A 144179-nucleotide genomic window follows, 5' to 3' on the forward strand; every position below is an offset into this window, starting at 1 on the left:
AATAGAGAGGGATAGACTGCAAATCCACCGTTAAAGCCTTCCAATCCAGCCTCAGCCAACAAACACCATGGCAATGTGAAGTCACCCACCGCCTCTTCCACATACACACAACCCCCGTCGCCTGCCTCCCTCCCTCCCTCTCTCTCTTTCACTCTCACACACACAAACAAACACACACTGCACTCCCTCGCCAGGCAGCCCTCCGAATAAGCGCAGAAAGCAAAGGATCGTAGCGCAGGTGCCCACCAGCACACAGCCTCGGAGCCCTTGCCTGTCGTTTGCCATTGACCATCTTCTCTCTTCGCCCCCCTCCCTCCTTCCCCTATTTCATCTTCTCTCTCTCTCTCTCTTTCCACTACTACCCTTCTCTCCTGAAGACATTCAAGCCTCTGGAAGGAGACGTTGAGAAACCTCCCTCCGAGTAGCAGGAGCAAGAGGAGGTGGCGGCGTCGGGGCTTAGATCTCGAGACCAGTCAAGCTTCTTGGATGATCGCCTTTCGGAGCCGGGAGGATTATACAGGGCAGGAACTAAAGGGGTTCTGCGACACCCAAAGATAAAAGGAGAAGAAGAAGTTTCCCCACCCGGAAAGCGGCCACGCGTGGTTTAAACCCTTGGATTTCTTGGGAAGGCAAGACAGGGGGGCTTCCGCGGGACCATGGCATCGACAGAAGGGTGAGGAGGAAACCGGCTTTTCTGTTCTTTTCCCCCTTCCTTGGTTTGCCGGCAGGGGTGGGGTGAGAAGATCGGGCTGGGTCTCGAGTGGGTTGCTTTGCTCGCGTGGCCGTGCCGTTTCGTTGTTGCGTGTGGGCTTATCAGGCGGCGGGATTCTCCGCGTCCTTCCTGCCGACCCTACAGGATGAAAGAAGCATCCAGCTGCAGCTCAAGGCTGGAGAATGGCATTTCAAATATGAATCTCCCTTGGGAGAAGGAAAGAGCTTTTCCTCTTCCCTACCGGCTTTAACCCTTGCAAGGGCTGAGCGCTAGCAAACCGCTTTAATATTAATAATAAACTCAAGCTTGCTGTTATGTGCATCACAAGCCTCATTAAAAATCAGCGGGGCTTAGTTCAGAGTGGGTATACACATAGGATCGGGCTGCAATCCTATATCCGCTTGCCTGAGAGTAAGCCCCATTGCACTTAATGGGACTTACTCCTGAGCAGGCATTGCACTGCAAGGCTGCTCTCCTAGGTGCACTTGAGACTTACTTCTGAATAGTCACGAACCCGGCTGCAATCCTAAACATATTCACGATGCAAGCCCCGCTGAACCGAGTGGGACTTCCTGCCGACCAAACATTTGTAAAACAGCAGCAAGAGCACGCTGCTGCTTCCAAATTCTTAAGGGGTTTTGCAAGAGAGAGAGAGACTCGTGTCAAATGCCGTTTGCAATGCCCACAAGGGAAAACAACCCGGAATATTACGCTGGAGGGGGTTTTGCGGGTTACTCAAGAGTTATGCATTGTGGAGCAAGCAAGCAAACACAAGTTTCTGGGTAGTATTCCTGCCACGCGGGAATCTTGTTGGAAGCGTGCCTCTTGCGAAACGTTTCCCCGGGGCCCAAGTCAGGCGGCGGGCGGCGCTGGCGATTGGCCGCCTTGCTCGCGTTTGTTTGCAAGTTAATGTCTGGGGCTCCCGCGAGTTTGTCTCGCGTTCTCCGGTGTCTGGGGAGGGCGATCTCCTCTTGATCCGCACGGGGCTGCTTGTCAGCTTGGATCAGCGTGATCTGCTCTGGACGGGACCTTGTGAGGACAGGGTGTAAAAAAGAAGCAGCTCTGTTTATGTCGGTTGCAGGTGTGGGCGTGCGCGCGCTTCCAACGCGAAAAGGGGATTTAAATCAACCTGCTGCTGCTTCAGCTGCACATTGCTGGAAGGCGCGCGCTCACCCAATTGTTCGCCCTCCTGGTGGGAAGGGAAATATATGCGCAGTACCTGGACCAAGACAGGTTACTCGGCAGGAGCTTGTTCAAAAACTGCAAGCACTCAGCAGCTGCAAGCTCTCTGCTTTTCTGGCTGCAGGGACCCTGGTCCATAGGCAATCTCTGCAGACCAAGAAATCTGCCCAGTATTAATAAGGTGAAGCCCTTTTAGCACCATCCTATCTATTAGTGTCTACTCAAAAGTAAGCCCCACTAAATTGCACACTTAATGATGTAACTCCAGCGAATGCGAATCTCATGTTGGCACAGCCCTGTGTTAGCACTGCTGGCATTTTCCTCTTTGCAGCCGTCCTGCTCAAAGGTAAATGAAGAGGGATTAAAGGAAAGGTAGTGGTTGGGGGATGCAAGTGGACATTGACCTAGATCTCATTGGAAGAGGAACTGCCCATTTGCTAGTTTGCTCTGTGCAACCTATCAGTATAGATACTTCTTGTTTTAGGATGACTACAGCACTAAATGCTATAAAGTCCCCATTGAATTCAGTTAGATATTTAAGCTTCTGCTGAACTCTTTCCTTTTGAGGTCTGAACATAGGGCTGTATCGTTTAACCCGTGAGATTAATTATACATACAGCAGGTGGCAAGTGTCATATTAAAAGAGCAAAGCCCACCTATGCATGAGAGGAGGAAGGTGAGGGGTGATGCTTCTCCTAAGATTATGTCCACTGTGAAGCATATGCGCATCATCTCCCAACAATGTATATTTTCTTCAACACTATTGATTTTGTATGCAGATTTAACAAATTGATTAACCAATGAATATACTAAACTTCCAATTCTTGAACTGGGTGACATCCTAGTTCAGAGTGCCTAATGTTGGCTAGATTGTTTCCATTGTGAAATGCTTCTCCAAAGGTTTGCATTTCCTCTAGAGATGGTTTAATAATGATAGTTGTTGTTTTACTACAATTTGCCTAGCATTTCATCTCTGTATCTCAGTAGTTCTTATAACAGTTCTGTAAAGGTACAGTTATATCATCATCCATGTATGTACTGGATGGAGAACGTGAATATAATTCCCTTTGTTGCTCACCTGACATTTGAAGTAAGGCTATCTAGCTCCTGGCTCATAAACACTATTCAGGGATGGTGAACCTATAACTCTCCAGCTGTTGGGTCAGCTACAGTTCCCATCCTCCCTGGCCATTGGCTGTTCTGATTAGACATTCCTCAGGTCATACCATAAACATACATCAGTTTTTAAAACCCTAAACTACTGGAAAGACCAATATATTAACATGTCTTTTGCCTGAGACCCCTTACAATACAACCATTGGGGTTTTACTTTGGCCACCTCATGAGAAGAGAAGACTCCCTGGAAAAGACCCTGATGTTGGGAAAGATTGAGGGCACAAGGAGAAGGGGACGACAGAGGATGAAATGGTTGGACAGTGTTCTCGAAGCTACCAGCATGAGTTTGACCAAACTACGGGAGGCAGTGGAAGACAGGAGTGCCTGGCGTGCTTTGGTCCATGGGGTCACAAAGAGTCGGACACGACTAAATGGTTAAACAACAACAAATCAACTCATACTTGCATATAGATAGTATGTAGTACTCATTTCTGTCCCCCCCATCTATATTTCTCAGTTTCTTCAGAGACGTGCATATGTTCATTCTGTTTTAATAGTAAAAGTAATGTAGACATTGGGCCAGTTTATACATAAACATTAATGAACCTTCCTGGAGTTCTCAATAGTTGATGACTTGGTTGAACATGTAAACTGAAAATCATTCTGTTTGAAGTGGTATGAGGCAGACATGCAATTTCTACCTGTTGTGTTTTGATCTGTAATGGCTCTTTGCATCTTCAAGTCATCATTTGATGCTGCAGTCATCAAATGGTGTGATTCAAAAGTGTAAACCAGCTCACTTATTCAAGGGAATTCAAAGTCCGTGACTTTGGAATGCAGACTAACATAAGTACTGCTCTGGAAATATTAGTATTACTTTAAAGTCACTGATGAAGAAATATTAATATTTCTGTGCCATAAGCTGTAATCTATACTTTTTGAGCAATTTCCAGAGTGGTAGCCACATTGTCATCCTATGCATGCTTACCCAGAAGTACCAGTAAGTATTATTGTGTATAATGGGGTGTACAGCCTAATACATATGTTTAGGTTGGCTGCCACGAGTTTTGTGGCAGCTCAAAGAGTAACATTGATTTGACAAAAGTGTTGATGGGCTAGAGTTGACTTCATTAGAAGCAGGGAATGATATATCTGATGTTGGGGGGGGGCGGGTGGCACTGTGGTCTCAATCGCTGAGCCTCTTGGGCTTGCCGATTGGAAGGTCAGCGGTTTGAATCTGCATGATGGGGTGAGCTCCCGTTGCTCTGTCCCAGCTTCTGCCAATCTAGCAGTTTGAAAGCACACCAGTGCAAGTAGAAAAATAGGTACTGCTGCGGCAGGAAGGTAAATGGTGTTTCCATGCACTCTGGTTTCCATCATGGTGTTCCGTTGTGCCAGAAGCGGTTTAGTCATGCTGGCCAGATGAGCCGGAAAGCTCATCTTTGTGAAAAGCGAGATGAGGGCCGCAACCCCATAGTTGCCTTTCACTGGATGTAACCGTCCAGGGGTCCTTTACCTTTTTACCAAGAGAAAGAGAGAGAATGTTAGCAAGTGAAGTGAGAGAGAAATAGAGTGCAAGAAATACTGACTGTGCTAACTTTAAAGCTTTTAGTATGTAAAATAATTATAGCGACCGTCTTCACAAAGCAGTGTTGATGAAAACAGAACATCTTGGCATTGGAAAACCATTGTTTTGGATTTGTTCTTCTGGCATGAGCAAGGGAAAGGACTATTTCTCAGTGGCTGAGCACATGCTCTATATGTAGAAGGTCTAAACTGAATGTCTGGAGCACTGGAGACAATACTGAGCTAAAAAGGTAAAGGTAAAGGACCTCTGACAGTGAAGTCCAGTCGCAAACGACTCTGGGGTTGTGGCGCTCATCTCGCTTTACTGGCCAAGGGAGCCAACGTTTGTCCGCAGAGAGTTTTTCTGGGTCATGTGGCCAGCATGACTAAGCCGCTTCTGGCAAAACAGAGCAGCACACGGAAATGCCGTTTACCTTCCCACCGAAGCGGTACCTATTTATCTACTTGCACTTTGATGTGCTTTCGAACTGCTAGGTGGGCAGAAGCAGGGACCGAGCAACGGGATTTGAACCACCGACCTTTTGATCGGCAAGCCCAGGGCTCAGTGGTTTAGACCACAGCGCCACCCGCATCCCTGGCCAAAAGTCTGACTCTGTGAAAGGTAGCTTTCTATATTCCAAAGTTTAACTCATGATAGCAAACCTGATCTGGGAAGTGGGAGTCTGAACCTCTATAAACTGACTTCTAAAATTGGCAACATCCAAATTCTTTGGATATTAGTACAGAGACAAGAGTGAGATTATCCACAGGAGATCTTGAGCAATCTTGTGATACATGGAGAAGCACGTTCAGATAGTTAGAAATGGGACCTTGAGCACAAAAGCAAAAGAGGGAACGTGCAGGGCTTAATGACTATGCCATATAGTGAGATTGATGTCCTCAAGTATACACATTGCATTGCTTATCTGTGTGCAGCATAGTCCAGTGCATATTTACTTAAGACATAAATCCCACTATGTACAATAGAGGCCTGTTTGTCACAGCCTTCATCATTTGCCACCCTCTGGATGGTCATTTGAGGCATTGGACTTACCTGTGCTGTTGCTTCTAGCTGTAAACAATAAAATATTCAATGGAATGTCAAATCCACACCCTCTCTTAAAATGTTAATCATGTTTGAAAATGCTAAGCAGGAAGGCAAGCTGCTGTGTACAGATGCAACTGTGATAATAAGAAAGCACTCTGAAGCACTTTCAGATTTTTTTCATTTGAAGCATTTTTGTCCTGCTCTTCTGCTGCAAAGGAATCCTGGAGTGGGATACAAAAATCATTAGTAAGGCATGAATGTAAGTAAGGCAATATGACACACAAAGAAAAAGAGAGGGTAAGGGTAAAGGGGAAAAAAGCAAGCTCAGGCACCAGCTATTAATGTAACAGTATTTATAACAGCTGTCATGGGTTGTCTGGTGGAATGGCTTCTTGAGATACGTCCAAAGGCAGCTGGTATATCTGCAGAGGTGATAGAATAGCCCTGCTTCCCTTTTATTTGGACCCTGATGGGAACAGGTTTCTCCAAGCAATGGGGGCCTCCAACCACACAACACTTCAAAGCATGCTGAGCCTGTGGACATTCAGCTAAGTTCCCTCTTCAGACATTGCACTCAACATGTGAAGGTCTGGCAGTGGAGTTCTGAGATGTTCACATCTGGGGTTAAACAGCCCTGCACCTCCCTCCACACATCCTCTGAAAGCAAGGCGTAACGTCTGAAGAAGAGGGGTACTGTCTACTAAGTAGGTGTCATTACGCACCCATTGCAGTGTCATGTCTGTATCCCATTTCTAGCTTCTTAGTAAGCTTCTAAACTGACTGTGTTTATAGGGGTCACAGTTCATGGGTTCATGAAGTAGCAGGTTGCTGTTACAGGGCGGTGGTACTGACCTTTGGCAACAACAGGGCATCTTTGCAAATGCCATCTTACATATGTGGATTGAGTCTGAGTCATACTTGGAACAGATCCATTGAAATCCATCAACATGACCAGCTCAGGTCTATTGATTTCAATGTTTCTATGCTGAGTTATTTTACTTATTTTACTTCTGTATTTAAAAATAAACAAATAAATGCACTGACTTGGTTGGATACAACCTTTTGTTGGGGAACCTGAGATTCTCCACCTGATGTTGAATTCCAAGTCTCATCAGCCCCAGCAAGCATGACTAATAGTCAGGGATGATAGAAGTTCCACATCCTTATACTACACAATGACTGTCTCCATAGTCTTAAGCATCTCTACCCAAACTGCTTTGCTACTTGGTTTCATTGATTTATTCCCTCTGGATACTGCGTAGAAGCTCTTTATACCAGCCAAACTCTTTTGTACTGAATTTAGGATTTAAGTCCAGGATCTGTAAAGTATAAAAGGGGCCAAAAAGGGGAGGGAAGAACAGCAGTATGTAACTCCTCAGTCATTTACATTGAAACACTATAAAATTGCCATAGGGATAGAAGAAGTTTCAGGATTCCACTGTGATTTCTTTCTTCCCACCCCCTTCTAATCTTTGTACTTGAGCTGGTCAATGCAATGGAGCCCACGGCATCAATAAACAGTGGACCAATAAACTCTCTCTGTTTGGCTATCAGCAAAACCTGCCATGAAATGCTTAGAGTACCACACCAGTAATGGTTCACATGGCAGTTTGCTGGTGGCCCACCAGCTTCCATTGCTCAGCATCCCTGTGAGAGAAAGCGGGACCCAATGCCTTTAATGACGGATGTTGTCAAGAGAATGTTGCAGGCAGAGGAGCGACTACTTCAGCACCATGCATATGGCAGTATCCAATTAACTTGTTCCATCAATGCAAGGATTTCCACTTCCCCGCTCCCATGTTCCCCTAAATCTCATTTGGGAGAAAGCTGCCTTGTGCAAGCAGAAAGTTTGTTGGATACTGCCCATAGTCTCTGGGTGAATAATAGTGCTTGATGTTGGCTGGTGACCTCAGAGCTTGCTCAATGCCTCCTACATAGTGCCGAAGTAGCAGCATCTGAGCCTCTGCTAGGCTTCCATTAAGGATGGGTTCTCCTCTACAATAGAACACAGTAAATTCATACCAATGGTCCATAGGAACACGTCCTTATACTCAGCCAGACCATTGGTTTATCTGGCTTAATGGCACCGACACTGACACCAGTAGCAGTTCTCCAGGGTTTCAGACAAAACAAATCTGGTAGTGCCCCACCCAAAAAAGCCACTATATGAGCTACCACTGCATTAATTCATATTTTGCATGTATTCATTTCTGCATTATCATTCCTTCTATTTGTAGGAGTTCTGAAATCACTTTTATGATTTGCCATACTGTAGTTGGTATCTCAAATTGCTTTTCATTATGTTTCTGGGCTTAGTTAATTGGCTATACCTTGACTAACCAAAGGTTTCCTAAGCAACACAAATAAAATATGGCACCAGGAGAATTCAGCTGAAGTGACACACACATAGTATATAGGACCTGTCATATTAACTCATATTCTTTCTTGGCTTTTTCTGATTCCCCCTTTAGAAATACATGCCAGCTGGGAATAGCAATTAATCCATCTGATGAAGTGGGCTCTAGTCCATAAATACATTTGTATTTAAGTGTATTTAAAACTCCACAAAACTTTGTTATATTTTCTGCAACATCAGGCTAACACAGTACCTCCTCTGGAAACAGTATATAACAGTGATACTATAACTTTGTATCATATTTTATTTGGATTACAAACCTTAACACGCCCTCCCCACAAAAGTTTAGTTCATAATGCAAGCAATCTAAATTCTATGGGCAAGAATCACTTAATGAGTCCCAGCAGAGTCTTCCTCTTTCCTCCCTTGCACCCCCATGTTCCCCATAACCTGGGGCAAGAAGACCAACAGGCTCATCACCTAGTAAGACTTGAAGGATGAGCCTTGGAAAGCAGAACAAAAAGTTATGGAATGCTACAATTGCTAAAGGTTGGAACCTGCTTTAGTCTACCATGACTCAAAACATTGTGGCGAAAGCAGTTAGAAACAGTTACTCCAAATTGTGTTTCATTCCAGCTAGAAACATCCCCGATTCAATTTCAGTCATGGACGAATGCAGGGAGAGTGAACTATCCAGGATCAGAGGCAGTTGCTGTGAAGGCGGGCTGTTGCCTTCGTGTCTTGCCAGTGGGCTTCCTGCAGGCACCTGGTTGGGCACTGTGAGAAACAGGATGCTACTTCTACGAGATAGGCCTTTGGTCTGATCCAGCAGGGCTATTGTAATGCCTATTGGGGTTTGCATACATAGGGAAGGGGCAGGTGCCACTATATGAGCATATCCTATTCTTAGGCACTTTTTATGTGCACAGCCTTTGCACACATAACCATAGGAAGCTGCCTTATACTGAGTCAGACAATTGGCCTACCTAGCTTAGTATTGTTTACACTGAGCAGCAGCAACTGTCCAGGGTTTGGGGCAGCCCATCTGTATCTGGAGATACAGAGGGATTGATCTTGGGACCTTCTGCATGTAAGGCAAATGCTCTGCAACTGAGCCGCAGCTCTTTCCTGACTCCCCATCCCTGCCTTCCTCTCAAATTTGTTGTTTAGTCGTGTCCGACTCTTCGTGACCCCATGGACCAGAGCACGCCAGGCACTCCTGTCTTCCACTGCCTCCTGCAACTTGGTTAAACTCATGTTGGTAGTTTCGAGAACACCGTCCAACCATCTCGTCCTCTGTCGTCCCCTTCTCCTTGTGCCCTCAATCCTTCCCAACATCAGGGTCTTTTCCAGGGAGTCTTCTCTTCTCATGAGGTGGCCAAAGTATTGGAGCCTCAGCTTCACGATCTGTCCTTCCAGTGAGCATTCAGGGCTGATTTCCTTCAGAATGGATACGTTTGATCTTCTTGCAGTCCACAGGACTCTCAAGAGTCTCCCCCAGCACCATAATTCAAAAGCATCTATTCTTCGGCGATCAGCCTTCTTGATAGTCCATCTCTCACTTCCATACATCACTACTGGGAAAACCATGGCTTTAACTATACGGACCTTTGTTGGCAAGGTGATGTCTCTGCTTTTTAAGACACTGTCTAGGTTTGCCATCGCCTTTCTCCCAAGGAACAGGCGTTTTTTAATTTTGTGGCTGCTGTCACCATCTGCAGTGATCATGGAGCCCAAGAAAGTAAAATCTCTCACTGCCTCCATTTCTTCCCCTTCTATTTGCCAGGAGGTGATGGGACCAGTGGCCATGATCTTCATTTTTTTGATGTTGAGCTTTAGACCATATTTTGCGCTCTCCTCTTTCACCCTCATTAAAAGGTTCTTTAATTCCTTCTCACTTTCTGCCATCTGCATATCTGAGGTTGTTGATATTTCTTCCGGCAATCTTAATTCTGGCTTGGGATTCATCCAGCCCAGCCTTTTGCATGATGAATTCTGCATATAAGTTAAATAAGCAGGGAGACAATATACAGCCTTGCCGTACTCCTTTCCCAATTTTGAACCAATCAGTTGTTCCATATCCAGCTCTAACTGTAGCTTCTTGTCCCACATAGAGATTTCTCAGGAGACAGATGAGGTGATCAGGCACTCCCATTTCTTTAAGAACTTGCCATAGTTTGCTGTGGTCGACACTCAAATAGAATCTCTCAAAAAGCCCTGCTTAATTGCATGCACCTATACAACCCAGTCCAGCAATTCTCCAGCATGTCTGTTCCTACAGCTGCTTTCTTGTTCATTTCAACGGAGGAGCAGATCCACCCATGTATTCCTGTGTGTGTCCAAACCAGCACCTTCTACTGAAATAACTGGGGGCGCCATTGCATTTATGTGCATCAGAACTCTGCATCTGGATTGCGGAACTATGCCTTGAGGTGCTGGTCTCTAAGCTTTGTGGCAGTGGTACAGGCAGGCTAATCATTGAACTATGCAAATTATGCACATATTTATTGGGTTTCAAGGTGTTCTCTGGGGAATCACCTGCCTAGGTTTTTTTAGGAAGCACTAGAAGAATGTTTTTGTTTCGTCAGGCATGAAATAAGCCACACAACAGGAGAATTAGCTGCATCTTTTTTACCCACCTGACCTCTTCACCTCCACTTTGCTCACTAATCTTTCAGCAGGGACTGCTCCTTAGGCTGCAAATCTCTGAGCAGCTTTCAAAGAGCTGCTGTTTTTACGTGGCTGCGGGGTGGAGGTATTCATACTATGACAGTTTTGAAGTTCACATGGTGAATCTTGAGATCTAGGATGTAATATCATTGAACCCTGACATAGTTTTAAATCCTGCAGTCTTGCAGTAGGATATCTAACCTGAATCCAGAAATTATTCTGATTTAGCAATAAAATGGCAGTCCTTTGTATAGGTTAAGTCGACAGACTAGTCCCACCAAAAGTTTATCTGTTTCTAGGTACCCTATCACATTTTTCATAGTGCAGTAGTAAAAAATAAAACAATCTACATTTTCTTGAACAATAATTTCACGTTTTAAGAAACAGATATTCAGTTCCTTAATGTTCTATATTTCTTTTAGATTTGGCATGTTGTATATTTTCTTATGTAATGCATCATATGTAATATGTAGTATACATTCTTATGCAATGGCCCACTCCTCTGACTGCCAAATGGTACCAGCTTTCTTGCCGAATAACAACTTGTGTGACTATTAGTTTAGACACTGAATTCCTTCCTCCTCCACCACCCAAAAAAAGTTGCCTGGAGAAGTGTGTGGCTTCTGGAAACATGGAAGTTGGAAATCCCTGGTTTAGATGAAGATTTTAAAATGTTAGGTGTAGCGTACACCATTATTAGCTCAGTTAACTTATCCTCCAATTAGGAGGCATTCATTTAGAGAAATTAATTCCTATCGTGCTGAGAGTCTAGTTTAAAAATAACCATTCATCTCCTCACCTCCCACATATATTTGTACTCAGAGCGTGCATGTGGGTGCATCTATTTTTACCAGCAGGTGCATATTCACACAGCGTCAATTTAAAACCTCTTGCCACTTTAAAAAAATTGGTGGTGTTCCCCTGCCCCCTGAAAAGAACAAATGGTAGAAGCAAAACAGAGGTTGGGGTAGTTTTGTGCAAAGTTTTTAAGGGAATACAGTGGTGGCTTCACAAAAAAAGAAAGCATCCTCCAAGGAACTGGCAATTCATTACCATCATTGTAAACCAAACTATGTTGACAAATCTTGTTATTCTCAGGTGTGTGTGTGTGTGTAAAACGCTGTATCAGAAAACAACTACACCAGATTATGTGCCATTACAAGGGCTTTGCCAAATGTACGATGTGAAAAAGGGGCTGGGAGCTTCTCCTTCTCCAAGTAGAGTGCCTAAACAGCAGTACCTGTGCCCAGTAGGGAAGTATCTGCATGCTTGGGGAGGACCTCAAGATTTCAAGTAGTACAAAACCCCCCCAACAGTGGGGATTCAAAACTGCTGCTGCTTGTAACCTGCATAAGCTGCAGCTTTGGTACCAGTTTTTCTTCTTGTTGTAAAGAGACCGTGATCGTAGTAACAATGACGCCCCACATTACCAAGAACAACAAAAGATGGTGCTGAAGTTCCAGCTGATCTTGTCTATGAAGACCAGGAGCAGCTTGCTAGGTGGGTGGAAGCCACTATATCGGCTTCCAGGCAGATGGGTCACTATTGCTCCCCTGGGAAGGCAAGGGACGGGACAGCAGGGAAGCCAGGGTGATGCAAATGCAGTAAGCGACAGCAACCCGGTGTGGTAGTGTCGCCACTTGGTGAAGTCCTGCCTATATATGAAATACTGGAGTGGTGATATGGAAGGCCTTGGTGCTGGTGCTGCAGCTCCACACACACTTCCCCCACCTTTTGGGGCTTGCCTTTTAAAAAGCATCATTACACAGGGTGTGTGGGTGAAGCAGAACGGAGAGAGTGTTCACAAAATGTACCCACCCTCTGCCACCGCCATTATGGTGGTGCAACAACAAGGAAGCTCAGGCAATGTTTTTCAGTGTAACGCTGGTGGGTATATCCTTAGGAGAGGGTAACTTGTGTGGCCTCCCAGTTTTCCCCACTACCACAACTAACTACCATAAAGAGAAAAGAAAAGATGACTTGTGTTGTCTTCTTCTTCTTGGTGGAATGCTCTGTCACAAGAGACTAGGGCCCTGAGGGATTTGACATCTTTCCGCAGGGCCTGCAAGACAGAGCTGTTCCACCTGGCCTTTGGTTTGGACTCAGTCTGACCTTTATGGATTTGATATCCCGCTTTATCACTACCCGAAGGAGTCTCAAAGCGGCTAACATTCTCCTTTCCCTTCCTCCCCCACAACAAACACTCTGTGAGGTGAGTGGGGCTGAGAGACTTCAGAGAAGTGTGACTGGCCCAAGGTCACCCAGCAGCTGCATGTGGAGGAGCGGAGACGCAAACCCGGTTCTTATGGTTTTGTATCTTTAATCTGGACTTGGACAAGATAGCCTTCAAGAAGAACACTTTCAAATAGAAGATTGTCCTCTGCAAAGCAGGGCCCATGGCTACCTAAGCATTAAATGAGTTCTAACGTAACAGTTGCAACTAGTGTAATATGCACACAGGTAATAAGAGAACATCTCTTATTAGATAAATTAGCACTGTAGACTTTCAGTCCCACCACAATTCCATGATTGCAGAAGCTCCAAAATGTGTCATGGTTTGTGAAAGAGAGAGACCGTGGAAAGCAACTCACATATGATTCATCTATCCATTCATGGACAGGCGGAGAGACTGTTGAAGGCTGTTCATACATATGGGTTGACAATGCATCAGACTAATAAAGGACAATATTTGATGGGAAAGAAAACCTTTTCCGGAGGAATGATAATATTATACAGAACTGTTCTTAATTGTTCCCTAGGGCCCTGATCCTGAAGTCTTTGCACATTACAAGGTATTGTGTCTCATTTGTACTACATGGATAAAAACCCTTCTGCAACAGCACATATTGCTTATCTATTCAGCTTACTGGCTAATTTACATTTATATGCCACTGAATAACAGCTAACCATATACATAAAATAGCTACCTAGAAAGATATACCATGAAACAGTACCAGGGGATAAAAACCAAGGCAACAACACTAATAAGGAACAAAAAATTCATAGATCTTAAAAGTCCAAAACTACCAGAAGTTCTATGGAAGATTTTAAGATGTAAATGCCAAGGAAAGTGAAAATGGGTCTTCGATCTGCTACTGAAAAGGTCAACGAGTTTGGAACAGCATCACTGAGAAGCCACATCTTTCCCTGGTGGTCACTTGCTGCACATAATTTGGTGGTGGTGGGGCCCTGGAGAAGGGCATCTCAGAAAGATCATATGGGCTTGGCTAGGTTTCTGTGAGAGAAGGCAATCCTTTAGATGACTTGGTAACAAGCCATTTTAGGGATGTCAAGCAGGCCTGGGGAACTGTTGCACCTCTAGGTGTTGATGGACTTGAGACCCCAGCATTCCCGATCCTTGGCCACAGTGGCTGGGGCTGAAGAGAGTCGGAGTCCAACAACACCTTGAAGTCCAAATAAGTTGAGGGCTAAGTTAAGACCAGCACTTTGAAATGTGTCTAGAACCAGAACAGAAACAAGCTCAGATGAGCAAAGAACTGGCATCATATGATCATACTGTCACAAAAGTTGGGTGCTACCCCAACTCTCTGCCAAGTGGTAGCAAGATTCTGGGCACTCACCCAGGGTCTGTGTTCTTTTGGAGAATTGGTGACGTGGTAGAGACTGTTGTAGGTTTAAGAAATATGATTTATCCACCTATTTACACCTTCAGTCTGCATGGAGGGAGTCCAGATCTTACAGCATGGTCATTTCATTTCCATCCAGCACTGGAGTCAAAAGGCATCTCTCCCAGCCAGCCTGCCCAAGATGGATCTTAGTCTTTTTCTTCTCCCTTCTTCTTCCCAGCACACCTTGATTAAGACGCTCTTTCCTTGTCACTTCCCACCCAGTTACCTTGGCAACCCTCTGTCTGCCCAGGCCCATGATTCCACTTAGAAGGGCCATCAACACCTTTTGTCATGTTAATGCCTGTATCCCAGGCTTGGAAAGGAAGCTTAGCCTGTATTTTTCCACTGGCCTGCAATCTTCCCTTCAAAATAATCAAAATCCAGGGTTTGGGAGGGTGCCCTCTCAAAATCTATAATAATAGTATCCCATCGTAGTTAGCGATCTTGCAGGATTGCCTTTGAACCAATTGAAGTTAGGATCCAACACTATATATTTAATTTAAGCAATGTAAAGATTTCACTGAGCTTAAGCCTAAATTGCATATTATTGCATTCAAATAGCCATATTTTAGAGAGATTTTTAATATCTGATATTGATGTATTAAATGGACAAAACTAGCATGTTTCTCCTTGTTCATCTGTTCATAAATACGTTCCCTCTCCCACCCTGATAATTGGATGAAGTAATTATACCCACTTCCGCACCCTCCACCCCACAGCAAATGCAATGTGTCAGTTCCTTACCTTAGAATATTACTTAGGGGATGGTGTTATATAGATGACAGAAAATCTGTTACAAATATTTCTGTTGTATAGTTAGGACAGGGAGAAATTTCATATGATTCCCAACAGGTGGCAGTACATGTCAAGGGTTTTCTTCCCCCATACTAAGTGGCCAAGCTGCAGCTATATCTATCTACAGTATCTATCTTCTGAAATGATATTTCTTTATATTTTTAGTTTTTTAAAGGTACTGAATGATAGTGGAACACAGAAAGATCACCCTCCTCCCCTTTTCACCCCATGTTAGCCCCAGAGAATGAATGACATTAAAATGTAGCTATGTATTTCAAAATAACTGTAAAAGATGGCTTCGCATCCATAATCTTTAATTTTACTAAATGGCTGTTACGGTGCAACTGATCATAAAAGATCACTAAGGGCTATTTTATTTATTAATTCAAAATGAAGTTTTTTCAGTCTCCAGTCTTCGTTTTGTGTGTTTTGTGTGTTGGCTTTTTCAATTGAACTTTATAGGTGAGGGTTTTTTATGTTTGTTTTATGTAAACCACTTCGAGGTCATGCCTGATGAAAAGTGGGATGCAAGAACTCCAAAACAAGGAAGACAGGAAATATTTATAGGTCTGCCATTCTGTCACTAGGAAAAGCCCACACAGCTAAGAAACCTATTAAAAAACAAACCATGCAATATATAGGATTATTCACACAGAAGGTTTGCAGGTAGATAGAGACACATAGGTGTACACCTATGTGCTGTATGCAGAAAGAGAAACAGTATGGCTGGTTTTAAATTGGGTTTTAGCTGTAATACAAGCTCTGTCCCAGTAGATTCCCCTCACTCACTCACACCACAAAAAAGCACCCAGTGGACTCCCCCCCCCCAAATCTGTCCAACCACTCCCAGAATCAAAAAGCTGACTTGGGAGTAATCTCCACTGAAATTAATCTGACTTCTGAGAAAAATGGCATTTTCCTCAAATGGTTTATTGGGAACAATAACTAATAAAATGCTAATTTGACTCCTAGTCACAATAATGTTAAAGATATGACCTAGTAATATGCTGGGAACATAAATCATCCTGTCTGAAAGAAAGAAAGAGAGAGGATGGGTGTGGTGATCTGCGTTTCAACATGCATATTATCTTGCAGTAATTCCTAATACAATATGAAGTCTTGTCTAGCGGGGCAGTAAAGCAGGAAACAAAGGCCCTTCAAGCCGTTTCTTGAAAAGGCATACTTAATCATCAATCCGTAAACTAGGAGCTGCCCAGGTCATGTTGAAAAACATAAATAAAAATAATTTCTTTATATATTTCATAAAATTTATATGCGGCTTCACACACACACACACACACACACACACTTTTTATTGATATTTTCATTTTCATTTGAGTTCCTCTGCTTTAAGGGTTCAGCATAGGTTACAGTATAGCTTTTTCATTTTTTGTGTGGACAAGAAACCTGTGAGCAAGTTGGACTGAGAGAGTGATTTGGCAAATGACCTCTGCTAACCACACTGGTTATTGTCATGGTGCAAGCATGTACTATGAGAAAATTATAATTCTTTGTACAGTGTGGTCGATGGATTCCATGGCAGTAATGGAGAAGAAGCCGTTGATGCTGACCTCTAGCCACATTAGTTCATGGTGACCAGCCTGTGCAATCTGCAGGATTTGGATTTGGCATGCTGCTGCTGCAGCCACCACCATATACCTCAACCCAAAAGTAGGGTATACTAAAATCCAAATCCAGGATGAATCTTGTGCATGCCACCACTAGTTTCTTGAAACTGCCTGGCTACTTCTTCAGATTTCGTGCATGCACACGAAAGCTTATACTAAGAACAAACTTAGATGGTCTCTAAGGTGCTACTGGACAATTTTTATATATATTTTGGCTGCGTCAGATCAACATGGCTACCTGGCTACAGTTTGACATGGGAGGAGTCAGCATAGGTTGTCTTTTCCTCTAAGCCTGCTATGGGCCAAGCTGCTTGTGAGAACAGGCCTTTGGGAGCGGGAAGAAACTGGCACAGAAAAATGTGTGTCATGAGGAGTAAGATATAGGCACAGCGAACTTCCAAATTTCAGTGTTGGTTTGTCAGAGATGTGTTCTGTGTAATTAGCTTTACTAGATCATTATAATTGGAGAGGCAGGAAAGGCACTTTCAGGAAAGGTTTCCTAAAAAAAACTAGAAATGTATGAGCTTTCTGAGCCTGGGCATAGCAATTAACTCTGCAACTCAGCTTCCGTCATGCTTTCTTAGAAAGACAATGCATGAGAAATGTTACTCTTATTTACAGTTTGAACCCTTGACCAAATCCCCAGCAAGGATGTTTAGGCTAGCAGGATATGAGAAGGAAGCTGTTTTTAGTAAGCAAGAGAATTTTGGAGTGCAAGCAGAAGGAATACAGTGGTACCTCGGGTTACATACGCTTCAGGTTACAGACTCCGCTAACCCAGAAATAGTGCTTCAGGTTAAGAACTTTGCTTCAGGATGAGAACAGAAATCGTGCTCCGGCAGTGCGGCAGCAGGAGGCCCCATTAGCTAAAGTGGTGCTTCAGGTTAAGAACAGTTTCAGGTTAAGTACGGACCTCCAGAACGAATTAAGTACTTAACCCGAGGTACCACTGTAAATGGGAAGTTAGGAGACTGGGGGAAAGGGGGGCAGGAAGCGGATACCTGAGGGCGGCAGCAAAAAGTGGAATGGTAGCACATTGGAAGTGGATGGTAAGAGCTAATTTTAGAAACTATTGGTGGTATAACTATTGGTCCTATAACTATTCATCCCATCAATATTAATGTATGAAGAGTTGGTGATGATTTGAGGGTATAACCCCAGGAATATGGGGAAGCAGGAAGGAGCTAGGTGAGAAGTTAGAGATTGGCGGCCCTGAAGAGAAGAGAATTATCGCATATTTTCTGGGTTTCACCATCGTATTTCCTTCTGCAAAAATTAAAATAAATACATATATCCTTATAAACTCAGCAGAATTGCAACATATGGAAGTGGTGGAGATAAGGAACACATTTAGAAGAGGAACTGAGAAACTGATCCCAGCCAAAAAGGCCTTAGCTGAATAAAGCTGTGAGGAGATCGCTCACAGATGGCATGCAGACATTTCATTTGAAAATTATGATAATGATATTCAGCTAAAGGAACCTGGCCGTTTCAACATCAATTAGGAATGCTTATAAATCCTATTGCATTTTCCATACCCCACAAATAAAAGCCCAGATTAATGGTACAGGGTCTTTAAAAAATCTAAAACATCACTGCTTGCTCTTTAAAACAACAACATCCTGGCTGATAACGTCTTTGACACTTTCCTTTTCTGAGTAAATGGCTCCTTCCATATATGTAACTATCACATTGAAAGTAGCTTATCTCATCTTGTTAAAACTAGATGTGGAAATCTTGATGTATGAGTTAGATGTTTTGTATGAGTAAGAAAGTTCACTTTCTGTACAGCAGATCTGAGCTATGATGGGCTTCTCCATCAAGTCTCCATTAAGTATTTAACAATGGCGATTACCAGATAAGGCTGGAATGGGAAACCTGTGGCACTTCACAGGTTGATGCAATTCATCTCCCCTCAACCACAACCAGCAAGGTGGGGGATTATGGGTTTAGAGTCCAGCAACATTTGGAGAACCATGGGCGCCCATTTCTGTGTTATGCTGTTAGGTAGGAAGGACACTGAGACAGATTTTTTACAAGTGCCTATTTGGTGCGGTTCCTGCCAGTGGTCAAGGAAAATGTCACGACTCAGAAAGAGTAGTGGCCAAACTCCCCTCAGCTTGAATCATAACTGGATCACCAATTGCAACCTAATGCTGAAAAAGAATGGGTCACATTTTTTGCACATGGTGCTTTGGTATTATAGTGGAGGCCAGGCAGGAAAGGCTGTGCATTAACTCAACAAGGTTGCCTTTCCTCCCATCTGCGTCAGTGGCTGCCAATGTGCAATGGCACCCGTGAGGGCTCCCCCCAATGGCCACAAAGTATCCAATGCCTCGCTGTCCCCTTGGTCATGAGGTGCTGAGTGTGGTTACCTTTTTCTCCCTTGAAAAGTACACAGAGCTGAAGGAGGAAGGTGGAAGAGGGACACTTTCCCACTTCCTCTTTCAGCTCTATGCACTTCTAATAGGTAAAGGTAAAGGTACCCCTGCCCGTACGGGCCAGTCTTGACAGACTCTAGGGTTGTGTGCTCATCTCACTCTAGAGGCCGGGAGCCAGCGCTGTCCGAAGACACTTCCAGGTCACGTGGCCAGCGTGACGACGCTGCTCCGGCGAACCGGCACCAAAGCAGCACACGGAACGCCGTTTACCTTCCCGCTAGAAAGCGGTACCTATTTATCTACTTGCACTTAATTGTGCTTTTGAACTGCTAGGTGGGCAGGAGCTAGGACCAAACGACGGGAGCTCACCCTGCCGCGGGGATTCGAACCGCCGACCATGCGATCGGCAAGTCCTAGGCACTGAGGTTTTACCCACAGCGCCACCCGCGTCCCACGGGTGCTGACTGCTACCCAGATCCCATAGAAAAGTGAACTTTTCCTGTGTGTGCCCTTCCTTTCTGTCTCTGGCCGGAGTCTGATATGGGGGAAGGGTGGGGAGAAAGATGACCAGATGGGAGTGGTACCCATGACAGTTAATAAAAAATCCAAATATGTCCATAAGGCTTAAAAACAAAATGGGAACCACTGATCTACAACAGGGATGATAATATCTTGTGCCATAATTTGTTGCCGACGCATATTCCATATTTGCAAACATGGAATGCTGCACAGAGGAAAAGATGGCGGTGTCATCCACGACACACTGTGAGGCAGGGAAGCTCAGGCCGGGTTTGGCTCCAAGAAGAAAACTATACTATATCTGTTGAACTATTCACTGCAAGTGAATAAAGGTCACAGTGGTGATCCAATTACAGTAGTACCTCTGGTTACGAACTTACTGTAATTCATTCCAGAGGTCCGTTCTTAACCTGAAACTGTTCTTAACCTGAGGTACCACTTTAGCTAATGGGGCCTCCCACTGCCACCGCACCACTGGCACACAATTTCTGTTCTCATCCTGAGGTAAAGTTCTTAACCCTAGGCACTTCTTCTGGGTTAGTGGAGTCTGTAACCCGAGGTGTTTGTAACCCGAGGTATTGTTAAATTCTCCAGACCACTACATTTACATTTCCACATATTTTTTCCTACCCAATTTGTTGTGGCATTGGTGTTTATGGGTGGTTTTGAGGGTCCGTTGTTCATGAGGCAAGGTGTTCTCCTTCAAACTGTCAGAGGCTTTTGTTTTCCCAACAACCAGCCTCGCTTGATTTGCTTTTGTGAAGGTCACGTTTATGGGATGCATGCCCTGCCCTTGGGGCATATGTGAGGAGCCATGGTGTTATTTTGCAAATTACATACCTGTTTCCAAAATGCAATGAACACGCACGCACCAACCGGCCGCGCCAGCACAGCAGCTGCCTTCTTGGACACCTCATCTGGGAAATGCAGACTACGTAGGTACTCAACAGGCACAGTTTGTAATAGAAAAGCGTTTGCAGAGAGTTCACCTCAAAATATATTTGTATACAGTAAGATGAGTAGATTTCACATTGCATGCCGTATATCAAACGCATGCCATTCAGAAATCTGTCTGCCTCGAGGCAGCCCTGAAACTGGATGCCTGTGGGACTGCCCCACATACAGAGGTTTATTGCTGGATATTAGCTCTTTCTCATGTGCAGCACACAGATTTAAGTCACTGTTTGGCAGGATTAGAGTAATACTTGTAAAAGACAAAATACACTGGGAAAGTTAATAGATACAACAAATTGGGGGGGGGGGGAAGGATAAGTTCATTAAAAAGGGATGGACAATGGAAACCAGAGGAGAATTCTGAATGTAAAGGTGATTGATTTGTTTAAATTGAAATTTGTTATGTAAAATTTAATAACAATAAAAAATATTTAAGTTACTGTTTAGAGGCAAATATTTGCAGGTGATGTAACTAAATTATGGTCCAGACCTCCACATTTGTACAAGCATCATTTTAAAACACGCATGCACATACACACTGAAACTTGTCTTTTAATGTGCAAAATGTGAACCTTCGCCCAAAACCACCTTCTTTTCTGTGGACATCCCACTACTTTAATAGTTTTGCCCTGGGTCCAAAGAACTACGCAATTAGTTCATGTGCCCAAGGGAGTTTCAAACTTGCGTTGCACAAACTATGTTCCCCTATGCTGTATGACAAACATCCTCCTCAGCTTTTGGGGTTCCAGCCATAATATGTAATGAAACTAATAAGGACAGCCTCGCTTCTCTTTGTTCTTTACCTACCAAAAGAACCTGTGTATTTTGCCAAAGGTGGAGGCAGAACTGAGTTAACAGCAGAGATGGGGGATCAGCCATTATGTGTTTTCCCATCCCCAGGAGGCCTGGGTGCAACCTGAAACCTGTAAAGCACCAGAACAGGCCTCATTTGAATGTCTGCTAGTTTCTCTCACACTCTGTCTTAAAACTCTTACAAAACACAGACACCTGTCCTCTGACCAACAGGCCCTCCCCACTTCTCCTGCCTCATCTGGCTTGGTTTGTTGTTGTTGTTGTTTTTGCCATCTAGTTTGATGAAGAGTTGCTGATGAAGAGAAATCTAGCACACTATTTTGTGACTTTTTGGGGAAGCCTTGCTTGAATATTTATTTTTGGAATTCATCTCTTATTATCTACATATTGCTATTTGTTGAAAATCCACAGCAAGCAGATTTCAAAGGTTTATTGACTTACATATTTTAGTTAATATAATATAAAACTTTTGCTGTTTGGTCCGAAAGCAAACTAGATTGTGTTTTTAAGTAGAATTTAAGGACAATGCATTTTTGCATTTTAGTAGAGCAGTGAAATTTCATTAAGGATGTCATAACCACCATCAATGACAGTGGTAGGATTCCTTTCCTTTTAGCAGTGGTGTTTCCCCTCTTGCCCACCCAAGAATTACAATATATCCAAATTGCATATAATGAGTTACTAATAAATGCAGAGGAGAGAGAGAGAGAGAGAGAGAGAGAGGGAGAGAGAGCAACATACTGGCAGAAGAACAGTAACATGCATTGCTTTCCTGCCAACATATCACTCATCAAAGAAAAAAACCCAATGACGTACAATGGCTTGGCAGCCACCCTTGGTCCCAGCTCTCCAAACCTGATCATGCCATCACTGCTGCTTTAACATTAAGAAATCCATGAACCTGAGAACACGAAGACAACCAAGCCCCAATAATTTATGCAATATGATTGCTAATCAGCTCTTAACTCAGTATCTGTGAATACTTGTTGGAGAATGTTTAGGCCTGGAGCTATTAACCAGAGTGCCATTTGTGGAGCATTCAGTCTCCTAACTCCCAGGCCCAGCATTACAATGGTGTACTCATAGCAGTGCCTTCAGAAAGACAGGGTTGCCATTTTTGTGCATCCAATCGCTCTCACAATTATTTTTTTATAATTATAAAAACACGCACCAATGGGTTCCAGTCCACCTTTTGCTTTGTTGTTGTTGTTTAGTCATTTAGTGGTGTCCAACTCTTCGTGACCCCATGGACCAGAGCATGCCAGGCACTCCTGCCTCCCGCAGCTTGGTCAAACTCAAGTTAGTAGCTTCGAGAACACTGTCCAACCATCTCGTCCTCTGCCGTCCCCTTTTCCTTGTGCCCTCAGTCTTTCCCAACATTAGGGTCTTTTCCAGAGAGTCTTCTCTTCTCATGAGGTGGCCAAAGTATTGGAGCCTCAGCTTCAGGTTCTGTCCTTCCAGTGTCCTTTAGGCATGCAAAATAATGTAAGGCTGGCAATGTCCAAAGAACACCAAAACGTGGCATTGTGTTTCTGCCAGAAACAACACCCAGACTGAGTGCTGCCCAGAGGCAGAAATGGGTGAGTTTTTTTGGTCCTGCCCCAGCCTCCTAGTTGGGCACAATGGAGGCATTCAAATGCTGTAGAGGAAGGAGGAGAGGGAAGAACCCCATCTGGTTTTTTGCTTAGGATTTTGATGGCTGTCATAATAATAATAATAATAATAATAATAAATTTATTATTTGAACCCCGCCCATCTGGCTGGGTTTCCCCAGCCACTCTGGGTGGCTTCCAACAAAGATGAAAGATACACTAAAATGTCACATATTAAAAACTTTCCTGAACAGGGCTGCCTTCAGATGTCTTCTGAATGTCAGGTAGATGTTTATCGCTTTGACATCTGATGGGAGGGCGTTCCACAGGGCGGGCGCCACTACCGAGAAGGCCCTCTGCCTGGTTCCCTGTAACTTGGCCTCTCGCAGTGAGGGAACCGCCAGAAGGCCCTCGGAGCTGGACCTCAGTGTTCGGGCAGAACGATGGGGGAGGAGACGCTCCTTCAGATATACTGGACCGAGGCCGTTTAGGGCTTTAAAGGTCAGCACCAACACTTTGAATTGTGCTCGGAAACGTACTGGGAGCCAATGTAGGTCTTTCAAGACCGGTGTTATATGGTCTCAGCGGCCGCTCCCAGTCACCAGTCTAGCTGCCGCATTCTGGATTAGTTGTAGTTTCCGGATCACCTTCAAAGGTAGCCCCACGTAGAGCGCATTGCAGTAGTCCAAGCAGGAGATAACCAGAGCATGTACCACTTTGGCGAGACAGTCCGCAGGCAGATAGGGTCTCAGCCTACGTACCAGATGGAGCTGGTAAACAGCTGCCCTGGATACAGAATTGACCTGCACCTCCATGGACAGCTGTGAGTCCAAAATGACTCCCAGGCTGCGCACCTGGTCCTTCAGGGGCACAGCTACCCCATTCAGTCTCATACATAATCATATGTTATGTTGAACAATCCCCCCCCCCCAGTAAGAATTGTCTGGGAGTTTTAGAACAAAACTCTTACAAAGCTTTGTGGATTGTTGCACTGTGGAATGCAACTCAGTTTCCAGGCATGCAGCGAAGTAGGGCAAATGCTGGAGGAGGGCTGATTTTCATTTCAAACTATTGTGTGTTGCCTCCCTCTGATCCTTCCATGGTCGGGGCACACAAGGATGGCCTCGGATGATTATCACATTACATGGGTTGGTTCATGTGCAGCAAGGTGGTCTTTGAGGTACTGGGGTCCTGAGCTGCATAACCAGGACAAACATTCTGATGGTATGAGTTGTTTGACAGTAGAACAGACTCCCTTGAAAGGTGCTGGAGTCTCCTTCATTTGTGGTTTTTAAGCAGAGGTTAGGTGGCCACCTGTCATGGATGCTTTAGTTGATATTCTTGCATTGCAGGGGGATGCATTAGATAACCCTCAAGGTCCCTTTTAACCCTTCAGCTCTGTGGTCTATAAGGCATTATAGGTCAAAGCCAGCATTTTGAATTGAGCCAATGCATTCAGCCAGAATTGGTATTGTACATTCAGACCATCCTGCCTCAGTCAACAATCTGCCTGCCTGTCAGGTGTGTGTGCAGGAGCCAGGCCCTGTGACCAGGACAGGGGCCTTCCTAAGTTTGTTCTGAAGAGGCGAGGCGTGGCTTCACAGGTGAGGCCGATTGGTAACTCATAGCACCTGGTGGCAAGAGCTGGGAAGGGATATAAGGTCAGCATTTCCCTTCAGCTCTTTGTCACAGCAACACGTTCCCTGCCTTGCTGTGTTTGGTTCCTTGACTCCTTGCTCCTTGGACCCCTACGTTCATTTTTCCTTCCTTCCTGACCCTCGGACCCTTGGCTTCTTGACTCCCAGCTCTCTGACCCTCGGACTCTTGGCTTCCTGACTCCTGGCTTCTGGACTCTCGTTCCTGCTCCCACCCTGCCAACTTGCCCCCGGTCCCAACGTCCCCAACTGGGACTTTGATCGCCCGTGAACCTGGCCATGACACTGCCTAATTGCATACCACCTGCAGTTTCAAACCACATTCAGAGCCAGCCCAATGTAAAATGCACTGCAATAGTCAAGCATAGAGGACAGATAGGAGCACAGCTAGGCCACAAGTCAAAGCTGAAGGAAGGCACTCTGCACCACCAAGGCCACCAGGGCCTCAAGTGACAGTAATGGATTCAGAAATACCCACAAGCTACCTATGTGCTCCATCAAAGGGAGTATAACCCTATCCAAAGGGGAACCACCCACCAGCAGTGCCTCAGTCCTGTCTGGATTAAGTTTCACTTTCTTGGCTCTCATTGAATCAATTCTCAAGGCAGTAGATCAAACCAGCACTGCTGCCCCTGCGAAGGAGAAGTATAGCTGTGTCTCATCAGCATGTTGCTTACAATGTATTCCAAAACACCTGATGACCCCACTCACTAGTTTCATGTAGATGTTGAAGAAAGAACCCTCAAGTCTCCACAGGGCTGAACAAAACTTGCCAAGTACCACCCTCTGAAAACAACCATCCCATCAAGATTGGAACCATAGCTGCCACTCACAACTCACAGCCGCCCCTGCAGAATACCTTGGATGGTGGTATCAAAAGCCTCTGAGAGATTGAGGAAAGTTCACAGGAACACACTCCCTATGCCCTTCTCTCAACTGAGGCAAACTGGGCAACCCAGGCAGTTCCCATAACAAAACCAGGCCTAAACCCTGATTGAAGTGGATCTAGGAAATGGGTTTCATCCAAGAAAGCCCGGATATGTGTAACACACATTTGATACTGCCTTGCATGCCTGCTGTGTTGAGGTTCGAGTACATTTTCTCTGTGCTCTTCTGCCTCAATTCTATTCAAGACCCAGAGGGAATGAGAAGGTTGGCTGGCTCACAAAGACTAGAGAAATGCTTTTAATATAACAATATCCAGTTGCTGAATCGGAAACAATCAGGTCTCTTAGCTGATGTGATTAATACTTCTTTTTGTACACATTGACTGGTTTATGAATGAGGTTAAAAATACTGTATGGCTTCAAGCATACATCAATAGTGTGTGGCTGCAAGCATACTGTGGTTTCTTTTAAAAAACCAACAACCCCCAAAGCATTTCCCGTTCATCACTGTTGCTAATTACCTACCTTCTGCTAAGAACTTCAGCCAGTGTCCATTATGATTTTTACACAAGTTGGAAAGAGCATATACATTCAAGACACTCATTTCTCCTTCAGAGGTAGTCCAGGGAACTGAGAGAGATACAGGCCTGGAATGTGTGCCCATAACAGGAGAAAAGAGCGTGATCACCATCTCATTTATACTAATGGAGTCTTTGCAAATGTTTATGAGACACTGTGCTTGCTCTGGAATTCAGTGGCCATCGTGTGCTTAGCAGCACATGCCTGAAATGTTAGCAAATGCATTTTTCATTGTTGCTCTGGCATTGCGTTTTCTTCTTCATTCGGAATCTGATTTGGAATGATAAAGGAGTTAGCATCAGGAAAAGAAAAAGTAAAGATGGATTCTGTATTAACATCTCCTATATAATGGAAAACAAAACGTGCTGTTACATTATTATTTTAAATGGCACTGAATGTACCTCTCATTAAAGTGCCTCTCAGGGCACTTTCAACTGAACTGTTTGTCGAAAATTCACCTTGATGTGTTGCAGGCTGATTAGGCGGCCTCGGCTATTTAATGAGCATTCACTCTGATTTGTGTCACAGCAAGTGTTACCCCATGTTTTCCACTGCATTTTCCTTATTGGGGAAAAATGGGGAGGGGACAAGCAGGTTTGTTGTGCAAGAGCTCCAAATTAGCTTTAATTATGCAACCTGAACATGCCAGTATGTAATGGAATCCCACCTGAAAATAGCAACAGTCTGGAAGTGTAATTAAAAGAGCACAGAAACTCCCCGCTCCATGCACAACCTAAGAAAGAAGACTCTTGATCTAATATTGGAAGACCCTATCCCCAGCTCTTCCATCTTCTCCTTTCTAGTTTATTCAGCCACATTAGGAAAGAATGTGAATTTTGTGTCAATAAAAAAACAACACCACGTTAAATAATTTCAGCAGTGTGAATTGGTTTCTCCACCACGATTCTAAATGAAGAAAATGAAAGGCATCAGATAAAAGGCAGGTGCGTGTCTGAGCATGCCTGTTATCTGGGAGATTCTGAGAAATCACAAATGGTAGGTGTGCCACTCCAGTCTTTCAGCTGGCCTTTTTGTGGGGGGATAATGCTTTTGGTTTTGCAAGAGGGCCTATGAAGGAGGATTAATTGAAAAGGCATTCGGTGTCTTCTTGCAGCTCACCGCAAATCTGCACTAAGATTTATCAAGAGATCAGCCTTGTCCGTGGACCAGCAAAGATTAGCTGGGCTTTAAAATAAAACTCTTTGAAAAAGTTCACTAAAAATAAACTACTGCGCATTTATCCGCACAGAGAGGCACAGGGAGTACACAGGGAGGTTACGGAATAGATTATGTGATGCAGTGGTTGAAAAAAGCACAGATCTACATGGGGGGGGGGAATAAAAGCAAAAGTTCAACATGGTTGTGGCTCTGCTCTTTGCTTTACATTACACTGCCTTAGCAGTGTGCATGTGCAGTCTTGCTGAATGAGGCTTCCAATGAATATATAGGTCAGGTTTTCCAAGCTGTATGTGAAGTCAGGAATAACCAACTTTTGTATTTGTGGGGTTGGGGTGTCACTCTGCTATCCAGCTACCAGTTTGGGTGTTGGAATAATCCATCCTTTCCTGGCCATAGGGAATTCACGAATGTGGAGCACAAGTTTTCAGATGCTGTGTGGGCATCATTTGCAAGGGTAAAAAAATGGAAGGGTTTCCTGAAAACAGTGGCAGATTGGGCACAGGGCTGACCCTACCAGTGGGCACAAAGAGGCCCCAGGTGGCAGGTGGTGTGGGTCATGGAGTGGTGGTGAGATGTTGGTCGATAAGGCTGTGTGTACCCTGTGCAGGTCCTCAAAGAGACTGTGGAGAATGTTGCAATTGATATTTGATTGCCAGTCCAGTCAGCTTTTATACATAGAATATAGGGGAAGCCATTTTGTTATTTGCCTCAGGCTGCACAGTGGCCACAGTTTTGCCTTTCCCAAATGCACATGAGATGACAACACAAAAACTCAAAGCAAACACAGCCTCTTTCCTTAATTTAAAGTGGTTTGTTAGGAATCTTAGAGGGCTCCTTAACAAATGGAATAGTGGCAGGAGAAAGCAGTAATAGGCCTGAAGACTACAAAAGTTTAAATTTGACTTACTTAGTAGTGTCAACACCTTTTGGTATCTTCAAATTAGGTTGCCATATCTTCCTTGGAGGCATGTGATTAACAAGATTAAAGGCAATCAAAGCTCATGGGTGTTTGTTTTGCTCTTCATTATAGACTTTACATGGTATTAGAATAGATAATATTAATGGAGCAAAGGTAAAACCCACAACCATTAACTATGGGGATTTTCCAATCCTGAAACTGGTTTTGCAGAACCTACACAATGCCTAGATGCCCAATCATCTCTTTGATCATGCCACATGGATAATGTTAACTGCTTTGTGGTGGCATTTGAATTTGAATTTTTTATTTCTAGGTAGAAATAAATTCTCTATCCTGCATGCACTATTTTGCCATCCATGAGAAGGACTAAAGTATCTTCTCTTGCATTCGTCTTATAACTTGATTAAACATGTTTCACATGTTTGACATGTATAGCAGGGATGGGGAACGTTTTGCCTCCATGAGTGATATTCCCATCAGGATTGGCTTTGTGGGCCGAATTTGAGCCCTCCACCTCAGCAAACCACATTGTATCATTATGACATTGTATGATTGGCAGGTGGCTGGGGGCTTTCAACCTGTCAAAATCTCTTGTTTGGGGCTCCCAAGCACCCAACAGCCAGCTGTGCACAAGTGGCATTGCCCCATGCTGCTCATGAGAGGTCCAGAGGGTGGCAACACGAGGACAGGCCTTCTTTTTGCAGTGGCTCCACATCTGTAGAATGCTATCCCGAGGGTGGTCACCTTGATTATACACCTTTAGGTGCCAGGCAAAAATGTTTCTCTTTAACCAGGCCTTTGGTTGATTTGATTGGCGTCCTATGCCCTTTAAAAATGGTTAATTTTTTTTTTGGGGGGGGGGGTTATTAACTTGTTGTTGTTTTTATTTTGATTATATACTTTGTGGTTTTATATTCTGATTTTATCCTGTGAACTGCCCTGAGACCTTCAATAAATCATCATAATCATAGGGCTGGCAAAGTTCTTTCGACAGGCTTCCTTGGGCTACATGTTCCCTGAACATGTTAAAACCTGCTTCATTGGCTGTAGGCATCTGTTCCAAGGCAGAATTGACCCCACCCTTCTGCCAATCAGCTGGCATCACATATGACACCAGCTGATTGACAGCTGGGCATAATCAGGGTGGGGTGGCTGCAAAATGGTCCCACAGGCAAAATCGCACCCTCTGGCAGACCAAGATTGGCCAATGGGCCAAAGGTTCCCAACCCCTGATATATAGTATGCATTGTTAACAGTGGTTGAAGAGTAAGCAAAGGTGTTTTTGCAAATACACATACTGTATCATATTGTAGCTGCTCTGCACTGCAGCTGGTCTACTCTTTGCAAGCTCATGAATAGCAAGTGAAGGTATTATTTGTCCCTCTGTCTGCTACTGATGTTAACCTGTTAAAACATCAGTTGTGGTTTCATTTTAGCAATGTGGCATTCTAGTTCTGTAAGGGTTATACTGACTTAGCTAGGGGGTAGGACCCAAATGAATGAGTTCAAATTAAAATAAAGGGGATTTCAACAGAAGTTTAGGAAGAACTTGGAAGCTGTTAGGCCCTTCCTTCCTTCCTTCCTTCCTTATTGATTTTATGCTCAGAAACATACAAATATATATTTGTATGAGGCATACAGTGGTGCCTCGCAAGACGAAAATAATTCGTTCCGCGAGTCTTTTTGTCTTGCGATGTTTTTCGTCTTGCGAAGCACGGTCCGTCGCAACTGCGCCTCTTCAAGCGGCTTTAGGGGAAAAGCGAACAAACTCGCAAGACGTTTCTGTCTTGCGAAGCAAGCCCATAGGGAAATTCGTCTAGCAAAGCAACGCAAAAAACGAAAAACCCTTTCGTCTTGCGGGTTTTTTGTTTTGCGAGGCATTCGTCTTGCAGGGCACCACTGTATATAGAATGCTGAACTTGAAAGATACAGTAGAGACAGTAGATAAAAATCATTTCTGGAGACTAACAAGCACAGCAAAAATTGCAGAGGATTTACGCTCTACAAAGCACGGTATAAAGATAGAATCAGAATCGTAGAGTTCAAAGGGACACCCGAGGGTCATCTAGTCCAACCCTGTGCAAACAGGAATTTCAGCTAAAGCATCAATGACAGATAGGCATCCAACCTCTGGTTTAAAAATTCCAAAGAAGGAGAGTCCACAATCTCCGAAGGAGTTCGTTGCACTGCTGAACAGTTCTTACTGTCAGAAAGTTCTACCTGATGTTTAGTTGGAAACTTCTTTCTTGTAACTTGAATCCAAGTGTTACTTTTATTCTTATTGTGACTTCAGCATAAATAAGCTATTCTGTGCTTCACAAGGTAGCATACTGCAATGATAGCATTGCTTGTCTTTCTGAAGACATTTTTAATCCAAGGCTGATAAAAAAAACCCCCTCAGTTATGGGTTTCTTGCATTGGCGGGACATGGGACAAGATGATCTTTGTGGTACCCCCAACTCTGATTCTGTGACCCAGATACTTTTAATTATTTGTTCAGCTATATCTTGTTTCAAAAGCATCAGTTCAGCAGAATGAGAGTAATTTTCAGTTGTGCCAAGTATCTCTGGAAAAGTAAGTGGAACGTTGTTTTTCAAATATCCCACATTAGCATTTTAGAGATTGTAATTAACATGCTAGGAAATATTAGATTCCAGTTCGCATTCTCTTTCTAAGGAGCTCACTTGGGAAGCATTAGTGCAGCAAAATATTGCTTCATATATCATCTGCGTGCAAACACCTTAGTATTTTGGAACAAATTTGTCACAGGGCTGGCAGTAATGGCGCAAACAGTTATTGAGCCTTAAACGCTGGAAAAGAATCATGGTCAAATTACCTCTGATTTCTAAATAAACAGAGTAGATGGCAAAGACCTGAGTGATGTTTGGTGCTAGTCCAGTGAGGTCAGTAGAGCTAAAATGTAAATTAGCTTTAAAATTTTAATGAAGCAGCCAAGAAATAGAATTAAGATGTGTCTGCCTTTGTTTACATCAGTGCCCTGCAGAATAATCTGTGGTCCAGATGAACTATTAGGCTTAGCTGTAGTTTAATTGCCTGAAAACTTGCAGTTTTAAAATCACTAATAGTTCAGAATATATGCCGCTTGATCCAACCCATTTCTAGGAGTCCAGTAGTCATATTTCTGTTTATGGGAATGTCCTGTTTATCATGAAGAGTTGAAGTACCACATTTTGTGGAACATGGCAGATTCTATGCCTATTCAGTGGTACCTCAGGTTACAGATGCTTCAGGTTACAGACTCCGCTAACCCAGAAATAGTACCTCAGGTTAAGAACTTTGCTTCAGGATGAGAAAAAGAAATCATGCAGCGGCAGCAGCGGGAGGCCCCATTAGCTAAAGTGGTACCTCAGGTTAAGAACAGTTTCAGGTTAAGAACGAACCTCCAGAACGAATTAAGTCCTTAACCCGAGGTACCACTGTAGTTTCCTGTCTGGGAAACCTTACTTGTCTTTGGGCTGGTTCACCTGATCTCTAATTCTATGACAACCTGTGGCCATTCTTTTAATTAATGATTTGGCAAGCTAGAGTTGAACTTAGTTGTAAAGGGAAAACCACCACTGGTTCTTGGCTAACTTTCTTCCATGACAGTGTAAGTTAACACCAGCAAGGGAACAGAATTTTTCTAATGGGTGGAGATTGCGAGCCCATCAAGAAAAACAGGAGAGGCCTTTTATAGACCAAAGATGGATGTGATAGGTAAAAGTGGCTCATCTCGATTCATAATGGTTTCACTCCTCTTGGAAAGCTGTAGGGAAAAGATCAGGCTTTATCAAAGACTTCTTCAAAGCTGAGAAGGCTCTGGACAAGGAGAATTCCTCTGATGCCATCACATCTCCCTGCTGCCAGTTTTCCTCCTTTCCCTTTCCACACTTTCCCAAATATACTAGCTTGTGAGAGCTCTTCCTACGTTATCATGGTATTCTGAAGATGCCAAGCATCTCCACTGCTTCCAGAAAAGACTACATGGGACCTGCTGTATGTATCTCACCTCATGTCTCCTCCTCCCTATTAAGACCAAAGGTAGCCTCAGGAAGATAGGTTAATGACCAAAGTACTAGATACTGGGGATGGGGGTAGTTTCCCACTCAAGTCTTCCCCTAGCGATGGCAGAAAAATAGTTTGGGTACCCAAAATAGCATGGGAATATATTTCTTTTGTTACATTTATATTCCACCTTTCTTCTATTATGGAACCCAAGGCAGTGCCTGTGTCCCAGGTGGTCACTAATCCAGGGACTAATCAGACCCAAACATGCAAGGTGGTAGCCTAGTGAACCTTCAGACCATACCCTGGGAAACAGGTTTTCCCTGCATGGGGGAAAGCTATTGAACAAGAATGTTCAGCAAAACACCTACAGCAGGCAGGGCAGGGCAGAAAGGTCAAAGGGCCCCTGCTCCAGTTGCTAATGGTCCTCTGGTTAAGAGAATGAGTTTTCTGATGCTTTTAACATAAAACATGGAGGGAAAGATGCATGCACCTGTATATTGTGTATTTTAAGCAAGGATCCCATTTACCCAAATCTTTTGCATTGAATCAACACATGAGAGGAGAGAACAAAGACAAGTATGCTTCCATGATCTGGCCCCCTTGCTCCCCTGTAACCCCCCCAAGGGTTGGAAAGTCAGGACACTACATTGTGTGGGGAGCCTACATGAATAGGCAAACACCCATTTATCAATGTGTGGATGATGGTGATGGGGATTGCAGTGGTGTGCAAAGGTTGTGCACTTGTCTCTGCTTTGCATGTGGATTAAACCAAGGGGGGGTGGAATCCTGAAATAAGGCTAAAGTGAGAAGAAGCGGGGGGCATTTTACATGCCTTTCAAATGAGTGAAATTAATTTCCACTTTGCATTGGAACATAGGCAGGGGAAAAATGTGTCTTTGTATGTTGGATAAATATTACGGATGCAAAATGAATTCATACAGACCATCACTTAGATCCACACGCTCACATAAACACTCCAGTGTAATGGAGAAATGAGATCTCAAACAAAGAGGGAGAGAGAGAGATTCTCTGCAGCATGCCAAAGGAATAGGGTTGTGGATTTTTTTCCACACTGTTTCTTCCCTACTTCCCCTGTCACAGTAAAAGATAAATGAACTTAGCTGACACTGTTATTGTTTCCTATAATTGCAGCTATGTGCTTATACTAAGGAAGATGAAATACAGAATCTTTGCTTCCCTAGAGACTTCTGGGAGACAAGGGAGGGAAAATGCAACAGAATACAGTAATGTGTGCATCATTAAGGGAGGCACTGAAACTGCCTTGAATCAACATGCATTTTTCAGCAACACATTCTGTCATCTTGAACGAGCGATCAGGATGGCAAGGAACAGACAAGCGGGGTTCCACTGAGGCCATGTTGGGTGAGATTTTCTCTTAACTAGCCTGTAGTTGAAAAAAGGAACAGAAAGCTCTAGGGCTAATCAGCGATGAGCAGAAATGGCATACCAGACCATGTTAAATGAATAAAGAAGATGTCACAGGAATCCTAAGGCTCCCCCCACAACTCAATTCCCTTCCTGTAATGCAACTATTGCTTGAAAGAGTCCTATATTTGGGGCATTCTATGAATAGCAGATGACAGTGAGCCTGTAGGCTGTACAGTGAGAGATGCGTTGTTTGTGCACATGTAGTTTGTAAGACAGCTTGGATAATTGTGCTTATGGGTGTCCCCCTGAGTACAGTACAATGTGCTTAATTTTCTTTCCATGCCAGTCCTTTAAAAAAAACACAAAACCCGCTATGTTTAGATCTAATAAAATAATATTTCTTTGGTGACCTACAGAATATTCTGGAATTAAAAATAGAAGCTACACACGTTGTTAATGAAAGACTAGGCTGCTTCGCAGATGTGGCAACTAAAATATGAATGGGTCAGTGACTGGCCTAAATAAAGGGAATTAAAAGTAGGGGAAATAAAATGAGAAACGTAGAGAGCCAAGGGGTGCAGTGGTTTCACATAGCGAACACTGCAAATTCTATGAAGATCGCAGGGCGGTTCACAAAGTAAATTTACAAAATGAGTACACAAAATACATAAAGAAAAACACCAAAGCCAAACCAATACCCACCCCCCCACTCCCACAAATACATTTAAAAGGCTGTAGGTTGTTTAATGAGACCTGGTTATAGAGAAACATTTTTACCTGGCCTCTAAAGAAGCATCGCTGAAACCAAAGAGTAGGAGGCTTACACTCCCCATCCCCAGCTGTAGGTTCTGTTGCATAGGATGCCATTTCGGGCCATCACACAAAGCAAAACAAAACCAAAAAACCTGTTGTTGAAGACAAATGAGAGGAAACGACATAAGCGATTGCTAATTTGCAGTCTGCCAGGTTTTATTCTGGGCACAGCCACAGACAGAATATCTGCTAAATTTGTAATGGGACGTGTTTCAACTTTCAAACTTAAAAATGTTCTACATAACTAGCAAAGCTCCTCTTTATTTAGCTTTGGTATGCGTGCTTTACAAAAATCCACGCTTCACATTTCAGCTGTCTCGCTATATAAAGGTCTGTAGGTCTGTGCTTATTTAGAGACCTAGATTTATCCCATTAAGGCTTGGCATCTTCTCTTTGTGTGAATCACATCCATCAGAAATCAGAATGAGGTTACAGTGAATTCTCTCCAGGGGCTTACAGCAGTAAGTCTCTACTGAGAATTTTAACTAAATTTTCTGGCTACATATTTATAAGGGCTCTGTTGTGATTGTGCAGCAACAAAATCTTGCAGGGTTTTGCCCTTCTGCCCTCCTTTGTTCTGCTTCTTTGAATTACCAAATGATCATTCTGAAGAAGAATTCGGCTGTGAATTGGTGCTGCTCTTACAAGATGTTGTCATAGGAAGTGGTGTGGGAATCAGCAGCAAAAGAAAACGCTTAGAAAGAAGAAAACAGGATACTGGCTGGTCTGCTCATATTGTACAGTTCTTCTCACTCACTCGGCAAACACAAATATTTGACATTCTGTCAGCTGTAAATTTAAGAAACCCAGTTTTCTAGTCCTCATGTGACTCAAACCCTGTGAATCCACAGGCACTATCTGAGGATGTTTCAGAAAATAGGTGGAGAATGAACCTGGATTTCCTTGAATATCCCATCTATTTCATAATTTTCAGACCCAGTTTATTGTTTTGCCTGCCAGTTCTAAAACAAGAAGTTAGCTAATGTTTTATCCAATAGAGGACATGTACAACTCTGTGAACGAAGGTGCAGTCAGGTTGTTTGACCGGCTAGGGATGTGGAGAGCAGGGGTTTCAACCCTGCTATCAAACATCTGAAAAGTTTGGCCCTATTTCATTTGCAGGGTTATGCATATGCAACCATGGCTGCTTGTTTGGTCTGTGAAAACTTGCTTTTTGCACTCATAATTTCTTACTCATCTTGCTTCTCATATGTATGGTCTTTAAGTGGATTGCATAATACTGTATACTTCTCTGTATGCTAAGAAAAAGGCTAGAAAGGGAAAGGGGATCAGTCATAGGAATGATGCGAATATGGTTGACATGATCTGTGCTGTTGAAATGAGCATATAAAATCTATGTTATATGTGGACGGCATAACTGTTCCATGAAATAAAGCTAAGTAAGGGCTTAGTGAAGTCCATAATATGTATTGAATCTCATCCCTTAAAAAAACAATCAAGCTTAATGTGAGATGGAGGGTGTCCGGAAATTTTAAAAGAGGTTCAAACACAGGCATTGTAAAAATAAATTGCATAAACCTGCTTCATATTTGTATAAGTAATTCATATGTGACTTTATTGCAATTGAAACAAAAGGAGCATAATATAAATTAAATGGTTAGTTTTCCTTTCGACTGCTTTTCTTTCCTGCATAATTCAATTTTGAGATGGAATTACAGTTGTTCTGTTTCCAGCACAGATGGCGCATAAAACAGGCAGTGCATACACTTATTTTTTTAATAGGTCATTTTAAATGTTTCCCTTCCACCACTTAAAACTGTGTGGTTCTCAAATTCAGGCAAAATGTGCCTGTTGCTGAAAACAATGTGGCCATTTTTTCACACCTATTTAAAAAGAAGGTGAAATGTGTCGCTTATATTCTGTTAATCTATGATATCATAGGTTAATGCAAATTCTTCAAAGGAGGGTTAGAGCAATCGTTTGCAACTTAGTGTGATGGTTTTCACTTTTTTCAGGCTCTTGTGAGAGGAACTTCTAATGGGGAAAGGGCAAGACCACAAAGAACAACTGCACTGCTTTGAAGTTCACATTGTACTTCACACCTGAAAAACTGGTTGTGACCTACAAGCTGAAGACAGCAGACCACCTAATAATAATAATAATAATAATAATAATAATAATAATAATAATAATAATATGGTTTAAGGGAGTCTACAAGGCACTGAAGGAAAGTTCTCTTGTGGGCTGGCTTCCTAGAACTGACAAAAATGTAACCTAAAGGCCACAAAACGTTGCTGCAGATCACAAGTTGTGCAGTACCTATTTTACATTGTGTCATCACTTCTGCTGTTTGCATTAGGCTTGCCAGCATTCCCTGAACTGGTGTCCTCCAGATGTTTGGGACTACAACCCCACCATCCCCAAGCAATTGGCCATGGCTAAGGAGAGTTATTGACCGAAACATTGGTGGAACCAATGGTGTAGCATACGGGGGGGCAGTGGGGCCATTGCCCCAAGCACACAATCGTGGGGGGACAGGAATGGATGAACCAGGCATCCCTACAGAGATCCCAATGGCGCACCCTCTGCACCCCGCCCCTGCCTGGTATGCAACCGCCCACCTGGTGGCAACGAGGGCTGGGGAGTGGAGGGTGAAGATCACCCTCTGCACACCATCCCTGACTGCCACACGAGTGCTTGCCCAGCAGGAGGGCCAGGTGAGTGGAGAGGCTGCTCTTCACCCTCCACTCCCTAGCCCTCTCTGTCGACGGGGGGGGGGGGGCAGAGAAGTGAGGATAAGCAGCTGTGGCAGTGTCTTCCAAATTCTGGGGAGATCATGTGAGAGGCCCATGAGATCTCGCTGGAACCTGGAAACCGCTTCCACAGCTGCACGACCCAGCAAGTGAGGCTTTGGCAGCGATGCAGGCTGGTACCTTGCCACTCAAAGAAAATAAGGAGATAGGGTACTGCTTGGACAGTCTGGACTGGATTGTAGGGATAGCTATATGAGCTCTGACTTCCTCCAGACTACCTTTGTTCATAGTCTGTGTAATGCTGCCGTACCTTTTTTAAAAAAAGAACCTTTCCCAAGTAATCCCATCTGTGTGGCCCACTGCTATGGAGCAAAGCCCCTCTAATTATATCTAATTGTGTTCGTGGATTTCCCACCTTTTATTTGAAGCACACCTAAAAGCTTCGATCCAGCAGCTTAAAGGGGACACAGGTAAGCATCAGGATGCTAATGAGGAGATACATCTGTATTTAAATGGTCGACACATCTGGAAAATTGCTGCTGTGTGCTGACATTCTTTACTGCATTGAGGTAAATGCAATTGCAGCCATCGTAGACACTATGTCTACTAGAGTGTCTCATTTCTGTGTGCATATCACAAAACATTGGAAGATGACTGTGGTTGCCTTTAGAAATGGGTGTGAATTACGGTAGTCTGACTTTGAATGGCATGGCTTTGATATAGCATCAGCAGCTTGATAACTGTGCAAACATAATAGGGAGACTTCTCTGTGGCAGCACAAATGACTCCCATGGTTCAGTGATGCTCTTTTTAAAAGTCCATAGATGGTTTAATTAGCCAAAGGCCTGGGAGAAGAGGAATATTTTTGACTGGCACCTAAAGATATGTGACAAAGGCACCAAGCGAGCTTCTCTGGGGAGAGCCCCTGTTGAAACGGCCCATTCATTTGCAAGTACCATCTAGGCTTCTCATGTAGGGGGCACACAAAGAAGGACCCCAGATGATAATCATAGGGTCCAGGTTGGTTCATATGGGGAGAGGTGGTCTTTGAGGTATTGCGGTCCTGAGCTGTTTAAGGCTTTATTGGTTAAAACCAGCACTTTGAATTGGGCTGGAAACTAACTGGCAGCCAGTGTAGTTGGTCTAGGTGTTATAAGCTCAATCTGTCTTGCCCCAGTGAGCAACCTGGCCACCAGATTTTCCACCTGCTGAAGTTTCCGAACCACCATCAGATGCAGGCCCACGTATACCACATTGCAGTAATCTAGCCTAGAGCTTGTCAGAGCATAAATGACAGCCCAGCACACCCACTGCCACAGCTGCAGATGTAAAGGAAAAGTTGAGTTAATTGTCGTGCAAAGAGGAAGATATGGAGTTTCTTTCAACTTTTCTAAACTATGGCTTGAGGAAGCTCAAAACTTGTTGGTATTTCAATAAAGAATTTTTTCATCCAAAAAAAAAACCCCTAAAAAAAACTTGTTGGTCCAAAAAATAAATGTGTGCACCATGGGGAATAATAGCACTACAGAGCATTTTCCGAGTGTCTGATAATCATTTATATCCTGAGTGTTGTGGTGTGTATGTGTGTGTGTGTGTGTGCGTGCGTTTTAGTGGAGTTCAGCTCCATGTATTGAATAAGTAGAGAGGCCTCTTACAGCCTATTTATCTCATAGGCTTACATAATAGCCAGGGGAGAATGACCCTCATCACTTAGGTCTAGCATCAGACACCAACTGATGTAAGAGAAAATTCCAGATCTAATCACACCCAGTCTTCATGCCAGAAGGAAGGATCGGCGCAATATGGTCTTCTAAAGGACAATGGAGGATTAAGAGGAATACTGAGGTGAGAGACCCTAGGGAGTCTCCTCTGCCTTACACTTACTGTAATTAACACACTAGCTAATTTGATCCTGCCTTTTAATTTGCACACAGTCTCACACTGTTGTTCTAAGCTAATGGAAACTGATGGGACAGAACTGTAGACTGATAATAAGATACCAGCGGGAAGTTTTGGAGGGCCTTAGCAGTGTGCTGAATGATCTAATAGAAACAGGTGAAGCATGCTTCAAATAAAAGGCAGGAAGTCCATGAATACAATTAAATATAATTAGATGGGTTATGCCCCATAGTATGTGATATCACAAAGCTAACAGAGGCGGACTTTTTTATGCATTGTGAAGAAGACACCTAGCTGGTTCTCTCTTAGTTAAAAGGGCACATACAAGAAAAGGTGGGCCCTGTCAATCTAGTGTGGGGCTCCTGGTCCCATGAAGGATTCCTCCTTCTGCCATATTGCTTGAGGCAGTGGGCAACACAGATGGCCACTCAAAGAAAACAAGCAGGTAGGGTAATAGGATTTCTGCTTGGACAGTCTGCACTGAATTGTAGGGATAGCCATACGAGCTCTGGATTCCTCCAAATTACCTTTGCTCATAGGCTGCCCTACCTTTTTTTTAACCTTTCCCCAATAATCCCGTTTTTCATGCACTCATGTTTCCACTTTATTTATTTTGTTATAGCTGTGACAACTTGGAACTTGTTCATTATAAATTAAGAAACCAGGAAAGGAAATAAAGGAGGGTGGGCCGTAGCCCAGTGGCTACGGAGATGGGTCGGCCATGGAAAGTGTCCTGTACCAATCTTGGGCCTTGACTCAATCATGGTTTCCCCTTGTAGGTTTAGGTATCTTACTCTCCCTCAGCCTTTCCCACTCCCACCTCTAATGTGGCAAGACCACAAGGCTGAGTAAGGATTACTGAGATGGTATGTGTTCTTTCAGCATTTAATGGAAGCAGAAGAGTTTGGGCCACTGCGTCCCCCAACCCCACCCTGGAGGAACCTGCTGCATGTATTCTGGCTCCCTTCATGACGTAAACTCCTGCACAGTCCAGATTTCACATCACAGAAGAGTCTACACGTATAGAACAAGCTCTCATTTAGAGAACTCCTCCTCTCTCCAAAAGGTGAATGGAGGAGGATGAGGCCAGTAGGACTTGTGGGAGTGGAACTAGCAGTCTTGCTCTCTCACTCCATGTGATTGTTGTGAGGAGGAAACCCAAATATGGCTTATATCTTCATGAAGTTTTATTTTAAACTCTTTTTTTCTATTTATTTTGTGCCATTATAAGTCTATCTATCCATCCGTCTGTCTGTCTGTCTATCCATCTATCCGTCTATGTTGTTAGAAGTTTTAAATGTTAGGGACATGAGGCCAAGAAGGATGTCTGTATAACTGAAAGTAACTTCCCTCACCTATGGAAATGACAGAAGGCAGCAGCTGAGTTATGTGATACTCCAAATCTCTGAATCAACTAACACAAATGGTGTGTCTTATGTCTGAGAAATAAAAACATAAGGAGATTAAAGGGGCATATTGAGTGAGAGACAGAGGAACACAGATTGACCTTGGTTAACTTCGGAAAGCTTCTTTAGAAGAAGAAAAGTATGTTGTACAGTTACAAGTCCAACTCGGTGAGATGGGCTCCCTTTCTAGTGCTGCTTATCAGAAACAGGAGGTATTGGTGTAGCAAATGATCTTATGAAGAAACAGGTGTTTTAAACAGTCTGGATTACCCCCATTAATCTGCTTATCCTGAGTTAACTGAAGAGATTGGCTGCCATGTAGCGTCTAGCTTGATTCACAATCCAATCTTTTATTTATGCATGAGGATAAAAAATGAAGGGAAATGTGCATTTGTGGTACCGCAGTGTATACAGATGCCTGACTTGAAGTTGGGTCAGTTGTATTTGCGTGCATGTGCAGAGGAAGCAATACTGCCATCATTTCCATACATTCTGGGTTTATTCAGCACCTTCGGGGGAAAGTAATGCATGAGCAAACCCTAGCTTTTTTGTCATCAGTGAGTACGGTAGCTATTATTTGGACATGCAGTTGCAATCCATAAGGGAAAAGCAGCTGCTGTGCTAAGTGAAAACTTTTGGTGGCCGTTATCAACTCCTCTCACACCACCCATTTCTGAAAGAAATTACGGACTCCTAAATTAAGCACAACAACTACAGCTGTAGTGTGATATCACAAAGTGGAACAGGCACACTATTAATTTGACCTGCAAAAGCCTCCGGTTGCTAGTCTGGCTGCCAGGTTCCTTTCTCAGCCAAACCTATGTGAATGAAAAAGCTTTGCTGGGATATAAACATATGGAGCCAAAGAGGGGGAATGCAGGTAGGATTCTACCCAGTTGTTCCGTAGGAAGTAAATCTTGTCCCCACTTTCATTGAAAGGATAATGAATTTACAAAAAGGCCATGGGGTGACATATCTGGCATTTATTTTAAAAAGGAATTGGATTCTTGAAGGACAAGTTTTAAAAATATTTGGATGTACCTTAAACTTTCCCTGTTCTCTGTTGCTGCAAATGGGCAGAGCCTATGACTTATGTGTCAATGAATATAAGTCTAAAAATAGCAGTGTCTTGCAGCATCTTAGAAACAAACAAATTTATGATGTCATAAGCTGTTGTGGACCACAGCTCACTATAAGGCATTCATATAACATCTCCATCTGCTTAGAGTGGCCATGTATCCTACCCTACAGAGGACAACCCTCTAGTTAAAGGGCTGTCCTCTATTTGATGGAGTCCTCTTTTTAAAATTCTGTCTGGTCCAAGTCTAGTTTAAAGATAAAGAACCATACAAAGGGAGTTACCCTTAAACATCTGGACATCACCCTGAATGTGATGTCATAGTCATAGTCTTCCCTACAGTGGTGGTGCATGGTGCATAAATTGTGCATAAATTGTAATGATAATTCCTAAACTTTCACCACTACATATAAATACATATATTTGTAGGTACATATTTGAATGTACAAATTTAATGCAAATCTTTGCTTTTTTGGTTCTCTTCTTCATGATGCACACATAATTCAAGCACTGACAGACGTTTAAGCATCTGAAAGACCCGCTAGGCAATTTCTTGTTTCTGGCATAAATTTTAGGAATCTTTACACAATTGTGATGGCTGAAACCTTGGTGTAGTTAAAAAAAAAGGAAGCTCCATTCTCAGAGTCCCAAAACATCTACATGATTTTTTGTTACCTGTGTGATGCCAAACAGAATCCTAAACCCTACCTGAAGCTTTTGTAAAACTGAGAGGCAGAAATTTCTCTCTCCCACAATCACATTGAGAAAACATGGTTAAACCTAGCCGTGTTTCTTCCATGACTACGGAGGGGAAAGACATGATTTAACAACGTCAAGGCCTTAGTCATAAAACACAATTGCTGGAGTGTTTAAAATATTCAGAGAGCAGTAAGCATTAACAACACCAGACTTCATCTTATAAAATTCTGTAATGCAAATTGAAACAAAGTGCTCCATCCTAGATCCTTTTAAAGGTTAAGTGGCTGTGGCAAGAAGTGTTAAAATTGTGCATAAAGTGACATTTTCTAAAAATAAATATTTAGAGCGTGGGCATTTTTATTATTAAGACCTAATCAGTCTTCTAGAAAGTTGCTTTTTATGGCAGAAAAGCAGGGTTCTGAGAACCCCAGATTCTGGGCACTATCCCATTCAAAAGCTTCTAGTACTGGAAGTCACCATAACAGGAAAAGCAGGGCACAATCCACTCAGGATTACTGTACAGCCCTAAAGAAGCCTGCTCAAAAGTATGTCCCATTTAGTTCAATTGGACTTATTCCCAAGTATAACACAATGGGCTTAAGCACTTTGCAGTGCCATTGATATCAGTGTTAAGAATGTGATTTAAATCACCACAGCTGAAATGTTTGGCACTTCAAAGCACAGAACTTCAGTGAGATGATGCCCAAACACTATGGCATAAATGGAGAACTCCCAGCATGGAACTGAATATTTTCTGGATATTTTTTGCTCACAGCATGATTATTGATGTAACCTAATTATCACATTTTTAATCTGCCTTAGTCATGAATCAGAGTTTTGAATAGGATACATTTTGCTCCTTAAACTTTTGTCATGAAGTCACTATGAATGCAAGGTCTTCTGAATTTGATAGACTACATCTGACACATGGCTGACTTTGAAGAGAATGCACCTTTTGTTAAGTACTAATGATAAGCAAATAATAATAATAATAATAATAATAATAATAATAATAATAATAATAATTTATTATTTATACCCCGCCCATCTGACTGGGCCTCCCCAGCCACTCTGGGCGGCTTCCATAAAAACCAAAAATACAGTAAAATCACACGTTAAAAACTTCCCTGAACAGGGCTGCCTTAAGATGTCTTCTGAATGTCAGGTAGTTGTTTATCGCTTTGACATCTGCTGGAAGGGCGTTCCACAGGGTGGGCGCCACTACCGAGAAGGCCCTCTGTCTGGTTCCCTGTAGCTTTGCTTCTCGCAATGAGGGAACCGCCAGAAGGCCCTCGGCGCTGGACCTCAGCGTCCGGGCAGAATGATGGGGGTGGAGACACTCCTTCAGGTATACTGGACCGAGGCCGTTTAGGGCTTTAAAGGTCAGCACCAGCACTTTGAATTGTGCTCGGAAACATACTGGGAGCCAATGTAGGTCTTTCAAGACCGGTGTTATATGGTCTCGGCGGTCGCTCCCAGTCACCAGTCTAGCTGCCGCATTCTGGATTAGTTGTAGTTTCCGAGTCACCTTCAAAGGTAGCCCCACGTAGAGTGCATTGCAGTAGTCCAAGCGGGAGATAACCAGAGCATGCACCACTCTGGCGAGACAGTCCGCAGGCAGATAGGGTCTCAGCCTACGTACCAGATGGAGCTGGTAAACAGCTGCCCTGGACACAGATTTAACCTGTGCCTCCATGGACAGCTGTGAGTCCAAAATGACTCCCAGGCTGCGCACCTGGTCCTTCAGGGGCACAGTTACCCCATTCAGGACCAGGGAATCCTCCACACCTGCCTGCCTCCTGTCCCCCAGAAACAGTACTTCTGTCTTGTCAGGATTCAACCTCAATCTATTAGCCGCCATCCATCCTCCAACCGCCTCCAGACACGCACACAGGACCTTCACTGCCCTCACTGGTTCTGATTTAAAAGAGAGGTAGAGCTGGGTATCATCTGCATACTGATGAACACCCAGCCCAAACCTCCTGATGATCTCTCCCAGTGGCTGCATGTAGATGTTGAAAAGCATGGGGGAGAGGACAGAACCCTGAGGCACCCCACAAGTGAGAGCCCAGGGGTCTGAACACTCACCCCCACCACCACTTTCTGAACACGGCCCAGGAGGAAGGAGCGGAACCACTGTATGACAGTGCCCCCAGCCCCCAGCCCCTCAAGACGGTTCAGAAGGATGTTATGGTCGATGGTATCAAACGCCGCTGAGAGATCCAGCAGAACTAGGAAACAGCTCTCACCTTTGTCCCTAGCCCGCCGGAGATCATCAACCAGTGCGACCAAGGCAGTTTCAGTCCCATGATGAGGCCTGAATCCCGACTGGAATTATTATTTAAAACATGTGCAAACCCCCTTTTAATAAAACTTTTTAAAATTGCAGCTCATAATGATGATTTCAGACTTTTGCTTGCAATTTTAAAATAGTGTTACAAAATAAATAGACAGCAAAAGGGCTTTCTAAATGCTCTTTCAAAATCATGATGATGATGAGACGTTTTAGAGCACATTACTCACATGCTCTGGGATGAAGACCCAAGAATGTTATGGGACTAACAAATGGTCACAACTTAAAGTGATCTACAATGAGATAAATATCTCTGCAGGAGCCTTAATTCAACCCAAAAGGTGTGGACTCCTAACTCTTAAAAGGAGAACTGGGATGACCTTGTGTCTACCTTAAATGAGAAAATCCATCCTGGCTCCAAGAAGATGGACTTTTGGCCTCATGCAGGAGAGATCTTCCTAACAATGGTAACTTCAAGACTAGATTACTGCCCCATACTTTTTGTGTGGCTTCCCTTACAGCTGGTCCAAAATGTCAGCCTTCCATGTCATCTCTCACACTCCAAGCCTTGGGAGCAGACTGTAAGGGGGACAGGGAATCAGCAAAAGGGGCTCCCCTTTCTATTCATGAAAGTCTCTGTTCTGATGGATTAAATGATTACTTCTGAATGGAAGGGGAGCACTGAATACAACTTCAAGCCATTCAAGGGGTGTTGGTTAAGCTTCAAGAATGCTTGAAAGAAACTGATTGATCCATTCCAGGCTGGGTCTGGGGCCAGTTTGGCACTGAAACCACCTTGGTAAATGACATTTGTTGAGGGAGAGATCATTTCTTAGGAGAGAGATGTGGGGTCTGCAACCTTGCTCATTCTCCTTGAATGAGTGGTTTCCAGTACCATTGACTTTCTCCTTGAGTGGCTTTCAATACCACTCAATACTTGTGGAATGTGACAGGGAGGCGAGGGTCAGAGGCATTGTACTTCGGTTGTTCCGTACCTACCTCAATAATAGTTTCCAGAGAGTAGTTATAATAATAAACTGAGGTGGAATCTTGAAAAGGGAGAGATGTTATGTGTTCCAAGTTCTCAAGTCTGGGAGGTGGGGAGATATCCTGTTCATGATCCAAAGGCAAGGTCAGGCAGAAGTCCATGAGCAATGCTTTATGGTGAAGGATAGGTAATAAATCAAATTAATAATAATAATAATAATTGTAGATGGGTGCCTGTGAAAAATCAGCATTGGAATTAAAGCCTACTGTGTAAATACATGAACACCGTCGTCAATAAGTTCTTTAATCACCCTATGCAGCCTTTTAGCCCTTGCCTTTAAGTTCTGCCTTGTGACTCTCCATTTCATCCTAGATTATGTTTATATAATGCACTTTAGAATCTGAAAGAGAAAACACGCAGTCAAAGAGAACATTTCTGAAGTTGAGAATATTATGCAATTTGTCATTTTTGAGATGACTGAGGATAATTCCAGCTAAAAATCGGGGCAAAGAATTTACTCTTCAATCTACAACAACACTGTTAAGCGCTGTTCAGTGTAAACACAAGACTTCTAAATTTTTAAACATACTTGGCTGGGCGTGGGAATCAGGGAGAACAAATGAATGTTGACTGGAACAGGGCCTTGAACTCTTCTGTGTTCATCTCTCTTTGGTTATATTGAAAGAATCTCCCATTGGGACAAAAGTGTTGGCAGCAACTAGAGATAGGGGACAATTAATGTCCCCAGAAATGCCTCTCTCCATATTCCAGTCCTGATCAAGATTCTGTAAAAGTTGGGCAAAAACATATCCCCAGCCATCCATTGTTGAAATAACAGCTGGAAGCTCCCAGGTTGTTACCTTATATGTCCAATGGGCCAGAGAATGGGAACGTGTGACTTCCTTGTCCAGGGCTTCTGTTGACAAGCACTCATTAGTTGAATCCTACTCATTGGTCTTCAAAAGGCATTTAAAGACCATTACTGTCTCCAGCTCATCAATTACCTGAGAGAAGGCATTTCAGAGAGTGGGTACTATCACTTTTGTATTGCTACCAAGTGACAACATGACAAATATATACGGTACTTGTTGTTGATGTTCAGTGTATATATGGTATATATATATTTCTGATTTCAGACACATCTGAGGAAGGCTGAGTATAAAAATAGCACACCTGGGTAACCTATTTAGTTTGCTGCTCGGTTCATTTCACATACACACCAGGGGGCCTTGAGGCTTCCTTTCAATCTTTTTTATAGCAGTGCATTCAATTATCAGTGTGTGAAGGATAGGATTCTATTGGGTTGAGAGTGGGGGCAGGGAAGGAGGGGTAAAGAGGAACCCTGAAAAAGAAGGTTGCTGTTAAACTATGGAAGGAACCAGGAAAAATGCTTTACTCTAGATGAGAAGAATTGGATCGGTTTTTCAAAGCTTCCCTCTGCAAAAAGCCTTTTTGGTTCCACCAGATGGCATGCACTCATCAAATCAGGCTGCACTGTGATCATATATACTTGCTCCAAGAAACAGCTGTCAAAAAGGATAAAGCCGTACATACTAAGCTTTAGGACCTAAAATAATTTGTCACAAGAGATTCTATTATGCTACACTTGATTTCTGTAATCCTTTTAACATCTCACAGAAAGGTAGCACATCCTCAAAAATGAAGGGCTTTAGGGTGGGGGTTGTTTTGCTTTCATCGTCTAGTATCCAAATGGCTCTTAATGGGATTGCTCCTTCTAACTAATGAAAGCAGGCTACGCCTAATGACTCTGTAAGGGAGATGCTGCCTGGTAAGAAATCACAGTGATGATAACAACCCTAATTAGAATTGTTGGGGTTTTTCTTGAGGGGAAGGTATTAAGTATGAAGGCAGGAGAGAGAGAGAGAGAGAGAGAGAGAGAGAGAGAGAGAGAGAGAGAGAGAGAGAGAGAGAGAGAGAGAGAGAGAATAATTTAGGAAATAAGATGTGTTAATGACATGGAGCTGTAGGATCAGGCAGGATAAGTGTGCTTAAGTATGGCACTCAGTATTGTACTATTACAATCATTCCATTAGTGCAAGCATTTCTCCTTACTAGACGGGATAATCTCCTTTCACCTCCTCTGGTATACTGTTCTGGGGGTTCTCCTGGACACACTCGCATCCCAAGCCAATTTGGGGTGGGGGTGCACAGGGGGGAAAGAGGAAGAAAGGTACAGTTGCACTAGCGAGGCTCATTGCAGTAGCTCTCACTAGCGCTAGTACAACAGTTTCATTGAATCTGGCCCTAAGGCAGCAGTCTTGGACCCCAGCCTTCACCAACCTGGTTCCTTTCATATGTTTTGGACTAGAACTCCGGGCCAGGGCTGATGGGAGATGTAGTCCAAAAACATTTGGAAGTAACCAGGTTGGTGAAGGCTGCTATGCCCACTTCCCTGGGAGAAAGCACCACTGAACTTAGTGGGACTTAGTTCTGAGTATACATGTGGAGGACTGCATTGCTAAGATGCTTCACTCAAAGCCCAAGTTAGGTAATATGGGTCAAGCAACCACATCCCTAGGGATTGCTGCAGTTGCCTCTTGAGCTCACCTTACCTCTGTGCCTTAATTATAATACTGAACTGAGATAAGTGCACGGTCAGTTCCATTAGGAATCAATTTTCCTTATCCGCAGCTGCCTTGGAATGCAGCCTCACCTGTGGCCAATTGATCTGTCCTGAGTTCTCTGCTTCTAGCCTAGTTAGGAACCCTTACAACGAAGCAGGAAGATACTGCTGACAGTCTGGTCTACTAGGGCAGGTAGGACAAAGTTATATTCTGTTACTCTTTGTCCCTCCCTGAAACTGTAATCTGCCTGATTGGTTGGCCTGTTTGGTCTTTTGCACAGTTTCTCTAGGCCCAGCACAAACTTGAAACATGGGAGTGGGTGGGCCTGAAAGTTCAACACACACATGACTTAGAGTGCTTCTGAATTGTTAGGAGAAATTCAAGCACAAACCAGAAATTTAGGTTTGCCCAGTTAAAGTGGATTAAAGCAACCAGTCACCCTAGCACACAGTTGTTGTTTTTAAGGTGCACACATGGCAGCTAAGAGCATAACAAGGAGATCCACTGAAAAGTGTGGGTGAATGAATGTTTAATGGTAAGGTGTATAAGCACCCCACAAGCAAATCAGGATGAATGGTCATTGTATAACTGCTGTGTAAACCAATCAGAAGATGCTAAATAAAGACTGGACATAGTCTAACTACCACATAAGATTTGTGCAAGCAAATCAGGACAAATGCTCAATGAACAGGTTTTCTCGAGGAATCCTCAAATGTGCATGCTAACCCATGGGACAGTGATGGGACTGGGAAGAAATGGATGCCATCATGGTGGGGGTGGAGATGTATTCTGGAAGTCCCTGACAACATGCTTTGCCCCTCTTCATGCAAATGATGCACAAAGGGGGCCTGTGTTTGTCCTTATGAAACCTGAAGCAGTGATTTCACTGAAATGGCACCAATGTGTAAAAATGCAACATTGTATTCCATGTGAAAAGCGCAACTATTGCACAGATGTTCAAGATTGCTATCAAGGATCAGACTAGTAGACTATTGTGAGTCAGAGAAACCCAAATTAGAAATTGTATCAGTGCCAATCCATTCAAATTAACCTTGGTAAACAAATATTGCCTAGCTGAAACCAGTGATGCTATGAGGGACTTAGGAGTCAAAATCAGGCCACAGGCTTATAACGTTAGTCTAATATACACAACTGGAAGTAATGTATATGAAAGGGATGATGTTCAATAACTGCTTGACACAGCAAAGGCAATCTAGATTTCCTTGGATTCACAATCATCCTGACTAGCAATTCAGCACCACAACAACCGTGCTGGTAGGCTGGCCATCATTTTATCTTCTCTGCCATGTCTGGACCACACAGCCTAGCATTTCATACAGGGATAGCCCCAGGGATGAGAAGGCTGTAGGCAAAGTGGCATCTAGATTCTCCTCTGTTGGTCTGCTCTATCAGGCCTGCTTGGTGGCTGCAGCACTCTGGTCAGTACTGGAAGCAGGATCAAGTGCCTGAGTCTTTCTGCATTTTAACTTCCCACAATGCTCCAGAGTGATACTGCATCAGGGAGATTGTAGGAAATTAATATGTCAGTGAAATCCAACCACCCAGCACTGCAAAGAGCAGGCATAGACAAACTCGGCCCTCCAGATGTTTTGGAACTACAACTCCCATCATCCCTTGCTAACAGGACCAGTGGTGAGGGATGATGGGAGTTGTAGTCCCAAAACATCTGGAGAGCTGAGTTTGCCTATGCCTGGGAAAGAGCATCAAGCAATTTTCTTTTTTTAATGTGGGGCTCAGGGCAAGTGGCAGCAGTAGGTCCTGCTGGAGCACTGGGGCCATAGCAATTTCCCATTGTTGGGTACCCAGCAAGTATTGATACCCACCCTGAATTCATAGGCCCTGGCTCTCTCCACACTCACCATTTGAACGAGCACTTGCTATATATCTATGTATTATAAGATCTCTATCCGATCAATCAATCAATCAATCATTAGATAGAAAGTCAATAATATATACCTTGTGTGCAGATCCAGTAGTTTAACCTATGCATGTTTCATTAGACATATGTGTCATTTGAAACACAGAAGCTCTCACGGAGTAAGCGAATGGGCCAAACAAATAATCTCAGTATTTATCTTGGCTTTAGTTGAGCTAGCAGAGGGGGGAGCATTTGGATAGGTTTCTATTCTGCAGCTAAGAATCTCCTGGCAGCATCTATGAGAAGCACAGACAACAGCAGCCAAGGAAAGAACAGTGGAAACATGCTTAAATCCCATGTAATAAAATGCAGATGTATGAGAAGAATCTTGAGCAGTCGTTACTTCATAGTTCATATTTATTCCAAGTCACTGCTAGGAATGGCTACCCCTCGAAAGGATGCCTTCCTCTTATGTTTTGCTGTCCTTATTAATGGATCTGAACTGTTCACACATGGATCTAAGATTCACCAGAATGCTGGAGTGCTACAAGTCAAGGTCATTTGGGCAAATACAGTACTGTATTTGTCTTTTTCTTGGTAGGCGAAGGCAGAACTTCAATACTTGAGCCATCTGGTGCTACAGCTCACATACTCAATGACCGGTGTGCAGTGGACCTCACCAAGTTCTGCATTTTTTCAGTGGGGTTTTAATATAGATTTTGTTTGAGGTGGTTGTGGAAGAACCTAATCAAGACTTGAACTTGATCAGCATATTCCACATTGGAGCACATTCTCGTTCCAAAATTGTTTAAAATAGCTGCATTGTTTTTGATACTGATGATAAAAGGATAGATAAACAATGGTGCTTTTCACGTTGCACAAATAGTTTTAACTCATGTGTCCATGATGGTCAGTCTTAGGGATGAAAAACCTTCTCTCATTAGTTTATTCATCTTCTCCAAGGCATATGCTCAAAGTCCACTATTTTACCCAAAGTGTATCAGTTTCCTTGTGAAACGTTACCATTTCACTGGAGGCAATTTACAGCAGACAAGTTTCTTCCAACTACGATATAAACATATCTGGCATAGGAGATGTAGTGAAATGAAGAAGGAACAGGCTTAGAGTTCATTTGCTTTGCAGATTACAACCCTCGTCTCCAATTTATGTTTTTCCCATCAGTATTAAGATGGGATGATGGCCATTTCTTTTTTGTTGGCAATAGCAATGAGTAGCAATAGCAATGAGTACACTCATAGAAGTTACGATTTTTATCTTTATTTCCTTCCATGTTGGTTTATATTAAAATCAATATAGTGGAGCACAACCTTGCTTTTGTTTCTTCTCTGTGGCTTCTGTTACCATTGACTATGATATCCTCCTGGCTCCATGGAATGGAAATTGTGGCCCTTGTGTTACAGTAGTTCTGTTCCTATCTAAGGGACCAAGTCCAGAGAGTAGCACTTGGGGAGTACTTTTTGGGCCCCACGCAGTTACTACCCTCAATTCTGTTTAGTATCTGCATGAAGGTGCTGAGAATTGTCACCAGGAGTTTGAAGCAAGGTGTCGCTCTATTTCATCACAACCTCTGGATCAGGAGAGGCAGGGTGCAATGTTGGGATGGATGAGGGGAAATTGGCAGGGCTTGACTCCTGGTAAGATGGGTGGGTGAGGGGGTCCCATGTTCAAGAAGTTGGTCAGTTGTGTGCCCTCAACACGGTTGCAATTGCCCTGAAGGAGCAGATATGCAGTTTGGTAGTGGTTTTGGATTCTTCTCTGTCACTGGAGGCCCAGGTAGCCTCAGTGGCGAGAATTGCCTTTTAGCAGCCAGCCACTGACCTGCAATCCGCCGCATGTAACAAAAATGTCCAAAATGTTCATAAACTTGCCTGTTGCAGCTGAACTAGAGCTCAATGCTTCACCAGATTCTGAGTAAATATAGACAACCGTTTAGCAACCAATTCGTGTCCCTGAGAAGCAACCATCTAGAAAGGTTATTAAGAAAAAGTCTTCTTTGAAAGAAAAGGATGCCAGAATTTATTGCCCCTGACAAAGTTATTAAACCAAATATTGTTTTAATTATGAACACTTCAGTGCTGCTATTCTACCCTGAGTTTCCACCCCCCAAATGTATATTGTGCTTACTTACTTACCTTAGCCCCGTGGGCTGAAATCCCCAGAAAAGCAGCCACAGTGTTTCTGTATCTTTTCTGCAATTCATTGACCTAATACAGTTTCTTTGGAGACTTGGACATTTGCAGTTGCAACTAATACAAGATTCTGAACGAAAGAATTTTGATACCATGGTTCTAAAATCAAAGAATCCTCTTTCAAAATGCAGGCTCATTTAAACAAGACAAATGTCCAGGAAAACAATGATGTGTGAATGGTTCAACAGCACATACAAAATGAAGATGGTGCTGACAGAAATGAATCCACATTTTACAAGGCATATTGTGGGGGGGGGGGGGAGACAGCTTGCTTAGGCTAAATGTTGTCACATATGCATTTGGAAATTGTGAAGAGTGTACTGTGTGACTTTATTTCCAGGATGATAAACTTCCCAAGCCACGTTGCTGGACACTCATGGAGAAGTGATTCAGTGCCCCTTGAATTAGAACAGAGATCTGAATATGGATTTTCTGATTCTCAATAAATTTCTGCAGAAAGGGTCAAGTTGCTAGGCTTTAGGGAGTTAAACATCATAGAAACAAAGTCACAAGATAGTCTTCACATTTTCCAAATGCAAACTTTTTTTGTGAAAGCATGTTTTTCTTCACTTCCAAGCCATTTCATGGAGGGCAGACAGTCATCATCATCCTGCTCAAATCCTGGTGATTCTTATCTCATGAGTTGCACAATGGAAAAGAACAACCTTAACATGAATAGACAAACAAAAACTGATTTGTCTTTGATGTCCCCTTATGCTTCATCTCCTTCCTTTTATGCAGACGTTTCTTTTATTCAGGGTGTTTTGTTTTCTTATGTATGGTGTGGAGAGAAAAGTTCTCTCATTGTTCTAGATCTGGAAGCTGAATGCTGGAAAAGTCAGGAACCACAATCCTTGTCTTTGTGTGAAGCAGTCTCTTTCCCATCCATGTTCATTCTTGGGTATTGGTATTTAGGCAACACGTTTTCTGTTGAACCTCAGTTAATGTAAGCAGCTCTGACGCAGCAATGTTCAGATGTGTTGGCCGACAGAGACACAGAGATGCAATCTATAATAAGTTGAGCCTGAGCTGTAAACAACTCGTGAAATACTTCAGTTATCACATAAAGTAGAATTGTTGGGCGCGCAAGCCTTATGCTTGATTTTGAGGCTCATTAAAAGTTTTTGGTCTCATTAAAGTACATATTTCAATCTCATTAAAAAGTTAACGTTTGGGGCTGGCAGCTGTGATGAGGCAGATGGCACCATAAAAAGAAAAAAGAAAAGAGAAGGCTATACCTCAGATTCTGAAGAACGTGGTTAAAGAGCTACTTTGAATCACGCCAAGCTGGCTCCACATCACTCAAGCAGGAAGTCTTTAGCTTCAATGCAGTGGCTGAATTGAAAGACTTAGGAATTGGGAGAACTCCGGAAGAGAAGCACTGCTCTCACCCAACTATCTATGCATTCTTCTGATTCTTTCTGGCTTTTTGAACAGTACTTCCTTTTTCTTTTCTTCAGTGAACATTTTCTCTGGTTGTTTGCTGTGTCCCAAATGCTTTGCTGTGGAGATCCGATTTGTTCAGTCCCTCCTAATGTTTCCATTTGCTTTTCCAAACTGGTTTCTGTCAGTGTTTATATAGGCATGTTCATTTCCCCCCTCCAATTTCTCTCATTTTAAGAAATTTTCTCCGATTTCTTGTATTTGATTTTTTTTTAGATCAGTGGCAAGTGGTGTCTGCCACTGTCCTCGGATATCAGTGTCCTCTAAGTCCCTCCAGCCAGAATGGCCAATGATAAGAGTTGTACTCTAAGAAGATCTTCTGGGCCAGAGGTTCAACACTCCTGTTTAGATTTTAAACACATGGAGAAGACTTTATCTTAGTTTTAAATTTCTGTGCAGAATATAGTTGTGTTAGCCATATAATAAGTAATAATATTTTAGCTCCTGTATTTAATATTTTAGCTTCCAAGGAAGGAAACCTACAAATAATTTTGTAACACTAAGAAGTCATGGTGAACAACATGATAGTAAACTGGTTGATTTCTCCTTTGTGACAACATAAAGTCTTGCATACTCCAACCTTACAGTGTCTTAATTTCCCCTGCTTCTTTTATTTAGTGCCAACAACATGCCAAAGCAGGTAGAAGTGCGAATGCATGAAAGCCACCTGAGTCCAGTGGAGGTTCGGAAGAAGAACATATGTGTGCGGCTCTGCCTTTCGCTCAGAAAAAATCTGCTCCTTTCACTTACTGTATTTGGTAAGTAAAATTCTCTGGTTCATAAATGTAATTCTTTTTTGCAGCTGGATTGTTTCCTCTTATAATCCTATACAGTGGTACCTTGGGTTACAGATGCTTCAGGTTACAAACACTTCAGGTTACAGACTCCGCTAACCCGGAAGTAGTATCTCAGGTTAAGAACTTTGCCCCAGGATGAGAACAGAAATTGTGTGGCAGCAGCGGGAGGCCCCATTAGCTAAAGTGGTACCTCAGGTTAAGAACGGACCTGTGGAATGAATTAAGTTCATAACCAGAGGTACCACTGTACCTCCCTTTCTGTTATCATTACAGTAGTGCAGCCAGCAGTGGAGCAAAGCGATCGAGCGTCGGGGGCCGCACATGTATCCTGCTCCCAGGGGCATGGCCAGCTATCTGTGGGGCGGGGCGAACCGGGGCAGAATGCTCTGCGGGGCCTCTGGAATCTGCCTGCCTTCTCCCACTCAGCCGCCCTATAGGTGAGGGGGAGGCAGTGGGTGGACTGTTTGAGCAGTATTGGAGCCTGCGCATGCCCAAGCCACAGTGTCTCTCTCAGGGGAAATGTGTGGCTCGGGCATGCTGCAGGCCCCACGGTGAGTGCCACCCGGCATTTTGCACCCCCCTTAGTGGTGACACCTGGGGCAGACCGCCTCCACCGCACCCCCTTCCTCTGTCCCTGGGCACAGCTAGTTAATTTTGGACCCTGGATGGGAGCTTTAGATGGCTATGTGTATAACTTCAGTTGTGAAGCACACCATTAGCATTTTTCTTTTCCTCTTTGCTCCCACACCTCTGGTGTAGCAGATGTAGAAGCAGTTACGTTAGAGCCAAAAATAAATGGGGGGAGGGAGCAAAAAAAAAAAGTTGGCAAGCCTGGTAAAAAAGAAAGAAATACTCTGAGTGTGTGCAGTTTCAGTTTTTTAATTCACATAAATCTTAGCACCATTGCGAGTAATGAAATAAAATGAGGTATATTGTACTTCTGATGCATTTATTTGGGAATAAACATCATTTTGTGGTAGAAAATCAGGACTATTCCAGTCATAAGGCAGAATAAGACAATTTTCTCCAGTGGTGGGTTTCCCTGGGATGCTTACTTCCCACATTATTACCCGCAACACAAGACAAGGCTCTCCTCCACCACTGTCAATTCCATATTCTCCTTCCTGCCTCACATCACTTTGTGAAAGGACACAGAATAGGTCCTTCTTCAGAACTGAGGCATTCTGGGTGAGATGGCTAGGAGAATGTTTGCACTGCTGCCACAGTTTGGTAGATTTTCTTAAAAATATATTTAAAAAAACATAAATTCAGAGGTTACAAAGCTACCTGATGCAGAAAACTAGGATGGCATTAGCAGGCTTTTGCCCAGAAGGCCAGACTTTGAAGAAGGATCCCCACTGAAAGTGCTGTTGTGGTAGCAGGACCTGTTGAGTTGCTAGCTCAACAACTTAGTTGAATCCAGACCATGGTTTCTAAGTGCCTCATGGACATGGCTGGAAGGGATGTTTGGTGGAGAGAGAATGAACACAATCGAAACTGAGTGTATATGGGGTATGAAAGAAGGATGTCAATCTTTATCTCCATTAATAAGAGATGGAGAGGAGATGCAGATGATTGGTGGCAGGGTAGCCTGCCACAAGCAAGACGTTTAGTTACCATCCAATGCATTCAAGTTAATTATGGTGGACCTCTGTGGAATACTTTTTTTTTTAATGGCAATCTCCCCTAAACCCCATTTTATCACTGTGTTAGGTATTATTCTCCCTGCTGTTCAGTTTTAAGCTGTTAAATTAGGGTAGTTTATTTGTATTGTTTATGCAAAGACTGATTTATTTATTTATTACAATTACTTATTATTAGTTCCTGAATCACTGTTTTCTAATTATTTCTGTTCAAAAATTGTTATATTTGTTAATCTGATATCTTGTGAGCTTCATTGGGATCAATTTTGTGGGAAAGTGGCATACAGTAAGACCAATGATGGTGATGATTAAGTGTCCCAAGGCCATGACAGGATTGGAGATTGGTTGCCTTCTCACTCTCATAGGCCACCAGCTTAACATCACAGCCTAGATGAGCAGCCCTGGAAATACTGGGTGGAATTCAGCATTGCACTAAGGAGATCAACACAAGCATTTTTACTTGCCCAATGGAGTGATCTGCCCTCTCCTCCCTCTGCATGTTGATCAAAGCATTCTCCTAACCCTCCTAAGCAGATTTGGGGTGGGCACAGGGGGACTCATGGTGCTGGCTTTTGCTAGCCCAACAACTTAGTTGAATTTGGCCCATTGATAGAAATGTAAATCCCTGTCCTTGTTTCAGAGGAATCCTATAGTGGAACAGGCATGCTAGGCATCAAAATTCAAATACTTTTTCTGTTCTCTAGGAAATTCAATTTAGTTCATTTCACCAGGGCTGAAGATGGAGGCGAGGGAGAGATCTCTCTTCTGTCAGGAGAAAGGAGGAAGAAAAGAAATTTATCCCTGGTCTTTCCTCCCCTTACAAGCTGCTGATACTTTTTAGCTCGCTCTTTTGCTGTGCACTAGGGACTAGGCCAGTGATACAGTGATCTAGTTTTCTCAGTTGCCTTCTGGGTATCGCAGCTTCCAAATATGGAGCAGTTTGACATTTTAGTGTGGTTCACTGGCTTCATGCCCAGGCTTACTAGATTGTTTTTTCTTTTTTCTTTTAATGTTACAGTACAGTGAGCCTAACAGCCAAACGCATGGCCTTCACAGAGCCTGCCTTTATTCACTTCAGCTTGAATGGACAGCTGTGCTGTTAGAAGAGAAGGCTGTGTAGATAGCCTGAACTAAATATATTCCTGTCCTGAAAGATTTTGAAATGGTGTATTTATTTTGACATCAAGCTTTTGGCTCAGATTGATAGTTGTGAGATATCTGTGAGCCTTTCCCAGCAGGATCCCACAACAATTATTTTTGGTTAGATTAAAGCTGCACCCTGGGAAATCTACACACCACTCTAATGATGGATAGCCCTGTTGTGGAGGCTACTGCATTTTGAGCCTGTGAAGGAGGGGTATAGAAATCACAGGCACAAAATTCAGTTTTTCAGAAATTGACTGAGGGTGCATGAGTTTGCTACCTTATTGAAGCTAAGGGTGCTGCCTGATGGAGTTGTGACTGTATATGTGAGATCAGTGCTCCTCATGCATGCATGAGTTACTGATACCACAATAAAAAAATAAAAAATTGTCCAGTAGCACCTTAGAGACCAAGTAAGTTTGTTCTGGGTATAAGCTTTTGTGTGGGTGCATACACATGAAAGCTCCATACCCAGAACAAACTTAGTTGGTCTCTAAGGTGCTACTGGACAAAAAAAAAAAATCTGACTGCATCAGACCAACATGGCTGCCTACCTGAATCTGATATCACAATGACAGCCCATGTTTTTCCTCATTTCATTCAGATTTAACCGTCTTCTCTATACAAAATCCAATAATATTCAAGGGAGCTTGCCTCATACCAAGTCTGACAATTGATCTATATAACTCAGTACTGTCAACCTGGGGACGCGGGTGGCGCTGTGGGTTAAACCACAGAGCCTAGGACTTGCCATTCAGAAGGTCAGTGGTTCGAATCCCCGTGACGGGGTGAGCTCCTGTTGCTCGGTCCCTGCTCTTGCCAACCTAGCAGTTTGAAAGCACGTCAAAGTGCAAGTAGATAAATAGGTACCACTCCAGTGGGAAGGTAAATGGCGTTTCCGTGCGCTGCTCTGGTTCACCAGAAGCAGCTTAGTCATGCTGGCCACATGACCCGGAAGCTGTACGCCGGCTCCCTCGGCCATTAAAGCAAGATGAGCGCCACAACCCCAGAGTCTGCCATGACTGGACCTAATGGTAAGGGGTCCCTTTACCATCTACTCTGGCTGACAGTGGCTCTCTACCATTCCCAGCCCTACCTGGAAATGGTAGGGATTGAGCTTGGGACAATGATCTTCCACTGAGCTACAATTCTTTCTCCAACTCAATGTTCTGGTCACTGCTAGACCCTGGGGCCATGGCACCCCACTCATCTCCTCTTCATTTCAATGTCCTCTGAGCAATAACACAGGAGGCTGTGAATGAGCCAGGCCATTGGTCCATCTAGCTCAATATTGTTTACACTAACAGGCAGCAGCTCTTCAAGATGTCAGGTGGAGTCTCTCCCAGTTCCTATCTGGAGACAGCAGGGACTTAAACTGAGACCTTTTGAATGCAAAGATACCCTGCCACTGAGCTAAGGCTCTTCCCATCTGGTATTTTCTCATTCACCCCTATTGGAACCATGGCCTAGGAATGGGTATTGCTTTTATTCATGACCGTCATTTTTCCAACTGCTGTGTAAAATCCCTAGAAAATCCCTACATTTTCTGGAAGTCCTCTGTGTATATAGTTAGTTCCTGGGTCAAGGGGAAGTAATTGAAGAGGGAGCTTGCTGTAGAGGTAAGTGAAAGCAGGAAGCCAGGGTCTCCCTGGCTGGAAAAGAAAAAGCTGTTCATGTGACCTTTCATCTCAGATAGCTCCCTTTTTCCTCAGCTCATATAAATAGGCACTGCTGGTTGCTATACAACCTTCTGGTTTAGCCACATTGGAATGCTTGCCATTATGGTTGGACAGAATAATATAAATAGCTATTAGGAGGAAGATGGAATTGGTAATTTTAGGAGGACACTGAAGGCTGAACACCTACCCAGTCACGCAGTGCAATCCTATATGTCCACCCAGAAATAAGCTCCACTGTGTTCAGTTTTCCAGCTGTATATAGGATTGCTTTATCCTCAAGTACCTGGAGGTGATTTCTCTGAGGTGGTCAGAAGTGACTGGTGTCACTCCTTGGGACTGTTAGGATGGAAGGCAGGGAGACCAATAGTAAGTGGAGCCAGAGCCAATAAAAGACAGTCAACTGATTGTAATTTTATCCCTATCCTCCTCACTGCAGATTTCTGGAGGAGAAAGCAGGGTTAGCCAAAGTTGTGTGCCCCTCAGATGTTTTGGACTACAAAACATCAGCCTCAACCAAAATGGCCATTGGAGAGGGATAGTGAGAGTCCACAACATTCAGGGTTAGCCGGGATTTATTGTTGGTGAGCGGACCTGAGGGAAGCCTGCCTCCCTCAGGTCCGCTCACCAAGCCATGTCCCCTTGAGGCCACTGCGGATTAGCTCATTTGAATCAGTGGGCTTGACGGGGACCCGTGAGCCTCTGCAGAGGCCGAGGGGGACGTGCTGCACACAAAATGGACCGTTGCGTCCGGGCAGCAAGGGAGGGAAGGCTGCAACCACCGCTCACCGAGGAGGATCAGTAAGCAGCCATTATTGGCACAGCTAGCTCTGGTCCAAAACTGTGTTTTGACAGGATTATTCTATTATATGGTGAATTGAAACTCAATTACTCAAATCCTTTCTTCTGTGCCCTCCCTTTCTTATCCAGGTGTCATCATGGGCGCATTGTGTGGGGCACTTCTTCGCATGGCAGCACCTATTAATCCTGATGTCATCATGTTGATAGCCTTCCCAGGAGATATCCTGATGCGGATGCTAAAAATGTTGATTCTTCCTTTAATTATCTCAAGCTTAATCACAGGTGAGATCTGTTCTAAACAATTAGAAGGTTAATCTTTTGTGAGAGATTAAGACCTATAGAGTCATGTTCACAGCTTTATACACTCTCATAACAGTGTGTGTGTTCTTCATATTAATGTACCGGCATTAGCCTTGAAAATTGTCTCCAAAACACCACTAAGTAACTCCTTGTGCAAGAGGAACAACTTCTGCTTGTGCAACAGGACTTTCTCCTTCCCCTCACTCTGTGCACTTGCTAAATCTTTTCTGAAGCTCCTCCCAACTCTCCAGAGTTGGAAAAAACTCCAAAGTCCACAGTTGTGTACTACCCTTATTAAGATCAATTGAAAGGATTGCAAAATTTTGGCAAGCTTTTGAGTTTGCCAGAACACTTCATCAGGCAAGATGTTACACAAATATGTTACATCTAGACATCAGGGTTATAAGTCGGGATTTATTTTCTCAAGAAGAGTGAAAGCAGCCATTGATTCTTTATCCCAGAATCTTCAGTGTGTAACCTTATGGATGTAGTACCTAACTCAGCCTGTGATCTCCATCTTAGAACTGTGCGCAAGCTGACCTCGTGGTTTTAATAGCCAGAGTAATTGTTCTACTTTGTTGTTGTTTTCCTCTTCCCATCGCTCCCTGCCTGATGTTTTCATATGCGTCCAAACTGCAGAACAACATCTTTAACTCACCACAATGCATTTTTATACAGGTCTGTCTGGCTTGGATGCCAAGGCTAGCGGTCGGTTAGGTACAAGAGCTATGGTTTACTATATGTCCACGACGATCATTGCTGCTATATTGGGAGTTATTCTGGTCTTAGCCATTCACCCAGGCAATCCAAAGCTCAAGAAACAGCTGGGAGAAGGAAAGAAGAATGACGAAGTGTCCAGCCTTGATGCTTTCTTGGATCTTATCCGAAACTTGTTCCCCGAAAACCTCGTACAAGCATGCTTTCAGCAGGTGAATGTCAAACCTTTGCCTCCCACTAATATCCTGTGTGTGAAAACCATGACACTAAAAAAAGAACTGAAGAAACTAAAAGTAGATTTGCAACTGTAAATTTAGCTTGTTTTATACTTATCAGTACAAAATAACAAATATCAGTGCTTCTACTGAGTTCCTCATTCTTTGCACTGTTCAGTTTGCATTGTAGTTTATTTTAGTGCTTCATTCTTGATAAAAACATTCTTCAGTTTTTTCTTTACTACTCCATATAGCTTCAGAATTTATTTTTGTTTCCCTGCAGCTTTAAAAGTCTGTCTTTTGTGTGGAAGGAGAGGAGAAGCACAGAAATACTTTTGATTTCCATGCCATTTGCCGAGCTTTTCAATTAAAGATTTTCCGTCAATGAACATGCGCTCTGAACTAATTTGCCTGGTTTTAATTAAAGTCAGTTAAGCTTAATATGATTAGCTTTGATTGGATCCAGACCTGCCCTATCACTAGGCAGAGTGAGGCAGCCAGTTCTGAGCATTGTGGAAGGGCAGCATACTGCTAATGATCTAATTTATTATTATTGTGTTTGTATTGCCAGACTGGAGGTGAAGTGTTTGTGAGGGGTTTTTTCTGCCTTAGGTAACTAAATAACTTCACAGGTCTGGTGTACTTGGAGGGCAGGCAGGCCCAGTTGCTTCCCGGGCAGCAAAATGTCTTGGGCCGTACATATCTGACCAGAGCATGCTTTATATCTTACTCCACACAGACATTTGTTTTTCATATATTTCGGTTAACAGGGCTGAGAATACAGTATATTCTTATTTTTTTATTATTTTTTTAAAAAATAATAATTTCATTTATAAAGAAATAAAGTGATAGGAGAAAAAGAAAAGAAGGGTTTGGAAAATAAAACTGCAGAAAGTACAGTGTAATACAATTAGTATAATCAATTACATTTCCACATATTGGTATATAGATATAAACAATATTATTATCTTACTACATATGTGGTTATTAATAGCCTACTGCATTCTGTATAAACTCATAACAAATGTCAATATGTTCATCCAGACAAAGCCTGTGTCTATAAGCAATCCGTTCATAAGTTGTGAGTGTTGTCAGGTTGTCAATCCATTGATTAAAAGGGATCATATCTTTATTCTTCCAGTTCATCACTATCAGTCTCTTAGCCAGCATTAGGGCACATGGAATCCATTTTTGTTGTCCCATTCTCTGCTTCCATGTAATAGGAATATAATTTAAAAGAATGGTCTCTGAATTTTTTTAACTTTTTCCGTACAATCATATTTATATAGTCCAGCACTTTCTCCCAGAAGTTAGTAATTATAGAACACTGTAAAGACATAAAGAGGCATTATCCTTATTTCATCTCCAGCAAATAACTACTTTAGGGCTGGGGATATATTAAAATTATTCGTACAGAAATATCTGTAAAATCTGATGCATTGAAGGCTGTTTCTATTCTTCAGCACATTGCTTAGAGAATACAATGCCACCGTGGCCACTGTTGCACGGGGGGAAACAATTTGATGTCTGGAAGAAAAGTGCCCAAGCAGTCAAAAGTTCTTGGCACTGAGCAAACCTATGGTGGGTGTATTCACCTACTTAGGGCTGAGGCATGTCACAGGGTGATTGCTGGGGAGGGAAGGAAGTTTTTCCTGCAGTTGCCTATTCTACTCTTACTAAGTAGATAAACATTTCAGGCTGTAGTCATATTTCATCAGAAAAGTATATTAAGATGATTTTTTTAAAGGTGTTATGAATGTTAGCCATGTTGTTCATGCTTTCAGCTCTACGCACATGTATGAGCAGCCTTTTTCCTGAAGCTAAATTATTTGACAGTTACACAGACTTTTTTTTTATGATCCAAGCAAGATCCACTGCCAAACCTTTGCTAAGTATGCCTGAATGGCACCATTTAAAGGATTTTAAGTGCTATGTTATCTGAGGTTGTAGCTCTAGGCTGTACCGTGTGGGTGGGGAGCAAAGGAAGGACAGGACCACATAGGGAGACAGATGCAAACTGCTGCAGAACTAAGCTAGCTGCATTTTCCCTCTCTCTTACCTTGCACCCAAGAGCACCTAAAAGCCCGGTCCTAAACTATGTTTACCAAGAAGTAAAGTTAACAGATTATAGTGGGGCTACCTTCCATGTAAACGTGCTTAGAATTGTAATCAAATCTGAGTAGCTTTAAAGGGCATGTTTATTCGATATACCATCAAAAGAAGAGTCAAATATGTAGAGGCAGTACGTTCCCAAAATTAGAACAGCATGCATTAAACGCTGAAATGAACTCTTCCCTTCCAGCTAATTGTATTTTACTGAAAGTGATAACTGGGCCCCTCGATGGGTAGAAAGCTGAGGAATGGGATAGTGGGCTGAAAGGGGAGCAAGTAGCTAACTTACATTAGCCCCATCAGTCCTTTTATCACCCTCCCGGTGCTTATAATATTGAAAGACATGTTTATTCACGGTATCATCAAAAGGAGAGTCACATGGGTAGACAGTGTGTTCCAAAAAGGAGAACAATGTGTGTTCTGTTGCGCTGGTCTCTCCCTTTCCAGTTAATTGTGCTTGAGACGATGTGGGAATCGCCCCCTTGACTGGTAGAAAGCTGAAAGACTGGCTAAATGGGCTGACTGGGAAGCAAGCTACTAACTTCTTATATTGGCACTCTCACTCCTTTTATAAATCTCAGGGCGATTGTAATGTTAATGTCTTCTGGCAAGCAGCTCCTTTCAATTACTTCACTATTTTTTGGAGCTTTCTTTGTTCGTCGACAGTCACTTCGGTCAAGTATTTGTTAAGGTTAAGATGGATAGCTCAGCTGGTTAAGCACGACACTCTTAGTCTCAAGGTCGTGGGCGTGAGCCCCATGTTGGGCAAAAGACCACAGTCATGGACCTAGCTTAGACATGTTTATTAATGTCAATGGGTCTACTCAGAGTAAAAGCTAGCAGAATACTACTCCCTGCCCACACTGTGTGTCAGCCACGATCTACAGAAGTGGGGAAAGACAGGCTTGGCCTCGGATCCAGGTTCTGTCATGTGGTGGCATTGGTTGTGATTGCTGCAGCAGCCAGGGGCGTTCTGAGGCGGGGGCAGCATGCCCCGGGTGTCATTCCAAAGGGGGGGGGAGACAAAATGCTGACCTCTGGTTGGCAGCACCTCCCAGGGCATGCACCGCTCACCGCACGCCCCCCAGGCGTGCACCACGCCCCCCGGGCAGCTCACCACACCCCTGGGACGTGCACCGTGCCTCCCACGGGTGGTGTGCCATGCCCCCTGGGACGAGCGCCGATCCGGGTACCAGAGCAGGTTGCTCCGCCTCTGGCGGCAGCTGTAGACTGGCACAACTACCTGTTTCCCCAGCTCCACCTCCAGCCTGCATGCTTGGCTGGGCTCTGGATAGGATGGTTGTCACAGCCCCTTCTATTGGGTTGTGTCTGTGGTAAGGGTTAGAGTTGAGCCGTTAGCTTTCATTGGCGTTTACTCGCAGGTCAGCATGTTTGCAGCCCTAAGCAAGTGGCAGCCCAACAAATAATATTTGCATTTTGACCCCTTTTTAACTCCAGAATTTTACTTATTAAAATAAAAGAATCCCTTGCTGTACGTACCATCTTATGAACCTTCTTAAGACAGACATTAGGCCAAATGGCTAAATTTCTTTCTTCTGGGCCTATGAATTTGCCAATCTATACAACCATGTTTCCTGTTTTATCTGATCATGTATACAATTTTACCTGTACATAAGGAAAAGGCTTATTGGATCCTTTCTAGGAAAGATGTTAGATTCAGCTTGGTGGCCAACAGAGGCCCATCATGTGCACTCTTACTGCCAGTCTACACAATAGCTTAGTATTCATAGTGGTGGCTGCAGAATCCTGGAGTACTTTCTAGGGTCCCTCAACAAGAAAAACAACTTCCTTGCCTTATCAGTTCACCTGCAGGGACAGTGATGTACAACAGGCTCAGTATTCTGTATGAACTGAGTGTCACCCTTGAACTCTTCCAAGAATCCTGTGTCAGCACTAAACCCTCCTTGAAGCTCAAAAAGTTGAGAATTGTGGTTTTAGAAAAATCCAAGAATAACAGTACTTGTCTCCTGCAGGTAGACATACCTGTCAACAGTGGCAGCCAGTGAGGTCGTTTGTTAGAGGGGGAAATACTATTGCTGTGGTTGCAAAGCAGTAGAGGGAGAAAGGGAATTTCCACTTTCACCTTTTGGCACCAGGAACTGGAGGTAGGGATTGGTCTGGGCCCTAGACATTTGGTTGCCTGAGGGAACTGGAAATGCACTGGCAAGCTGGGTTACATAATATCCATTATTAAGATATTTTGACATGTGAGACTGAATATTCTACAAGCATCTCTCCCTTTCTGACTGCAGAAATACAATAAAAAAATGAAATAGCTAACCACTTGTTGCCATTTCATGAGGGACAGGTGTTTACTCTGTCTAATGTTAGGGCCAGATGGTGCAATTTCTGAATGGATAATTCCTCAGATTTGAGTTCAGGGTGCTGACATCAGCAGGGGTAACTCCAGTCTTCAACTCTGCACTTGCATATGACTGACAGTGGGACTTCCCACCTCCTCTGGTGCCTAATGGTAAGGCTCTAGCACAACTTTTAATTTTATACACTGGTACCTCTGGTTACGAACTTAATTCGTTCTGGAGGTCCGTTCTTAACCTGAAACCGTTCTTAACCTGAGCTACCATTTTAGCTAATGGGACCTCCTGCTGCCGCCACACCGCCGCTGCATGATTTCTGTTCTCATCCTGAGGTAAAGTTCTGAACCCGAGGTACTACTTCTGGGATAGCGGAGTCTGTAACCCGAGGTGTTTGTAACCCGAGGTACCACTGTACTTTGCAAGAGTTAAACTTTGCACTCGCCATCTGTTGGATCCCACACATTGTGGTAGTAGTAATAGTGATCATAATCATAACCATAATCATAATATACAGCCTTCTATTTCAAGAATAAATGTTTTCCAAATAGGCTTACAGGGAACTCAACAGAAGCCCTTGTCTCAATGATTTTCATCACCTGCCTAGCATAGGTACTGGGTAAACAGTTAAATGGCAATGCACCTCTAGGGGAAGGGCTGTAGCTGAGTGTTAGAACTTTGCCTTCAAAGGGTCCCAGGTTCAAGGGCAGGAATTTACCTTTTCCTCTCTTCCCACATGATTTCTGTTAGCAGTTTTACCTAGCAAGCCACTTTATCAGCTGCTTCAGCTTTTGAAAATTCAACAGGGTGAGTTTGACTCATTCCTAAGGACTTGATGTCTGTGGCCCTTTGCCCCAGGATAATTGGAGAAAAGACTAGTGGGTATGGTTTTGTAATCTTGGCCTTTATTCAAGTCATCTCCCTAAAGTCAAGATAGTAAGAAACTGCGATACTTGAAGGGTGAGCAATGAATGTCAACTTACTACGGTGTTTAATTCTAAACTATGCGTCTCCCGCTTAATTGGCAAACAAAGGGAATAGTTAAGTAATTAGCAGTTAACTACTTGAAAATTAAAGTCCTGCTAGACCTTCCTACAAGACCTTGAAGCTGAACTATTTAGCAGCTCCAGTATAGGAAATATCTTCATCCACAAACAGACAAATCTGCACAGCTTGCAAGAGTTTTCAGAGTGCCTTAATTTGCTTTGAACTAGCACTTTCTTCCATTTCCTGTGACTTTAACAGGTGCAAGTTAATTAGAAATTCAGGAGATACATTTCCCATCCCCAAATACACAGCAAGAGAAATTTGAGGCTGGGCTTTTTTATTCCAGAAAGATCAAAATATCTCCATGTCCTGCTTGTTTGTGGACTTCCTGTAGGCATCTGGTTGGCTGATGTGAGAACACGATATGGGACATGGGACCGAGGACTCTTGTTTTGATCCAGCAGGGCTCTTCGTATGGTACTGAGTCCAATAAGTAATTTAACATTTTGTCTACTTTTGTCCAGAGTATCAAATGGAAGGGACTGGTTGACGAGGAGACGAACTAGAGCGCCCTGTATCTAATACAAATTAATGGAATTTCAAGCTGCGTATCAAAGCCTTAGTGTTGTTAAGAGAAGTTTAAGACAAGGCCCTGTATTGTAGTTACAGGGGAGGAAAGCCTAACTTGTGTTGACTCCCAGACATTTTTGCACATTCTGGGACATTGGTATGCACTTGTAGCCGCTGAATTTTTATTATGGTTCCTGTCAGTATACCAGGAATTAAAACCAGCCTGCACTGGGCATGCATGACTGACTCAGCGCGTACTAGAACAGGTGGAAGTCAGTGTGACCAAAGCTTTTCCCACAGCTGCATACAGTGCCTTAGTGATGAGAATAAATCCTGATATGACAGTCCCTGATAACGACAGGCCTGGTCTCACCAAGGCTGCCAAAACTTCATAATTTTGCTTTGTTTCCAAGAAGGTCTTCCTTCAGTTGCAGGAAATTCTCCTGTTCTCAGAACCTTTGTAATGTTTTAAAGATGACAGAATTCTCAAGATAATAATCAACTCCATGAAAATATGTAGGAATTTTGGCTTGCTTAAGAGCTTCTGCTTTTGCTCGCTGCATTTCAAAGCCACACATTTCCGCAGGGTGCTCAAGCACATTTTTTTAGATTATTAATAAGATGTGAATGTAGTAAAATGGTTAGCGTAATCTGCATTGTTCCCTTAATCATTCATGATGCCGCTATGACTGGCAGCTTAGCAGAAAGAACAAATATAACTGTTGGCTGATTTTGCTAACTTTGCTATCTGACTAAATTGTCTGGTGAATTAACTCTTCCCCTTTTATTGAGCAAACTGCATGGGTGATTTCAACAAGACAAAATCAACTTTGCCCAGACGCTTTAGGAAGTACCTCCTGCAGACTTGAATGCCTTGCATTCCCACTGCATATTAAGAAGGGCACACAGCATTTTTTAATGAATGGTAACCTATTTTTGAATATACACTAGATTTAGAAATTCTGCCTCTGTTCCATTGCCAGCTAGACCTTTCAAGTCATTCTTTGAATGGACTTCGTAGATTATGGCTTGTATAAAATAATGTTGTCTGTTTGCACAAAGACACCTGTTTGCTCAATGAAACTTTCCCTTCCTCTCCTCTCCCTATGTGCCCCCCCCTAAATATGTTCTGGAAGCTTGGGGGGAAACTCTGAACAGATTTTGGGGAGCTCAGAGGGATGACAGGCATGGGAGATACCATCGTACATGTGCGTATCCTTGTGCGAATGGGATTACTTTCTTTGATACAACCCAAACTATTTATCCACTTCTCACAGAAATGATAGATAAAAATATTAGTACATGCAAAGATGAAAATAAACATTGTGGGAGTCTTTGTACCTGCATTTGGATTTGTTCCCATATAATTCCCTCCTGATTTGGGTAGAGTTATTGCTTTATTATAGTGATGTTTCCCCAAGGGTGGTTTTTAGGAAGGATCAGAGATGTCTTGTGTTGTTGTACTTTCTAATGGCAGAGTTGGATTTGTGTCTCAGTCCACAGACCTTAGCACAGAGCAGCCAGGTACATACACAAAACTGGCAATGTCCAGGGCTCCCCAAACCACAAGAGCCCTGAATGACCACCCAGAGAGCAGCAGATGATGGAGGCAGTAGCAGACAGGCCCTGCATCATTCTGGGACCAACATCTCGGCCAACAAGGGCATGCTGGGACTGTCACTCACCACCACCACAGCATCCTTTCCTTCTTTTATTTAACATCCTTTTATAGTTAGGCAGCAGCCAAGCATGTCCATGGTTACAGATGCTCATGTTATTTTTACTTTAAATAGATATTATTCTTTGTCTACAACAAAATGGTGCTGAATCTCGAGTTTATCATCAGGGCAGCCGAAGCACAGTACATTTTCTTTCTGTAGTCATGATGATGCTAATTAAATGAGTTCTTTAAAATGGGAAACGGCACATGTTCAAAGTACTTATTTTTTATTAGGGCTGGCAAACTGCTTTTTGTTTAATTTTTGCTCTAACATAACAAGGATACAAAAGCTCTTGTAAAGCATGGAATGGAGATGGGGGAAGAAGCAAATGGTGTAATTGTGTACTGCAGTAACATAGAGCTATGTAAATGTGTTTGTGCAAGGTTGCTAAATTTACCGTATTTTTCGCCCCATAGGATGCACCGCCCCATAGGACGCACCTAGATTTTTTGGGCGGGAAATAAAGAAAAAAAATTATTTCCCCCCCAGGCCCAAGCTTCCTCAGCCCCCAGAACAGGCTGCTGCCTGCAAGCCTTGCGAGCCCGGCGGCACCTCCCGCCGGGCACGCGAGGCTTGCGGACATCTGCCCAAAGCACAGGGCGTGCTCCGCAGCATGCCCCATGCTTCGGGATGCAGGCTGCCACCCCAAGCCTTGCGCGCCTGGTGGGACCTCCCGCGGGGTGCGCAAGGCTTGCGGATATCTTCCTGAAGCCTGGAGAGCAAGAGGGGTCGGTGTGCACAGACGCCTCTCGCTCTCCAGGCTTCAGCAAAAGCCTGCATTCGCCCCATAAGACGCACACACATTTCCCCTTCATTTTTGGAGGAGGAAAAGTGTGTCCTATAGGGCGAAAAATACGGTACCTAGTTGCACTGGTGATTTGCAAGGGCAGGTGCCAGAAGAAGCTTAGAAGGGGGATTTCAGGCTCAGAGTTTGCACTGCTTATGTAGCAGGCAACTTTACACCTGAATTTGCAGCCCTGTATTTTGATTCTTTCAGATTCAAACGGTCACCAAGAAAGTGCTTGTCCCTCAAGAGATCGATGAACCAGCCAATGCAACAGACTCCATCTTTGACATGTTGAATGAAACAGAAGTGACACCAGAACCTCAGCTAATCATTAAGAAAGGCCTCGAATTTAAGGATGGCATGAATGTCTTAGGTATGGAAACACTTTTAGTGTATGTGTGCTTCACAGTTATTATTGTAGCAATATTGTGCATTGTTTTGAATATATTGCTATCTTGTCATAACCCACCCTGGGACCTTAAGGTAAGAACGCTAACTAAATGATTAAATGTTTTATTTCATTCATATTATATATGCTGTAAAATGCCTTCAGACTTTTTAATTTAAAATATATGTAAAGCAATATTCAAGTCCAATAAATCATATCACATATCCTTTACATATTCATTTTTGCATATCCTCCTCTGTTTATCTGTATGGTGGCAGGAGAATCCAAATCTGTTCAGGAAAATAGAACTGCCAATCATTGAACATTTACACACATATACAGATGAATGGCTATCCATCTACAAGCAGCATATGTTTATATCATTTGGTCATCGTGGCAATCTTTTATATTATGATAGATTTGTTAGGAGATAAAATAAGAACAGTACATGCCTGAGTTTTCCTAGGAACACTGTTCTTCCTAGCATGGGGCAGGACTGATGGGAGTTATAGGCCAAAACACCTGAAGAGACCAAGTCAGGTTAACAGGTTACAGCAAGATATTAATAGCAGTGGGTTGTATCACACTTGTGCAAGGGAAATTTGCCATTATCTTTTCCCCACTCTGTTCCTTGTGCCCCCCCCCAAAGCTTCTCCTGAGAGTAGAGGAACACTTAGGGCCCATCCAGACCGGAGTTTTACTGGGGGTGTATTCTGCAACATGTTCATGACACAAAAATAGCCTGAGCTGACTTGAAGCCTGATTTAGTAAGATTTGCTTGTTTGTTTGTTTATATTTTAATTAATAAGATTGCAGGAGTGTGGGTGCTTCATTTTGACAGAGCCTCAGTAGCGTTTAATATTTTAGCATTCTTTCAACAGGACTCATTGGGTTCTTCATTGCTTTTGGTATTGCAATGGGCAAGATGGGAGAACAAGCCAAGATGATGGTGGATTTCTTCAATATCTTGAACGAGATTGTAATGAAGCTGGTGACCATGATTATGTGGTGAGTCAAAGTCATCATCTGCCAAGACACCCTAAATCCAGTTGTATTCTGGACATCATTTTGTAGCTTTTCTGTACTTTCTGCATGACCTACCTCCCTATATTGGTCTGAAGCTACAGCAATTATTTCGATGGTTTTTGCTTTTCACAATTGTATCCTGCCCTTAGCCCACAAAGCTCAGAATGGCATAAACAGGAGCCCCCACCCCAACAGCTAGGCAGCCGGAGCAGAATGTGTGAGGTTGGACCAAACTCAACCTGGGGAGTTAACGGGATGCTGAGAGATTTGAGCTGAGGTCTTGTCAGTTCAAGTTCAGAAGTGCCACACCACACCTCATTTGGTCAGAAAATCAAATGAGGCTGTTGCTATGTTTTTGCATATTTAATTTACTGCGGATGCTCGTGGCTTTCTTCTATCAGAACACACTGGATTGGCCTCAGAAGAACTTGATCTTCGCACAGCCACTGTCCCTGCATCACTGCTGGGACCGATTCCTAATACGATGCATCAAGAGAAGGCTTACCTTCAACCCATGGCTCTTGTTCATTTGCATAGAAGAGAACATCTAGTCTATGGAGACACATTCCTTTATTTCATATCCAAAGGGACATTCTTTCCTATTATTTATGGCTACTCTCTTAGGAAAAGATCCACCCCCTCCAGCAGCTTTGGTGATTTATGAAACTCTTGTGAACACCATAATGACATAAAACAAAATTGGGCATCTGCTAAGGATGTTTCGTAACCCTTATTTAAGGATTATCCTCAGTGACCATTTCAGGAAGCAGACTGCCTGGCACCTGAGAAAACTGTGCAAAATGGGGATTGTGTGAAGCTAATAGAAGCTTCTGATTGATTTGCTGCTTCTGGGCAATGCTTGGATGGTTCATGAGAAGGTCAGATGGAGAGCAGACATTCCTTTTTCTAAAAAGCCCAGTTCCAGTTTTGCTTCCTAAATCTATCTCTCTATGAAAAAGTAAGTTTCAGATTGCAAAAAAAGAAAGTTAATATAGAGTATAAGAGTGGAAATTCCTTTAAGCCACCTGCTGCTCAGCAAAATTAATAATCATCAACAATAAATAAAGCTCTCTCTGACACAGTAACCCTTGTTGGTGGGTAGGCACCAGAAATTGCTTGGGAGCCTGTATATAGCCCACAGGACATGGGGTAGCCACTCCTGCTTCAAGGCCATTGTTGAAACCTTCACCTCTGTTCCTGTCTGCATGGAATCCCAGCTGGAAGCTTCTCAGTAGCTTGAGTCCTGGGTATGGGCAGGGCCAGTAAGTCTCTTTGTGGGAGGTCTGGCAAGCCACCCATTCACTAAGTGGTGTCATTATGAACTGCTGGAAGGAATGGATCATAGGAAAGAAAACAACCAAACAAAAGGCTTGCTTCTACGATATTATCAGCATGTATTAGGTTTCTCAGCAAGCAAGATTTCGGCTGGTCTGCAAAACATTTTAATGTCTGGGCACAAGCCATGTACTGGCACAAGCAATGAAAAGCTCAGCTGAGTCAGTTAACCATCCTAACTGCCTGGCAAAAGCCACCACTAGACTTTTAGGAATTGTAAGGGAGTGGCTTTCTCTGGTCCATGAAATTATCAGGCCTCTAATAATACAGTACTGCTTCTGTCGTAGCCTCTCTCACAGTGCTTATCTATTAGGGGTGGATAATTTTCCCCCCTTCTATCAAGAGCCCTTGACACACAGAATAAATCAACTACTGCTACCAGCACCCCCTGCACACAAAGGGGAAAATGCATCTGCCCTGTCTCAAAAGGGCTTTAAAATTTGGCAGTTTGTGCTGACGGAAAGCCAGCCTATTTGCACTTTCACCTCTGAAGGCACAGATCAGTTTTCAAACGTGCCAATCCTCAGGCAGAAGAGCTCTGAAGATGCTCCGGTGGCTGAGAGCCACCCCCATCTGCTTCTTCAAAGGTAAAAGTGGATCTGGTCCCCTATCAGTCAGCCACTTTCAAAGCTGTCCTCAAAATTGTGGACTGAATCCAGCCAACAGGATAGTGTCAGTTTCTGCAGCATAGGGCCATGCAGCCCCTGGTCCCATCATTCAATAGTGGGGGTGTTTGGGGCTGAAAGGTTTTCCATCGAAAGGTGGTAATTTCAAGCTGCATGGTATAGCTTTATCAACTGCCTTTATGATGCCATTTCTGTTTTGAGACACAGACTTCTGCAACTGCATTCTTGTTTAATGCCGCGTTTTCTTCTAGGTACTCGCCACTGGGCATTGCCTGCCTCATCTGTGGAAAAATCATTGCAATCAAGGACCTGGAAGTAGTTGCTAGGCAACTTGGAATGTACATGGTAACTGTGATCATAGGCCTTATCATCCATGGAGGGATCTTCTTGCCTTTGCTGTACTTCGTGGTAACAAGGAAAAATCCCTTCTCATTCTTTGTGGGCATCTTTCAGGCATGGATTACTGCGCTAGGCACTGCTTCGAGGTATTTGATATGAAATGCAGAGTTAGCAACACGTTCAGGGCCATTATAAATACTTTGCTAACAAGACTTACTCAGCTGAATGTGTGAATACTTATTGTGTGGATTAGCAATACCTGTGAGCTGATCAATTAACCTAAAAATGAAGAAAAGGTGTAAACTGGATTTCACGTGCCCACAAACTCAAACCTGGTTCATAGCATTAACTGCTGTGATTCCAGCTACTTGGTTCAGATGACATCTGTTCCCTCAGGGATTGCCTGCAGGAATTGGGGGCTGGGTGAAAGTCTTCTCCAGGGCTGGCCTAGACCATAAAATGCTGCATTGGAAGTATCATTTTCAGGGCTTTTTCCCAGTCCTGAACTGAGTTCTGGAACCCCTCAGGTGGTGCCATTGCCACTCTAAGAGAATGAGGGAGGTATTCATGGTGAGTTCTGGCACCTCTTTTTCTAGAAAAATAGCACTGGTCATTTTACTATATAACATCTAAATGCCTTGTTAGTCCATTCACATCATTCGTATGATGAGGGATTAATCTCATATAAGATTACAAAGGTGAATGGCGATCATTCATGACAGAAATCCTTCCATAAGCCCAGCACCCCAGGCCTAGATCACCTGCCCTAAATCCAGTCCTAGACTTGTTTTTAGCACCAATAACTGCTGGGGCTTTTCTAGTTTTCCTCTTCAGAAGTCTGAGATCTCTCACCAATCAGGCAAGGCTTTCCACTTTGACTTTTAGTCATGATCTTCTCTGCTTTTCCAACAGAACCTTCTCAGGTTTCAGACATATGCCCCCCCCCACTATAGCTAACAGGAAGCTGTCATCTCCCTCTCTTCCCAAGGCACTTCTGCCAACTGACCTTTTCTTCGCTGAGTTCTTTAGTCCCTATGACAACCAGGAGTAGTTATGTTATTAGAAATCATATCAGAGTTTTTAAAAATATTGTACAATAGCATGCATTGGGGGAGGGATTTTCTTCTGAACATGGGGGAGTGAGGTTTAATTCTTTCCTCCCCAGCTGCATTCCCAACAAAAAATTGTCCTGCAACTAAAGATTGTCATTCCCAACAAAAATCGTCCTGCAACTTAAAAACTAAAGACCTTATTGGAGCCAAAGTGAGATTTTACTTTGTGGCTCATTGCCATATGCAAGGGGTACAGTTTTTGTTGGAATTGTAACTAAGGAAGTAAGGGTTGCTGTGCTTCAGATGAAATATTCCATCATGCCTGCTATCAATTTTGGGTTGTTTAAATAAATTATCTGCCTTGGTTTCTAATGGCACATGTTGTCACATCTGGTTTTACCCTCATTCAACAACTGTCAAAATATATACATCTACAGGGGCATGCAGAAGCTTTGATCAAAACACTGTGCATAAGCAGTTTTACAACCATAGAATTTACATGCTTACATCAGTTCCAGGACGGAAGAGGCAGACGTTGAACTGTGGACAGACAGAGACCTGATGAATGTGTGTGTAAGATGCCTGGTTGCTCCCCCAGAGTGTCAATAGAGCTATCTGAATCATAGAATCATAGAGTTGGAAGAGACCACAAGGGCCATCGAGTCCCTGTCGAGCAGGAAACGTCCCAGGAAGTCTGAATTTTGCCTATAACCTTTCATTTTGCTTTCTCCTGCAGTGCTGGTACACTGCCTGTTACTTTTCGCTGCCTTGAAGAAAACTTGGGCATTGATAAGCGTGTGACAAGATTTGTCTTGCCTGTCGGGGCCACTATTAACATGGATGGGACTGCCCTATATGAAGCTGTGGCAGCTATCTTCATAGCACAGATGAATGGAATTGCGCTGGATGGTGGACAGATAGTCACTGTCAGGTGGGTTTCTTGCCCTACACTGGAGACGGTGAAAACATGAACATTACAGACCTTGCCTATTGCAAAGCAGTTTAAAGTTGTGAGCCTCCATTGTAATAAACAGTGAAAAGCCTTGGCTGCTTTTGCCAGTTCCCAAGTAGAGCATCACGTATTGCAGCCTACATGGGAATTACACAGTTTTCTACATGAAGTAATTTCTGTGTAGGGATTTGTAAGACATGAAAGCAGACCTTGATTTCTGTCTATAACCTGGTTTCAGAGGCAGTGTTAATGTGTTGTGTAGAGATTTTCATTGTACTTGATTATAAATAATGGAAAATAAATATACTCAAGTTAGCATGAGTTAAATGAATCACATATTGCTTTAATCAAAAATCATTATGGAAAACAAATGATTTATTATTATTTTTTTGCAAAATCAAAAGACTGGTGTGTTAATAAAACTAAACTCAGTCAAAATCTTCTAAATTACAATATTAGAGGCTGCACTGAAATAACAGGGAATGTGTTCCTACAGAAGTTGGAGTGATCAAGCAGTTCCCATATTTGTAAGAGAAACACTAACTAAAAGAAGGCCCAGCTAAACAAGTGGATGTGTTTAATTTCACAGTCTGACAGCTACGCTTGCGAGTGTTGGAGCTGCGAGTATACCCAGTGCAGGATTGGTGACCATGCTTCTCATCCTCACCGCAGTGGGCCTTCCCACACAGGACATCAGCTTACTTGTTGCTGTAGATTGGCTTTTGTAAGTAACATTAAAGAAACATGTCACCTTTCTCCAGACAGTGATGTTGTGGCTTAACTACCCACTCAGGTGTCAACTCCTTCATGATCAATAATGCTTGCTGCAAGAAGCACTCCTGCATGTGCAGCAGCTGACCAATGTTTATGCAAGAAAGCATTTAAAGGGAATGCACACAGATTGTTTCTGATACCCAACTGTAGCGAAATTGGAACGGAGCAGAAATCGGCAAGCATTGTTTGCAGACAGTAGGAGGATGTTAACTTAAAGCATGTGGTTGTTTGCTGTTTCAAGGAAATGTCATTGAAGTAAAAACATTTCACTTGATGGAGATGTCCTGCCTCCTGAATGGACAAAGCCATAATTCAGCTGCAGAGGCAAGGTGTTAGCGAGGGGGTAGGGCTAAGGGCTTACCATTGTGTTTCTGATCATTCTCATGTGGTAAAAAATCCCTGTCCCCTGAAGTAAGCCCTGTGGCGAATTGTGCTGCTGACATTTGCTTCTTTAGAAAAGGTCAGATTGAGCAAGACAATATCATGGCAGCGCAAAGGAAAAGGAGCTCAAACCTTCCATAGTGGAATTAATGCCATAGAGGAATTGATGGGAGTATCTGGGCTTTTCACAGCACAGTCCTAGGCATCTCCTGAGAAATAATTGAGAGATTTCACACTGATTCACACAATCTTCCCTAGGCCTTCTTTCAAATTAGTTTCACTTTACCATGCGTTTGTGTGTGTTAAGAGTGCACTGTACAAAATACTCAATAAAATACTGTTTGAAATAATTGCAGCTTTATAGTATGGTCATGTAATATACAGACCTTCCTCTCTTCTTTTTCTTGTAAAGGCTATTTCACCCTAAAAATAATTCTTCTGAGACAGGTCTTCTGTGCACTGGTTTTAAACGTGCAGTGGCCCATGATTAGTCTACTTAGATCAGGGTGCCCAAACTTTTTTCAAAGAGGACCAGATTTGATGTGAAGGCCGACCAAGTGTGAGGGCCGACCAAAGTTGTTGAGCTTTTTTGTGAAATGAAATTGAATTTTTTTGTGAAATGAAATTGAATTGAAATTGAAATTACAATTTTACCCCAAAGTTCTTAAGCTTTTTTGAGGATTGAAGTTTACCCCAAAGTTGTTGAGCTTTTTCTTGGATTTTACCCCAGAGCATTTACTGCTATGGAGGCTGGATTAAATTGACTGGCAGGCTGGATTAGGCCACCGAAACAGAAAAAAGAGAGAAGAAATAGTAAGAACATGTCCCCAGTAAGAGTATTGCTGTTATGCATGTTATGTCTAGATTGCAGGTAGTCTGGATTCCAGTAGATCTTCCCATTGGTGCTGGTGGGGCAGCTTGAAATACTTTCCCAAAGGACTATTGTATCTAGCAATTATATCAGTGCACCTTGTCAGTCTGTTACTGTTACTGAATAAAGCAGAAACATATTTTATTGTTGAGAAGCACCCAAGCAAACTTCTTACAAGTCCTGAGGTATAAAATATGTCTGGGGTTTTTAAAGTACTTTTGGTATGAGCTAAATAGACTGACATGAATGAAATCTGGGAAGAAGGGAAAAAACATGAAAAAAAACATACAAGGGTAGTCATTCTTCATTATGAAAACTGAAATATTAAGAAACCAGGTCATTCACTTAAAATTTATCAGGAGTAAACCTTTTCCAATTTGTTATACTGTGTCAATCTTGATTCAAAATTGCTGTAATACTGGGCTGCAAACTCCATCTTTAAAACTGTATAAAATATGCTGGATTTTATTTTATTTCTTTTGCTCTGTTTAGTGTAGGGAAGATATATACAGTCTTCACAAGGAAATCTTTTTTTAAGTGTTCTGATCTCCTGCTGTTCCTCCACTCCAAAGTGAACAAAAATGGCATTTTAAAGAACAGTGTTATTTGTCCACAGCTGGAATTAATCCAGAGTCATTAGTGGTAGCCAAGAACTGCAAGTTTCCAAAGGGGAAATTGACAAGCTTAGCAAATGTCACGGAAAGGTCTCCAGCACAGAGATGCTATGCCCAAAGAAATGGAGAATTAGAAAGGGCCTTCTTGTGTAAATGGTTCATGTTCAGCTTCTAAAATACTTGCTGAAATGTAGAGCTACCACTGCAAATTTAGCGTGAACACCTGATTTTTCTTCCCTTTTAGCGTTCTGTGAAACCAAGCCAAAAAAACCATGATTTATGTCTGAAAAACGCCTGGGGGAATCACATTTTAATTTTTAGTACTTAGGCCTGGTGCTAAATAATAAATTGAGAAACAATGAGGGCCTATGTAAATGAAATGGACATACCATGAAGGTTGTCTGAAATTACTTTCTATGGTAGCTTTCTCCACATAGGAATGTTTCAGTATGCAGTGCAGCACCTCACAGGAGGATGTTTCTCCATCTCACTGCAAACTTACAAAATGATTGTTGTGGATTGAAGAAAACCACCTGATTGGCACAATGACTGGCTGCCATGATACACAGATACAGTCGCCATGGGATGCAGTTGAATTAAAGGTTCTCTGACCCCTATTAAAACTGAGCTGGTAGTAAGTGAACCACCACACCTACAGATGCCAGGCTTGTTTGGGGCAAGTGTTTCACAATGTATACTTCATATCCACACATCATGATAAGGATTGGGTGCTGCAAGTGGATTGTTTCATGCAATCTAACTGAAATTTATAACTGACCTGCTGCTGAACGCTATTTTGGCACCTGTTTATAGAAGGTTCGGCATTGGTCATCTACCTGTTTTTTTTTCAGTAGGACAAAATCTACAGTCATGTCACTATTTGATTACATAGATGAACCTTTAAAAGAAAAAGAGTTGCCACATTTTTTTCACTTTATCATTGGATTTCTCTCTACAAAATGAGCATGTGCAGCTTCTCAAAAATCCCAAGAGACAGTGGGAACTACCCAGTTTTTCCTTTGCAGCATCAGGGTGATGCAAATTACGAGATCTCTTGACTATAATTCTTTTTCAAATGTTCAAAAGAACATAAAGCTAGTAAAGGTTAAAGGAACCACTTTAGGTGTAAGATATGACACTCAGGTCTACTTTAACCTCCTGCTGGTGCTTTGCTATTGCAGAGATCGAATGAGAACCTCTGTCAATGTTGTGGGAGATTCCTTTGGAGCTGGCATTGTCTATCACCTCTCCAAGGCAGAGTTGGAAAACATTGATGCCCATCACAAAGGACACGAAGATATTGAAATGACCAAGACACAGTCCATTTATGATGACATGAAAAACCACAGGGAAAACAACTCAAACCAGTGTGTTTATACAGCCCACAACTCTGTCATAATAGATGAGTGCAAGGTACCTTTCACATTTATGGATATTGAGACTTGCATCTAGTCAATCATACCTCATCTTCCTTTGTTTTTTAACCTGCATGTATTTTTTAAAAAAATGTATCACTAATAATGGGACAATGCTGCATGCTATGTTGATCAGTTTAAAGACATGGGTACATATATTGTTTGCTTTCTTTGAGTATTTAAATTGCTAATGCATGCCATGTTTACAAATAACATTGTGTTCTACAGGGTGTTTTGGAAGGCAGTGCAATGCAATGGGGGAATATTGTCCAGTTAAGCATTCTTATATCTTCCCATTACAAGAAAGGTTGTAAATCCAGTTAATAAGGCCTATAGATAAATAGGAGAATTGATGTGGCAATGAAAACGGTTAAAACTGCCTAAAAACAAACAAACAAAAAAATCTCCACCATTTTCTCCTCCAGATCAGAGCAATTCTGTTGCCTTTGTGTGTTTGGAGAATCCATGATGGACCAGCTACCACATTTAAAGCCCTGTTGCGTAGCTATAGCCTGAGCAGGAGGCTTTTCCTCTCTGTTGGCATCTTCTGTTTCTTTCCCTCCCCTCTCATGGACCGCAGGTGGGGAAGGGGGTCAACAACACCAATTCCAGGGGTGACATAGTTTGGGGGCTTTTGGGGGAGTGTGTCAGGGGAACGAGGGGACTTGAAATCCTGTAGGTCCATGACCTCCCCCAACATGCCTCTTGAACTCCATGATTCAGACCACACCACTGGTGGAACACCACTGACAGGCCATACCAGAGGATCTCCAGCATCGTAAGTGTCATTCTGCTGGAGGCCTTCTCTTTCCACTGGTGGAAAGGCACTTCCTCCATTTCTTCTCATCCCTCGGCCAACCAAATGTGATTTTGGCCTTTTAAATGATATTTAAAAGTGACAGTTCAGAGTGCAAGATAGTTAACTGTTTGGAAATAGAAGTTCAGTCAAATCCAGAGATTTTTCTTGTGCATCCCACAGGGAGGGGCAGAAGCAACACAAAAGTCATTTGTTTCAGTGGGTTATGTTCCAGGAGCCTGCCATTTTCCCGAGTAGAAAAAGGCAGAAATTGGAAGCACACTTCCTTGCTTCTTTTGAAATCAACGGCAGATACTTCCAAGTGAACGTAATTAAGATCAGGCTGTAAGGAACCTGGAGGAGAAAATATGAAGCTGTTTCTATTTATATACAGTTAGGGGAAGCAAAGATAAGCACAAGAAAGAAGCACATTCTCATGCTTCCCCTGACACCCAAATAAATGCAAAGCCTGTCCTTTTGTGGATCGAGGCTTTCCATGACACACTGTAGAGACACATGCACTGTACCTCGTCCTCAGCAACTGAGAGCTCTTGTGCTCGCCATAATATTTATGCTTTATTTTCATTTTCATTGTGGGCCATTCCAATGCCATTTTTGTGATTTCTGTCTATTGCTGTTTGTAAATTACTCGGTTTAAGAAGAGATTATAACAAGAATTGTCCTGACCAAGAGTTACCATGAACTTGAGGAAACTCCATGGCTGAATGAGAAACTAATTTGGATGCTTTGCATCTTGCTTCCAAACTCATCCTTGTGGACGCATCACTGTTGTTCAGCATGATGTCTGAATGCAGCCATTGACGAGACTGGGCTTGGCTGGAGAATTGAACTGAACAAACGTTTTTCTTTAGGTAGATCTACAGTTTTCCCTAATGTGCTGTCATTAAAGGATTTCCATAGCCATTTCAGATTTTGATTAATGTTTCAGCTGGATAGTCATCAAGCTCACTTACTTGCTACTGATATTTCTAAGTCCCAGTAGGGAGAACAGGGGAGAGAAACCATTGATGGCTGCGTACAACATCAGGTTTCTAAAATCACACAAGTAATTTAAAAATAACAAAGCTTTGCTGTAACTAAAAACAATCTGACAGAAAGGCTTTATAAATATGCCAGTTCTAAAGAAAGGCACCATTGCTCTGACATTATGCCTAGGACCTGAGTTTATTTCTCTGAAGTAGGCATCTGCTGTTTTAAACATTTCTCAGATCACATAGTTATGTATAATAATAAAGTGTAGAAGAATCCCATGGTTAAAAAATTGAGCCCCTTTGAGTTAAGCACATAGTTCAGTCATGCTCATTTAAATACTGCATATTGAAAATCTGGACAGAAAAGTTGTTGAGCCTATTCAAAATTATTATTTTAAGTTTTGACCAAACTTTTTGAGTCTTTTTGCATGCAAAGTCTCAACAAACATCGCCGAAAATGACAATGTCAACAGGGGTTGCCATATGTCCGGATTTCCCCAGACATTTCAGCAATTCCTGCCCAGACTCAGTTTCCAACTGCTGATTGCCAGCTATGTACAGGAAATTCCAGATGCGTGCAACCCTATTACATTTATCTCGATTATTCTTGATAAGTTTAAAAAATTACAAGCAGCGCAGAAAAGTATGTGAATGAAATTGTAGAAAATGTCCTGCAAGAGAAAAGTTTGCTGCAACTCTGGTCAGTGGTTGTTGTTGTTGTTTCTTTGTCTCAAGTATTAATATAATGACATGTCATTTCTACTTAATATTCTAAACATCTTCCTAGTTTGATTGCTTTGCACAGCTAATATATGCTTTATTAGCAAGCTATGTCGATTGTTGTTGCATGGGCTGTTTTTCTGTATTATTTTTTTAAAAAATCACAATTCACATTACTTCCTTTGCAAACTAACCTATAATTTCAGTTCCAAATATGTGGTGTATTCTGTTCTTTATAATGCATGTGTTTCCCTTTTAATTATCTAAGAAAGAGGCTGGCTTTGTTTCAAACATGGGTACATTGTCATGATTTCATGTCCCAATGCTCCCATGCGTCCAGTTTGTCCATCATGTGGAATATCAGTCCTGTCTTTAAGTTTTCATGCGAAGCTGAGGACAGTAACATGAAAGGTAAGCTAGGAAATAATGGGGTTCTGTTTAGAATTAGATGAAAGACTCCCTTACTATGTAAAGGTCCAGTTCATTTCTGCCCAGTCAAACAAGCACATTGGCCATTTTGGCTTATCTAGCCATGCATAGCACATCTCCACTGGGGAAAAAAGATGGCGCTTGGCTGGCTGTGGGGTTGTTGTTTTTTTCCTTTAGAAAAAATATTGACTGCTGAGATGTTGCTTACAAGCCAGTATTTCCCATGGAATGATTTAACATTCTTGGTCTTCCACAATTGTTATCAAGTTAACATTGAAGTGTGAACCTTTAGCTGAGACTCTGATACGGCTGTTTGTGGTTTTGTATGTAAAATGCAGCCTAGTTAAGTATGGTTTGACTCAGTTGTAACTGCACCTTCAACATTACACGATCGGACACAGTAGTGAACAGTGATGTTTCCCAGCAGGTCCTTGTGGAGGATCAATTCTGCCGTTTACTATTTAGCTTTTTGTAACATATGTGCATATGTATGTGTGTATGATTCACATATGTATGTGTATCTCTGTGCACATCAGGCCTATAGACCTGATTTCTCAACATTCTGCTTTGTGGACAGAGCACTATTGTAATTTTGAGTTCTTCCTGCAGATTGAGAAACATTGAAAGGGCAGAACTGATTCAGTACAAAATAAAAACACGTATGTATATTTTCACACATAGATTTAATGTAAATCTTGTAAATATTCAGTTTTGCTGTTTAATTCTTGACATTTCTCGCAAAAGTGCCTTGATCTTTAAGTTAGGTGTTGATGACAATTATTTACAGGTCACCCTGGCAACAAATGGCAAATCTGCAGACTTCAATGCTGTTGAAGAAGAACCTTGGAAACATGAGAAATAAGGAAGGAACAATCCAAGTCCACCTCTAACAAGTCCCAGAAGTTGTATTGTGGTAAAAGCTGGTATCAAGATTCAAGAAGATTTTTCACTGTCTTCATTTAGTATAAAAACTATTCGCTTATTTAATGCTCTTAACGGAAACTTAGAAACAGTCTCATAAAGTCATTGCTCCTTTAGCATCTTTGCCAAATAATTCATAACCATCTCTCTCAATTGTGTCACCATTTGAATGGATGTGGCTGAAGGACACCCTGTCAGTTCAAGAGATGTATTTTTGCTGGGCTTCCTCTGTTCAACTCAAGACGTAGAGAATGTAGATACTGTACTGCAAAAGAGGAAAGATCAGAAAGCCCCAATGACTGGTGAGACTCTGGCTAATAAGCATTAAGTATAATGTAAAGGGTGCAGTCTTTTGCAATGCCTCTTCTCCTGCTGTAGATGTCAACCAGCACCTTGGTGCATATCAAATACAGTTAGCACTGTGGACTGTAATATATGATCACTGTAAATGTTTTATATGTGCTTTATTAATACGTGGCATATGATATTCTCAGTTCCCTATTATTCATGCCATCCTCACATCGATGGTCATATCCCAGTTCTTTTAACCATCCAGAGCCCCATGCATGCCAGATCCCAGGGGATATCGTCATTTTCATCACCCAAAACTTGAAGATATAGGGAAAATGATTTGCAGTTTATAGTGGTGGATGGGTGTGAATGCCTGTGTGCATGGTCCCCAAAAATGAATTAACCCCTGGGCAGCATGTATACATGGCTTGACCATGATTGGTTTTTTCTCCAATTGAGTTCAATGGACTGTATTGCCAGTATATAAATTTAGGTGTGAAATATGTAGTTTTCAGAGCTAATAAACCATCCCAGATTGTATGCTATTCATACTAGCAACTAGCACAATTCTGATTATCCATACAAGGAGAAACATAGACTGCAATATGTGACTGTCTCAATCCAGCAACGTCAAAGTACCATATTGATGCATATCACTGGTATTTCAGCAGGAAAATCTGCAGCAAGTAATATCTTGTCACCCTTTTGCTGAGACCTGGGATGGAACAAGGTGCTATTCTTTAGGGATAAAATGTCTGCAAATGAATCACATCTTTTGCATTCATTTTGCTAAAAACAAACTTAGCAAGTTTAATATTGTTTAACAGCTGGAAGCTATTTATACACTGGCGAAAATGTTTTATATGTTCGGTCCTTGTGAACAGAGAACTGAAACATAAGATATGGTAATAATCTTGTCAGTTATATCTTGGTTTGTACAAATGGGTTTGGGTAAAGAATATCCATTCAGAATTGTAACAGAATTATATTTAGAAATTGTTGTGATGCCCAAACTGCAATAATTCCTTGACAACCCATCATAAAAGGACACACTGCCACAGCAAATATCTGTAAATTGGAGCAGGAAAGATTTAATCTCGTTGACAGATCATAGAATTGCAGAGTTGGAAGAGTCAGTGAGGGTCATTTAGTCCAGCCATCTACAATGCAGGAATCTTTGCCCAACATGGTGCTAGAGCCAAAAATATTGAGATAAAGTGTCACATGCTCTACTAACTGAGCCACTCTGAACATGTTTGCCTTCCTGCAGACTTATACAGAGTATTATCCTTCGCCAAACAGGCATGAAGGATTTCCCATAGGTTTCAACAGAATCATGTTTCTCCCTTTTGCTCTGTTCATACATGAACGTAACTTCGCAGGCTGGGTCAAAGGAGGAGTGGCTTTGTCTCCCGTTAAACCAGCCTGCGCACCCATACTTCTTGTTCACCTTGAATTCTGGAGGTCATATAATTTAACTAAGTGGCCAGAGATGGGGTGGGGTAGGCTGTGTGGGAGAGCTGTGCTCATATCTTTCAATTCCCAACTAATTTGACACACTGAAGGGAGAGAGGAGAAACATCTCTGCTGATTCCTTGACATAAAGGCAGTGTGCTCTTGTAGGGAAGGAATCTACCCGTGGATTTTTATATGCTGATATTATACTTTTCATGGAATACATACATTTTGTAGAATTGAAGGCCCTACCCCATCTTTTGTGCACATGCTCATGTTAACATCAATGAGGTACCATGGGGATTGCTTACATACGTATTTCTATTCTTCCCCACATCACTTTATACTTGGCGGCTGTTCAGTGCACAATTAGAATGAGCAAACAAGGTACTGAGCTAGCAATGTGATTTCCAGACCCCTGTCTAGGGTAATGGTTTGAGCAACACTAATAAAAAAATACCCCATTGCTTTTATTTCATTTTATAAACTAGGAAGACGTTCTCAAATTGAAATGGGGATAAATTCCGCATGTGTGCAGAGTTAAGATTTTTTGAATGGATATCAACAGAAAGAACACCTTTTACAAAACTGGGGGGGGAGGGAGGGATTTTTGTATGTTTTATAACTCAGGGAATTTCAATCTTACGATACTCCTTTCCCAACAATATAAAACAGGGAGAGGGAAGCAACTATTATATTGGAGGCCTGCATATTTTATCTTCTAGATAAATGCTATTACATAATTCTGTTGTTCTAACTGGTCAACTGACTGTCCACAAGTATTTCTATTTAATTATGAAGTCTACATATCCTTAGCTGCCATTTCATAGTTTGCTTAGCCAATATGAATCTAGGTTGCTAAACCGGGGGGGGGGGGGGAATGAACCCTGTAAGTGGTCACAATACTAACACACATTCCTTTTTTTAATAGACACTTCTTTCAACTTGCAAATGTTCTATATTTTCAACATGAATTTGCACACTATGCTTTTTCCTACTAGCCTGAGGCATGCCATCTTTCAATACTATGTTCCATTCCTCTCTTATTAGGATGCAGCTTCTACCAAGGGGCATGTAAAATCAATTGTAATCATCTCTGCAACCTAATCTCCCATCTCCAACTGTCCCTTCTGCCCAGACTTGTGATAGTAATCTAGACAGAATCAGGGACAGGAAACAATTAAAAGTATCATTTGTAGGAAGTTATACGGAAGACCCTGACATTTCACCAACACTTCAAGCTCTTTCCAGCATGAGTGTGTGTAGTAAGAGCATGTGTGTGTTTTAGTGCTTTCCCTGCTTAGGCTCAAAACCTTTCCCTTTTTGTTTCAGTCATTCTTGGGCAGGTGAATGCTTAAGTAAGTAGCAGGTGAGAAACAATTTCCACTTCATTTGCTTCTCTTGACTAATTTTGCACCCGCACTTTGGATGAAATGATTTCTTTGCTCAGGTCTCGCTTGCTAGTCTGCATAATTAAGAGGACCTTGCTTTTACCTCTTTGTAGATTCTTTATAAAAGGGATCTAAGATTTCAGAATGCTGATAATCTGCCTCACATTGTCGTCAAGGGAAATGAAGGATGTTGAGCACTTTGCATTGGACCTTCTCTAGCATCCCATTCACTTGAAAAAAGGTGACCAGGTTGTAATTTTGTATTGCTCTTGGGTGGCTTGGCTTTGTTCTTTGGCTAGTACCATTTAAGGACTTCAGAAAATAATTAATGGCATAAGGTGACATCCAACATGAGTCATACTCAGAGCAGACCCATTGAAATTGAGTACATTGATTTGCATGGGTCTGCTTTGACTATAACTAATGGGTGGGTACACTTAGGCTCCCTTGCACCCTTGGCAAGGAGACACATCCCCCTCTTATCTTGCACCCTTGCAAGAGGATCCTGCACATGTCGCCTGGTCTCCCTGACCAGGGAAGAAGCAGCCTGGGGAGTGTGTGGACAGGCAGGTGGGCTCCTACTTAACTTGACCAACCCCTAGATACACCCCTGGGTGGGTATCTTCCTTAGATTTCAAGGAGAGCAGGCTGAGGTTTGGTCTTTGCTGGTGGCAATTCCATTGATGTTCTGCTTTCAGTGGATTTCCATAGGGCACAATCAGTAATTCATACTTGTATAAGTAAATCTATTGAGTGTGGGGAAGGATCCAAACTCTTGTGCCCTATTCCTATTTACTTTAACCCTCCTCTTCCCAAGAAACTGGAGTTTCTCCTCTTCTTCCCATAGCTCCTTGGCTCTCCTCCCCTCTCGTTTGTATCTCCTCTAATCTTTTCTTCTACCAAATGTCTCCCCTGTACTTCTCTAGTTTCTCAAAGCAAAAAAACAAACAAAAAAAGCCCCCCCCCCTCTTCCTGCCCAGACATGACCCTGGGCCTGGAGCTCCTTCTATCTTTCTCTTGCTCATCATTGTGATACCTGTTATCTTGTAGCTACTAACATTTTTTCAAGCAGCCACTCTAGCCATGTAACTCCATCTCTAATGCTCTTCTTTTCTCTACATGGAGAGAGAACTTTATGATGTCTGGGCAGAGGTTCATTGAGCTATGTAATGGGCTGGGCTGGGCAGAGGTTCATTGAGATATGTAATGTAATGGAGGTATGAAATATGTAATGATATGTAATATGTAATGGAGGTATGAAGCAATGAAACGGAATGATGACAGTCCTCCAGTGTTACTGGTCAACATTTGTCACAATTAATCGTACTGTTTTCCATTTATTGTCCACACAACTTCAGTGGGGTAGCATTTTATGTCACTAATTTGGGTTAAAATGGCTTGAGTTCGGCATAATACATGTGTAGTTATCTAGTCACCAGTATTACATTCGTTCTGATTATGTGACTAAGCCAAGCTCTTAGCCAGACCAAGCATTGTGTTGCTGCAAGTTTGCCTAATATGCACTGAATGGCATCACACACTTGCTTGGATGTTGGGTTTTTAACACAAGTCAACCTACCTACATTTCAGCTGACTAAAAGCAGCCTCTAAGCCACCCAACACTCTCTCAGTTGTCTTGGAACAGCCTTAACCAGCAGATAAAGAGAATTCATTATCCAACCCAGTCTTTGCTGGGTTTATTACAGTATTTCCTAAAAGGCAAAAAGCAAATATGTGCACATAGGACCTCTACATATTCAGGGATTCCCATTCCATTAACTGGAGGGATCTGATTTATTCCTTCAAAACTGATCTATTGCTGGAACAAGAAGATTATTTGAAATTAAGTTCCTTTTCAGTCAGTGGCACACAGATCCCTTAACTATTGTCTTTAAAACCAGGGTTTGTGCACATTTATTCAAGACATGGACACAATTTAATACTGTGAGTCTTTCACATTAACAGTATTTTGTACATAACACATAATGCTTCACAGGGATTTTTTCATTGATTTTCTACAGCTTTGAAAGCTTATTTGCAAATCTTGATTACCAGTTGATATTTTTCAGTCAGTGCTGTAGATTCCAACATTCCATTTTTTAACTTCTTCCAAGCTTCTTCTTCAAGCTTCCTTTTGAATACTGCAACAACAAAAATCCCCTTCTTTCCTGTCCTTCCTAGTGTGAACTGTAATTTATGGAATGCATGAGGAAAATATGTATTTCTACTTCTAAATACATCTTCAATTCTAATGTAGGCATTTATTCATACCTTTTGTCCAGCAGCCACAAACTACAGTGTAGACTGAATTAACAAATTTAGTATCTGTAATTTGCAGACATACTGATATTTTCTTATACTGTTTACAGACATACCAATATTTTGTTATACAACCTTATAAGACAGAGAGAGAAAGCTACAATATTTACAGGGAATCCATATTAAAGGGGAAATGGAAAATTTTCTTATAACATATATAGATTAATAAAAATTATCTGTGTTATATTAAACTAACGTAACCCTGTAAACTTTATTTATAACCTCTAAGCAAAGCACAAATAGGAAATAAAGGTGTCTTTAAATGCTGCAGTTCATTATGGAACACTATGTTGTTATAATAATCTTAAGATTGATCAGATGAACAAATGATTGATCTGTTATTTTTGATACTTACAGTGTAATCCTATGCATGTTTACTCGGACAAAAGACCCACTGTGTTAAACAGTGCTTACTCCCTAGTAAGTGTGTTTAGAATCACAGCCTTAACCTGGTGTCTTTACCAGGAGAATTAGGAAGGGTCTCCATCCTGCAATATACAAAGCGTCTGATCCAGAATAATTTATTCACCAGTATATTTTGTCCCCTAACCCTTCTCCTTACTGCATTTTCCTGTAGTCCCCAATGTTTCCAATGGAATCAATTACAAAGTCTGTGTACTTTAGGATTGCAGCTTCTGAAGAAGTCCCTGATCCAGCTGTAGTCATGGGCCATCAGGCATAAGAACTGGTGTCCTGTAATTGGCATCAAGTGATGCATCCAGCTAGTTCAAAGTGGCTTGGGTGAGAATCATAACGTGGAAGGAGATGAGCATCTGTATTTATTTATGTGCACAGACGACGTTTGCTGGATTGGCCAGAAGCCTTCAGAGACCAGGCCTGCAGTTCCTCCACAGTCTTTTCTAGACTGGCTAAAGTAACAGGCTTTGTCAGTTCACTCAAAGCCAGATCACAAGTTTTGCTGCTCGACAAATACTGTACAAGAAAGGAGGCGGCAGCAAAGCCAATAAGGGGTCATAGTTATTTAATGAATAACAGCCAAAACTTAGCCATGTGTACTCAGAAGTGAGTCCTGTTGAATTCAAGGGGGGTTATTCCCGGGTATGTGGGTTCTTATGCAGGGGGAAGGGAACAGAAGACAGGCAAATGGCCACATTCAATGGCCTGCTGAGCTCTTGCTGGTGTAGTCAGAAGTGAGGTTGGAATGGATCTTTTGTTTTTCCTTGTCTTCTTCCTGACCAAGAATTTATTTTAGGCTAGGACACAAAGGTTTCCACAGGGAGAGTATCAACGAAGTTGGATCTTCCTCTGGAGGGCAGAGCTTTGCCCTTATAGTGTGGAATTGAATCGGTTTTATGGCCATGGAACACCTCAGTGATCATAGGGTTGCAGGGTCTGTCACGTAAAATGATATTTATACAAGTTCAGACAACGTAAGGAACTGCAGAACTGTGTTTCATGTCTTTGCCTTTGTACAAAAGGACCAAACAACATTCTTATGGGACCATGTCAATCGACTTGCACATATAGAAATACCTCCTGATTTTTAAGACATTTATAAGAAAGCAAGCGGTATATTTTTCACCAGGATGAATGAGATCTGTTTTTCTTTTATTTCCTTAGCAGTTAATTATAAAGTATCTCTAGCCCTATGGCCTTGCTATTACCCAAGCACATTGAATGAGCAAATAAGAGTTATTAAAACCTGAGGAACAGCTTAAATACAATGTAGATGTTGTCTCTTGGCACACCAACTGCACAGCACACACAGCAGAGGATATGCACTGAAACCATCAACGATCCATGAAACAGGTATATTTAACTAGAGAAACCTGTTGTACATGCCTTGCGTTTGGGTGAGCAAACTGTACAGTAGATCTAGAATGTTGTCAATGTAAACTTATTTTGTAATCCTCTTCTATTTTAAAAGCAGAGTTTTCAAATACTCTCGTAATTAGAGCCAAATGTGTTCTAGTGGTAAGATAAAAGTACTAATAATAGCTGTCAAAGCATGACACTCTTAAGAATACCAGTCTTGGTGCGTTGTGTTCCGCATGAAGAACAGTGCCTCTCCGCACTTTGTGTAGATAATGTAGCTTATCTTTGTGTAATTTCAGTGAAATTGTGTATACAGTATTAATAGTTGCCATTTGGTTTTTAATTTAACATCAGTTATGCTGGAGTAGAAACTTTATAATATGTTCTGAAAAGAATTTGGGTTGGGTTGGCTGCTTGTCAGTATTTCCATCCCCAGGTATTTATCAGAATAATCTCCATAGGCAGATAACTGGTTTTATATGTTGATAATATAAACACGTTGGTGCATGTCAAAGTCTGAATAATTGTTGGAACCTTTTATTGCAGCCGACTCATTGTACATATGTTAGTCTTTGTTTTTATATATCTAACCAGCAGCATGCGAGTGTGTGTGTATGTTTGTAAATCCCTGGCACTTAGTGAATGTGACTGGCCGTCTCATTTTGCTGCACTGTGAATGCAATATCACTGCTACATTAAAGAATTAATGTAGGCATATTATTCTAAGTTTATAATATTAATATATTTTCGTCTGTATACCTGATATGTTGGAAACGTAGAGACATGATTATTAGTAAGTTGCTGCATCAGTTAGCTCATTGGTCAGAAGTAAAAACAAACCTTGCTGTACTCTTTACTTTGGATGCCATGCTTACCGTTTGCAATTGCAATGTCTGTTTCTGCTTTGCAACATGGACTCCTGCTGTCATCCAACAACATTTCAAGATTCCTCTGATGTTCATTTGCTTTCAGTGAACGACAACAGTATCCACTGAAGAATCTGCATAACCTGAGCCTGTCATTCTGCTTTAAATCAAGGCACAGACATGCCTGTTAACTATAGACACTGGACTGTTTCCAGCTAAGTTTACTCAGAATAGACACACTGAAATTAATGGACCCAAATTGGCCAAATCCATTAATTTCAATGGATCTACTCTGGGTTTATCTAATGCTGGATGCAAGCCTATCATTATCATTCTTAAGATTTGTGTTACACCAGCTAGCCAGAAGCACAGAGACAAATACTGCTTCCATTTTTCAAAAGTAAGCATATGAAAAATTATAACAAATCCCATTCATGTCAGTTTTGGAAACAAACAACTGTGTTTTTGAGGTGTGCTTTACCTGTTGTGTTTATGTGCAGTTGTATCTCGGAATTTCCATGCACCAGTAATCATACTTTTTATATATTAAGAATTTGAATGTCTCTGATAATAAAGAAGCTCTCTGAAAAAGAGCTACTAGTGGAAAGGCTGGCAGGATTCACTGTTGCTTTCACTCAATAAATGTAGCACCTTTACTGTGGCATATTCCATGGGATAAAATATCCCATACGGAAGCTAGTTGTCATCTGCCTTAAAAGTACTCTATAACTATTCCTTTTTTCGATTCCGGCTTACCTATTGTGAATTGCCTTTAGCAATTGCTGAAGTGGCAAATCACTCTGAGCCTGATGACCGCAAGTGTGTGAGACAACAAAGGGGAAAGCCACAAAATCTCAAGATCTGTGCATGTGTTCTTTTTCATATGCAACTATGGGTGAAATCCTATACACATTCATGTGGGGGTAAGTTACATTAAACTCAATGGAACTTACTTCCAAGTAGATATGTATAGGACTGTGCTGTTTAGGGAAATTATTGCGCTCAGGGCCTTTGAGATCATGGCCATTGTGTATATGATCAATTTGCAGTTCTTCCCTTGAAATGTGATGTGATCCATTTAGAATACATCCAAAAGAAACCATAAGCCTGGTCTTTGACATTGATTGGAAGTGTTCATCTGGGAATCGAAATGATGTACTTGTACAGTTCCTGTACCACATTTTGTGTAAAGACTAATGAATGCAGATGCGAAAACTTTCTATTAACTCTGGTTATTTTCTTGTATATTGTAATGGGAATGCCTCATTTACTGAGTATATTTTTTTTGTAGTTTATAGTTCTAATTCTCCTAATCTTTATCTATACCTCCTTTAGTAACTACAGTATTTGCTTTTAATACTTTCTTACTGTGTGAACTGATTTCTGTAACTTATGTATAAAACAAAACTGGACATTCTTTATATACTGGAAATAATCAGCGAAGACAATATTTCACTAAGTGTTGTACTTTTTATGTACATATCATCAATAAATGTGGATTCATAATTTTAACGGTTAGAGCGAGTGTCAATTATTACTTTTCAACTCTGAAAAGAATATGTGATGTGTTTGTGCAAAGTATTTTATTCCCCAACACCATTTCTACTTAGTATATGTAAATCTCTATTTTAAATTACTTATACCTGGGGAGCTTTTTGAGTATGACTCAGCTAAGGAAGTCTGTCCTTTTCTGGCAAAGAGGTCTGAAACCATACGTCTGACACAACCAAGCTTGCCATGTTACTTAAATTTTGTGGTTTCGATATGCCATAGTTGATCAGAGAATAAATAATCTAAAATCAAAGGTTTCCAGTTGTCCCAGTGCAACGTGCTTTCTGGGCCAACGCTGTCCATGCACCACAGACTGTTACATCAAAGCAGGTGAACCAATGGCAGCTGAAGGACATTGCACTTGGGTAGCAGACTTGTCTCTTAAGCAGCTAATTATGTCCAACACAGAAGCGGAAAACCAAATTTTAAACTCCTAAGCAGTGATGCTTCAGTCAGGGAGTTGGTGAACAAAAAAGGGCTGGAAAACTACTTTTATTATTTTATTCATGTCAGGACCAGGGATATTGGGTGTTTTTGTTTAAAGGATATATCATCTGGCTTCAACTTAGAAAACAATGGAGATTATTTTCTGTAGAAGAAAACTGCCAAGCTTCAGTAAGTGTTTATAACTTTTGGAGACCACCAGTGTCCCTGATACAAATGGGAGGGGGGGGGGAGAGAGCAATGAAATAAATAAGCCACAGCTGTTTGAATATGCTCGCTAGAAGAAAATCCTCTGCCAGTGACTCAAGGACATCTAAAAGACGTCTGCTGACACCACTGTGCCTTGGAAAGGGAGTGAATGAATGACATTCTAATTGTTCCCACATGACACTAAAACAGTAAAAATGGTTCTCTCCACGTGGAAAGAATCCACAGGAGTGGGGGGTTTTAAAAGGTGGGTTCAAAAAGAGGGTATGCTGCCAGGAATCCATAGCATTTCTGACTGTAAAGAAAACTAGGATTTTGCAGTGGCAATGGTGAATAAAATAAGAAACAATTCGTAGTGTTATTATCTGACAAGGTGCAAACATGTTTAAACAGCCAGAGCAAGGTGGAGGGCTGATGTTCGTCTACACAGTGTAGTGTGATCCAGATTAACAATGTGGTACAGATGTCAATGCTTACCCCGAGCTGTAGCATTGATGCATGGAACACTCCTTCCACAAACAGGCCTACATTTCTGCATTGGTATGATAATGTGCATGGTGTTAATTAGGAAATAATTAGGAGTTTTTAGTTTTTTAAAAAAATATGTCTCTTAAGAAAATTGGACATAAGAAGAACAAGGAACTGTGGTGATATATTTGCAACTATTTACTGTTATTCGGCTTCATAATATTTGTGTTTGATTTTCTCAGAGATTTTTATGTTAGTTTCTTCTTAGTCCTACAGGTGAGTTGTATTTCTCATAGCATTTGTCATGTGTAACCAACAGGCCATTTATAGCTTTCTACTGGAAAGGAAGCGATCATTTGCTATTCATCTCTGTGGCATATGGAGACTGCTGTGGTTATTTTTATGTGCCCGGTGCAGTCAAATGAAGTGTCTGAAGGAAAGGTTAAAACCCCTCTCCAACATCATGTTGCAAATATGATTCAGGTAATATGAGACGAATGGACTGTGTGCATGCTAGTTTCCTAAGAAGGAACATATTCTCAGCAGAGTGCCACCACCACCATAGTGATGCTTTGCACAAAAGCAACTTATTGCCCACACATGGCCTGCTAGGATGGGAAATGTGTATGCAAAGGAATGCTGTACATGTGTGGTTCTTGGACCTCTGAATGGTTCTTGGAGCTACCAGTAGCAGACAGTGTGTTGCAGCAATGGCACTCACCTGACCTCTGATCAGCCACATTGCTGCTGCTTTCAGGAAAGGAGAGTTAAGTGTGGTGCAAATGTACCAGCAGAGCCAATCTCGCACCTCTGCTAGTGTGTCTGCACTGCACCAGCCTCCCCTTCTTCCTAGTAAGCAGCTGTGATACAACTTGTGAGTGCCATCACCCCACCCAACCATCTAACTAGGAGTTACATGTGCTGTTTCTGACATTAGGCTGGCAGCCATGCATGGAACTCCAAAATGGAAAGAGTTATTTGAAGTAGACACAACACCCAGACATATACGGCTTCGATTCAGACCCCCAATTCATTGGAAACATACAAAGGATCCCATAGAAAGTCTACTGTTGTGCATCCATTATATCTAAATGTGGTGTAGTCAAATGGAGCTGAATGAATACTTTTAACAAATATTCCAACTATGAACCATGCAATAGATATGCAACTTTGAAATGCAAAAACAACATCACAGATTATTTAGATTATAGAGAATAAAAATTTATTTGCTATAAAATCAATTTTATTCTTACTCGCCTTTCCACCCTATTAAAAATTGTTACTGGACATTCCTGGAATTTTTGGATAAATTTGTTTTTCTGTATTCAATTACTTCAGCACACAATTCCAAATATCAAGAAGTGAGCGAGATTCAAAAAGATGACAAATCCTTCAGGGCTAAGTGACAAATAAGAATTCTGTTCTGAAGTCTCCCATTGCAATTAATATTGACGTTCTATATGCTCAGTACCTTAATGCCTTAAAGGTACTGGCTAGAGATCCTGGTGACTCCATTACGATATAATGAGGGGAAAGCTGCACAAGTTAGGGGAAATAAGTTGAAGTTGGTATTCTGCCTTATCAAACAGTAGACCACAATTGGGAGACGGGTGATGTTGGTGGTCGCCCATCTGAACCGGGCAAAATTAAGCAATCTTGAGCAGAGGAAACACGACATTTTTATCTTGTACCTGACCATTAAAAATAGAGAAAGAAGAAAATGTATGCTTAATTATGCTTCAAAGACATCAGTAGCTCATTGCATTTGTGAGTTCTAGTCCCAGTTCCGTGCATTGTTTTTTTTGCTTCTTCACCTCTGATGAAATTGGATTGGCGCAGCTCTCTTACACGCCACTCTTCAAGGCCACTTCTTGTTGGTTCTGCGTTTCATCAATTGCCTGGAATTCATCTGTTTGGTTTTCTGGCTTCTCATCATGCACCAAATGAACCATTTCCCGAGATCTACTGGCTTCTCCATTCAATCCACCCTTGTTTTTCTCATTTATGCCTCCTTTGCCATTGTTGATAATAAGTTTTTGCTTCTGCCCACATCTAATGTAAAGGGGAAAACATGGGATGTCAAAGCACACAATCACATACAAAAGTGAAGTAAAACTCACCAATTCTATCTGGGTTAATCAAAGCTTTAAAACATAAGAAAAGTCCAACATCCTGTCCTCACTTTGGCCAACAAGATGCCCATGGGAAACCTGCAAGTATGCATGTAGTATTTAATCTCGTGATATTCGAAGAAAAACTATGTTTTCAGTTAGGATGCCATTTTGATTTATAGCTTCCAGACTGAACCATTTTAAAGGAAATGTTATCTGCATTTGATCATGGTTGGTCTGTGCTTGTCTGCTTCTTTCAAGACAAAGGAAGAAAACAGCAGCTATGAAAGGTCAGAGACTATCATTAATTAGTAAACGTTTATGTCCACACTTAGATCCATGCATCAACTTACAAACTATCAGGAAATACTTCTGAAAAGTACCTTCTGTGTGGTAGATAAGATAAAAACAACAACAATGAAGTAACGTGACTTTGATAGGACTGGAATGCAGATTGCAGCCAAGGTAGTGATTCTCAGTCCACAGTCAGTGGAGAGCTGTCCGCTCATGACTCAAAATGGGTTAACAGTATAGGATCATCTACAGTTACAGGCAGGTGGGTGCTTTGCTGCATGGCAAAGAAGCCCACAAAAGTTACAAGCCTGCAATTTTTACTATTGTGCTGAGAGCTGGAAGGAGGAGGAAAAGGAGCTCCATCTTTCCTCTAACCTACTGCATTTCTATGCTGGGCCCAGAAGACAGGGCTTCCTTGCTTTGGCAGCCTACTTGGTTTCTATGCTGGTTGCATAGGACGAAAGGAGAGCTCCATCCCTCCTGTGCCTGCCTGCTCTCACAGTGGCCACCTAGATGCCTATGGGATGCCCACATGCAGGACTGAGCATCCTTTAGGAAAATACTTGTATAATGCAATTTCATGTCAAAGGGAAAAAACACATTAAAAATACATAGTTGACAACCTCTCTCTCCCTCTCATCTATCTATCCATCCACACACCCACTATAAAAACAAGAAAAAATTAAACTTACTGATTACCAGCTAACTATTACAGTTGCAAGGTTAAAAGATATTCAGAAGCATAAAGAAGTTCCTTCACTGCTTACTTATTTAAATATTTACCAGCCACACTTTTGTATAAATGCACTATTGTGTGCCTTGACGTGTGCTTTTCAATGGACATCTCTTGAAAGAAGGAGCTGTTTTCTCCTTTGTATTATTTAAAGATGTCAGATCTTGGAATTTCCCAGCAACAAGACTAAAAGAAAGTTCTGGCACTAACCAGTGGAAATTTACAAAAGCCATTCCTTACCTCCTTCGACTGTTCACAGCAATGCAAACACCAAGTATCAATGCCAGTGCCAAGAGAGAAGCAACTACAATAAGCCAATCTGTGGGTGGAAGTTTGAGGGAGGGGAAAAAACATGGAAACTTTTACTGGCTAGTCATCTGGATAGAGAGTTGACACAGTAGTTGACATAGTATCATTAATAACCCCACTTTATTTCCTTAAAGGACCCATGCTTATTGTTTTCTTTCAAGATATGAAGCAACAGAGTGAGGTTTCCTCTCAGGTCTGGCTCACAAATATTCTTTCCTCCCCTGCATGCCCATATAAATGGCAAAAATAACTGTATGGAGACTCTTTTGTGAGAAGTGGGGAGCATACAGAAACCTGATCATAACAGCTGGTACACAGCACTGCTGTGACTAAGAAAATGGCTGCTGGTTGTTTCCAGGTTCTTCCTTCGTTATGCTAAGATTTCTCCACAAGGCTGTGTATCCACATACAAGGCTGCATGAAGGAAATACTTACAAGGAACTAGCATGGTGCTGCAATATTATTTTTAAAGGTGGGTTCAGCCAGGTGCCTGCCCCCGCCCCTGGACTCCCCATCTCTGACCCAGATAGGATGAGCTAGCAAACAACCATGGTGCTGAAAACAAACAGTAGTAGCTGCTGCCTCCTGCTTCCTCACAGGCTCTGTCTGGCAGTGGCAACTAGCAACAATGACACTGAGGGAGACCAGTGAGACTTTCCCTCCTGTTTCCTGCTACACTGACCTTGCAAATACATGACAAAAATGAAGCCACTTTATAATGAATCTGGTGGCCTATGTAACCAAGTGTTTTCCTTGTCTGCCTGGCAGAAGATCCTGAAATGTAAGGCGATGGTCTTGCCTAGACTGAACCTTTAACTTAATTTCTCAGTGATTTAACCTAAAAAGTTCTACATGCAAAGCATCTAGAGCTGTGGTTCCCAAAGTGGGGCACACGCCCCACACGGGGGCAATTTGAGAATGAGTTATTAACAGTGAATGGCCTTTTAAGCTTCCTCCACGTGAATAGGAGTTCACTTCTTAAATAATAAGAATTATATGTCACTGGGGTGGGGTGGGGAATCAGGATTTTAGAGATGCTGAGGTGGGACATGACCATAAAAAGATTGGGAACCACGGACCTAGAGGCTCACCACTTCCAGTGGTGGCAGTGAGAGGAGCAATCACAAACCAATAGGACTTTATAATAAACATAAATGGTAAAAGTAAAGACACCAACCTGGTATGATAGCCATTCGTGGCTCGCTTTTTGGCGATTCCCCTGTCTGGTCAATGTGTGTCCCTCTTCCGGACCCCTTCGGGTCATTTGGGTTATCACCTAGATAAAAAACAAACAAACATGCATTACTCACAAAACATAAGAGCTGTGTTATATAAATCTGGAGCCCTTGAGTTTTCACAGACAAAAAAAATACATGATATTGTCAAAGGAAACACAGGTGCGTTGAGTTTCATAACAAGGCCCTATTCCTTGACACGGGAATGGTAAAGTATAAGGATACAGCAGTGCTTAAGCACCATATAAACCATAGTTTCCTCAGAGCTTTCATTTGGGTTTCTCCCTATCACACCTTGTTTGCCAATCATTTCAAAAAGCCTTCTTTTGTAAAATACTGGCAGGCTATGCTAAGGAAAGGGAAAAGGGGGGATCCATTACTCTATGAAAATTAAAATCAGTTTTCCAAACCCTGATAAAATGCTTTCTTCTTTTAAATTTCCAGCTAGTTTATATTTATTGTATACTTTAGCCCTGTATTTTGAGTTCTTCTGTGAAGTGTATCCCTGTAGCAATCAGGGAGAAACTGCCTTTCCATAACACCACATACACTTATCAAATGCATGCAAATACCGCAGACGTTAGCTAATATTGCTATGTGTAATTGTTTGTAGTGATACTTATAGAAATATGTATTAATCTGTTACTAATTTGAAAATAGTTCCCATAAGTGAGAAAAGGGAGAAAAATCAACTAATCTCCAAAACTGGAGAGACAGAAAGATTGTTGAGAAACGATCACACACCTTCCTTCGACTAGTGCAAACGCATTCATTAAAATCAGAGTTTGATCATGCATCTGTGCAAGAAGCCATGAAATAAACAGAATGTAATCACAGTGCGATTTCCATCTAAAAGCTATTTGTTTCCACACCACATTTCCCCAGGATTTTGATGTATGGAAAAGTAAAGATTAGCTGAAGTTCCTGGAATTTATAACTCTTACTGGCAGTAGGCGATGATGGATGTCTGTCAGAACCACTGTCAATTTCAGGAAAAACTCCAGGTAATACATAATCTTGAGTGCCATTTACAACAGGCTCATCTTCAGTGCTCCATTCAGGATGCAATCCATGTAACTGTGGATCTTGTGTTGATTCTTCAGTTTTGGTTCCATCCTTTGAGACTACTGCTGTTGTAGTGATGGTTGAATTAACTATTAACTATCAATTAACCTTGAAATTTGCAGAATTAAAACCGGTTTGTTTTTTTGTTTTACAAAATTCCTACTATACTGAAAGTTTAAAAAGAACAAAATAGGGAAGGTTGCAATGTTTCTGATCTGCTCTTGAAACCTTCCAGTAGTAATGGACAGAGACGCAAGTGAGCAACAGCCAGACACAGCTCAGATCAAAGCAACATTGGATCCGAGGATCATTTGGCAAAAGATGCCACATTAGAGTGCGCTTACACATGGAAATATTGTCTAATATTAAAATTCATGCAAGCTCCCGCTAACAAGCCCATTAACCGCTAACAAGCCCATTAACCCACACCATGCTTGGGAAGTAAGATGTTGTCTTTCCTTCCCTTTTCAAAACTTAAACAAACCCACTGACTCAGGTTCAGTCTGATTTTTATCTCTACAGAGATAAATATTCAAGAAATGTAAAGCACACCAGCAGTTTGGAAAGTCAAAGAATATGCCAGGAACAATGAAGTGAAATGAATAATCAACATATCAGTTCTTACTACAGATATTAAGAGGTGCTATAATTGTCTACCTAAAAAGAAACACTAGCCACTGAAACTAGGAAGGAAATGAGTCTCTAAAGTACGCCAAAAACTTCAACACATTGCCATCTTTAAGCAAGCATCCTGCAAAATCTTATATCTTGGCATTAATACTGACAAAGACAGTATTTAAAGACATCACTAGGCTCTCAAGTAGGAGATGTAACAACAGACAGCATAATAGATACATTTTGTGAAGGATCATTAGCTTCACATGATAGCAAAATGACATAATTGAAACAATAAATGCAAATATTTGCAGAACGGAATAGAGAAATCATGACCTAAATTGTTTTAGAAAATTATTCCCCTGTACATATCATACTCTCCCGCCCCCCCCCCCCCGCCCCCGCAAAAAAAATAACATATGTTTGGGAAACAGTCAATTTGATCACAACTCAAAATGCAATACTCCTTCAACAAATTTACGTTGTGTAAACCTGCAGTGCCTGGCAAACAGACAAGTACTTCTCACAATCTTGGTGGCTATCAAAATGGCCATGGCTATCACAATCATATGTGCTCCCTTAGCCACAATTAAAGAATATTAAGCAAGGAATTTTGACAGGGAAATTTCAAAACTGAAGTTCAAAGATATGGAAATGTCATTAGGCTGCAACTGCTTACAAATGATTTTATGACATTATTTTATGAGGTGATCTCCACATGGTACAGTCCCTAAGTAGCAACTTCAACACATTCGTTTTACCAATAAGGTCCTGGCCAAGGTAACAATTTAGTTTCTGTTCCTCGACCTTATATAAGTTCAGGTTACATGCAATTTAATTTTCGGTGTCTGTTTTAAAATAGACATGAAAATTAACAACATGAGATTATCTCACCTAAGATAGACAGGGTTAAAAGGAATCCCACCACCATTCTACTGAATACCTGTATGATCAGTATTATTTTTTTGACTTATTCCTCTTCGAGGAACAATTCCAGGAACTAAGACATCTGCTGTTGATTTCGTTGTGTATTTGTCTTCATGACCCCATTGTCTCACTGGTTCTGGGGTTGAATCTTCTTTGGCCACATCTATGGCAATGGTAAATGAATTGAGATTGTAAAAATAGCAAAACTATTAACTGCTTTTCACTCTGATCCACTGACTTCTTACTCTACCAGCAGAGTATTTCTATCCAAACAACATACTGGGATGCCAGATTTGCTACAATTCAGAAATTCCAAAAGACTTTGACAGTGATCTGGCTTCCCCCTTGGTTTTATTTTCTGACCCAACATCTGACATCACCAGCTGACACTGACAGTTGATTAGGCATGCAGAAAATTTCATCAACTTGACAATGACATTTGTGTTATATACTTTTGATGGAAGAGAAAACTATTCATGAGCTACAGCCAAGTACTTGTCAGTTGTGGATGAGAGCCCACGTTCTTCAACCTTCTGCTCTCTACTCACCACTCCCTTTCTCTCACACTCATTTCAACTCTTCTACAGGTTTTAACTTGGGCTAATTTTATTATAAATCATGTCATAATTAAATGATTATCACAGCAAACATCATTATTTGACTCTGGGTGATTGGCATATGCAAATAATAATCATAATGAATGAGATATAAAGAATTAAAATGTAAGACTTAGTTTCAGAACCATATTTGTATATCTTGTTTGTTTATGTTCTACAAGCTCTACACATGATCAGAAATTTAAACCAAAGGCCATTATGCCCTACAGACTAGCTTGAGAACAAAACAAAACAGCATAGAAATATCTGGTCAGGTAATATCAAGTTCTTGTGTCGTGGAATGAATGCTATTGTCTATATTGCCAGGCCTGTTTTTCTGGAGCCTGCTATATAAACTTGATGGGAGGAACATCTCCTTTAAATGGGGTTTGCATAAACTCAACTCTTAGAACAGGAATTGTTCCTTATTATTATTAAGGAATAGCAAGCTTCCCTCTAGTGAGAGAACTTTTAATTCTAATTTTCAGAAGTCTAAGCCTCAGCACAATTTATGCCCTAATCCCTATTTTGAACAAATCACTTGTCCTTGTCATGTATCATTGCCTAAAAATATCCCCATAGGGCACTTTCAGCTCTCAGAGGCTAGAGCTAACATTCAAAAGTTAAAATCAGAGGATTTCCTAGAGCATGAGACATCGATCCCAAAGAATCAGTCCCTCTCAAATTGCCCGAAAACAGCAACCTTATGTTAAAAGGAACAAATAATATTCTTAGGTTAGAATTCCAACCTTAAAATCTAGGCATTAATCAACATTTCCATTTGGTGGAAAGGCGGGGTACAGATTTAAAGAACGACAAATGCTTTGTTTCAAAAACAGTGCTTCATTTCATACATTGTGATGAAATGAATAGATTATTCAACGCAATACCTGTTTGTTTGCTTTCACTATCTGAATCAACTCCCATCGGTATACCATCTCTAGAAGTATTTGTGGGATATATTTCTTCAGCATACCAGCCTGGCTGATGAATGGGAGGTAATGGTTGTTGAGTTGAGTCTTCATGATCGTTGTGTATGACAGCTGTTTGGTGAATCAATGATGAACTTAGGTTTGGACGTGTTAAAATACAAAATGATGGCTTTTGCAAGCCACTCCCCTTCCAATAACTCACTGCGCAATGTTCTCAGCTTTACTCATATTTACATGCAATTACATTTCTTGTGCACCTTACATGTTCAACTATATTTACTGAATGAAAATAAGAATCCAGTTGTGAGCAATGTGATTCCCCACACCATCACCAATCACTACATAATTAAGAATGCCACAACTACCTGTATGATAGAAATTATCTATGTTATTGTTTCCAGCTGGAGGAATAGCTTCTATGGGTACTTCATCCTTCGTGCTGTTTGTAGAATAATCATCTTCTCTACCCGATTCATGATGTACATCATGTACCATTGGATCACGAGTAGCAACTTCATGTCTGATATCATCACTGGAACCCACAGCTATGATAATGATGGTTGGGTTGGGTTAATGTTAAGTGTTCTGTAACATTTGCAGAACTACATCCCACATGATTTGCTTAGCATCACATTTAATTTTTTAAAATTAGTATTGCTAATGGATATCCATTACCACATTTTAGTGGATCTCAATGCAAATTTAGTTTCCTTACAAACCAGGACACAAAAGGAATATAATTCATTTGGAATATATCAACAGAATGAAAAAACAAAAACAAAACAAAAATGCACACATCCTCTTTATAGTTACATGAAATGTTTTCTTTTTATTCTAACTTTCTGATAGAGGAATACTACTATGTAGCAAGTTATCTCTAGATATTTGCAGTGTATTTTATTGTTACTTAAAAGTTTTACTGTGTGCATGAATGAAAAATGGATGTTCAAGGCTTATACCATAACTATAGGTAAAGGGACCCCTAACCATTAGGTCTAGTTGTGGCCGACTCTGGGGTTGCGGCGCTCATCTCGCTTTATCGGCCGAGGGAGCTGGCGTACAGCTTCCGGGTCATGTGGCCAGCATGACTAAGCCACTTCTGGCGAACCAGAGCAGCACACGGAAACACCGTTTACCTTCCCGCCAGAGCGGTACCAATTTATCTACTTGCACTTTGATGTGCTTTCGAACTGCCAGGTTGGCAGGAGCAGGGACCAAGCAACGGGAGCTCACTCCTATACAGTGGTACTTCGGGTTACAGACTCCGCTAACCCGGAAGTAGTACCTCGGGTTAAGAACTTTGCCCCAGGATGAGAACAGAAATTGCGCACAAGCAGTGCAGCAGGCTCCATTAGCTAAGGTGGTACCTCAGGTTAAGAAAGGTTTCAGGTTAAGAACAGACCTCTGGAACGAATTAAGTTTGTAACCCGAGGTACCACTGTAATTGATTTCAGTAAGATTAAAATTGCAACCTGTTATCTAGCTCAATACAGCAGCCTAATTCATCTAGAACGTAACAAAGAGAATATCTGAATTTTCTTCTTCTTGCTTGTACCTATATGTGAAGTTTCATTTCCATGCACGTATTCAACTGAAGAAATAATTCCAGGTACAAAATAATCTGTTGACGTGTTTGAAGGATGCCTGTGTTCATTGTTCTGGCCAGGATGTGCTTCTTGAGTAGAATCTTCATGGTCACTTCCACCATCAGAGACCACAGCTGTCACAATATAGTTAGATCATTCATTCATTCATTACAATGCTTATGTAATCTATTACGAAATTGTTTACTGAGAGGCACATTACCTGGCCTTCTACTGCACATAGATTCAAGTTACAAGAAAGGAGATTCCAGCTAAACATTAGGAAGAACCTTCTGACAATAGGAGTAGCCTAACAGTGGAACGGACTCCCTTAGTAGGTGAGGGACTCTCCTTCACTGGAGGTTTTTAAGCAGAAATTAGATGGTCAACAGTTGTGGAAACTTTTGTTGAGATTCCTGCGTTGCAGGGGCTTGGACCAGATGGCCTTTGGGGGTCCCCTCCAACTCTATAATTCTATGGTTATGTATTGGGAGGCTTCTGACTCTTTCTAAATAATGCATATGTTAGCCCATCAGCATCCCTAAAGGGCATGTTGATGGCAGAATTTCCTTCAAAAGATTTCAATGAAACAGATTGGTTTAACAAAACAAAAAAAATGTATCTCTACAAGACTATTCATGTACAGTTTTGTTTTGTTTTTGTAACTTGGAGGCGTAATGCCAAGTAGCCCTTCAGCCCTAGATTTATTTGTATTTTACCTGTCCTTACTACGCCACCATTAAATTACTCCATTCATAAGTCAGTGGTCACTGTCATCCCTGAAAGTCACAGTTATGGCAATTTATTTCTGTACTTTCTGCATTTATACACCCACCTTCTAACAGTGACTCATAAAAAACACACACCTGGGTTTGAAGGCTAAGTATGGAGAGTCGTCTCCTGTAATTACTGACTCTGCTTTTAAGTGGGTTATGAATACCATTATTTTGTTGCAAATGAATGGAACTTTATTATCAACTGGCAGAGAGAATGAGAGTAGTTGGGATAGCTCTTCAAATGGAGTACGGTGACAATGCAGTACATTTGAAAAATAATACAAAGAACTGCAAATTTATTAAAGTTCTATTTCCTGGGAGGTACCTGTATGATGCGTCTCCTTTTCATGCTTTCCTTCACTTGAAAGAATAATTATAGGTGGAATATTATCCATAGTTGTGTTTGTGGTATCTTCATCTTCACTTTCCCACCCAGGATGCATTGCATGTGGTTTTTGTGTGGTGTCTTCCTGCTTGCCATTATCACTGGAGGCAACAGCTGTTGTAATGATGGTTTGAATATTTTTCAAATGTTACAGAGGTATCGTTCTTTTCATCAGTTCTTACTAAGTGCTATGTTTTGTTGAATTGAATCAATATCGTATCAGGTTTTTAAGTATAATTACGTTTAGTCTGATGGCATTTACCTACTATGATTTACAGTTCAAGTACCTTTCATCCAACACCAGAAGAATTAAAAGCCATTAGAATTCCTGTACTTGGAAGACACCCAAGGAGATGTTTCCATTTCAAGACTGCTTCAACTTGGAAGAGTTATTTCAGGCAGGAGATAATCTCAAGCAGCAAACAAATTTTGCATACTTTTTCATCACACCATGCTTCCTGTGTTTAATGAAAGTCCATTTATTTAAATGGAGTCAGGATTACATCTTTACATAGTTTGAGATAGCTTCTAATTTATCTAGAGAGATTACTGAAAAAAGAAGTAAAATGTTTTTACTATTTTTCCAGTCAATACCTGTGTCTGAACGTTCATTTTCATGCTCACTTTCAGCTGCATGAAGAATTCCAGGCAGCAAATGATTTCCAGATGTGTTTGTGAGATGTTTTTCTTCATTATCCTGTCCAGAATGCTCACTGTGCAACATTGTATCCCGACCGGAATCTTCATAGTCAGTGCTATCACTGGAGACTACTGCTGTTACAAAGATGGCTGGGTCAGTTTTGAATTCTCTGCTTTCACATGCGCTTCACTAAGTGCAATTCTACTTAACCCTAATATGGAAAGTGGAAATCAGTAACCACAATAGCCGTTTTAGATGAGACAGAACTATAGCTCTATCCAAAACGTATTCTATGGCTATAAAATCTACACAGAAAACAGGGCCAGTATACCTGAATGAGCGTCTCCACCCCCATCGTTCTGCCCGGACACTGAGGTCCAACGCCGAGGGCCTTCTGGCAATTCCCTCACTGCAAGAAGCAAAGTTACAGGGAACCAGGCAGAGGGCCTTCTCAGTAGTGGCACACGCCCTGTGGAATGTGCTCCCACCAGATGTCAAAGAATAAACAACTATCTGATGTTTAGGAGGCATCGGAAAGCAGCCCTGTTTAGGGACGTTTTTAATGACTGATGTTTTAATGTATTTTTAATCTTTTGTTGGAAGCCGCCCAGAGTGGCTGGGGAAACACAACCAGATGGGGTTGTTTTTTTTATATTATTATTATTATTATTATTATTATTATTATTATTATTATTATTTCTAATTTAGCTAAAAGATTTAATGATAATGAATCCCTGCCTGTACCTGTATGTGGCATTTCCTTTTTACTCGCTTTTTATTCTGAGGAATGATTCTAGGTGGCTAATTAAATTTAGATGCATTTGCAAGGTATTTATTGTCACTGTCCCAGCCAAGATCATATCCAACCATCTCTGCTTCATGAATCTTTTGAAGCCTCTTGTCTGGGAAAACAAATCTTTCTGCCATAGGACTCATTTTGTCGGACTCTGGAGTATTTATAAATACTTGTCCAGATCAAGTCAACATAGGCCTTTGATAATCAACCTCAATGGAAGACTAAAGTAGCCCAGTCTAAAAAAAGAAAAGGCAAGAATAGGTGGGTTTTTAAAAAAACTTTTCATGTTTTTTTCTCTCTAGCTGCAATAAATTTGCCTTCACTGCCCAAGAGGATATAAACTAGCCTACATGTGTGAACCATGAGAGGAATCTTTGTAGTTCATTCCAACAGCTGCTATAATAATGTCTGAATCTGTTTTAAAGACAACAAATGGTAGCGAATGGTAGCCTGATAAAGAATAGACCCATTAAAATCAGTGGACTGGAATAACATAAATCCATTTATTTCAGTGGATCAGCTCTTGATTTAGTTAGACAATACCCTATGTTAGCAGTTTCCTCCTCATAATTATTTGATACCCATCTTATCTAGCTTTACAGGCACTATCAGAATTTTAGGTGAAGCCAATTAAAATATTAGGTTAAGGCTTAAGCAGTATTAATTATTAGGTTAAGACTGAACTCCATATGCATTGTCAAAGTAATAAATTCCATCTGGGGAAACAATAACCTCCAATCTAACATGCCACATTTCTCAAATTCTTTTCCCAAAGAAGTATGCATGGCTTCATCTTTAAGAGGACTTCAACCCAAGAAGATTTCAAAAACATTTCTGTTTTGCTTAGAAATTTACTGATGTGCTATGCAAACTTGCTACTATTTTCTTGTGGATTTGGGGTTTTCTAAATTGTTTTTAAATTTATTGTTTGATCTTGAGTTTACATATTTGTCAGTCATCCTGTGGAAGTTTTGTCGTTGTTTTGAAAGGTGACTATACATTTATTAAATGAATTTTAAAAGTGTAGAAAAGTTTAACAATGCCGAATTTTCCTTTACTTCCTAGTACCCAAATGAGATATTTCCAAATCCTCTTCATGCTTGTTTACACTTGAAATGAGACCAGGCATAATTCCATTTTTAGATGTTTTTGTAGGATATCAATTTTCATTGCTCCCACCAAGATGGATCTCATTAACCTATATACCATGATTATCAGTCTTCACGGTTAATCTTACCTGTGGAGACCACAACTGCTACAATGATGACTGAATTAATACCACATTTTCACTATCAGGCCCATGTTATGTAGATTAAATAATTTTCTTAGGATGTATCAGTAGTTAAGGCTGCAATCCTGATTCATGCTGACTTCATAGGAGTCAGGATTACACCCTTCGTAGGAAATAATAATGACTGGGGCTGAATAGAACTTTTCTGAGATATACCTGTATAAATGGATTCATTTTTTTGCTCATTTTCACTTGGATGAATAATTTCAGGTAGTGTCTCTTTGCTGGATGAGTTTGTGGGGTATCTTTCTTCATTGGACCATTCAGGATATATGCCATGAGATGGTGGGCCTTGAGTGGATTCTTCAACTTTCAGCCCATTATCTGCTTTTGTGGTGAAGTATTTGTTAATTTAATATATGCAGAACCACTGTCTATTGTACATGGATCTTGCAGTTCAATATGAATCCAACTACACTGGTGGCACTCAAGAGAAAAGGGTGCCTTTTAGGGGTCTGTTTATCCGTAACTAAGTCAAGATTCTCTATTACACTTTTAGTATAAGTACTTTTCAATAAAACAATAACCAGTTCATATTTCAGTTAATTCATTTTAGTTAAATCCTTTGAAACAATATCTTATCTAGCCATTATTACGTATATGTGAAGCAAGCATTTTGTATTTCACAGCTATAAAATGATTTTGGTTTTAGTTAAATGGTATGAAGACAACATATTTTGTTCATTTCTTATTTGCAGACAGCTAGGTTTCTAAAAAAAGAAAAGAAATAAGCTTGCAAAGGAGGTGTTTTGACTTCCTCATAGACACATGCTGTTTATGGCACAACTACCAAGTATTTGTAAAAACAAATTTGTTCTTTCAATGTTGTGACGGTAAAGAAGGCAACAGAAATACAAATTAGTAAATACTGTAGATAATTTTGGTTATCTACAGTAAATATGGAGTATTTTCTACTTGAAGAAACGCTAAAACAACAGTAATGGGCTGCATCTACACAACAGAGGCCCAAGCAAAATAATTGTGTGTAAAGCACTCTGACACTAATATTCTTGGTGTCAGAGATTGAATTATATTGGGGTGGTGGTGTCAAGATGAAATAAAACTAATATGATATGAACCCCTACTCAGATGATGAAATGTGACTTATCTGTTTGAATGGAATAGTGGCTCTTCTCAAAGCTACCTCTTTTTAAAACTTAGGTGCCTCTGTTGCAAAAGAACATGGGTCCACCATTCTTTAACACTGACTGAGGTAGCAGGACAGAGAAATGTGCGTAGGAGCCTACAGAAGGGATGGCGCCATTTGGAGGTTGGGCCTCCATGGACTGGCGATAATGCCATCCATTATTGGGAATGCTAACAATCCATTATTAATGGAAAGTTTTGTCAGACTGCCATGATTATCTTAGTGCCCTAATATTGGAATACTAGGAATTCACTTTAAAGGGTAGTAAGAAGGCCTAAATATATGTGAGATGCAGGTCTGTGAATGTAGCTGCCGTGTAAGGGGGAGGTGAACTGGATCAGAACCGTGACATAGGAGGGGCTGCTGCTTTCCTCCTGTGCAATTACCACAATAAAAATGGCTTCCATTTCTGAAGCCATGTTTCACCCCAAATGGAGAAGCATCAGACCCCAGTTCTAATAAAGGCTGGACTTCTCGCTGAGACATAAAAGCCTTCCTATTCTCTGACATAAAAGAGAAATAGAACTGAACATAGGAAGATTACATTAACATCCTGCAGCCAGTACCTGTCTGAGAAGATTCATTGTCATGAAGCTTCTCACTTTGAGGAATAAGTGTTTCTAGGACACCAAGGATCGTTCTGTTTGTGGCAGAACCACTTCTCCGCCCAGGTTTGCCCACTGCTGATAACTGATCTTGATGTGATTCTTCATGTTCAGCACTTTCATTGAAGGCTAGAACTATTGTAGCAATGATAAATAATGCAGGAATCAGTAACTCAATATTTTGGATTTCCGTGCGTTTAGTAGATAGTGAGAGACTCAGAAAGTTCTGTTTGTGAACTCCAATGGAAACAGGCTCCCCCAATTTTCACCATAGGATGGAGACATTATTTAGGCATGTAGAATCACCACAGAAGTTAATAGGGAAGCCTATTCTGCCTGTCAGAACTCTCACCTCAACAAGGTGTCAATGTACTGAGGTGGTTATTTGAATCACTATAGTTCAAACCTTCCATGGGGAAGAAGCTTGACTCAGTGGCAGAGAATCTGCTTTGCATGCAGAAGGGTTCGATCTCTAGCATCTCCACATAGGACTGGGAAAGACTCTGTCTGAAACCTGGCAAATCTGCTGGTAGTCAGTGTAGACTGCCCATCGTGAGCTAGATGGACCAGTGGCGTGACTAAGTATAAGGCAGCTTCCTATGTTTGAGATGGCATGCTAATCACTAGTTAGTGCAAGAAGAGGTATAATTTTATCATTTTATATAATTTTTCTTTCTGTGTGGAAATGGATAGAATGACTAATGCACAAACCAATTCGGCCAAAATGCTTGGATGAAAATTCAGTCTTCTTACAGAATCAGCTACTTCCACTGAGTTCAGTAGGCTTACATCAGCTTAAACCCAGATTCTTCAATTTGCATACTGTAGCAATAAGTCTGGCAACCAATACAACTCAAGCTGCTGCATTGCCACAACAGGGATAACACAGAGATAACTTCAGAATAACCAAACAGCAAAATGATCTTGATTTATACCTCTGTATTCTCACACACGGCACATCCTTAATATTCAGTCAAACCACTGGCCCATCAAGCCCAGTACAGTCTACTTTTAGATATTTATATAGGTTTACTAGCAAATGGTATAAACATAAATTTTATCGGTATGACATATCTGGGGTACGTTTGACACTGATAATAGATTGTACCTATCTATTTAAAATGTAACTAAAAATAATGGGAGAAGAATGGCTGCGAAAAGCAAAACTCTCAACAGTTTGGAACTCACATCTCCAACATATGGAAGAATAACTAAAGGAAACTCACAATGCCCCCCCCCCCGTGACTAAAAGTTCTATTTTTAAGTATGGTTAAACATCATTTCTCCAGAAACCCGGATCAGGAAATGAAAGCAAACAATCCAAATGAAAATCTAATTCTACAGTTCACTATTGGTTCTGATACCTGTATGGTGGGAAGATTCTTCCTCCAGAGTTCTTTCTCTTTCACTTGATGGAACAAGCACAGGATGCAGTACGTCTGAATCTGTGGTTGTAGGTAATGTGTCTTCAGTTTCTAATCCAGAGAGAGCACCATCTAGTGGATTCTGAGTTGAGTCTTCCTGCTTGAAGAAATCATCACTGGAGGACCCAGCTGTTATGATGATGTTTTGAATCAGTTGCAGTGTTATGCTTGCTGAACAACCATCCAGATTGTTCACTTTATCTTGTTAAACTAGACATGGCTTGCTTTTTCAATTATGTGCATAAGCAAGAGGAGGAGGAAAGTAGATAATTTTTTGGGAAAGTATTGTTGAATTCACAGCCACCCAGTGTCATCACCTCGATTATCAGAAGTTGCTGATTTTCCAGACAGTGCCCCAGAGACCAGTAGGAATAGTGGAAAGGCGTGTAACAGTATTACAGGCAGAAAAGATGTGACAACAGCTTGCACCTTTAACTAATCTATCAAACGTCTTTGATAGATGCCAAGGCTTTGTACAACTGAAATCACAGCACCATCTTAAGTCCATAAACTTTCTCTTTCTTGTCTTCTTTTTCTTCTTCCTTTTTCTTTGAAATTGTACTTTTTGGAATATGTTTAGAATTTGTTCCAGGCACTAAGGCCAAATGCTGCAGATAGATAATGTTGGTTCACACATTCAACTTGGAAAGAAATATTTTGGCTGGCATTCTGAGCCAGATGTAGTTCAACCATTTCAGCATAGCCTTATACAGTTCTAAAGGTGCTGCTGTTTAAATCCAAGGAAACTGTCAGAAGCGTCTTGAGGTACCACCACCACACCACCAGATTTTTCCTTCAGAGTCAAACCTTTTCCCAGCATTCAGCAGGAAGCATAATGTGTTGAACATTATGATGACTGCCTGAGATGAGCCCAAGAGAACATGCTTCAGATTTTGAGAAATAACACCAAGCACACAGAAAGCCCTTTGGAATAGGAAAGCAAGGTAGACCCCATCTGCAAGAGAAAATGCTAATACATTTCCATAATAAACCAAACCAAAATTGCAATGCAAGTTGCATATGTGTTTGTATAAATGCCATTTATTCATCTTTCATTTCCTAATATTGCAACCGTCCTCTAATGTTGGCGAATCTATGCCCTTGGGTTCAAAAGAACTCTGTTTTCATGTGTTTGAATAGCAGTTTATATAGTTCTTTCTTTAAAACAAAGTGAAGCGTCACAAAATGAGCTCACGTTAGCTCCCAACTTTCTAAGCAAGGAACTGATTTGAGCCAATTTTGTGAAGTCTATAAGCACTGGCTACTTGAAAAACACAGCAGCAACTTGATTTTGTATGGGCCAATCTCATCATGTTTCTATACTGCCTTTTACTGGCTGCGTGTCTGATCTATGTGTGCTTTAGCACTGCCAAACTTTGTGTAGCACTGAACTGAGGCCAACGTGGTTACATATGACAGCACTTTAAAAAATACTGCTTTAAGATATGGTTAGACAGGGATGACATGTTGGTTTGGAACTTCTGCAAATTTCAGGGAACTTTGGAGTCTAAAATAAATTCAGATTTGGGATTTGTGACTCACTCTTGCTTAGTCAAAGCCAAATAACACGTGAGCTTTTGGTTTCATGGTTTTGTTAAGATTTAACAGAACACATCTGGGGGGAAATGCCTTCAAATGTGTGGCTCTGCTTTTTTTAAAAAAGTAATCACAGCATATTATCTGCAGATGTAGTAGCAGATATACTACAGATGTAGCACTGCACCATGATTCTAGTTATTAACTAACTTCTAGACTTTGATACTGTGAGAGTTGATGCTGACAAGAAAGAGGTAGTGTCAAGATCATGCTTTAGTAGTCATACCAGTAGCTGTTGAATAATGTTCATCATCAACTAGAGGAACAATTCGGGGTAGCACATCCTCCCTTGTGCCATTTGTTGAATATCTGACTTCACTGTCTTTTTCAGAGTGTACACCGTGTAGAAATGAATCATGGGCCGAGTCATCATGCTTGACATCTTTGGTGGAGACCACAGCTGTTGTGACAATAGTTGAATTGATATTTATTTGACTATATTCCACACTACCACCAACCAATTAACGTTGGTATTATTTCTTGGGTATAACACATGGGTATAACACAAGCCATCTATATTGTACAGGTATTTTTAATGCATAGCTCACATATCCATGTCGTTTCGTCTTTAGCATCAAGTGGAAACTTACATGTGTGAGAGAACCCTCTGAAATTCACCATCGCAGGCACAACAATTTGAAATCAAATGCAATACTTTACAGTGGACAGTTCACACATGTCCACTGAATGCCATCAAATACTGAATAAATAAACAACCATGAATCAGGAGTATGTCCTCTTTATATTGCAAATATTCACTCTGGCTGAAAATTGTTGCAAGAGTAGTAGATCTTCAAGCAAAACCCATGATACAGGATAGAAAATTTTCCCAAATGAAAATTTTTCTAGTTTCTGTTTCCTAAGTGGCAATGAATGGCTGCCAATTGCAAATGTAATATTGGGAAAGTTTGGACGTTTCAAAGGTTTTGTTCTATTTACTTAAACACAAGTACAATAAATATGCTAGGTTAGAAAATTTTCTGATGCAAACACGTCTGGAAAACCCACATCAATGGGCAAATGTCAGGATCATTGCCCTCAAATGTCTTGGAAAATAGAATTTTGGAAACTTAACATTTTACTTTTCATCAGAGTGGCAGAGACAAATTCTGCGTTTATTTTAAGTTCAGGTGGGCAATCGCACAATAGTGCCACTAGTTTTGTACTACTACTGAAGAAAATTGCAATCATGACCACTGATGAGTTTCAGAGATCATTACAAAAATCCAAACTCAACCCTTCTGTTACCATCAAGTGCTATGCATACTAACCTTTCCACTTATAACCAAAGGTTGTCATTAAAACAAAAACTGGGATTGGTTCTGTGCTTTGAACAGCAACTTGATACAGAAAAGTAAGGGTACTTCTACACTGTCCCTACTCCTGGGTGCTACTCAGTCATGTACCAGCAAACTCAGGTTATACAATTAAAGCAAGTTTTGTGCAACAAATCTGCTTCTCCTAAAAATCAGTCTTAAATGCAATGGAAAGGTTGTAAAGTGTGGGATAACAATAGCTTTATTAAATAAAAATAGTAAGTAAGTAAGTAAGCAAGCAAGCAAGCAAGCAAGGCTGTTGCTAAAGGCACAAAAATATATGTCTCCAACTACTGTATAAAATTATGTTGGAAAACAGTAAAATAAAGTTTTGATCCACAGAATTTTTTTCTTTGAAATGCACTCATTGACTTATGATTTGCTTTGCTTCACTATGGAAGAACTATAGCAAAATGCATGATCCATGCAATACAATGAGACCCACTACACTTCTGATAGATACAAATGACTACAAGCTGCTTGACTGATTTCACTAAATTGCATTTTCCACAATTAGAGAAAGAGTAATCCAGGAAGATATGCACAACATATGTTAGTTTAGCATATAACTTGATGCTTGTTGCTAAACCCAAAGAATAGCTTTTACCACCACCACAAAACAACCACCATCTCACCATAGCAAAATAAATTTGACCTCATAGACCACCTGTGCACAAATAACATGAATGATAAAAGTCAGAGCCTAGAGATTAAATGTACTGATAGGAATGGTACTTTTCCAAATACAACTGAAGGCACCAGCACACTTTGCAATATCCCCATCATAGAGATAATCCAATGCAAAAGAAAGCAAAGTAGTTTAAGGATGTTTACCAAGGAAGGCGTAGTTTCATAATATGCATTCCTAGGACAAATGCCTAACAGACACCAATGAGAGGAGGTAAGGCAACTCAGAGCTAAACAAAGTTCAAGCATAAAACACAAAATGAGACTTTTGTTTGTAAGTATGCATCCAAGTTTCCATTTCCAGAATAAGCCAATAGGATTATATCACTGTAGGATATGCATAGAAAAAAGGGCAGAGTAATATAATTCATGGTACTCAATTAAATCTTCTTTGCTTTGTGTTGTCTATTATTAAGCAGTAATCTTCCACTATATCCAGAATTTTATTATAACATTATAAATTAATTTTCGATTTGATGCTGTTGTATTTCTGAATTATGTATGGTACAAATTATTCCTTATAGATTATCATCGATTACTTCTAGAGTGCTTAATATGTACACATACATCCAAATCCCATTGTTTACTGAGACACATCTAATGACTTTCATTATAGCGCAGTGCATACATTACAGGAATTAATGCTTACTGGTTTTTGATGGCCGAAGTTCATTATCACCACTGCTGTTCCATTCAAGAACGGTTTCAGGATTTAAGTGCCCAGACCCTTCTCCATTATGATCATCATCATCATCGCTACCATCATCATCATCGCCACCATCATCATCATCACCAACAACATCATGATGTTCTTCAGAACTCTTATCTAGTGATTTGATTATGTAAATCTACGATAAGCTTTTAATATCATTATCCATTTCCCAATCACCAAAGTAAGTATTATCCATCCTTATCCTTGTCTTTTTTATTTGTGGTAGTGTTTTCAGAGCTCCTCGTTAGAGATGAATAATGAGTAAGAGATTAATAATGCGTAATAGATTTATTGGGTGGAACTAAATCAACCAGTGGTGGCGGTGCAACAATGTACAGTGGGCATCAAATCAATAAGACTGTCTGTGATCCAGTGCATGGCAAGAAGATGGCTGAATTACAGTTACAGTTGCCTTGTATCACTGTAATACCACACAAGGCATTGTGAGTGATATAATAAAGAGAAGAGAGAGCATTTACAAGGCACTCAGTACACCAGGATATGCTCCTGGGAGGCACTACAAGATCCTTTGGATCCCACTAGAGAAAAGTTGGAGCTCTGAATATGAGTGATTTGACAAGAATCTCAGTGGAAATGCTATATTCTTACTGTATAATTTGCTACCATAAGAAAAGAGACAGTTACACAGAAGTTAGAGACAGCACAAGAGAATTTTCAGTTTATGCATCCCACTGCCACCACAAATAATGGAGCTGGCATTAAGAACAACCAGTGGATAAGAAGAAATAAAGTTATTGACAAAGCAACCCAATATTAGGATGCTTTGAGGAGTTATTAAAAGAGCAGGGGATCTCAGCAATACATAGATGTAGCAATAGAGGATACATATTCAGCCCAAATGAATATTCATGCATATTCAGTCTGAACTGTATATTCAGATCCAAAGATTTCTGACTAAGTGGGGCTTTATTGAATAGAAAAATCCTTACGGAATTAGGGGCTGTTTTCTACAATCAACACACTACTTCTGATGTTACCATTAAGTTTGTATTCTAGACAATTATAAACAATTGTTAACAGTTAATTTTTTTACCCCAAGTTCCTTCAATGGGATGATGCACCTCCTTAAAATCAATACTGGTGGACATTTTCTCATGTGAGTTGTGATGAGGGCTGTCAGCTGTTCAGACAACAGAGGAATGAGATATGATATTTTTATTTGTTAAGCCAACATTTCCCAGCTAAGCTACTATCCATCAACACCTTCCTGAATAAACAACTTGCCTGCCAACAATAAGATTAATAAGAGGAAGGGAGAAAGAGGCTTAACAGTTAGGCGTTTGGTGCTTAATTCAAGAAAGAGGGGTCTGTTCCTATAGTTCTTGCCTTGACTTCTCACAGGAATTGAAAACCTTGTAGTATTTATCAAAATCAGAAGTGTTTATTTATACACTAGAGAGAAGTTAGCTTAGGGCACAGAAAAAAAAGAGCAAGACATTGATAAAATAAAGCCAAATACAATATTAACCAATAAGGAAGCAAAATAAAGTGGAGGAACAATTAAGTGAGGGTATTGAATCCCTTTATTTAAATTGTGGTGCATCTACAAGCCATTTTAGTGAATCCCAAAGCTCTTACTCACACCCACCCACCAAAGTTTTACCGTATGTATTTTTGTGCTTACAATGGGTGGAATCCAATCAGGGCACTTATGATAACAGAAGGCTTTTGATTCAGCAGGTGCCTCTGCTAATGGACAGGGAGGGCAAAAGATTGATCCCAATTCACTCTTCGTCCTGCAATCCATCCCCACAATAGCTTATACTGTGTTTTGGAAGGTACCCCAAGTTTCAGGAGCACTGTGGAAGATCTGAGCAAATGTTTCCTCCTCTCAACCACTGGATCAAAAGCCCTTCCATGAGCTCAGGGAAGGGTAAGAATGAGGATTCCTTTCTTTCTGTATGTATGCAAAGGGCTGCCCTTTTAAAACACATTATTGACTATATTATTTTTTCTTATTTTAGAGTTTACTCTGTTTAAACCTTGCATAAGAGAAAAATGGGACAAAGTGTCAGGCCAAGAAGCACTGCTCACAAAACTGTCCTCAAAAGATCACTAAGAGAACTGGATCTCATAAAGTCATTTGCCCATTTTCTGTCTCTCTTGTTTCCCATTGCTAATTGGCAACAGTAAGCTGCTATTTTTTTATTTCTGTTTGCAACTTTGATTTGGTTTAAAGAGAAATGTCAAGCTGATGTGGTCAAGAATCCTTAAATAGGGAGAAGTAAATACAAGGCTTTGTGTGTTTGTTATAGGCTACAGAAAGATCAGTTATAATGACTGTTTTCTGGTCCATGGTAACGCCAGAACTGTCTAATAACGCTGGACTATGGTTTAGTGCTACATTCATGAGCAAGAAAGAGCTGCCATGTGACTTGCGCTTGTGCATTCCTTCTGATCACAGGGAGAATATTTATTTTCATTTTCTGAGAAACCTGGTTTGCCATTATGTAGGAACCAGGGACAGTGGTTTAAGAGAAGCTGTGGATATTTAAACAAGCCTGGTTCATAACTCAAGGTTTGAAGTTGGCTTGTTCAGAAAGTGATCAGAGTTTGGTTTACAACAATCTCTGCTTCATATGTTATCAGTTAAGATTCTTTGAAACTGGAACTAAATGCTCCAGAAGCCTTCTCCCTGCCACATGGAAGGAGAGAAGAAAACAAGCATGCCCAAGACTCTCAGAAGCTTCCTTCACTTTGTGCATGGTTTATGCGCCTAAACCATGGCTTATCATTATGTGCAAATGCAGTGAATGTGAAAATCATCTAGGTTATACCAGACTACAGTATAATACCAGGCTAAGGTATTTAATTTAAGTGTAATAAAATTGTTAAGAGTAATGAAGAAAGCCAAAACAATGCCTTTCTGGATTCATAATATGACTGGCAATTACAGCGGTGAATGTTTTGACAAGATAATGATTTCATGGCAACGGGCTTTTGTGACAGTTCTCAGAAAAATATAGCTATGAAGTTTTAATTGGTGCCTAAAAGAGGAGAAGTGGAAAGGAGAAAGCCATGACTAAATTATAATTATTGAAAATAATGACAAAGCAAATGGAAGAGAGTACAATGCAAGACTATAGAACTAGTTCCTCTTCTAGTTACATGGGGAAGATACCTGATAAAGCTAGTTTACATAGCAAAGATTTTACCCTAATTCTTATTTTCACAACTAACTTTTATCCATTATTGCGTATATCTAAAACAATTTCAAAATGATCCATATTATTTAGAAATACTTGAATTGAGCACAGTGCTGCAGAAGGCCTCCCATATTGCACATTGCAAGGAAAGATGCATGTGTGCTTAGTATGCGTGTACCTTTTTCATAGGCACATATGCGAAGCTGAGGCATTTAATATCTTCTTGGCCAGAGGGAATTGCTGCATTGTGCTACAACCAGGTAACAACAATGAACCTGCTAGGTCAATCCGCATGACTACTTCCAGCATAGTAATTGCTGTGCACTTCCACTGGCAGTTCTCCTGTGCCTACAAGCAGTACAGTATGCTGATTTGTGCTTCCGCACGGTGGTACAAGTGGTTGGAGAAAAGAGGACCTGCGGTCAACTTGTGCACTGTTCTACATGCCACTGGCCGCCACATGACCGCATCCGCTCATATTGCCAGTGCTCAAGCACAACAGTCACTGTGCTGGAGGTGGCTGCAATGCTGGTTTCAGTCACAGCAGACAAAAGACTAGCAGCAACTTCTCATTGAGAAGATGAGTTTCTTGCCCAAGCATTTTTAAGAGCGGGGGATGGCAAACTGACTAGAACATTTGTAAGGCGTTACCCTTCCTGGAAGTTGCGTTGCGCGCTTCTTTGTGTTCCTCCGACTGCCACCATAAAGGGAATTCTTCAGGAACCTGTCGAACTTGAGTAGAGTTTTCAGGGTGCTTCTCATTGTTTGACACTTCACCAGCTGTAATGATGGCAGAGTAACTAACAGGTTGGATATATGCTGTGGCAGATTAACTCCATTAATCTGTCTTCCATCACCATCACCAGGACTTCCTCTTAATGGAGAATGAAGGATCACGTCCTGTGTTCTTGAATGGCGTTGATTTTGTTGTTTGTTTATACAACACAGGCAAATAGTTCTCAGCTTGGCCATAATCCAAAATAAGGGAAATATATGAAGGGGCACCAACAGAGAGAAAAGAAGCCAGAATAACACACTAAATGGTATGCATAATGTGAGTGCAAATTAAAGATGTGAAGGCTAAGTGTATGTTGGGAGAATAAGCAAGTATGAGTAAGCTTCAGAAAATATCTACAAGGCCATTTTCCCAGTAAAAAGAATTATGCTTACTGATACTAGGAGAAAGCTGAGTTTTTCTGCCATACTTATCCCCTTCGAGTCCAGGTGTTTTGTATTCTTCTGTTGGATCTTCTTGCTCCTCATGTGAGTCTAAATCTGTCGTGATGAAGTTAAAGGGTTGTAAAGATTTTCATTTTTATCCACAACACATTTGAATATTTAGCCATAACTGGAAAAGCAAAACTGGAATTTAGTGCTCTTGTGCTAGAGCACAAATGGACCCATCGTGGGATCTTCCCTCTTCTGCTATGAGGATGGTTTAAGGAGTTACTTGCTGAACATTTTCCTTCGTTATTTACTTCTGTTCCAGTGCTGAGTCTTGGTCTTTTCCTTGTGGCAGTGCAGAGAAAGAGAAGAGCGCTATCATTTCCTCATCCATTCATTTACATCACTCTGTGAGATGAGGAGATGTAAACCTGATGGAGAGCATTCTCAATGATAAAAGGGAAAGCAGCAGCAATCCAAAGGGGGGAAAGCCTTGGTGAAGAGGAAGAGATCAATGAGAAGAAAGAAAAATCTCACTGGTGAGAAGACAAACCAAGCAGTATCTTTCCATTTCAGCACAATGGAAAATGTGAGAGTGAATACAGCAAAGATGTTCATGCTGGAAATTCTTTCATGTATTTTTCCCCCAAATGACAGCTTGTTGCTTTCATGTTTCTTCTAAGAATGGCAATTCTTAGTTTTCAGCTTTGAGTTCCCAAAACGTGCAAGGAATGGCATTTATCCTTCACCCAGAGTGTAACATTGCCCATTTTCTTGGATGATTTCCAGTACAGCGACATTCATTATCATCTGGCAATCAGTAATTATCTATTAGGTTCACAGAATCAGACAAAATTGGAAGGGGTATTGCAGGTAATATAGCCCAGCCCACTGCTCAGTGCAGGCTGCAACCATGGCATCCATGAGAGATGGCCATCCAGCCTCTTCTTAAATGAAGCATGGAACTAGACTTCAGATGGGTTCATTCCCCAAGAAGCAACACAAGCATAGCAGGATTAGCAGTCAACTGAAGCCTCTTCCCAAACTTAAGGTTTCATCTAACCAAAGTTTAGTGTACAGAAATGTATGGTATAGATACATACTAAGCATACAACAGAATGTATTCAGTGTTTGGTTGGAATGCAGTTTGGTTGACAAAATAGAAATCTTAGGCAGGAGAATTTGTTTCGCAAACACAAAGACCCCCAGAAACAACAGGGGTGCATCAAGAGGATGAAGCAGCTAAGAGGAAGACCCCCAACCCCTGGCTGCACCAGTGCACAGATCAACAGGCTCAGGATGACCTTTGATCTAGTTATAGAGCAGAACTGCAGAGAAAAGACCACTGTTTTATTCAGCCTCAAAATTCAGAACAACTTAAAACAATTATTTATTTTACAGATGATATCCTGGTGATAATGTGCAACACGGACAACTGTAACAAGAGACCAAATAAATAAATAAATAACCAATTCTAGATCAAACAGCTGCAGCAATTTTAAAGTACCATTAATTATACATTTATAAAATCAAGAAGCTGGTTTGGTCCAGGCTAGTGGACTAATTAGATTAGTGCTAAGTGGTTTTATTGGCTGGCTCTTTAATACTCCTTATATTAGCTTGCCCTTTTCATGAACTTATATAGTTTGGGAGTATCTAGCTTATGAACTTGCCATCATTTCTCAAAAAGCTGGTTTGAATCTCCAATCGCTATTAATTCCTTAGACCACCCTTGAAGCGAGAAAGCTGAGATCAAGATTAGAAACGCACACGTATTCACAAGTTTCTGCTCCGCTGCCAATTCCACAAATCTACTGTTGCAAGTTAGAATGACATGTAAGCAGCAGACCCACAACTATTATCTGTGAAAAGAAAGAGCTGTGGTGTGAATTGCACAAGATTTTCCAGTGAGGGCAATTGTACAAGTGATGGGCAAAACTGGTTCAAATCTGTACTGCTGTCTACATTTCGATGCAAAAATTTAAATTGTGCAGTTATGAATGACAATACGCACGCAGTGTAAAGCTGGTGATTCAAACACACTGCTTTTGCAGGTATTGGCCTCAAATTCTTGCTGTCCCAGCATGCAGGACATATTTCACACATCCCTAATACCAATCTTCCTTCAAGCACCTTCATGCCCTGCCCCTGCTTCCGGAGCTTCAGCTGTTAGTGAAGCCTTTCTCCATGTTATGCATTGCTACATGAAGGGAAGTCACCACCACCAGTGCAAATTGTACATTTTACTCAACATCAGGAGTTACCTTGCACTGAGGGAGGAGGGGAATTAACATTATTTTAAGAAGCAGGAAATAACTTGTGACACTACTGTATGAGACCATTAAAATGCATTTTTATTACTAGGATGCAGCTAATTTCCTTCTTGCTCGTTATTTCTTCAAGAAGTCCCAAAGTAAACCTAAATAGGTTTATCTAGAAAGTTGCAGTGTCAACCACATCGTTCAGCAGCTAAAAAGTACATTTCAGTGAATGATCAAAAGAAGCCCATTTAAATGGTAGTGCTGCCCAACTTGCATGTATTGAGATGATCATACAAATAAAGGAAAATGATGCCTTAATAGTAGTTCATGTGAAAAGTGGTGATCCAGAGAGATATCAAAATCATCTGGGCTCTGGTCAGAGAATTCATATTCTTTCTCTCTCTCTCTCTCTCTCTCTCTCTCTCTCTCTCTCTCTCTCTCACACACACACACACACACACACACACACACACACACATTTAATGAGACACAAAATTAAGTGCATACAAAGAACTCCAAGATGAAAGCAACATTTTTAACTCCTACCAGAAAAACCTGGATCACAGAATCTCAAACTGAGGCTTCTCTCCATCCCTGAGAGATGACCAGATGAATCTAGACTTCTTCTAATTCAAACAAATAGCCATAGAACTACCCTTTAGATTTTCAATGAATATTTTTGAGTTTTTCTATACTGTCCAACTGAAAAAAAAGGGATCCTCAAGCACCATTCTGTCATCTTTTCAATGCGCTATCGAGGTTGGATATACAGTATGGCCTCAATTAACTGAAAACCACATACTCATGCAGTATGTATCAAAAGGAAAAATGCCTTTCACAAATGGAAGACAGCTTTCTGAAGAGACTAATTGCATATTTCCAGAACTCTTGGACATCTGACACAATAGCACACTGGAGATATTAATGCAATAGTTTAATTAATCACAACTTTAAACACAGACTTGTAGAGGCTAGATTTGGCAAACTTGTACATTCTACATAGCACTGCTTCATGGAGTGGGTATCAGGCCCACGTACAGTCCACCACTACAAGTAGAATGTATTTGTGACCAGCATACGTACACTAACCATGAGATCAGTCCTCCCTTTTTTGAGGGAGACATATCATGCCTCTGGACCAATCAGACATGCCACACTAGGGACAAAGAGCAACACTGATCGTGAGCTCACCACTGCAACAATGTACACAACTACACAACATAAAGATTGTGCAAACTAATCCTTATTCAATCTTATTTCTACCACACATCAGACTTCCCTTCTTGTTTCTTCCAGAAGCACAGGAAAGTTTACATAAAATATACCTAATACAATTGTTACACTTACTAGGACTTTGGGGCTGCTGGTCTTTAGAATGTCCTCCTTCATGGTGGCCATCATGTGTATTTGGAACATCAGTTGCATCTTCATCCTTCCCCGCAAAAGGCTCTTTTGAGGTAAAAGTACCATCATCTGTGTAATAATAGATAAATGAGTTGCATAATGGATAAATGAGTGACCCATACTGTTTTCATTATGAATTCTTCGAACAGCTTTGTGCATTGTTTCATTATATTACTGGAGCAGTACTCTAGTTTCTGCTATAATAGACTAACAAGGGCACTACTCTAGAATTTATCGGCACTATGTTAGATGAATCATTTACAATATTCTTTTGTTTATGGCAGAAGTAAATTATCCTCATTGATAGTTGCTACTTTTTCACATCATGACTTAAGTAGTAAATCCCAGTGATACCTGTATGATGAGGAAAACGTGACGAGATACCCGGACTGATAACATTGGGATCTGTCGTTGATCTGTCATTTGCAGAACCACTGCCGCCAATATTTTCATCTTCAGTAATGGGTGGCCGTTTTGTGAATCTCTCTCCATCAATATAGTGTGATCCATCAGGATTGTATATTTCTGTCGGAAAGAGGAAGTAAAGAATTAAACATAGCTGAACAGAGAAACATTTCTAGCAAGATAGCTGTCCTGTTGCAGTACTATCTCCCATGTGGTAACTTACCACAGAACTTGTGCCTTCAACTACTTAGAGCCAAGTTCAAACCTTGTTTTAAGCAGCAGTGAGTGTCACACTTACATACTCGCATCTTTTCTACGAAGAGGCAACCAGTGTTTATTGTTACATCTGAATCGGGAACTCTGATTAGTTCAAACTAAACTATGGTTTTTTAAACAAGCCAGGATGATAAACTATGATTAGATTCTGGTTTGTTTTTAAAAAACAATTTAAGTTTAGACTAACCACAGTTTATCCTTCTTAGGCTTAATGATAAACAGCAGTTAATTAAAAAGAAGCAATGGGTGTTTCCAATCTCCTCATGGGCATGATAGAGGAGGAGAGAGAAAGCTGGAGTGTACAAGCCTAAGGATTGTTTGCATAGTCCTAAACTGTGGTTAGCATTGTGCCCAAACTGGGCTAATGTCAAGATCCTGCCAAATGATGAGGAAAACCTTTCCACATATGCATACATATAAGAAAACAAGTGGTTATACTCTCCTGACCACTTTTAGAATGTTTTATGTACAAAGTAGTTAGATGCACATTGTACAAGTCATCTCTTCTTCGTAAAACGTAGCCATTTTGTGGTTATCGTGCACACTCTGCCCTGTGGGAACTTTTTTGTACTCTGAATTGTTGCATGCACTGTCTATGCAATGGCATATGCTGCTAGGATAGTAAAATGTTTTCCAACAAAGTACAATATAGAAGGCCATGCACCTGCAGACTTCCCTATGGTGCTTACTTTTTGAAGGAGACTCATAAACCCAATCGGTTAGAAGGAGTATGTAGCAAAAATCCTTTGGAGAACAATTTGCTAGGCTTGAACTATCCATGACAGATTATCATTTAAAGGATCGCAGGGGAAGAGGTGTTACACGCTCCTTCATTTTCCAGTTGTTCTGCTCGTTGTACAATGGCCAATCTAAATGTGCTTTGCCACAACTTGAAACTATTTCTTTCTAATCTTCAGTGCTTTTGATAGACAGTTTGATAGTTATTTAGATATATTAAAACAATTATTGTGTCTCGTGAATATTACATTCAAGAACTGTCTGCCGCCTGTAACAATCAACTTCATTGTATCGTTGACAGGATAATCAGTATGTTTGATAAACTATCCAATACAGTGACTTATTCAAGTCTGACAATGTGTTCTGGATTCAACCAAGGCAGACATTGCAGGTTAAAATAAACATCCATCAAGGAAGAAGATGCACAAATGCTTCTTGTAATGTACCAAAAAGAACATGGAGATTAATGCATGTGCTTCAAAGGCTCTAAGCCAAGAAATAGTCAGTGGGAGAGAGGGTAGAGGGCAGAAACACCTATACACACAAAATTTTGCTGCAGGTTCTCACTTATTTGATAATAATATGGCTGATTTTTATCACCTCCAAATGATCTTATAAGGCCTAATTCTAGCAGATAAGTGGAAAACAAATCAGGCAGATGATTATACCATGAAGTTGTACTAGATTATACTAAATACCTATAGGAGGTAATTCTATTCTAAAATGTATACAAAACTCTATACACATTTTCTGAATATACTTTCTTATGGCACATTAAAGGTTTGCAAAGGTTTGTTTCAGAGCCTGCAAAATATAGCTCAACACAAAAATGTATGACATTAAGTTCTTACCTATTTTGCTATCTTCATCAGGCCAAATGGAGTATAACTTTATGACGGGGTCACAAACTATGTCCCTTGATTCTACAAAGGGGAGAGCAAAATATTATCTGGTTAATTTTTGTTAGAAGCAACAAAGGAAATGAGAACTGACACTAAAGCGGTGGCTATGCAACAGGTTTCAGCTGAGAACTCAGCCATCCCATGGACAAAAGTAAGTCTTCCACACCTGTAGGTTTAGGGTCTTGAATTTGAAATTGGGATACATACTACATTCATTCACTCACTTACTAAATTTATATCCCACTTTTCCTACCACAGAAGCTGACAAACAAGTAATAAAACGTATTTAAAACAATGCCAATACAAATGCAGATTGTAATCATGCTAAGTGTGAGTTTCTGTCAAAAAATAGAAGCTGAGATGCATTATTAGAACGTATAGCAGATAAATCCTTAAAAACTTGACAGCAGTTCCAAATTTGCATGGCCTGTAACTGTTTGTGTGTATCAGAAGCATCATCTCCTTCCTAACTGTCCCACACACTCAAGAATGTTGTAGTTAGACCTTTCCTGCTTTTTAAGCCAGCATCATACGAAAATTTAATTTTCTGGGGAGGGACGGAGGGAGAGGACTCTCACCGTTCAGCCACATGTCAGCTTCTTAGGACATATCAGCCCCATCTGGACGCAATGCAAATGTTTATTTCTCAGGACACTGAGATCCTGCCTCAGTTGCCTAAATTCACCAGACTTCATTAGCCAAACGGGATATGATGGCGACAGCTGTACACTGAGGCCTTAGCCATTTATTGAGGTTTGCCACAGTATATATTAAGCAGTGGGTAGAGTCCAATTTTTGGAGCAATTTTTGTGGAGAAGTACACCAAATGCATGAGGAGGCCTCTACATTTCAAATCTAAATACTGGTTTTTTTGTTGCCTGCTGGAAATTGCAAAAAAGTGGGGAGGGGTTGGGCCGCAATATATGATGACTGGTTGAATATGTTCAACTTGGTGTGTCAGCAGTTATGCAGACATGCTAAAAAAATCTGTTTTTAGCATATGTCTCCTGCATATTCTGCTTTGTAAGATATAACATTTATTTCAACAAACTGAGACATAGCATGTGCGGCGGCAAAATATCTCTGTTAGGAAGCATGTGAACAAACCCAAACATACCTGATGAATTGAAGCAATATGTATCATATTTGTCGGATATATTTGATGAAAGTACATATATCCCAGTGTGGTTTGCTGCGCAGAGCGCATAAGGGGTGTGTCGAGGAACTACAATTTTTTCTTCTATATAACCATATCTAGGAAAAAGAGGCATAAACATATTGATGCATCTAGGTATATAACCAATGTACACAGAATTATATACTACCACAAAGCATCTGTGAAGGAACCACATCAACCAAACTGAAGGAGCATCTTTCCCCCCATCATTCAGCCCAGACACTGAGATCTAGCTCTGAGGACATTCTGACAGTTCCCTCACTGCGAGAAGTGAAACTACACATAACCAGATAGAGGGCCTTCTCTGTTAGGGGACATTCAGCACAGAAACATGTGTATACCTTTAAGAAGTTTCTGAGATTAATTGGCTGCAGCTGGCCGTTGGTATAAAGGAAAAAAAGCTGAATTTTGTAGCCTGCCTGCAGGAATAACACCCACCAGAGTTTGTGTTTATTGTTTAGTAATAAAGTCTTCGTTTTAGTTTGGGTTTTTACACCTATGTCTCCTGGAGTCACTCTGTCCTCTGCCACTGGCTGGAAATCCCCCTCCAACATTCCCGGTAGTGGTGCCCACCCTGTGGAACGGCCTCCCTTCAGATGTCATCTGAAGGCAGCCCTGTATGGGGAAGTTTTTAATGCTCAATGCTTTACTGTGGTTTTATAATTTCGTGGAAGGGGCTCAGAGTAGCTGGGGCAACTCAGTCTGAGGGGCAGCATATAACTACTACTACTACTACTACTACTACTGTAGACTGACTCTGATTCTGTCCACATAATTGATGTATGTGTGTGTGTGTATCTTTCAAGCCATGATCTATCCTGCACTCTACTAGATCTTTTAAATGAATTATAGAACAATTATGGCACTATAGTACTGCAGTGGATTCAACCATTTGGGAAAATGCTTTGGAAGGTCCAAGTTAGAGTCCCAGAAACTCTGCTCTTCTAGAGACAGCAGGTGTAGCAGCAGATGGGCATATTATTGTTATTCTTAATATTGCTATATTGAATATGTGTACATGACAATGGGTTCCAGATGTTTTGCTTTTGTTTTATTTTTTAAATAGAAATGCTCATTGTAGGAAATGGAAGGGACAATATTTGAGTAAGAAAGAACATGCAGGCATCTGACTCCATGTACTTCCGATATCTCTTGTTGAGAAACAGGGTTGAGAAACAGTGCTATCTGAAATTCTAGAAAGCAAACTGCACACAGCTTAGACAGTACTGAGCTAGTCATAGGCAGGTAGCCGTGTTAGTCTGCTGTAGCTGAAACAAAATAAAAAAAAATCCTTCCAATAGCACCTTAAAGGTAAAGGGACCCCTAACCATTAGATCCAGTCGTGACCGACTCTGGGGTTGCGGCGCTCATCTCGCTTTATTGGCCGAGGGAGCCGGCGTACAGCTTCCAGGTAATGTGGCCAGCATGACGAAGCTGCTTCTGGCGAACCAGAGCAGCGCATGGAAATGCCATTTACCTTCCCACCGGAGCGGTACCTATTTATCTACTTGCACTTTCATGTGCTTTCAAACTGCTAGGTTGGCAGGAGCAGGGACCGAGCAACGGGAGCTCACCCCGTTGCGGGGATTCGAACCGCCAACCTTCTGATTGGCAAGTCCTAGGCTCTGTTGTTTAACCCACAGCGCCAATAGCACCTTAGAGACTAACTAAGTTTGTTATGGGTATGAGCTTTCGTGTGCATGCACACTGTATCTGAAGAAGTGTGCATGCACACGAAAGCTCCATACCCATAACAAACTTAGTTGGTCTCTAAGGTGCTACTGAAAGTACTGAGCTAGATAGACTAAAGGCTTGATTCATTATTAGGTGGCGTCATTGATTAATTGGATGTAACCAGGTGTGTACTGGTCATTAGGAATGACATTAGGACATTGGATTTGGAAAGGGAAGGAATTTTCCTGCAGCACAATTGGCAGGCCCACTGTCTTGGAGCATCTAAAGCTATTTGCTGTGCAAGCTGCTGTGTTCTGAATTCCAGATGTCACTGTGGTGGGTGGGGATAAAATATTAAAGGGTGAATGGCCCCATATTTACACAAAGGGTTATACTAGGGAGCTATAAGCAATCTCTTTCCGGTCTGTGTTCCATTAACCCAGTCTCTATATTTTCCTAACTTACCAGCAGAAGAAACTGACGAGGTTATTGCAAAAAAGGGCAGAGCACAACAATGAAGGAGAAGCAAGGATGATGAAAAACATACCACGCTCTAAACTTTGCAAAGCTTCAATAAAATGTTGAAATGTAGCAATAATCTACACATGGAATGCTGGCTAAAATAAGTAACGTCCCCCTTGCTGTTCTGTACTGAGCATAGGGCTTTCCAGCATATATGGAACTCCATAAACTGATTCAATGAATGTTTCAGTGGAACATGTGGTTAATAAAATTATGTAACAAATGAAGGTTATTTTGCAGTACTATCCTGAGTTTCTAGTACATTTAGTACCGATTTCCTTTAAATCTTCTTTGCCAAAAAGGTTTATTAAAAGTTAATCAACATCTCTGCACCCCCCTCCTTTTAAAAATGGCTTTTGATTGGGGAGAGACAGCTAAGGACTGATCTACACTTCCGCTTACTCTCTGTATAGAAAGCACAGGTCCTAAAGGTTTTCCATTTGAAACCTGCTGAATTGTAGGCAAGGCATCAATCTGCGTAAAACCCAATCGGCGTTTGATCCAGTTCAGTGGTAAAGAGTGGGTTTTCCTTGGGGGGGAAGCAGAGGCACAAGCAGAAATTTGGACAGGCCCTAAGGTAGCCACTGCTGAAACTCTGGCTTGTATAGAATGCTGCTCGTCCATTTGTGCAACTATCACCCACTAGTGCAACAGACTTCTCCACCCTTCTCTGCAGTCCACTGCACAACCTCTAAGAGAGGTTGTGTAGCAGCTAGCACTGATTTTGTGCAGAGACAGGAGAAGAATAAAACGTCTTATTTCATGAATGGAATGCTGTTCATGCAGTGCTGGATACAACCCTCTGGTTCAGGATTGAGGTGCAGAAAATTATACTCCATTAATGTGATCCCTGTCAACCTGGGACTGATTTCCAAGTAAATGTGTGTAGAATCAGGCTGTTAAAGTGTTACTTCTTTTGTTCCGAGGTGTACAGTAAGGCCACTGTACTATAGCAATGTCTTTTTAGTAACAGATCAACTCAAGCAGAAAGTGAAGCCCTTTTCAGATGAATGCACAGGGACACTGGCATTGTGGCACTAGTTTCCTGCAAAATATGACAGGGCTTCTCTAATGGGTTGCCTTAAAACCTGTAGAAATTCCCTGCCCCACAAAAGGTGCAGAAGCTCTGATTCCCCGCCCCCCACCTGACCAGTCTCTTCTTGTTTCACCCTACACCCTTTCATTATGACCTGAATTAGGATCTTCCTTAGGCACTCATTGCATTAAATATTCAGAAATCATCTCCCATAAACTAGCAAGGCTTAAGGTAATATCATGCAACACACAGTTTCGGGAGCCTTTTCCCTTCCAGTTGTGGAACTTGAACACAAGAGTTAGGTCCCAGTTTCCTCACTGAGCCACGGTCCGGGCCGTAGAAACATGAGTAATTCTTGATCATAATTATTTCCACTGTACTATTAAGGTCACTGCATTGCAAAACATTGGCAAAACATGCTGTTGCCAATGTGAGTCCAACAACACTATCTACCAAACCAGAACCTGTTTCTTCAGAGCCAATGCATGTCTGATGTGACAGAGTTGCCAGGGTTGTTAGCATGGTATGTACAAAGCAACCCTGAACCGTCTCATCCTCTGTAACAAGCCTAGGCACCATACTAATCTTTTAAACCCCTTGCATAAGAAAATACATCATAATATGGGATATTCAGCTGTCCATTATGGAAAGAATCTCTCCGTTTTGAAAGTTTTGAAATTTAGAAGGATCTTTAAGGTTCCATCTCATCCTTACTACATGTGGCAGTGATCTAAGAGAACATGTGTTCTGTTCGAATACTTTAAATATAGGAAAAAAATATCTACTGGGTAGATAGTCTCACTATTGCCATTACTGCAAGAAGGCACACAATCCCGGCCCTATCTAGAGTTGCAATAACCTTTCCAGAGCCCCTTGGGAAGGATGGGCTAAAAATAAAAAGGAATTAGTTAAATCATTTTTGCTCCTTGGGCAGGATTCAACTAATGAGTCCTGCTAGCAGAAGTCTGCACGAGGACTTACACAACAGGGCTTTCCCCCACACCTCCCAGCTTGGGGTGGTGTGTGGGAAAAAGGCAGAATGCAGCATTAAAAAAAAGAAGAAGAATTTTGCCAATTGCGCCTGAAGAGACTTTCCTATAACTTCATTGACCATTATTTTGGATAAGACGGTTCCTTCATATTTTTCTACTATAATTCTGTTTATCCCATTAATTTATATCCCATACCCTGCAAAAAGGAATAATAATGCAACTCAGGCCCTTAGGGAAAACAAGACTGTGAAGACCTTTTGCTAATGCTTCCTGGAGACTATGCAACTATTAATAACTCTGCTTGACATTTATTCCATACACAGTTACATATTTTTGAACAATTGCACCATCAGAAACTAACTAATCTAATTACTTACCATGCTAATTAGGCTGATTACTTTCCATACCAATGAATTTGCCTTTACTCCGCGTATTTTGAAAGTACTCTTACACAAGTCCAAGCACTGTGTAGCTCACAAACCAGCAATAAAACTCACATCATAAAGATGCAAAAGCAATGCAGTTAAACCTTTTGACAGAATGGACTTAGGAGTACTTAGGTGGTTGTGTTATAGACAAGAAGGTGGTGCTTTATCAATTTGCTTTCCCTCAGTTGCATGTTCATAAAATTTAATTATTAGTAATGGTGCCACACACACAGCCTAAGCTAATTTAATATGTTAAGTTAATGAGGCATATGTTGCCCTTAGGCTGTGGTTCTGCTTCCATGTAGTTGCCCAAGGTAAGTAACAATTCCTTCCAGACAACCCAACTGCCAGATCAATGTGGTAGCTGCCCTGTGGCACGTACATCTCTGCAGGTGGGCAGGAATGTTGGTAAATATTTATTGTACTTATACGCATTGCTGATGATGATATCTGGCACAGCAAAGTGACTAACAGGGTAATTAGCAGCAAGAGATGGGAAGTCTCGCTCAAATCCTGCCTTGGCTGGGTACTGCCTAGGTGGCCTTAAGGCAAACAAAACATCATTCTCTCAGTCTCTCCATCTGACATGGGGTAATGCTACATTAATCCCGCATCTTACGTGCATCTGACCTGTGCAATTTCAGCCATATGTAGTTGAAGGCAGGCTGATTGAAATTGCACAAGTCCCCAAGCAAGGCGGAAGAGGGCTTAAAAGCAATTTTCATGCTGAGTCTGCTTGGAGTTATGGAGTGCAAAAAGAGCTCTTAAGCTCGCCACCTTGCTTGCTGGGCCACACCTGCTCGGCACGCTATGGGATGCACAGTGAGATCTGGCAGGAGCATCCCTAGCCTTCTGGAACCATTGCACTGAGCAGGCATTGCCCCACAAGCACAGCCGAGTGCTTAAAAGCTCTTTTCAGGCTGGGTAAGCCAAGTGGACCTGGTGCAAAAAGAACTTTTAAGTGTTCCACCTGGCTTGCTGGGCAAGGCCCCTTCAGCACACCAGCTCTGAGAGTGCTGGAGATATTTTCTCTCTCCCCCCCTCACCTGCTTGCCGTGGAGCAGCTCCAAGTGTTTGACTATACATAATTTTCAGATATGCTGGTAGGTGTAACCCTTGGGGCTGAATGAAAGATGTGGGCTTACTATGCTGTTCTATTTTACGGGCTTGTTCTAAGACAGGGGGTGGGGAACCAGTGTTGCTCCAGATGTTACTGGACTTCAATTCCCAAAAACAAACTATCCAAAGCTTTTTGAAAGTACACCTGTAGATTCCCTACCTGCAGGTTTCAAATCCTTGGTCATAAGCTTTCTGCATCTGGTCCCATGTTGGAAGGGTGCTGTTGAGAGCTTTACAAAGCTCAATGGCCTCTTCTCTTGAAAGGCTATAACGGCGGTTTTTCTCAACGTGGAAAACACCTGCATATCTGCAACTTATATTCAAATCTGTGAATTAGAGAAAAAGAACTGATTACACAATGACACTGGCCATTACATTTTAAATACCATATCAGATGTTTGGTTGTTTCAAAATCCTAGTAAAAAATTTATTGGCATTACAGAACCATTTATTTAACCAAAAGCACTTTAAGCAAATCATACAATTCTGGAAGGAGCAGAGATTTTACGTTTTTGACCTTACACTCAAGACGTATCTCAGAATTTCGTGGGCAGCACTGCACAAAAGGGCCTTGGAAATGATAAGTAGTTCTTTCATGTTACAAATGAAGTTTTCCATGACAGGAGCATGTTGGAGTTAGTTTCCTCTTGATAATACCTTCTATATAATCTGAAACATATCTATTTACATTAGCATAAACCTTCTCTAAGGACTGGCATTGGTTCAAAATGTTGTGTTGTTTTTTTTTGCATCAGAAAAATTTGCTGAACAGAACATGTCAATGTTCAAGGTTCATATCTACATTCAAGTTTGAAATAAGTATTAGTTTGAAATGCAAAGGTGGGTTTTGAGGATTTTGTAAGCATGGAATGCTCACTATTTAATAAGGAGAACTAGCATTTGCAAGTGCAAAGGATACATTTTCCACAAGCAGAATCTCAACTGTACTTGGATTCCAACACGGGAGCAAGTGGGGCATTCTTACCCAACATTCTTTCCGTTTATTTTTTCCCCTTTCGAAGGCAACACTGGCCTTGTCAAGCGTACCAAGGAATAAATAAATGCATAAATCTCTACAGTGGTGCCTTGCAAGACGAAATTAATCCGTTCCGTGAGGCTCTTTGTATAGCGGTTTTTTCGTCTTGCGAAGCAAGCCCATTGACAGCTTAGCGGATTAGCGCTATTAGCGGTTTAGCTGCTTTTAGCGATCAGCTGTTAAGCGGCTTAGCGGCTTAGGAAAAGGGGGGGAGGGGGGAAACCCGCAGGAACTCGCAAGACATTTTCGTCTTGCGAAGCAAGCCCATAGGGAAATTTGTTTTGCGAAGCACCTCCAAAACAGAAAACCCTTTCGTCTAGCGGGTTTTCCATCTTGCGAGGCGTTCGTCTCGCGGGGCACCACTGTACTTGTGCTTCACCAATTAGTAAAGTCACAATTAGTAAAGACTAGTCCATGTGCCAAATTTGCAGTTGTCCACAACTTTTGCCAAGCATTCCTTTCACACACACACACACACACACACACACTTTCCCTCTCCCTCTCTCTGGAAGGTTTTTAAAAATCATGGCTTAATTCCTGACTACATTCTCAGTATTAATACTACAGCCCTTCTCCAATAATTTGGCTTTACATCAAATAAGCCATTGTGTCAGAAAATATCGTGCAATCAAACATACAGGAGGTAAATGGTGTCCTTCTAAGGCCCTTAGCACCATCCTAAATATTCTCCTTCCCTAATAAGAAAGACAGACTATAGCAGAGGTTGTTGTTGTTTAGTCATTTAGTCGTGTCCAACTCTTCGTGACCCCATGGACCAGAGCACGCCAGGCACTCCTATATTCCACTGCCTCCCGCAGTTTGATCAAACTCATGCTGGTAGCTTCGAGAACACTGTCCAACCATCTCGTCCTCTGTCATCCCCTTCTCCTTGTGCTCTCCATCTTGCGTGCTTTCCCAACATCAGGGTCTTTTCCAGGGAGTTTTCTCTTCTCATGAGGTGGCCAAAGTATTTGAGCCTCAGCTTCAGGATCTTCCTGTGAGCACTCAGGGCTGATTTCCTGAAGAATGGAGAGGTTTGATTGATCTTCTTGCAGTCCATGGGACTCTCAAGAGTCTCCTCCAACACCATAATTCAAAAGCATCAATTCTTCGGTGATCAGCCTTCTTTATGGTCCAGCTCTCACTTCCATACATCACTACTGGGAAAACCATAGCTTTAACTATATGGACCTTTGTTGGCAAGGTGATGTCTCTGCTTTAGCAGAGGTAGGGAGCGGGTAATGCTTCTCACAGCATGGAAATATCACCTGCTAATGTCTGCAGAGAAAGCTGCTGTTAAGGAGATAAGAGTAGGAGCCAGTGGAAATCCTAAAGGAAGTCCTCTCAGTTGTGATCTGAGAGAAGTGCCCTTAAATGGTGTCCGTTGCTGATCCATTAAGCATGATAGACTCGTGTTGCCTAAGTGTTCCATCCCATTTGCAATGCAATCAGAAATTGGGCCCCAGCTTTTTTCTTCTCCCTTTGTCCTTCATAGCTGGCAGGCACTGGCATGGCAATGTTGTTTTCCTGACACCATGTGATGTTCCATAGCTGGAAGCCAATATTGTTTAATAATGGCTCTTAAGAGAGGCAAAACTCGCACAACAAGCTGTAATTGTCCTAATCATTAATCTCGGCCAGCCCATAAGACTTTGGTGATTCAACATGAAACCATGAAATGCCCCTGAGCATGTTTCACATTTTAAAGAGCATGGAGATTCTTAACCCACAAGCACAAGCCTTTGTAGCCAAGCCTTTGCCTGTCTTCCTTTTCTTCTGTCTGCCTTGTATCCTGTAACCTCTGCAGCAGAACGCCCTGTAAGATCATTGCTAGTCAGCTGTAGGCCCCACGGCTGATAAAGAAGGGGAACTGGGCAAAGTGGTGGCAACAATCCCTTACAAAGAATGAAGCAGGGATTTTGCTGCACTTCCTACTGAGGGTCCATCTGAATTGGAAGTGAAATTTGCAACGGATTCACATTTCAGTCCTAACACAGAGCAAAAGCTTTTAGCTCTGAGGACAGTAGCAACAAAACTCTACGTCCACCAGATGGTTGAAGTCAGGCCGCAACTCTAGTTTTTCTCAGGAACAATTATCCCTCTGGCCTCCATGAGCCACATTCCTTGTTCTTCTCCCTCCGTGTTTCTGATGCCTGCTGGCAACTACTGTGGCAGGATATGACAGAAGCAAGATGGAGAATTATCAGTGATTCTGCCCTCACCTAAAGAAGGAACCTGCCTTCCATTAGCTCCTTCCCTACACAGATTTGAAAAGCCCCACTCCTGGCAGAAGCAGGAAACAATTGGGTCTTTGTTTCCACCTGACCTGCTTCCAACCACATCTCCAATGGCTTGAAATTGCAAGCTGTATAGGAAAAATGGCTGCTGGGGAGATGGTTAAGCAACCCTATAAATGCTACTACAATAAGCTTCCCAATGGCCACTATTTTTTTTATTTTTTTAAACACATTTTTATTGATTTTTTTAAAACATATCAGTTCCAACAGTCATACAACATATCTTATCATCTTATACAATATTTTAGACTTCTGTCAGCACCTCTGATGATTTTCCATTCTTTGTCACTTGGCCATTATTTTTCTTCAGGAAAAGCTGCAGTTTAGGCTGAATTATACACATTTGAATCCTTTCCAAGTGACTGTCTCTCTTCCAGAGAGATTTCTGTGCCTTGTTTTAAAGACACTTCCCATATGATGATACTCTAAATGGATATCACCTTCCATGTGGGAAAATGGTGTCTAGTTTGCGTAAAGCAACATGTTTAAGGCCTCCTTTTCATCATGGGTAAGGGACAATGTCCTGAAGCCACTGCATACAGTGAATGCAGACGTGGGGGAACAGATACAGTACACCCAACTTTCCCACAAAGAAGTGATATTTGTTTAGGAAATTGCCATGAGGCTTTCAGAAACCAAGGGCTCAAATGTAAGAGCCGAAGAGTCTTTTTCATCCCTGCTAACATAACCACACAGAGCTAATCATTCACAACAGCCTGGCTTTGCATCCGTTACTTGAAATAAGTATATGCAAACATTGCTTCTCTATGGCGAATGTTGAATGTTAATAATAATGAGGGTTATTTTTCCCTCTGTGTTTTTTCTTTCCTTTTTAAGTACAGAACCAGCAGGTTTCAAACTCAGACAGGCTACCATTTTATATTTTAAAACTTAGTGCACCATGTAATTAAGAGATGTGTAGGCACATCAAAGTGACTGCAGCAGCAAAGTATTTGCAGAAATATTGCTTTGCTTCATGGAAAAAAGGCAAAGAGAACTAGTATTTAAGCATGCAAAACTGCAGATGGTTGCCATGGGGACCAGGAAGTGCTCATCTAACTTTGGGATTTTCGTTTCTGGTTTCTGCGGTTCAGAGCAGAATGTTTGAGACATGGGCAGGATGTGAGAAGTGGAGCCTGTAAGCTCCAATAATATTAGGGTTTTGATGGCGCAAAGCATAGTTCTTCTATATGTTTGACATGAATTCAGATTTAAGCTGTTGTGCTGTGTTATTTGTCCCTGAATATGAGCACCAATAGGCATTTTATGGATTAGTATCTTGTAAAGCTTCTGTACAACCAAGCATGAGCTAAATTATCTTTTCAGTCTGTTGAATTCTGAGGTGGGGAACATGTAGCCCTCCCAGGTGCTGTTGAGAACTCCCATGAACCTCAGCCAATATGGCAAATAATCAAAGAAGATATGGTTGGAGAAAAATAACATCCACCTCTGTTCTAAACCATTTGCATTTAGTTATGCTGCTTTCTGAATCTTTATATATCTGGAAATGGAACCAGGTTAAAATGGAGTTCCACAGGTTGTTTCCTTATCAGACAGCATGGCTAAGTTCCCATTGCAGTTCCTATGTCAAATTACAGCATGCCCACTAGACGCATCTCCCACAAACTGCCTAATTGTATTGTTATATGTGCTTCGCCTCTCTGAATTGTACTAAGTTTGGCTGGTTTTTCTTTCCTTTCAGAGGTTGAGCTTTGGTGGAGGCGCAGCTTATCTACCACAAACAGCAAAATCTATTGCCCTTTGTCGGTTCTGCAGAATGAGGCAGTCCCCAAAAGGGTGCTTTCCAGAGTTCAAGGCTGGTCCTCTCTCTCTGCCCCACTCAAAACTGCAATTTGTGTTTCTGTTTCAGGGAGAGTGGGGGAGAAAGACTTGCTTTCTGCTAAAACTGGCTCTCACATTTCACAGAGGTACGGTATCTATTTCCTAGCCATTTTAGGCCATTTACCAGTAACAGTCTTTAACAACAGATGTGCCTGGCAACTTGGAACATTTATAGTAATTCTAGGCTCTCATTAACCTCCCTGTCCCAAACTTCAGGCTCCTTGAAAGTATTTATCACACCCACACAACTGCTTTTCAAACACACCTTGTTCACGAACCTTAGTTTGGTCGCTCATATTTGTTTGTGCAGTATGTATATGTTAAATCAGATTCATTACAACAATTGTGTCTTCTTCATTACCATTTATTTGGGCTACAGATAAAACCAAGCTGCAGTGTGAAGCTTTGAATAACCCAATGGCTTCTTGATGAATTATGTCTGATTTCACAGCACATAAATACAAGGAAAATATGCATTGAGTAGTATGAAATTCATCTCAGATCCAACTTTGATTAATGTTTACATTTTTCTCTAATCTGGTTTCCGTTTCCTGACTCAGATATGCCAGATGGTTTAATATAATCACTATCAGGAGAAAAGTCATTGGGTGCAACACAAAGGAAGTCTACCAATCCCAAATTTCATTGAAATAAAATTATTGTGCTTTAAAGTGGGTGGAACTGCATGCTTTAGTTCCAGTGACTACAGTGGCCAGGCCTACATAACCTAGTAAAAAAATTCTTTCTTGCATTAATATATGAACAACCGGGACCATTCCACCCCCCCCCCCTTTTTTACAATGCATTGGCAAAAGGAAGGTCACATCTTTTTAATTTATTTACACCCCACTGTTGAAAGACATCAAAATAGAAATTCAGCATTATACACAATACTGTGCAATACCATTCCAGGTGTTTTACTTTTCCGCCTGGTTCTCAATAAAACACTTTAAACACAAAGCAGGATTGCTCTTTACAATGCAAGCTGAGCTTCACAACTACTTCTGGCAATGCTTAGCAATTAAAACAAACATCCCATGGTGACTAAAGAATAACTATTTCCCAATATTTCAGTTGCTCTATTGAAGCTGAACAAAAATCGGGTTTCTAAAGGTGAGCCTGTCCCCAAAGACATCATCCATGAACCAGCTTGAGACCATTGTATTACTTTATATTTTACTTTAGGAAGATATATTTTGTTTCCAAATGTATTGTTTGTTTCAAGAGGGTGACAGCATCTTTTTACCAAAAAAGATTGGCTAGCAACAAGTGTGGCATTTAAAACTTAAGATAATAAGATACTGTAGAGAGATTCCACAAATGTCACAGAAATATGAATTGGCAAGCGTATTTAGGATTAGATGTTCCACTGGATAATGGCTACAGACAACTATGAGTAATAAAGTAGTACCACAGACAGGATGACTGGTGACATGGAGATACGTCTGAGTAAAATTCCACAGGGTGTTGTGTGGGGTGCAGTCTTCCCATTTAGCTTCTTAGCTTGTTGAGAAAGTCACCTCAAGCGACTTGCATTTCTTGAGTATATCTGCTTTGTTTGTCGCCCATTGTGGTTTGTTTAAGTTGAGTATGATTATTCCATCTACATGGAGGATGGTTTATTATCCGTGGACAATAAGCACAAGTGGTATAAACCATGGCATTTAAATATTAAAGCATTAATATCCACATTTTGCCCCATGCCTAGACCAATGCTGAAGTATATGCTGAAGTGTCTCAAAAAATTTTTACACATTGCTTGGGAAGACAGACGAACTAATGCCAGTGTACTGGAAGAAGCAAAGATCACCAGTGTTGAAGCAATGATTCTTCAACATCAACTTCGTTGGACTGGTCATGTTGTTCAGATGCCTGATTATCGTCTTCCAAAGCAACTACTCTATTCTGAACTTAAAAATGGAAAGCATAATGCTGGTGCTCAACAAAAGAGGTTTAAAGTATCTCTCAAAGCAAATCTTTAAAAATGAAGTATAAACACTGATAACTGGGAAACACTGGGCCTGCGAGCGCTCCAAATGGAGAACAGCCTTTACCAAAGGTGTCGTGGGCTTTGAAGACGCGCAAACTCTGTTTTCTGGTTGCTGGTGAGGCTTGAGCCTGTGCCTGAGAATGTCTTGTCTGCCTGCTATTACTTGCCACTGAGGTGTCACTAATAAAAAGCATTTTTGGATTTTTTACTTTTACGCGCAAACTCAGGATGAAAGGAAGAAACATGCTAAGAGGAAGGCACATTTGGCAAACCCTCACCGTGATCAACTCCCACCCAGAAACCTATGTCCTCACTGTGGAAGGACGTGTGGATCCAGAATTGGCCTCCACAGTCATTTATGGAGTCACTGTTAAGACCGAGTTTATGGAAGACAATCTTACTCTGGTATGAGTGATTGCCAAAGAAGACGATATCAGCGAAGACTTCAACAGCAGACTTAGGCTAAGAGAGACTGATTTGCTGAAGGGCACCAGTAAGCTCTACTTCCTGTAAGCAACGTCCAATTCTTTGTCCACTAGCAATTTCAAAGAGAATGGCGTCATGAATCAAACCACAGAGTGATGTACGTGCCAGCACAGTGTAGCAGTTAGACTGGCAATATATGCTCAGAGACAAATCACCACTAGGCCATGAAACTCACTGTATGACACTGGGTCATACACTTGTGACTCAGGCTTACCTAAAGAATGGAGAAACTACATGTGCTAGCCTTGACCAGCGTGGTACCAACTCTCACCAGTAACATCCAGTAACCCTTGCAGGTTGGGGTTTATGGAGTTGTACTCTAAAACATCTATAGAGCACCAAGTTAGCAAAAGCTGATGTATGCCACCTTGATGGCAATAACAATTTATTAAATTTGTACACTGCCCTTCATCCAAAGATCACAGGGCAGGTCACAACAGAAAAATACAAAATGTGAACACAAAATACACAAAACAAAAATGAACCAATAACTCCTCTCCCACAAAAATTATCTAAAAGGTCATAGAAAATCAGCATTATTTCCACTAAAATCAAACACTGATGAACCCCACACTGAAGAGTCCACGGGGCCAAAGAGCACTCCCCAAACATCACCCTCTGGAAACGACCATCCAAGTAGGACCAGAACCACCGCAAAGTGATGCCACCCACTGTCAGGGATTGGGCTGAAGGAATGGTGGAGACAGCCTTCCCAACCTAACCCTTCCAGGGAAGAGGAAGACAGTATAGATTCACAACAGTGGTTTGCGGGAGGTCACGGCTCAGAGGCAGGTGAGGGGAAAATTTGGGAAATAATGGGACAGGAGGAGGCAGAAGTGGAGCGGCAGCTGACTAACACGGTGTCATTAGAAAGCATCCCAGCCCCTCCATCTCCCAGAACCTGAGGAGCCTTGAAAGTAGGAGAGCAAAAAGCTCAAAGACAGAGGGCACCCACAGAGGAAATGATGAGAATGACAAATAAGGAAATGGGAGAGACAGGGGGTGGAGATTCATCTGCTGTAGCAGCAGTCAAGATCCTGATTGATACAAGTGATTTTATCTTCAAAATGCTTTGCAAACGAGTCACAGAGAGCTTGTGTCCTCGCCCAAAGTTCTGGAGAATACCAGGGAACCAAGCAGGCTCCACAAAGCAGGAGAGGGTCTCAGGGGCGATCGTGTCAACGACCCAAGCCATTGTCTAGGGAAAGGAAACTCTTGCCACAACATATGGAGACATAGTTGCTGAGCACTGGGAACATGGAATGAGCAATGGAAAAAACCTTACAAAAATGGCATCAAAACTGCTGATCATGCTATGTTGGTTCCTCAAAGCTTCATACTTCTAAAAAGTGCTACTTAGCTGTATCTACCACAGAACATTCTGTGCACTGCAAAGTATTCTGGGGCATGTTTAATTTGTTTTCTGGTTGCTGGTGAGGCTTGAGCCTGTGCCTGAGAATGTACCAAATCCCCAGCAGTTGTACACTGGATAACAATAAAATGGCCAACTTGCCTTTCAGAAAAACTTGTCTGCCTGCCATTACTTGCCACTGAGGTGTCACCAATAAAAAACATTTGTGGATTTTTGGACATGTCTCCAACACCATTCTAAAGTTTTGTTGTTTTTGTTCTTACTTTTAGGGAACCCTTTTGATATCAGTTTGTCGGCAATGGAACCCCATGTGCATTCCGGAATGCTAGGGACAATATTCTAGGAGGGTGAGCACCATACCTCCTAGCAGCTATGCTCAGCAGAAACGGGCCAGCAATCTATTCCGGTGCAACTTGTGAACCCTGACTGACCTTTTCACTGAGGAACCAGGTAAGTTTCTGATGAAATCCAGAGTCTCCCAAGCAGTTTCCAAGCGAGTTATTTATATCATGGTAAGCACTTTGTAGTGCAGAAAAAGTGAGTCATATTTAATTCTGAAAGTAAGATCAGCCATTCTATGAAGGCCTTAGATTTTATCCTTTCTACTTTGTCATCCTATATTTCCTCTAAGTTTAGAGTGGCATACATTGTTCTTCTCCCTCCACCACGCCCCATTTTATTTTCAGAAGTTAGGAGACAGTGATGAGCTCAAATTCACCCACTGAGCTTCAAGGCTGAGCAAGGATTTGAACCCAGATCTCCCCATTCCTAATTCAATACTCTGACCACCAAACCACAATGGTTTACCTTGCATATGTAGGTGCTTTCATAATGAGTAGAGCAGAGAACAGGCAAAGTGGTTCTCTCCAGATACTGTACACTACAACTCAGCCAGCATGGCCAATAGCCTGGGGCGAAGGGCGTTGTGGTTCAAAACCATGCTGGCTGCCCCTGGATTAGACTGCCACAGACTCTAATCTGGCACATTAAATAGCTACATTAAATCAGCTTTATGGAGATGAAGTAAGGAACACTGAGCCAAGCAAATGGAGGCACATTGTGTAGCTACAAGTAGGAACAAGACGTTGCTTTCATTTCCTCAGCAACAACCGCTTTCTCTTTTTCTTCCCTTCTCTCTTTTTTTAATGCTGCTAACAGGAGTTTCAAATATGCTTAATCTGTATGACAACCGTTGTTGGGGTAAACACACCGCCATCGTCCATACGGTGTCAAAATGCTGGCCAAACTCCCTTCCTTGCTATGCTAAACATTATGCGATTTACAATAGCTTCACCTCAAAATAGAACAAGTGTCTTTGGGCCGCATCAGAATATGGCACAGCTGTGCAGTTGCGGCAGATGTTGCAAAGGAAAACTGAAGAGCTCAGGCAGTGAAGTCACTGTTTGTCAATTTAGACAATGATCAGGCATGGCCTCTGGAGAAGTAGAGATCATTAAAAGCATAGCCAGGCACCAATGACCTTACTGGAAAGCAACTCACAGCACAGAGAACCTTTGGTGTAATCCCAGTTACTATGCAAGGGGGGGTCACAGATTTTAACCTCTTCTGGCACTCTTCTAAGAATTCAGCTGAAGCCACTTAAGGGAAATGCAAGCTGGGGGAATACTTTAATTTATATGTGAACAATTGTTTTAGATTAAAACAAAACAAAAGCAAAACAAAGCATACTCATTTGGGCTATGTAGCCAGAAGGAAGTCCATGAATAATCATATTAAGCCATAGCACAGCCTTCTGCCAAAAGCAGACAATGTGAAGTGAGCAGCCTTTTTTGCATTCAAAATGTCCATGATGCAATTACTGTTCATGCTATTGGCCAAACATCTTTGCACAATCGATTTAAAAAGCACTGTGAAAAACTATAAATAACTTTTAACTGAAATAAAAGGCAACACTCATTCATATTCAGAAGTAAAATGCTTTGTTAAATGCTTCTATCAGAGTTCCACAGAGCTATCCAATACGGACTGTTTTGTTTCTAAACAGTCTTAAACGGAAAGTTCATTAGAGAAGAAAAAACAGACAGTAGCCAAGTACAAGGAGGAAAGAAAAAGCACTCACTGAACGCTAAACCATCTGTTGACTTCACTAAAAGCTTTTGTATCAGAAACGGCAGCAAAGGGGAGGTTTTAGCTTTAGTTGACTTTTAAACATCTTGAATACCAGCCAGTTAATACAAACGCACATGACGTCCACTAGCAACCTTGACAAAAAGGATGAAACAGACTAGACTATGCCTGAAAAAGGAAAGAAGTCAAGCCCCAGAAACTACTGACGGGAGGAGAATGTGGTTTAAAAATAAAACTGGA

The 144179-nt window shown here is 41.5% G+C and overlaps 2 protein-coding genes and 1 long non-coding RNA gene across 18 annotated transcripts in view; 2 read left to right on the top strand and 1 right to left on the bottom strand.

Annotated features, from left to right (window-relative positions):
- The first annotated feature begins 389 nt into the window (after positions 1 to 389).
- SLC1A2 (solute carrier family 1 member 2) lies at positions 390 to 85634 on the top strand. Of its 2 annotated transcripts, XM_081891712.1 has the most exons (12): positions 390 to 673; positions 54203 to 54342; positions 59774 to 59926; positions 60623 to 60873; positions 69600 to 69762; positions 70659 to 70785; positions 73016 to 73249; positions 74892 to 75086; positions 75697 to 75831; positions 78929 to 79160; positions 82709 to 82758; positions 82887 to 85634. In XM_081891712.1, the coding sequence occupies exons 1-11, from the start codon at positions 657 to 659 to the stop codon at positions 82721 to 82723; spliced, it is 1662 nt and encodes a 553-aa protein (XP_081747838.1). In that variant the 5' UTR covers positions 390 to 656; the 3' UTR covers positions 82724 to 82758; positions 82887 to 85634. The 2 variants fall into 2 exon arrangements, with proteins under 2 accessions (XP_081747838.1, XP_081747837.1); XM_081891711.1 differs by lacking the exon at positions 82709 to 82758 and having other exon boundaries at positions 533 to 673.
- A 9350-nt stretch (positions 85635 to 94984) lies between these two features.
- CD44 (CD44 molecule (IN blood group)) overlaps positions 94985 to 144179 on the bottom strand; it is a 68606-nt gene continuing 19411 nt past the window's right edge. The window contains exons 2-24 of one of the 15 annotated variants that reach the window (XM_081891259.1): positions 132989 to 133154; positions 126998 to 127134; positions 125830 to 125901; positions 123914 to 124084; positions 123503 to 123628; positions 119901 to 120005; positions 119382 to 119510; positions 116618 to 116704; positions 115501 to 115677; positions 113075 to 113248; positions 111193 to 111381; positions 109790 to 109963; positions 108233 to 108400; positions 105944 to 106123; positions 105290 to 105463; positions 104161 to 104325; positions 102968 to 103150; positions 102564 to 102716; positions 101094 to 101240; positions 99415 to 99600; positions 98413 to 98511; positions 97167 to 97245; positions 94985 to 95840 (exon numbers count right to left, since the gene is read on the bottom strand). In XM_081891259.1, the coding sequence (XP_081747385.1) occupies positions 95633 to 95840; positions 97167 to 97245; positions 98413 to 98511; positions 99415 to 99600; positions 101094 to 101240; positions 102564 to 102716; positions 102968 to 103150; positions 104161 to 104325; positions 105290 to 105463; positions 105944 to 106123; positions 108233 to 108400; positions 109790 to 109963; positions 111193 to 111381; positions 113075 to 113248; positions 115501 to 115677; positions 116618 to 116704; positions 119382 to 119510; positions 119901 to 120005; positions 123503 to 123628; positions 123914 to 124084; positions 125830 to 125901; positions 126998 to 127134; positions 132989 to 133154 (3449 nt within the window). In that variant the 3' untranslated portion in view covers positions 94985 to 95632. Of the gene's footprint in view, positions 95841 to 97166; positions 97246 to 98412; positions 98512 to 99414; positions 99601 to 101093; positions 101241 to 102563; positions 102717 to 102967; positions 103151 to 104160; positions 104326 to 105289; positions 105464 to 105943; positions 106124 to 108232; positions 108404 to 109789; positions 109964 to 111192; positions 111382 to 113074; positions 113249 to 115500; positions 115678 to 116617; positions 116705 to 119381; positions 119511 to 119900; positions 120006 to 123502; positions 123629 to 123913; positions 124085 to 125829; positions 125902 to 126997; positions 127135 to 132988; positions 133155 to 144179 lie in introns of all 15 variants that reach the window. The other 14 variants (XM_081891257.1, XM_081891256.1, XM_081891258.1 and 11 more) reach the window with 14 other exon arrangements.
- LOC309359052 overlaps positions 141722 to 144179 on the top strand; it is a 21601-nt gene continuing 19143 nt past the window's right edge. Inside the window, exon 1 of the long non-coding RNA XR_014163709.1 lies at positions 141722 to 142301. This is a non-coding gene — a long non-coding RNA (uncharacterized lncRNA). The remainder of the gene's footprint in view (positions 142302 to 144179) is intronic.

The sequence above is a fragment of the Podarcis melisellensis genome (assembly GCF_964234715.1).
Source record: "Podarcis melisellensis genome assembly, chromosome: 1".
In the NCBI taxonomy this organism is placed as follows: Eukaryota; Metazoa; Chordata; class Lepidosauria; order Squamata; family Lacertidae; genus Podarcis; species Podarcis melisellensis.

What these genes read in the sequence shown, in the direction of transcription:
- SLC1A2 (XM_081891711.1), top strand. An exon ending in GGATGGCATGAATGTCTTAG is followed by an intron (nt 69,763 to 70,658) that starts GTATGGAAACAC and finishes TTCTTTCAACAG; the next exon opens with GACTCATTGGGTTCTTCATT. An exon ending in GTTGCTGTAGATTGGCTTTT is followed by an intron (nt 75,832 to 78,928) that starts GTAAGTAACATT and finishes TTGCTATTGCAG; the next exon opens with AGATCGAATGAGAACCTCTG.